The following is a 106811-nucleotide window of genomic DNA, read 5'->3' on the forward strand; positions in this document are numbered from 1 at the left end:
AAGAGTGTCTTTCACCGAGGTGATGATCAAAGATCCTATAGCAAGCAAGATAGATCACTCGACGAAAAAGACGTGGCACGGTCATGGGCAGATTCATGGGTAATTTTCGGCCCCATTTCCGTAACCGGCTTCCGTCTCCGCACCAAAGTTCCCGTAGCGGAGCGAAGATACTAGTGCGGAGACGGAAGCCGGTTACGGAAACATCCTTGCACAAATAAAAATCTTCTCCTCATTTTCAGAATTATAATTTATTAACATAAACTGTTCCCCCGCAACGTTGATTACACTGCGAGTCGGGTCGGGTCGGGTTACTGAAATGGATGAAATGAAGGCCCACGTTCCGCTCCATTGCATACTACACGTCAGCCCATTGCATTTAGCAGGAGTGGTTTATTTTACTCCGCTATAGGATCTTTGGTGATGATCTTCCAGCAGCACTTGATGTCCATCATTGAATGTGTCCCTGGGAACAACCTGTACATCAGAGAGTTTTCTGTTGCGGAGCTCTTCGGGATAAACTGTGACAGGGACCCAAGCATCCATCTCCAGACTCTCCACAAATCCACACTCGACAAAGAGGTGGGCAACCGTCTCCTCTCCATAGCATCCGTCCCGAGGTCAGCGTGTGCTGGTAGTGAGGTTCCGACGGTGTGGGAAGGATCTGACTGGGCGGGCCCCTCTTACATCCAGCCAAGCCAGGTCTTGGTGCTTGTTGGTGAGTTCTGGCGATGAGGCATTTTGCCAGACAAGCTGGGCAGTCTGCTCTGGGAACCACGCCACAAGGTCCGTCGTCCTTGTCCTGCAGGACAATCCGTGCTGACCACTGCCCAGTGGACATGCGGTCAAAGGTGTTGGTCTGGAATAACCTTTCCACAAAGGACAGATGATGCAGCAATATCGAGCTGACCGGCACATTACGTGGCATCTGCGCCAGGCCCATCCTTCACAAAACCAGGGACAGGCGGAACCTCAGCAGGTAGTGAAACTTGGTGCCCATGTGCCTTGGCTCTACGCTCCGCCTGATGCAGCCACACATAAAGGTGGCCATCAGGGTGAGGGCGACGTTGGGCACGCTTTTGCCCCCGTTGTCTTGCTGACGTGCATTGTGACCCGTCGCACCCGGTCCATCTTTGATCTTCAGATGAACTGGAAGACGGCCCTGGTGATCGCTGAGGCAGCTGAGCATGGGACGGGCCACACCTTCACCAGGTACAGCAGCCTCACATCTGATTATCACATTTTTCCCCATAAGAGAGAGGAAGCAGTTTCCACAGACCCAATTTATGCTTGACCTTAGCTATCCATTTCAGCCCATTCTTGTTGCATGTCCTTTATCCCCCCCCCCCCCCCCCCCCCACACCCACCCACCTGTACCAGATCCCCAGCATCTTCAAGAAGTCAGAACTGATGGTGAAGGGGTGGAGAATCGGTTAGTCCAATTGACGAAAAGCATGGTCCGCGAATTCCTGAGGTTGATGCTGATCAATCTGCGGACCGACCCCGGATCCGAGAAGAAGATGGCGACATCGTCCATGTACAGGGAGGTTTTGACCCGAGTGCCCCCACTGCCTGAAATGTGTCACCTCTCTTATGCTCTCGCCCTTCCTGATGGATTCGGAAAGTGGTTCTATACAACAGACAAACAGGACAGGGGAGAGAGGGCAACCCTGCCTGACTCCAGACCTGATGGGGAAGCTATCTGATTCCCAGCCGTTGATTTGGACTGCACTACAGATATCAGTGTAGAGCAGTTGAATTCAGTTCCCTCCCCAAAGCCCATTTTGGAGAACACGTCCATCATGTACGTGTGCGATATCTTGTCGAAGGCCTTCTGCTAGACCATGCTGATCCGGCAGGCAGGCATCCAACCCTTTATCCTGCACATAGGCAATGGTATCCCGGAGCAGCCCCAGGCTGTGTGAGAGACTTAAGATGAGGGGGAGAGATTTAAGGGGAAACATGGGGTACCTTTTCCACTCAGAGGGTAGTGCGTATCTGGAAATGTGCTGCTAGAGGAAGCTATAGAAGCAAACACAATTACAACATTTGAACAGATCAATGGGAAGGATATAGGGGGATGTGGGCCAAATGCAGGCAAATAGAACTAGCCATGTATGCTGATGTGGTCAGCATGGACAAGGTGGGCCGAAGGGCCTGTTTCCCTACTGTTCAGTATGATTTTACCATTGGAGCAGGCCATTTGGCCTTTAAGTCTGTTTCTCATTTCAATTAAATCAAGACTCACTGGTTCCTAGCATGTACAACTTTGCTGTGATACCCTTAGCAGGCAAAGATCTACTGGTGTGTAGCAGGGAACTGCAGATGCTGGTTTATACGGAAGATAGACACAAAGTGCTGGAGCAACACAGCAGGCCAGGCAGAATCTCTGGAGAAGAGGAACAGGTGCCGTTTCGAATCGGAACCCTTCTTCAGACTGGTCCACCTGTGGCAGTCTTGAAAGTTTCAACCGCTCTTTGCAGAAGAGTGATGAATTTCTATTTCCCCTTTAGGATAAACTGTTTCCTGATTTTACCCCTGAACAACCCAATTTCCCTCTTGTTGGGATTTCCCTGTAAAGGCATTATTCTCCACACTGATACAGTTCTTTCACTTTAAAACTTCAACAGCTGTTAATCTTCTTCATAAGTTCATTAGTGACAGGAGCAGAATTAGGCCATTTGGCCCATCAAGTCTACTCCACCATTCAATCATGGCTGATCTATCTCCCCCTCTTGAATAAATTCTCCCCATAACCTCTGACACCCATACTAATCAAGAATCTATCTATCCTTGCCTTAAATATATTCATTGACGGCCTCCACAGTTGTTGAGTTTATTGTCATTCAAAATTTTTTTGAACAAAATTGGGTACCTTGCAGTCGTAACAGAATATAAAGTAACAGAACACACAATGAACACAGTTTAACATCCACCACAGTGAATCTACCAGGCACCTCCTCACTGTGATGGAAGGCAAAAAGTCTTAAAGTCCTTGTCTCTTCCTTCCTTGTTCTCCCTCTGCGTTGAGGCGATCCAGGCTTTCAATGTTGGGCCCCCCGCTGGGTGATGGTAAGTCCCGCGGCCGAATCCGAGCTCCGCGAACGGGCCGGTTCAAACTCCGCGGCCCGGGGGCGGACGAAGCTGCCACCCTCCAGTCCAGCGGACGAAGCTGTTGTTGCGGGTGCTCTGGAGAATCGGTCACCAACCTGGGACCTGCGAGCTCCCGACGTTGTCGTCCACTGGGCCCGCAGCTGAAGCCTCCGAGGCTCCGAGGTCGAATTTGGGCCGCAGCACCACCACGGCCCCGAAGTCGGTCAGCTTTGCGATGGAGAGTCCAGGCTCTGCCTCCGGAGCCTCGAGGTCGGTTCAAGTTGGAGGCCGCCAGCTCCACGATTAGGCCTCAGCGCAGGCGGAGACACGGCAAAGAAAAGGTCCCATCCCCCCCGAAGGAAGAGACTAGAACAAGTTTCCCCCACACATACACAACTAAAAATAAACTAAAACATACGTCTAACAAAACAAGAGAAAACAAAAAAAAAAAGGAAAAGACAGACGGACTGCAGGCGAGCCGCAGCTGCTTGGGCAGCACATTTCCAGATACGCACTACCCTCTGAGTGGAAATGATACCCCATGGTTTCTCTTAAATCTCTCCCCTCTCATCTTAAGCCTCTCACACAGCCGTCTGTGGCAATGAATTCCACAGATTTACCATCCTCTGATTAAAGAAATTCCTCCTCATCTCCTTCCTAAAGGAACGTATTTTAATTCTAAGGCTATAACCTCTGGTCCAAGACTCTCCCACTAGTGGAAACATCCTCTCCACATCCACTATCCAGGCCTCTATAAATGTTACGAAAGCCTTTCAACATAATTGAGAGTTGTTATTCTGAAACAGTGATATGTTCTTACCACATTATCAATGGTTCATCGGTACTTTATTGGCACATGTACCGAGCTATAGAGAAATTCTTTTTTTGCATATTAGTTCAGGAAAAATAGGCACGAACATATTCAAGGATAACGGTGTAAGATACCGCACCATCTTTACCTTTCAAGTTCAAAGTTATTAAAAATGTTAAAGTCGTAACATAGCCATAAAGGTCCTCTGTATTGATAGTGGTCCTGGGTTGGAGTTGCCATTGTCGATTCACTCCACCACTGTTCCGGGTCGCTGATGATCGGGTCTAACTTGCTAGCAAGGCTACTTGGAGCAGCACCCAATCTAATTAAGTATATTTTAGAGAAACTGCGTGGAAACAGGCCCTTCGGCCCACCGAGTCCGCACCGACCAGCGATCCCGCACACTGACACTACCCTACACACACGAGGGACAATTGTTACATTTATACCAAGCCAATTAACCTGCAAACCTGTACCTCGTTGAACTGTGGGGGGAAACCAAAGATCTCGGAGAAAACCCACGCAGGTCACGGGGAGAATGTACAAACTCCGTACAGACAGCACCTGTAGTCGGGATCAATCCCAGGTCTCTGGACGCTGTAAAGCAGCAATCTCTTTTTTAAAATATTTATTTTATTAGAAGCAATTGTACAAAGAGAAAGTAATCGACATAACAGTTATACAATTTTCGTACTGCTTCAATTTTATCATTTTATAAACTAATAACTAAATCGGAAAAAGGATAAAAGGAAAAAGGTAAAGAAAGAAGAAAAGAAAAAGAAAAGAAAGAATTTCGAGAAAGACACGAAAAAAGAAAAACCCCAGAACTAAAGAAGAAGTGAAAGAAGCGGAGATATATCCCACTACCCTTCCATACGCCCGCTCACCCGACCACAGTGTCGGTTTTGAGTTTGTGTTCAACCATTATGTTGTTGAAGAAATTCAATAAAAGGAGACCATATTTTGGAAAATTGATCTGGTTTGTCAGTCAAGACAAGCCTTATTTTTTCTAGATGTAGTGTCTCGGTCATTTCTGTGATCCACATCTTCACTGTGGGGACTGTTATCTTTTTCCAAAATTTAAGTATAGGTTTTTTCGCAGTTATTAAACCATAGTCAACGTAAAGCAGCAACTCTGCTGCTGCGCCACCGTGCCATTCTAAAATTAAGCCCCAAGCTGCTGCAGGGCCTCCAATGGCCCATATTAAATGGTGGAGAGGTGTACAATGATATTTGCACACAGGTACATGGAAAGGAAAGATCCATATCCACCACTAAGCTTTACATTTATTATTGATCAGTTATCCTTGTCGAGAAAATGAATTGACAGTGTTTTCTGTGACATGTTCTCAGGCTTTGGAGACATAATTCACTTTTATTTCCTCTAAATGGTTCACGTACAACTTCCCCAATCCCTGTAACATATTTACCTGATTTTCATTTCCCTTTAGAGTTCACGTGCGGTTTCTCTAAGTGTCTGCATATTCATAGCACTCACACCCAAAAACCTGAAATGGATACTGGCATTGCAGCAGAAGAATCAGGATACATATAACCCTATGAAAAATAAAAATAAATATAGAAAGAGAGAGGGTAGACAAAAATGCTGGAGAAACTCAGCGGGTGAGGCAGCATCTATGGAGCGAAGGAAATAGGCAACGTTTTGGGTCAAAACCCTTCTTCAGACAGAGAGAGAAAGAGAGACTTAGAAAGAGAGATTTGGGAGATATGGGTGTATTAATTGCCAGCCCTAATTGCCTTTGAGAAGCTTGTGATGAGTCACCTATTGGAACCACTTCCAACAGTTTAGTATAGGTGCTCCCACAGTATGGTTGGGTAGGGAGCTAGGATATTGCCTGAGGTAGTGTTCCCATGTATGTTCTGCCTTTGTTCTACCATTTTAAGATAATGGAACACATATTTAATAGGAACCTGTAGGGTAACATTTTCACACAAAGGGTAGTGGGTGTATGGAACGAGCTGCTGGAGGAGGTAGTTGTGGCAGGGACTATTGCAACGTTTAAGAAACATTTGGACAGGGACATGGATAGGAAAGGTTTAGAGAGATGTGGGCTAAACGCAGGCAGGTGTGACTAGTGTAGATGGGACATGTTGGTCAGTGTGGGCAGGTTGGGACCAATGGCCTGTTCCACGACTGTAAGACTCTATGACATGGATAGGTAAGGTTTCGTGTCAGGAGCTAAAACGCCATCTTATTAGTTTGCTGCCATTGGTAAACGCTGCAGACATCATGCACAGTACTGGAGGGAGTGAAGATTTTGGATTATAAATAGGGCATGACTCATTGAGTACTATGTCCTGGATGTTGTCAAGCTCCTTGAACAGTTTCTAAATGTGTACTCATTCATGCAAATGGTAACTCATTCATAATACTTTTTATATGGTGTGATACACTATGATCAGAAAAGGAATGACTTGCTGCAGGATACCCAGCCTCTGACCTACTCTTGTACCATGTGTGTAAGAAAGAACTGCAGCTGCTGGTAGAATCAAAGGCAGACACAAATGCTGGAGTAACTCAGCGGGTGAGGCAGCATCTATGGAGCGAAGGAAATAGGCAACGTTTTGGGGAGCATCTTTGGAGAGAAGGAATAGGTGGTGTTTCGGATCGGAACCAATCTTCAGACAGAAGACATTTGCTGAATAGTCAGAATTGAATTGAATATTATTCAACTCTCAGCAAACAATCCTACTTTGATCTTATGATGATAGAAGACTATTGATGAAGCAATAACAAAATATCATTGATCGCTGAATTATCTGTGTTCACTAAACTCATTTTACTAGAACTCCGAATCAAGGACTGAGAACTATGTGGAAATTGTTTGAACAGATTCCAAACAGCAGTGCAACTGGTACAGCTGCTGCCTCTTAGCACCAGAGAGCAGGGCTGCCTCACAGCACCAGAGAGCTTGGCTCAGTCCTGACCTCGACTGCATCTGCACACCTACATCTCTCTGGAGTTTGAACGTTTCCCCTTTGACTGTGTCGGTTTCATCCAGATTCTCCAGTTTCCACCCACATTCCAACGATGTGCAGTTCTGGAGGTTACTGGCAATTGTAAATTGCCCCAATTATGTAGGCGAACAGTAAAACTTGGGGGAAAGGGGTAGGGTAAGTTGACGAGACTGTGGGGAGAACAGAAATGGGATTAAGGTAAGATTGGTGTGACTAAGTGATTAATGATAGGAATAGACTTGGTGGAATGAAGAATGTGGTTCCGTGTGTCTCTCCGACAATACATTCTCAGTCGACACCAGATCGCTGCTGATTTATTGAAAATCAGTTATTGATTAGTCCCAGTCATAGAACTATACAATGCAGAAAGAAGCCCATGCTGACCAAGTTGCCCAATAGAGCACATTTAATTTACATTCAATAAGTATTTTATTCATTTCTAGCTGTCCATAGTGCTTTAGAGGTACAGGAGGGGTATAATTAGTGGGGCAGAGGTGTATTGTTGTATCATTATTATAGGTTCTGCCGCTGCCCGTGTGCGCGACTTTGGTGCCTTTGAGAGGGGGGCGGGTTTAAAATGCGATTTTTCAGCAGCCTATTCAAATCGATCTCGGTTAGGCTGTTTAGTTGCTAAAGAAAAATCGCTTCGACTGCCGTTTTATTAAGTTTATTAAAATTAGCGCTGGATAATTTAATTGTTAGAGTAAATTAAAAATCATCTTCTAAAGCCGTGAACGCCGACAACGGGATGGATCTCACGTAGGGGACAAGGCAAGGTAGGCTGTTTATTTTTACATTAAAAAGTACTTCTTAAGATGCCTTTAATCAAAATTTTAAGTTGCGAGAAGGTGACTTGGAGCCCATCCGGACCCGCAGTATTTTTCATGCCGACATGGGGTTCAAATTCACCGCAACCGCAACGTTCCAAACCAGCGCGTTCCACAAAATCCCACTCGCAAGATGATTTAAATGGCCATTAATTTACAGCAATTAAACACTAAATTCCTTCCATTTGGCCTATAAATTTATGACAATTAGATTTTAAAATCGTTATATTGTGAATTCTTGTGTGAATATTATTTGGACATTTAGGCTATTTAAAAATGTTAATCTTTTCTTAAGAAATGGATAGATGTTTAGATCTAGTAATTGAATTTTGGAATTAGCTACAATTGGGTAACTAACTAATTATATGCTTTAATTTCAGGTAATCTAAGTAAGATTGTTTCATATTTGTTTCAGAATGCTTCAATCTATAATAACTGAAAATGTCTTTTAGTTCTCTTAATTTTTAAGAAAGTTATGGCCTTTGACTGTCCTCGATCACAGCTTTTGTGTTAAGTCAATGGAAAATCAATAGGGAACAAGATGCTAATTTCCGAGTATGAAAATGGCCATAACTTTTTTAATACTGAAGATATGAAAGTGAATTAGGTGTCAAATTAAACTTATTTTTATGCTTTATCTGATGGGATAAATTGCAGACTTGATTTTTAAAATCTCAAAATTTTGTAACATTGCTAATTATTATGTGACCTCTGTTGGTCCGGCAAAACAGATAATCTACCAAGGCTCCTGAACGAAGGGTGCTGAAAAATCGGTGGTGGACCTGTGTTAGCTGGTCAGGTAGCAATGGGGAGAAATATAATTAACATTGCAGGTCAATGGGCTTTCAGTGTTTAAACTTGTAAGGTGCAGACAAAGGAGATGGTTGGTGAAGAAAGAGGAAACGCAAGGCTGTGATTGGATAGGAGATGAGAAATTGCATGCTAGCAAAGAGAAAAAAGTGCTATTAGTATGGCAAGCAAATAAATGAAATTGGGGCCTAGAAGTATAAATGGGAAAAGCAGAGATATTATTTGCAGTTGTGAAGTCTGGGCAGTTGTAAATATGCTTAATCAATTGGTACAGTGCTGTTCTCCCAATTTTCTGATGGAATGATGTGGGAGGCAGTCTAGTACAGAGCAGTCATTAGTTTTAGTTTAGTTTACAGATACAGTGCAGAAACAGCCTTCGGTCCAACAAGCCCATGCTCACCAGCGATCCCCGTACATAAACTAGGGACATTTTACAATTATACCAAGCCAATTAACCTACAAACCTGGACGTCTTTGGAGTTTGGGAGAAAACTGCAGCACCAGAAAACCCACGCAGGTCGCGGGGAGAACATACAAACTCCGTACAGACAAGCACCCATAGTCAGGCATGAATCTGAGTCTCTGGCGCTGTAAGGCAGCAACTCTACCGCTGTGCCACCAAGCTGTCCTAAGTCGTATGGTAAGCCTACAACTCGATGGTGGTTAAAAACATTTCACATATTTTAAAAAATCACTGCCAAGCAAAAATGTCACCTCAACATTTTAAAGACTAAACACACAACTGTTGTGTCCAGGCAGTGGCTACTTGCACTGGGAGAGGCAGCGCACCATCCTGGCTTATTTTGGCTGGGTCAGGTCTCTGAGGGAACAATGTGCCAAGACCCATGCTGGACGGGGCATCCTGTTCAAAAACAATTTAAAGTATTTAAGCAACATAATAGTAAGATTAAACGAGAACTTACCAGTTTGAAGTTTGATCTTTATTTTATGAGGAGTAACGTTGAGGGAATACGTGAAGAACCCCGCTAGGACGCATGTGTGCCATTCTTCAAAGCAGCGGTGTGGAATCACAGATAACTATAATGACTAAACATAGTAAGATTAGAGAGAGATACCAGTTGAGTATATGATCAAGGGTGGGAGCGGAGGGCACGTATTCCCTCAACGTTACTCCTCATAAAATAAAGATCAAACTTCAAACTGGTAAGTTCTCGTTTAATCTTACTATTTTACTTCGGAGTCACGTGAGTGACTACGTGAAGATTTCAAAGCTCTGTGATTTCATGCCGTGGACGAGTCCATGACACACATCTGCCTTGGTATAGGGGAGAAATATTTTCGACATCCATACGGTATGTGGATGCAATAAACAATTTTATTAACTAAAGAAATCATAAAACCCCGAATATTGATGGGGACAAATTATATTACAGAACTTAATATAGGTTTTGAAAAAGTTCCAGTTTCCTCCACTGGTTTATTATAAAATTTACGGAAAGTTCCTTCTGATGACCATCCTGCCGTTTTGAGGATCTGATCCAATGGAACATCCCACTTGTATGCTGCCGACGTAGCTGCAGCCCTGGTGGAGTGAGATTTAAAACAATTAGTATCTATACCTGCTTTAGTAAGTACTTGTTTTATCCATTTGGAAATGGTCTGTTTTGTTATTCGTTTATGAGGCTGTCTGTGGCTAATGAGCAGTGCCTGTTCTGTGCCTCTGATGGTTTTGGTTTGTTTAATGTACTCTTTGAGATGTGTTACCACACACAGTCGCTCATCTGCAGGGTAGTTATTGAAAATCACTTTTAGGCCTGCCGATCCCTGTCTGTTCTGTTTTACCAGTTCCTGGATGTAAAAATGTAAATTTTCCTGCGAACTGGTCATGGTATCCAGCCTCAATTTGTGTAGGGACTGCGCCCTTTGTGCTGTGACCAATGCCATCAGCATGACCGTTGTTAAGGTCAAAGTCTGTAATGACAGGCTAGTGGCTGGAGTCCAGTTCCTTAGTAGATTCAGAATGATGCCAACATCCCATATATGGGAATATCTGGCCTTAGGAGGGTTAGCATTGAATATGCCCCACATGAGCTTGGCTACCAAAGGGTGTGACCCCACAGGCTGTCGTTCCGTTCCTCTCCAGAGGTAGGTAGACAGGGCACTTCTGGCACAGTTGATGGCGCTGTACGTAAGTCGCTCGTCATGGTGTAAATTTACCAGAAATTCCAATACCGGTTGAATGTTTGTAGGTCTGTGGATAATGTTGTTCTGGTTGCAATACCTGTGCCATTTTCTGATATATACTAGGTATTGATTTTTTGTTGACTCTCGCTGGGCTCCAGCGATCATGTTCATAGCTCTCGTTGTTAAGCCCAGGTGTAATAAAGGAGCTTTCAGACTCTACAAACCAAAACGTTAATGTGACGGTGACAAGGATGACTTGTCCTAGTTGCTGGATTTACCAGTAGATCCGGTCTGTGTTGAATGGTGATGTGAGGTTCTAATATCATCTCCTGTACCAATGGGAACCATGGTTGGGTAGGCCAATCGGGTACTATTAAGATACCAGACGCAGAGTCTTGTCTTATCTTACTTAGTACCCGACTGATGAGGCAGAAGGGAGGGAATGCATAAAAGAACAATTTCCCCCAATGCAGCGAAAAAGCATCTGTAGTTGCTGCCCCAGGGTCTGGTTCCCATGATACATATTTTGGCACTTGGTGGTTAATCCTGGATGCGAATAGATCGACATCTGGTGTTCCGTATCGTGCTGTAATTTCAGCAAAAACTTTTTTGTCCAACATCCATTCGATGTTCTCATTGAATTTGCGTGACATGGTGTCTGCCACTAAGTTTTGTCTACCTGGTAAGTAGGTAGCTGATATCCAAATTCCTCTGTGGATACACCATTGCCAGATCTGGTTTTCCAGATTGTCACATGATGTCGATTTGTTTCCACCCATGTGGTTGATGTATGTTACCACAGTGGTGTTATCAATTTGTAATCTTATATGCTGGTGAGATAACCCTAAGCAATATGACTTAAGGCCGTGAAAAGCTCCCAACATTTCTAAGTAATTTATGCCCAAAGTGTGTAGCAATGATGACTCCTGTTCATTCCATCTCCCACCACAGCTGGTGATGGAATCCGTGGCACCCCATCCGAGAGCACTAGCATCCGTTTGTAGTGTGATAGACGGATTGCTGATAATGATTGGATTGGAACAATGCCTAATGTTTTCTTTCCACCATTGTAGTTCCAGTATGGCTTCTTTTGGTAGTTCCATATGTCTATCAAAATGACCTCCATTGTATTTTAGAGCTCTTATTTTTGCCCTTTGTAAATTCTGATAATATAAGGGTCCGAATTGTGCAGCTGGAAAGGCTGCTATTATCTTGCCAATCATTCTCGCCACCTGTCTAATAGATGGTTTTCTTGTGTCAATGATTTTGCCGCAATCCTCCTCGAAGGCTATTGCTTTGTCTTGTGGCAAAGCCACTGACATAAGAACTGAGTTAATGGTAAATCCCAAGAAATCCATTGTTGTTGAAGGTTTCAATTTTGATTTAATTGGATGGATAATGAATCCTAGGCTTTCAAATAATTGTATAGTGGCTGTTATTGTTAATTCTGCTTGTTTTACCCTTTTGCCCAATATAAGTATATCATCCAAGTAAGCCATCACAATGTGTTTATGTTCACGTAGGAACGCTAAGGCTGGTTTTAATATTTTGGTAAATAACCTAGGTGCAGAAGTAAGCCCATTTGGTAGTGCTCTGTATTGCCAGTGTTGATCCATCCAATTAAATTTCAAATAACGTCTGTGGTCACCTGTTATGGGTACTGAATAGTAAGCATCTTTTAAATCAATGCTTGCCATATAGTAACCTTTGGAGATTAATAGTTTAGCAGTAGCAAAGGTTTCCATTTTGAAATGAATATATTTTACAAAAACATTCAAATTACTCAAATCTATGATGATGCGGCAACCACCATCTTTTTTATGTTTAATAAAAATGTTGGACACGAATTCTAAAGGTTCGTGTTGGGTTTGTTCAATTATCCCCAGTTTATGGAGTCTCTGCAGTTCAGCATGTGCTTTTGCTTTATCTTCGCCGTTAAGCCTGAACACTCTGTTCGGTACATGCTGGACTGGAGGATTACGTGGTTGTAAGAACTCTATCGTATATCCCTGGATACTGCTTAGGATATAAGTATCTGATGTCAACTTATACCATGCATCCAGAAAAAAATGTAATCTGCCACCAACACCCATGCTATCGTTAATAAGTAAGGGACCAGACCCACCTACCTCTATGGTTACCAGTGGTCTTATTTCTTCCCTTGTCCCCGAGGACGTTGAAGCCCCGGTGTCTTGATTTGTGTTGTAGATGGGTGCATCTTCCACGAGGGCCGGCCTGGGCCATGTCCTAAAAAAGACCGCTGTTGGATTGGTCTTGCCCTCGACTGTTCTCCGGAGTAGTCCTTGCGACCCATGAGTGCATAGGGGTGGTACTTCTGGGGGTAGCGTTTGGTAGCTTTTATAATTCCCAGGGCTTTGGATTCTTCGTCCAAATCTTTTACCTGTTTTGGTAGGTCCCCTCCAAACAGGTAAGTCTTTCCGGTGGTTGTTTCTGTTCTGCATAATCCCGCAAATTTTGGGTCTAGTACCGGCTGTATACTCTTCTTTCTGATATTATTCAGTTCATATTGGGTATTGCAGAAGAGGGCGAGGGCATCTTTGTGGTGTTGACTCATATCTTCCTCATCCAGGGTTCGTGTGAATGCCGTTATCCCTGCGGTGAGGGTTTTAAGTAATTTTTGTAGTAAGACATCCCTGGTCCTGATGCTTGCTCCTACATGCTTCCAAATACATGCATTCACGGTTGGGACATTAAGGGATTTACAGTTTCCAGGTTGCAAGTGACGCCCCATGGTGTCAATTAGGGCTTGTCCCTGTAGCTGGTTCAGGGACATGTAATTAACACTTGCCGCTAACCTGGCTGGTAAATCATCCCCTGTGAGTTCTGGCTTCGCGAACTGAGCCACCATTTCAAGTAAGTTGCCACTTACCCCTTGCACTGAGTTGTCCATCAGTTCCTGTTCAGGGTCAGTCCAAATCTGCCCCGCTATGCTGTCCTGGGAGGCAATAGACGCTGAATACAGCCCTGAATAAGGTACTGCAGAGGGGCTGAATGTCTGCCCAGTAGAGCCAGACCCCCTCTGGAGTATTGCCTCCATCAGCCGCTCCATTTTTGTCCAGTGCTCTCGGGCACCTGGCTCTTGCGGCTTGTCCTGGACCAGCTGCCGCTCCAACGCGGTACAGAGCTTTCGAGCGCTGCCCGCTCGCGGTCGCTGGTCCCGCAGCTCAAACGCGTTCCAGTGATCTCGGTCACTGGTCGCTTGCTGCTCCTCCAATTCCTTCAGCCCCACAGGCCCCTGAGCGAAGGTGGCGTGGGGCTGTTTGAAATCCGAGTCGTCCGAAAGAACGGCTCGGTCGGTTTTGCGTTTAGCCTTTCCACCCGCCGGTGGTGAGGCTAACTTCGGCACAGGTGCTCCCGACAATGGAGACAGCCCTGCCGTCTGCCGCCGCTGGCTGCCCGTTCCTGCACGGCTCTCCCCCGCCAGCTTTTTTGCAGCTTTGGTCCGTCTTCTGTCCATCCTAGAGGTAAGAAAAACGTAGATCTCTTACCTGTCTTCGCTGGTTTTATACACCAACTCTTTAGGAGGAACGTCCTTCCTCCATCGAAATGACTCGCATGCGTCCTAGCGGGGTTCTTCACGTAGTCACTCATTTGACTCCGAAGTAAAATTAAAATTAAATTACAATTAAAACCCTAAGTACTTGTGGTGTAATACCAGGATAAGCACTCAACCAAGCCCAAAGTCGTATCTATATTGCTTTAACATACTTTTGCTATAGGACAATAACTAACTCCACATGCAATAGTAATCCATTTACATAACAGGCACATAACACTAATCATGTAGATGCTGGTATATCATTGGGGTTACCAAGTGGGTACCTCCCTTCACTGGTGTTTCATTGAGTTAGGCCCACGGCACCTCTCATCAGTTTGTTCTGGTGTTCCCCCCCTCCCCCTCAATACCTGCTCTCACCACCCATGCCAAATACTTTAATTCCCCTTCTCATTCCCACACTGACCTTTCTGTCCTGGGCCTCCTCCATTGTAAGGCCATCGCAAATTGGAGGAACAGCACCTCATATTTCGCTTGGGGCAGCTTACACCACAGCGGTATGAATCTTGATTTCTCAAACTGCAAGTAACCCTTGCAATCCCCCTCTCTCCATCCCTCCCCTACCCAAGTCGTCTTGTTGTCTCATTGTCTGTAACTCGTTTTCACCTCGGCCACAGCTAACCATGGTCTGTTTCCTTTATCGTTGTTCCTTTTTTGCATTCGTTTGTTCTATATCTCTCTACATCACCGTCTATATCACCGTCTGAAAAAGGGGCTTGATCCAGAACATCACCTATTCCTTTTCTCCAGAGATGCTACCTGACCTGCTGAGTTACTCCAGCTTTTTGTGTCTATCTTCGGTGTAAACCAGCATCTGCAGTTCCTTTCTACACACCATGCTACCAGTATCTACTAAATAAAGTAAACTACAGACGATTAATTCACTGAAACAAATGCTAAACACTCGTATCACGTCTTACACCTATCCTAACCCATCATTAAACAGTTGTAGCCCCACAAATATCAACCTCACATATGTTTTAACTGGGATGTAGTGCCGATAATTAAATATATGCAGGATTCGAGGATTCGAATCAATGAATGGAGGAAGCACATGGTGAAGGGCACAATAACATTTATTAAAGTAAACACAAGTAAAACACAGGAAAACTATCAACTATCAATAAAGAAACAATACAAAATAACTCTTACGCCCCTCTGTGTATTTGAGTCTCCTGTCTGCACTGGCTGGCACTGGCACTGGCACACACCATGATCCAAGCTCTCTCTCGCTCCTTGGTGAAGCTCTTGTCTCTCCCCGAAGATGAAGCTCATGCTTCCATGGTAAAACATGTATTTATATAATAATTTTATCATTAAGAACAACAGGTGATTATGTGTCAAGCTAGCTATCCTCCTTGGTACCATAATGAGTTATGTGTCCAATGGCATCTTCCGTCCTGACAGATATTCCTTAAGTGTTATTCGTCTTTCCCAATTTAAAACCACCCTTCTTTCTCCAAATGAAACATCTACAACCTCTCCAACTCTTTCTCTTTTCACAAATGCTCTCTAACCCGTGAATGTTTCCAGCATTTCCCATTTTTATTTATTTTAACTTATTTTCTTTAAGGGTCGCTGGCATGGCCAGCATTTATTGCCAATCCCCAAACTGCCCTTGAAATGAGAGCTTTGACCCATTTAGAGGAACGATTGGAACGTGAACTTTTTCTCTCTTCAGATGCTGCCTGGCCTGCTGGGTATTTCCAAACTTTCCATTATCAGTCACATATTGCCACCTAGAGATACATTTGTACATTACCTTTAAGGTAGGAAAATGTCCCAATGTGCCTTGGAGTCAGTGTTGAGCACTCCGTTATCATGGAGGGGCGTGAATGACAACAGATATCATTCCTAGAGCTATGCAGCACCGAAACAGGCCCTTCAGCCCAACTTCTTAATCGAACTAGGCCCACTTGCCTGCACCAGCCTCTATCTCTCCAAACCTTTCCTATCCATGTACCTGTCCAGGTGCTTTTAAATGCTGTTATCGTACCTACCTCAACTTCCTCCTCTGACATCTCATTCCAAATAACCACCACCCTGTGAACAAATAATCCCTCCTTGGCCTACGTGATCTCCCGATTGCCAAGCATTTCAACTCCTCATTCCATTCCAAAACTGACTTTTCTGTCCTGGGCCTCCGCCACTGTCAAAGTGAGGCCACACACAAACTAGAGGAACAGTACCTCTTATTTCGCTTGGGTAGCTGACAACCTAGTGGCATGAATATTGATTTCTCTTATTTCAAGTAACTCCTACATTCCCTCCCCTCTCTGCCCCCTGTTGGCCTACTAGTTCCACTGTTCGCATCCTTGTATCCCTCTTGATATCACCTCTTCCCCAGCCAACAATGGGCCATTATGCCTCTACCTTTCCTGCGATCATCTGTTGCCAGTCCTGATGTATTCTAGCCTTTTCTTGCTTCGTTTATTCCCCCCTCCCCCACTTCTATCTTTCAGTTTGAAGAAGGGTTCCGACTTGAAACATCACTTATTCATTTTCTCCTGCGATGCTGCCTGACCCACTGAGTTACTCCGGTATTCTGTGTATATCTTTGGTGTAAAATTAAACTGTGAAAAAGCTGCCCCTCAGATACATAAAAAATGTTTCTTTAAAGATGAGGCAGACAATTATGAAGGGAAATTGAAGCCTTGTTAACTGAAGCATGTAGCGAAGGGGATGCACTAGAGACCAAGTTGGAACCACTTACAGTGAATGAGTCTTGATTTTCCAGCGTTCGCACGACAGCAACATTTACCAGTTGTCACCTGTCCATCCCCTCCACAGGTGCTGCCTGGCCCACTGAGTTCTTCCAGCACTTTGTTTTGCTCAAGATTCCGACGCATGCTGTTTCTTGTGACTCCATCCAAGATCGCAAGAAATTGCAGAGAATTATGGACATAGCCGAGACCATCGCACAGACCAACCTCCCTTCCATTGACCATTTACACCTCGCGCTGCCTGGGCAAGGCAATCAGCATAATCAAGGACGAGTCTCACCTGGTCACTCCCTTTTCTCCCCTCTCCCATCAGCCACGAGGTATAGAAGTGTGAAAACACACACCTCCAGATTCAGGGACAGTTTCTTCCCAGCTGTTATCAGGCAACTGAACCATCCTACCACAACTAGAGAATGGTCCTGAACTACTGTCTGAATGTCACAGTAACAAGTCACAGTGATATTCTTTGTTTTATTGAAGACCCTCGAACTATCCTTTGCTGGCTTTCTTTACCTTGCACTAAACCAGGGGTCGGCAACGTACAGCCCAATGCAGTGAGTCCCGGGGACCTGGGAACTGCAGCCACCAGTCCCGGGGCACGCAAGCGACCTGGGCGCTACAGCCAGTCCCGGGTCACGCAGGCGACCTGGGAAATGCAGCCAGTCCCGGGTCACGCAGGCGACCTGGGAAATGCAGCCAGTCCCGGGGACGTGAGGGATCTGGGAACTGTGGAAAACTAATTGAAAAACACGTGAAAACTAATGCGAAAAACAACACTGTCGTGTCACACTAGTTAGTATGTATTATTAGTAAATATTATTACTAATTTAGTTAGTATGTATTATTATTACCTCCATTTATTCATTACTAGACTAAGTGGGACCCGTTGGGTCCCAGCATTACACGGGAGGGCTGGTCACCAACGCAATATTCCACCTCTCCACCAATTCCAATACTGCTCACCAGTGGGGGAGGGGGGCTGTCTGTTGCGCTAGTATGGGTGTTGCGGGCTGAAGGTACTGGTTTCCAGAGGGCTAGTATAGACATTGTGGGCCGTATGGATGCTTGGGCAGGCATCCAACTGTTGCAACGATTTTAAAAGCCAAGCCAAGACAAACAATTGGGCTGCAGCCACCCAACAACCAAAATTCATTATGTGAACACAAACTTGTTAAAAAAAGGCGAGGCAAACAATTGGGCTGCAGCCACCCGACAACCAAAATTCATTTTGTGAACACAAACTTTTTAAAAAGGGCTGCAGCCGCATCGAGGGGACTCACCGTGGAGTAGACGTGCGTTCAGTGTTATTCGCAGCTCAGTCTCTGCCAGACCCTCTCACTTCCTGGGTCTGGCAGAGACTGAGTGAGGCACGACACTTCCTGGCTTTATAGTCCCTCCCCCTGCCGCCAGCGTAGGCAGCAGAGAGAATGGGGAATTTTGTAAAAACATTAATATCTCTCTCATTTTTCATTGACGGAAAAAATACTCCGCACTCATACGGCGGAGGGGGGCTCTGAGCGAGGTGGCCAAAAATGACGGCCATAGGTGGCAGCGTTCTCTCGGAAATCGCAGCACGGTCGGCCAAAAGCGGTCAAGATTAGAGATTTAGTAATATAGATAGATAGATGGTGATAGATGTGGCCCGCCATCCGCTCACAGACATAGGTCCTGGCCCCTATGCAGAACAAGGTTGCTGACCCCTACACTAAACGTTATTCCCTTTATCATGTATCTGTACACTGTACATGGCTCAAAGGTAATCATGTATTGTCTTTCCGCTGACTGGTTAGCGAGCAACAAAAGCTTTTCACTGTACCTCGGACAAAACTAAACATTAATCAGCGCAATTCCCAGGAGCCGGTCGCGTATTGCGCCGGCGCTTCAAGTGGTGCGCGCCCCTGCTCCGTGCTACATGCGCGACCCCGCTTCAAGTGATGCGCGACCCAGCTTCAGGTGGTGCGCGCCCCCGCTCCGTGCTACATGCGCGACCCAGCTTCAAGTGGTGCGCGCCCCCGCTCCGTGCTACATGCGCATCCCCGCTTCAAGTGGTGCGCGCCCCCGCTCCGTGCTACATACGCATCCCCGCTTCAAGTGATGCGCGACCCAGCTTCAAGTGGTGCGCGCCCCCGCTCCGTGCTACATGCGCATCCCCGCTTCAAGTGATGCGCGACCCAGCTTCAAGTGGTTCGCGCCTCTCGCTCCGTGCTACATGCGCGCCCCCGCTCCGTGGTGCGCGCCTCTTCAACCAAGAGGTGCGCACCCTCCCCTCCCTCCCCTTGACGTGCGCGCGGCCGCTCGACCCCAGTCACCGCCAAAGATTATAGAGGAGCAACTTTGGAGCGGCCATCTTGGATCTGCAGCCGGTTGCCCGGCGACGGAGGCCCGAGCCGCCTCACTGCGGGCCGTGATCGGGACTGAGGGACACGCTCAGCGTCCGGGGTCAGGATGAAGCTGTTCTCGGAGGCGCACAAGACGGTGTTCGTGGTGGACCACTGCCCGTACATGGGCGAGTCGTGCCGGCAGACGGTGGAGTTCGACATGTTCACCAAGAACCGGGCGCCCGGCATCATCCCGCTCGCACCCATCGCCAAGTCACTGTGGACCTGCGCCGTGGAGTCGGCCATGGAGTACTGCCGCATCATGTACGACGTCTTCCCCGCCAGGAAACTGGTGAGAGGCGCCGCTGGGAGGGGGATGGTGGTGGTGGTGGCGGTGATGATGATGGTGGTGGTGGCGGTGATGATGATGGTGGTGGTGATGATGGTGGTGGTGGGGGGCTCCAGGAAACGGGGGGGGGGGGGGCTAGGATAAGGGGGTTAAGGGTGAGGGGTTGGGATGAGAGAGGTTCTAGGATCGGGGTGGGAGGTTTAGGATGGGGGGTTAGGGGCATCAAGGATGAGGGAGTTGGGGAAGGGGGGCTAGGATGAAGGAATGTGTGGATCCGGGATAAGGGAGGATCTAGGATGAGGGGCTATGGGTTCTAAGATGAAGGAGCTGGAGGAAGGATACAGGTGACGAATCAGAGGTGGGGGAATCTAGGATGAGAGACTGCGGTGGAGGGTAAACAGGAGTAGCATCCGCCTGGGGGTAGAAAGTCAAGGAGTGTGGAGGTGCTGGGTCAGGGAGATGGGGAAGGCTAGAGGTTAAGTTATGTCGGTGGAGACTTGGTTCAGGGGGATTAAGTTCTATGGTGTTGGAGCAAGGGAGATGCTAAGTCACCAGTCATTGAAAGTAGGCATGCAGGTGCAGCAGGCAGTGAAGAAAGCGAATGGTATGTTAGCTTTCATAGCAAAAGGATTTGAGTATAGGAGCAGGGAGGTTCTACTGCAGTTGTACAGGGTCTTGGTGAGACCACACCTGGAGTATTGCGTACAGTTTTGGTCTCCAAATCTGAGGAAGGACATTATTGCCCTAGAGGGAGTGCAGAGAAGGTTCACCAGACTGATTCCTGGGATGTCAGGACTGTCTTATGAAGAAAGACTGGATAGACTTGGTTTATACTCTCTGGAATTTAGGAGATTGAGAGGGGATCTTATAGAAACTTATAAAATTCTTAAGGGGTTGGACAGGCTAGATGCAGGAAGATTGCACCCGATGTTGGGGAAGTCCAGGACAAGGGGTCACAGCTTAAGGATAAGGGGGAAATCCTTTAAAACCGAGATGAGAAGAACTTTTTTCACACAGAGAGTGGTGAATCTCTGGAACTCTCTGCCACAGAGGGTAGTCGAGGCCAGTTCATTGGCTATATTTAAGAGGGAGTTAGATGTGGCCCTTGTGGCTAAGGGGATCAGAGGGTATGGAGAGAAGGCAGGTACGGGATACTGAGTTGGATGATCAGCCATGATCATATTGAATGGCGGTGCAGGCTCAAAGGGCCGAATGGCCTACTCCTGCACCTAATTTTTATGTTTCTATGTTTCTAAGATCTGGAAAGTAGTGAGATAGTTGAGATATAGTATCACTGTAAGAGGTTGGGGCTAGGGATTGGGGAGTGGGATAGAAGATGTGATGTTTGGGTTCTGGGCAGAGGGAAGTATGGAGGATGTGTTGGGTATGGGGATCAGTAGGCTGGTGTCTGGGGAGTCAGTATGAAGCTGGGTAGGTGCTAGTGGGTAGGGGTCTCCTCTGCAGGTGGATGTGGAGCAAATGTTCAGTGTTGTGGTCAGTGGAGTTGGTGTTGTGAGTCATTGTGTTCTGGCAGCATGGTGATTGCCCAGGCACTGATCTACCAAGGCTGAGTGATAGTTTTGACAACATCTAGGGGGAAGGGCAAGGAATGATTGATGAAATGTTGGTAAAAGTTAAGCTTCGGGGATACGAATGAGTAACAAGGAACTGCAGATGCTGGTGTACACCGAAAATAGACACAAAAAGCTGGAGTAACTCGTTGGTCAGGCAGCATCTCTGGGGAAAAAAGGAATAGGCGACATTTCGGGTTGAGACCATTCATCAGACTTTGCTCGCCTTTGGTTGATAACTTGCTGATACATCAATCTACTGTGAAACATCTTCAATAGGCTGTCATTAGTTGGATAGCACAGGCCTCTATTCTATCTGTTATAATTATTTAAGTGCTGAGTTTTTTTTAAATGGGAAATGGAATGTAGTTTATGATCTGAGCAATGATTGACCCTTTAAGAATTTAAAGTAAAGTAGAGCAATGATCTACTTAAATATGAGGTATCGGTAGTTAGTGTGTACGAAGGAACTGCAGATGCTGGTTTAAACTGAAGATAGATACAAAAAGCTGGAGTAACAGTGGGAGAGGCAGCATCTCTGGAGAGAAGGAATGGGCGACGTTTCGGGTCGAGACCCTTCTTCAGACAAGTAGCAGTATTTGATACAGAAATACAGTACTGCTAATGGCTGATGTGTGAGGCATAATTTTGTACATTTGATTTATTTTTATTTTGAGCAGAGTGTAGATCAGTTAAATAGCTTCCAAATAAAATTTCTGTTTAATCAACAAAACTATTTTGTAATCCTTGTTAATACAGGTTAACGTATATTCTCCTGCTTCTTCCCCTGGCATTGCTCATGACTTTAAAAACAAGTTATGCATGTTGTTTTGAGTTCAGTTTGGTCTTTATAAAAGCTACAGCAAGGTGAAATTGCTGTGCAGCATTGTAATTGAATGCAGTGCTCACTTACATGTCTACTTGGAGGCTAACAACCCTGCCTTTTTCAGAATACTAAAAGGATGTTGCAAATATTATTGCAATGGTTTTAACTGTTAGGTGAAGAAAGTTTACAAGGAGAGTGGAGAGTAGGGCGGCACAGTGGTGCAATGGTAAAGTTGCTGCCTTACAGCGCCAGAGACCCGGGTTCGATCCTGACTACTGGTTCTGTCCGTATAGAGTTGTACGTTTTTCCCTGTGGGTCTTCTACTGGGTGCTCCAGTTTCTTCCCACTCTCCAAAGACATACAGCTTTGTAGGTTGTAGCTTCAGCTAAGTTAAAAATGATTCCCAATGCGTGGAGGTTAGTTTATGGAGTGATTGCTGGTCCGTGCGGACTCGGAAGGCCGAAGGGCCTGTTTCTATGCTGTACCTCTAAAAGTTTAAAGACAGGTCATGATTGAACTATGCACCAAAAAAATGTGTGAAAATATTACGAGAATGTTAATAGTATATGGAGGCAGTTCATTGGCTTGATAGTCTAAGAAAATTGGTAAAGCATTGATGTAGATTTGTTTTTGTTTTAAGAACAAACCTTTGCCAGGAAGATTGGTAAAAGGTGATTCACTCATTCAAAACCATCAAAAACCGAATTGCATATAACACTTGAAGGCAAATTTACAGGTCTCTTGGGGAGGTGGGTTGGGGAGTGGGATGAATTGATTAGTTACAGGTACAATAGGACAACTGATAGTTTCAACATTACCAAAATATGCATTTGACTGTGTGTGCTTCATGGAATGTTGGCATTCCATTTTTGAAGATATTAAAAATCGTGTATAAAACATGTTCTATTTAATTTCCCTGTGTACCTCAGCCAGCAACATTAAGCAGCATGATGTCAACATCTGGTGACCAAAGGCTGCTAACAGTTGCTCCAAAGCAATTAATGGGTGCAACCAGGGTAAGTAACAATAACTGTCCATTGAGACATGTTTTTGCTGTGTACTGAATTAAAATGGATTAATTAATAATGGAAGCACAAGGATCCAGAGTAGGGAAAAGAGCCCAGTATAGTTTGTGAAGTAATCGGGCATTTTCCTAAGGAAGGATTATTGGAGTAAAGTTAGGCACGGGTGGGGATGCAAACCAGATGGAAATTTATTAGTTGCCGAATACATATGTCCAAGATACAGATTTCAGGAGGACAAACAAGTATAACTGTGGAACAATGCACAAATGTAACAAAATATATGTAGGATTCAAAGATTCAGATCAATGAATGGAGAAAGCACATCCTGAAGAGCACAAATAACTTTATTAAAGCAAAATACAAGTAAAATACAGAAAAACTATCAACAAAGTAACAATACAAAATATAATCTGAGTATTCGAGTCTCCTGTCTGGCTGGCACCGGCACACACCACAGTCCAAGTTCTCGCTCTCTCCCTCTCTGGGTGAGGTCCTCTCTCTCTTACCCCGAATGTGAGCTTCCCCTCTCTCCCTGAAGATGAAGCTCTCTCTAAATGTTGAAGCATGTACTTAAAAAATAACTTCTATCTCGAAGAAAAACATGTGATGGTGTCTAAAGTATCTATCCTGTATCTATCCTGCTTTGTGCCATAATGGCTTGAGTTATGCGTCCTATCAGGCTCCAAGCTAGTCTCGGATGCGACTCTGACCTCAATGTAAATTTCAGACTACGTAAATCTCTACCACTGTCTTGGCCTCTACCTCTGCGGCAAAGAATTCTACAAATTCACCACCCTCTGATCAATGAAATTCCACCTCATCTCATTCCTAAAGGAACGTCCTTTAATTCTAAGGCTATGACCTCTAGTCCTAGACTCTCCCATAAGTAGGAGCAGACTTGGGCCATTTGGCCCATCAAGTCTACACTGCCATTCCATCATGACTGATCTATCTCTCCCTCCTAACCCCATTCTCCTGCCTTTTCCCCATAACCCTTGACACTGTACTAACCAATTTTACTTTAGTACCATCTGCAAATTTGCTAATCATGCCATGTATGTTCTCAAGATGAATATATGGTAATAAAGCTAAACTGAACAGATTCAGGCCACGCTGACCATATGCCTCAGTCCACATGACAATATACTAAACTCTCCCCAGAAAAATAAATAAGTTCAGCAAGTATTAAGTAATTAAAGCCCAGCCCATCACACAAGCCAACTTCGGACTATCCTTGATCGGACTTTGCTGACTTTACCTTGCCTTAAACGTTATCGCCTTATGTATCTGTACGCTGTAAATGACTCTATTGTAATCATGTATTGTTTTTCCGCTGACTGGTCAGCACGCAACAAAAGCTTTTCAATGTACCTCGATACACATGACAATAAACTAAAGTGAACTGAAACCGAAGATAGACACAAAATGCTGGAGTACCTCAGCGGGACAGGCAGCATCTCTGGAGAGAAAGGAGTCTGAAGAAGGGTCTCGACCCGAAACGTCACCCATTTCTTCTATCCAGAGATGGTGCCTGTCCCGCTGAGTTACTCCAGCATTTTGTGTCTATCTTCGGTTTAAACCAGCATCTGCAGTTCCTTCCTACACATAAATTGAAACTGAACTGAACTACTGGAAACTTTACAAATCCCAGCTAGTTCTGTAAGGACGTTCGGGGGAAGAAGCCTTCAGCTTTCACCCTTACATAACGCTAAGCCTCAGCAATGAAATCTGTACCCTGTTAGTTAGGGGTGGGTCATAAATACATCACCACCCACAACCCCACAAATGATGACATCTTTAAAATAACCTCTGCCAAACATCTGCCGTCAAATCTCACACATTGCCATGCCGATAAAACCCTGTTGCTGCAAAGTAGCTACACACAGAGAGACAGAAGTTCAGCACATAGAATCATATAAGCAGGCTCTGTAAGACGCTGGTAAGGCTTTATTTGGAATATTGTGAGCAATTTTGGGCACTATACCTGAGGAAGGATGTGTTGGCTCTGGAGAGGGTCCAGAGGATGTTTACAGGAAGATCGCAGGAATTAGTATGTTGAACTATGATGAGCGTTTGTCGGCACTGGGCCTGTACTCGCTGATGTTTAAAACAATGAGGGGGGACCTCATTGAAACATACAGAATAGTGAAAGGCTTGGATATAGTGGGAGAGTCTATTACTAGAGGTCATAGCCTCAGAATTAAAGGACATTATTTAAGGAAGGAGATGAGGTGGAATTTCTTTAGGCGGGGGGGGGGGTTGAATCTGTGGTATTCATTGCCACAAAAGGCTGTGAAGGCCAAGTCAGTGGATATTTTTAAGGCAGAGATAGATAGATGCTTGATTTGTACGGGTGTCAGGGGTTTTGGGAGAAGGCAGGAGAATGGGGTTAGGAGGAAGAGATAGATCAGCCATAATTGAATGGTGGAGTAGACATGATGGGCCGAATGGCCTAATTGTATTCCTATCACATGACCTTATGACATATATATTGATGCATAAGAATATAAATATCGCTATTATAAACAGAATATAGCATATTGTTGTAGCCTTTGTTATGGAATAGAACATAGAACAGTCCAGCACAATGTCCGTGTTGAACATAGAAACATAGAAAATAGGTGCAGGAGTAGGCCATTTGGCCCTTCGAGCCTGCACCGCCATTCAATATGGTCATGGCTGGAACATGATGGAACATCCAATTTCTTCATTTTATTCAATGTTTTTTCTCAGTCATAAGCATGGAAAGAGGCTCTTCGACCCTCCTTGCCCACCCTTTCCAGCTTGAAAACATCTTTCCTATAATACGGTGGCCAAAACTGAACACAATACTCTCTACTCAATGCTCTGACTGATGAAAACCAATGAACTGAAAGCTTTCTAGACCACCCTGTCTACCTGTGACACCACTTTCAAGGAGCTATGTACCTGCAATTGAATTTCAATCACAAAATAACCTGTTTTTAAAAACACAGCAGGCATCTCTCCTACGTGCGACGTTTAGGCCAATTATCCACAATAATAGGTGGAGTGGGCAAGAGACTGTGCATTTACTCATCACCCCTCATCCTCCTACGCTCCAAGGAATAGAGTCCTAGCCTACACAACCTCTCCCTATAGTTTAGTCCTGGCAACATCCTCGTAAATCTTCTCTGTGCCCTTTCCAGCTTGACGCCTTCTTTCCTATAACAAAGTAACCAAAATTGAACACAAAACTCTAAATGTGGCCTCACCAACGTCTTATACAACTGCAACAAGACCGCCCAGCTTCTATATTCAATACTCTGATTGATAAAGGCCAATGCAGGGCTCTCGCTTAACTTTTTTTCCCTGTTGCCAGCCGGGCAACCGTGGCAGCTTTTTAGGTTGCCAAATGACAGTTTAGGTGGTCATTTAAGATGACTTGCATGACGCGTGCGATAATGTGCTCGGACGAAGTACGTAGTTACCAGTCGGAATTATACTCAATGAAGCATTCACATATTATTTCTGCTTCAAATAAAGTCACAAACTAAACATTCACCAATTAAGACATGATATATCCCACAATGACATGCAGCAAAATTATAAGACAGTATCTCAACTCTTTTTACACATTGCAATTAATGCAATTTCTATTAGTTCTTTCCACTTCCAAACAAAATTGTGGTTGAATTATTCAGCATATGATCAACCTGTGTGAATAAATCCTGGACCATGGTAACATATATGCGTACGTATAGTTGTGAATGTCGCTCATTAAATAACTACGGTACTGATATTCCATATTAAGAGCATTGATTTGCCGTTAAAATGAATTCTGTAATAACGTGTCAACGGTAGCAGTGACAATCGAACACTGCGGTTTTAATGTTTCACGTGTTCACAATATAATTAATCCATCTTTATGGATTAAAACAAATAATAACATTGGGAATTAAAACATATTTGATTGCATTCCGTTATCAAACATAGTCAATGTTCGCTCTGAAGACATTTCCAAGACAATAGGGTCAGGGAGGGGGGTGTGTGTGAATCAGTGCGGGGTGGATAGATGGCGGGGGGGGGGGGTGGGGGGGGGGGGTGGTTAGAAGGCAGTCGGTGCAGAATGGATGGATTGAGGCAGGTGAATTAGTACGTGTTGGTTGGAGTAGATAAAATTGTTAGGGGAGAGCACGGGGGATGTCAGTGATGTTGAATGGGGGGGTTCAGTACGGGATAGATGGGGTAGACAAAAGTGCTGGAGAAACTTAGCGGGTGAGGCAGCATCTATGGAGTGAAGGAAATAGGCAACGTTTCAGGTCGAGACCCTTCTTCAGACTGTTCCCCCATTCTTCTTGAATGGGAGGATCAGTACAGGATGGATGGGGGGGAGATCAGCGCAGGATGAATGGGGGGGGGGGTCAGTACAGTGTGGATCGGAGGGTCTGTGCAGAATGAATAGGGGATCACTACAGGATGAATGAGGGGAAGGTGCAGGGTAAATGGAGGGTGGGTCAGTACGGGATGAATGCGTGGATTAGTACAGGATGGATGGGGGATCAGTACAGGATGGATGGAGGAGAAGTGCAGGATGGATGGGAAAGGGGTAAGTACAGGGTGAATTGGGGAACCAGTGCAGGATGGATGGGGGGGGGGGGCAGGAGAATCAATGCGAGGTCAATGAGGGCATTCGATCCAATTTGTGATCCCAGCTACAAAGACAGATGTGTACAGCAATTTGTTCTTCCCCCACACAATTAAAGCATGGAATAATCTCCACCCTACTATAGTTACCCAACCAGATGGAACTAAATTTAAAGTAGCTCTTTCTTCCCAATAACCCTTTCTGGCTTAAGCCCTCCCTTCACCACCTCCAGTTTAAATTCCATTTGGAATATTTTGGAGGACCAAGAAACCAAGAACCAAGAAGTGGATAGGGTGATCAGCGCAGGATTAATACATTGGGGGTGGGGGGGGGGGGGGGAGATGGGGAGGGGAGCACAGGGGATGTCAGTGAGGACTGAATAGATGCGGGAATGGGGATCAGTGCTGGATGTAGAGGAGGAGTCCCAGGATAAGGGGGGGGGTGGGTGGAGGGGGCGTACAAGAGAGAGAGAGAAGGGGGGCGAGGTGGGGGGAAGAAAGGTCAGCGCTCCTCGGACAACATCGCCCCGCTGCCTTGGCCGTTGGGATTTCCTCGCCACTGCCTCCCTCCTCCGCCAGCCAACAGCAAGGTGCGGAGCGGTGCAGCTCAAAGATCCTATAGCTACAGTATCTTTGGTGCAGCTGCTTCAGAAGGGTCGGAGCGAATGACGTGCGCTGAACAACGAGCGACAGCGGCTCCATCTCCTCCCGCACCCCGCCCGCCCTGATAAGGGCCGCTGCTTGCAAACCCGCTAACCAAAGATCTTTTAGCTATAGGATCTTTGCCGCTAACGGCGCACTTTCAAAACAAACCCTCCCGCACGCCGAGGCCTCCCCATCCCTCCCTCCTCCCGGCCTCGGCGTGCGGGAGGGTTTGTTTTGAAAGTGCGCCGTTTGCAAGCAGCGGCCCTTATCAGGGCAGGCGGGGTGCGGGAGGAGATGGAGCCGCTGTCGCTCGCTGTTCAGCGCCCGTCATTCGCTGCGACCCTTCCTCACCCCGCACCTAGACCTAGTATCTTTCCCACGCAATACAGCCGTCACCGCCGACACAAAACGTTGCGTTCCTTTTGTCCAGAGATGCTGCCTGACCCGCGGAGTTACTCCAGTTTTTTGTGTCTATCTTCGGTACAAACCAGTATCTGGTTGCCAAGCAGGGCAAAATTACTCTGTGTTTAGTTGCCTGGCGGCGCTTTGAGTGGTCAATGGCACCCGGGCAACCATTAATTTCGAGCCCTGCAATGTGCCAAAAGCCTTTTTGACCACCTTATCTACCTGTGATGGCACTTTCAATGAACTATGTTTCTGTACTCCTAGATCCCTCTGCTCTACAACACTACCCAGAGGCCTACCATTCGCTGTGTAGGTCCTGTCCATGTTAGACTTCCCAAAATGCAACACCTCACATTTTTCTGTATTAAATTCCATCTACCATTCCTCAGCCCACCTGGCCAATCGATCCAAATCCTGCTGCAATCACCTTCACTATCTGCAAAACTACCCTCTTATGTATCATCAGCAAACTTGCTAATCTTGCCCTGTATGTTTTCATCCAAATCAAGTCAAGAGAGTTTATTGTCATGTGTCCCAGATAGGATACTGAAATTATTGCTTGCTGTAGCACAACGGAATATAGTAAGCATAAATACAGAACAGTTCAGTGTGCCTATATAGCATAGACCATATATATAGACACAAAAAACCCCCCAGATAAAGTGCAATAGGCTGTTATAGTTCAGAGTTTGTTTGATGGCGAGTTTAATAGCACAATGGCTGTGGGGAAGAAGCTGTTCATGAACCTGGATGTACCAGATTTCAGGCTTCTGTACCTTCTACCTGATGGCAGCGGAGAGATATGGCCAGGATGGTGTGGATATTTTTGCTTGCAATGATGCTGGCAGCCTTTTTGAGGCAGCGACTGTGATAGATTCCTTCCATGGTGGGGAGGTCAGAGCCGATGATGGACTGGGCAGGGGTCACAACTTTCTGCATTCTTTTCCGCTCCTGGATGCTCAAGTTGCCAAACCGAGCCTTGATGCAACCAGTCAGCATGCTCTCTACTGTACACCTGTAGAAGTTCGAGAGAGTCCTCTTTGACATACCGACTCTGTAATCTTCTCAGGAAATAGAGGCGCTGATGTGCTTTCTTTATAATTGCTTCTGTGTGCTGGGACCAGGAAAGATCTTTGGAAATATGCATGCCCAGGAATTTGAAGTTCTTGACCCTTTCCACCATCGTTGATATAAACGGGATTGTGGGTTCGTATCCTACCCCTCCCAAAGTCCACAATCAGTTCCTTGGTTTTGCTGGTGTTGAGAGCCAGGTTATTGTGCTGGCACCATTTGGTCAATCGGTCGATTGGAATAGGTGAATTTTCAAGATCGAGACCCTTCGATCAGTCTGAAGAAGGGTCTCGACCCGAAATGTCACCCATTCCTTCTCTCCAGAGATGCTACTTCACCCGCTGAGTTACTCCAGCATTTTGTGTCTACCTTCGATTTAAACCAGCATTTGCAAAAATAGGTAGTGGCGGCGCTGTTGAACGGCTGCGGCTCGCCTGCAGTCCGTCTGTTTTTACTTTTTTGTGTTGTTTTTTTTGTCTTGTTTACTTAAGTTTTTGGTTATTAGGTTGTGTTATGTGTGGGGTGGGGGGGGCTGAAACAGGGCTTTCTGTCTCTCCCTTCGGGGGAATGCGACTTTTTCTTGTCGTATCTCCCTTCTCTGCCTCCGTCTGCGCTGAGGCCTAATGGCGACCTCCAACCTGCGACCGACCTCGAGGCTCCGGAGGTAGAGCCAGCCAGGACTCACCAGCTGGCCGTCTTCGAGCTGTGGCGGCGTTCGGGCGCTCCAGTGGCAGCGGCACGACTCGGCGCTCCGGTGAGGGCGGCCCGGCGCGGGGCTGAGACGCTCCGGTGGCAGCGGGACGACTCGAGGCTGGGACGGCGCTCCCGTGAGGGCGGCCCGGCTCGTGGCTGGGACGCCGCCGCGGTGACTGCGGCGGCCCGGCGCGGGGCTGAGGCGGTGCTCCGGTGGCTGTGGCGGCCCGGCATGGGGCTGAGACGGTGCTCCGGTAGCTGAGGCGGCGTTCTGGCTGCGGCGACCTGAATCCGGGGCTCGGCTGCGGGCCAGTGGATGACATTGTCGTGAGTTCGCAGATCACAGACTGGTGCCTGTTTTCCGGAGCTCCCACGGCAACAGCTGCGTCCACTGGACTGGAGGGCGGCAGCATCGACCACCCCGGGCCGCGGAGCTTGAACCGACCCGTTCGCGGAGCTCGGTGAGCCGCAGGACTGACTTACCATCGCCCGGTGGGGTATCGCCTCAGCGCAGAGGGAGAAGAGGAGGGAAGAGACAGTAACCCTAAGATTTTTGCCTCTATCACAGTGAGGAGGTGCCTGGTGAACTCACTGTGTTGGATGTTAATTTGTGTTTATTGTGTGTTTTGTTGTTTATTATTACATGTATGGCTGCAGGCAACGACATTTCGTTCAGACCGAAAGGTCTGACTGACAAATAAAGGATCTAAGTCTAAGTCTGCATTTCTTTCTTGCTAGCTCTGCAATCTACTTTTGTTTACTTATCGATTGTTCTACCGTGACTACTTGATTCAAGTATTTTACAACCTTCGACCAAAATAGACAAGACATGGGCGGTATGGTGATGCAAAGGTAGAGTTGCTGCAGCAGATCCGGGTTCGATCTTGATAACGGGTGATATCTGGAAGGTGTTTGTATGTTCTCCTTATGACAGCGTGGGTTTTCCTCCTGCTGCTCCGGTTTCCTCCCACACTGCAAAGATGTGCAGGTTCGTAGGTTAATTGACTTCAGTAAAGATTGTAAATTGTCCCTAATGTGTGTGGGATAGTGCTGGTGTACGAGGATTGCTGGTCGGCACGGACTTGGTGGGCCAAAGGGCTTGTTTCCGCGCTGTTTCTCCAAACTAAACTTTAAAATCTGAGGCAGGAGTAGCCTCCCATGGCATCATATCAGCTTGACCAAATGTGTCTTTAAATAAGTGTTGTAAAATTGAAATCAATAGGAAATGCTGAATGGTCAGAAATAGTACAAAAGGAAGATGGAGGCCAGCTAGGACAGCTGCAGGACATCACTGGTTCGGGCTTCTCGGCTGTTGTCCTACACCCAACCAGTTGCATCTGCAGTGACCCACCAGCATTAGGGGTATTGCTGACAAATGCACTTTGTTCAGTTCAATGCAGCTCCTCAAATGAGTAAGCTGCTTGTTTAGTTTAGTGATACAGCACGGAAACGGGCTCTTCAACCTACCGAAGTCTGGGCCAACCAGTGATCCTGGCGCACTAACACTATCCCACACACACTAGGGACAATTTACATTTATACCAATCCAATTAATCTACAAACCTGCACGTCTTTGAGGTGTGTGAGGAAATTTGAGATCCCAGAGAAAACCCACGCAGGTATACCAGCTCCGTACAGACAGCACCCATAGTCAGATGCTGTAAGGCAGCAACTCTACCGCTGCGCCACCGTGCCGCCGTAATGTTTGTATGTGGGATGATATTCAGGGTTTGGCTCATCAACGGCAAATAATATTTACATCACGTGAGAATCTGCCAGTAATCACTTCTAATGAGAGAGAATCCAGCCTCCACCCAGTGACATTCAGTGAGATGTTAACATTCTGCTATTCATAACCTTGAGTCACCAGTAATCATTGTCTAGTGTAGTGTGTAAACAATGCAGTTTGAGCAAACGACTCTCACCGAACCTTTTCCAACAACTTCAGGACATATGCAATAATATAATGGCGAGTTTGTTGTCTTCCGGAACAAAGCGGCCCCTCTTGATTGGTATTACATTCACCACTATTATCATTTGCTTTATATTACCAGCACAGTGTATGTACTGTGCATGCTGTCCTTGTGATGCACTTCAGTAATTTAACACGGCTTCTTCAATAGGCTTTGTCCACGTTGTCATGGGAAGCAGGTAGATGAGAGCAGCAACACTTGCAGGTTTCCTTCCAAGTTTTACATTATCCTGACTCGGAAGTATAATGACGATCCCTCCTAGTCATTGGGTGAAAGTCATAGAATTCTCTATCTACAATAAACTGGGCCTGTGTCTGCTGCAATTCAAGAAGCTGTCCCACTACCACCAAAGTGGAAAGAACAATAACCTCTAACCCTGCTGGTGACATTACACCCTGAGTTGCATTATAAATTTACAGAGTGTGCAAATTATAAGTTTTCCTTGGGTAAACTCTTTCAGGAACTTTTTTTGTTAAAAAGGTAAATTTCAGGTCAAGTCAGGTCAAGAGAGTTTATTGTCATACGTCCCAGATAGGACAATTAAATTCTTACTTTGCTTCAGCACAACAGAATATAGAAGGCATGAATACAGAACAGATCAGTGTGTCCATATACCATTGTATAAATATATACACACATTAATAAATAAAACTGATAAAACTGTGCAAATAAACTGATAATGGGCTATTAATGTTCAGAGTTTTGTTTGAGTTGAGTTCAATAGCCTGATGGGAATTTAAGCTGGTTGATGAAGGGTACTGAATTGTTGTTAAGTTAATTGCTTACCACTTATTTAACCACTTGACATAACTTTTTAGTGCAGGTGATAATAGTGGTGAACTAATAAGGAACTGCAGCTGCTGGAGTAGCTTAGTGGGTCAGCCAGCATCTCTGGAGAAAAAGGATGGGTGATGTTTTGGGTCGGATGTTTTTCAGACTTTCTTCAGACTTTTAGTGTTGTTATGGAAATGTTACATTTTTAAAAAACAAAATTATATTTAAGTAATCTTTCCCAGATCTTCCCAGAAGATCTAGAACAATTATAGAATGCAAAGTTTTAGTTGTATTGTGTAGACTTTATATAAAATGGAAATGTTGATATTGATGCCTTCATTCCTTTATAGAAGTGATGCACTGGTTCTGCCTTCAACTAATTCTTTTTTTTTGTGTGAGCAATTCTATGGAGATCAAGTAATGATTTCTTTGTGCAGTATATTCAGCAGCAACTGGTGGGTGTTAATTGCAAGAAATGAATGTTGGATCTCATCAATTAGTGATACAATGTAAGGATTTTGCAAAACTCAAAGAGAATTGCCACTTCTATGAATTAATTGACAGGATTTTGGCATAATTGAAATGGCATGTTATTTGGTTATCTCTTGTAGCTCAGAAGATGAGAGTGTACGGCCATTTTGAAGCAGTGGCTAAACTAATTCTGACGATTATCAGTTCAGTAACATAATCACAATTCTGTATTTGTTAGATATTAAATATAGTTGTCAGGGATGAAAAGACACTAGGCTATAAATTAAGGAGAGAAGAAGAGTGAAACAATATATTGTGGCGTCAGCTGATTGTCAGACCACTTACGGTCGAACCCTTGTCAGTGGTTACGAGGGTTGTCACATGACGTCATGGGTTAAGGGGAGTGTCCTGCTACATAAGCAGATCTCACCTTGAGATCACAAGTCGACAGGTTGCTGAGCTGGAGACAACACCCTCCCTCAGCAGCAAGGACCAAACTTGCATGTACACCAACCATGTAATGTCTGAACAAAGCAACTGTTTGTTCACCACATTTGGTACCGCTACAATATTTGTTTACATTTGGGACGAGTGACATTTTTTAAATTACAGACAAAAATAAGAGGAACTACTGGCTTTAACAAGTGTTGTGCATATATTAGTAATTGATGTGGAGGAGCTCATGAATTGTTATATCAATATGCTCTTCATGCAACCTGAGGAGATGTAAAACCTGACCCGACACTACCTCTCTCACTTCTATTCAGGGTCCCCAGCAGCCCTTCCAGGTGGAACAGATGTGTGTGCACCTCCTCAAAAGGATATGAAGTGCTTGAGTAACTCAGCAGTCTGACGAAGGGTCTCAACCAGAAACATCACCAATCCATGTTCTCCCGAGATGCTGCCTGACCTGCTGAATCACTTCATTAATTTGTGTCCTTTTGTGTATCTGTAGTTCCTTGTTTATACACCTCTTTAAACCTCTGCTTCATTGTTCCCAATGCGGCTTAATTTACATCAGCAAAACCAAGCACAGACTAAGCGACTGTTCAGCCGAACACTCGTGTTCTGTCATCCACGTTGGACCTCCCGGTTGCTAACCATTTTAATTTCCCTTCCCATACCAACCTTTTTGTCCTTAGCCGCCTCCATTGCCAGAGTGAGACCATATCTCATATTTACTTGGGTAGCTTACAACCCAATGATACGAACATTGAATTCTCCAATTTCAAATAATGCCCCCACCCTAATGTGTACTTATCTCTCCCATTGTCCTTCACCATCGCAGTCACCTTGCTTCTTTCCCCTCCTCTGTACGCTTCTCTCCCATTCCGGTCCCATATTTCCCTTTTACCTCCCGTCTGCAATGTCTCTGACTATTTCATTTATTTTCACTGATACTTCATGGAACTCTGGAAGGCTGCAGCCCCTGGCCTAACTTCTGACTTATCACTGTGATGACTCTTTGCTGAGAATTACACAGTACCGTACTTCTACGCAGCACTATATTTTCGTTGAATTCAAATGCTTATCAATTTATACATTAGCCTCCTTTGTGGGAGCTTGTATCATCCTAATGAGAAGACAACCTTCAAGGTCCACAATGTATGGATCCTGATTTTAGTCACAATATCACTGATATTACAGCTGTAACCAGCAAAAAATAAAATTTCTCAATCACTTAGTTTGTGATGGGTTTTCTGCTACTGCTTATTTGCTTTAACATGAGTGCAGGTGAGGGAGGTGCACTCTATTTAATGAAACATTTCCCTGTGGAGAAGGGAAAATAGGATCATCTGACTGACTCAGTTATTAAAATAATTTCTTCCACAACGTACGATTTTAACAATCCTTTCCACACAATATTGTACTCTCTGCCCACAAATTGTGGAGAAATAAGACAACTGATTAGTTTAGTCATGAAGCAGACTAGCCAATGTGGTAAAATATGTTGCTGATGTACCTCATTGAAATTTGGCAATTAATTTTCACACCAATGCTTGAAATGTAGCTACACAAAAAAGCTGGAGAAACTCAGTGGGTGCAGCAGCATCTATGGAGCGAAGGAAATAGGCAAAGTTTCGGGCCGAAACCCTTCTTCAGACCTTGGAATTCTTGAAATGTAGCACCTTGTAAACCATATCCTGATGAAAATGTATTAACCAGATCTTTTGAGTTTTGTTTAATTCCTGGATTTTATTTTATTTTTTTAGGTGAATTTCATTGTAAGTGACTCAAGAGCACATACCCTGAACTCCTGGGGACAAGAAGATCAGAACCTGCAAGAGGTGAATTAAAACCTTTTGATCCAAGTAAATCCTCCTTGTTGAAAACGGTTTCATTGACTTAACATTTAAAATTTGTAATGATTAATTTTCAAGGGATCTTAAAATACTAATCGAGTAACAGTAATTATTTTCAACTTTGGTGTAATAGCTATTCTGGCTACAGGTTTTTATCATTTTTCCATTCAATGTTTTTTTAACTATTTGGAATTAAGTTCTATAATTGCCACAATTCAGTTGCCGTGGCTCCTGTCAACTTGCTCCAAGGAGAACAACTCCAGTTTGGTCAACTTTAGCTACAGTTCTTCACCCTGTAATCATTTGTGTAAATGTCTTGTGATCCCTTTGTAGATCTTCACATTATTCCTAAAATTGGGCATTCATTCTCCAGTTGTGGCTAACTATTGTTTAGTAGAAATTGAACACCTATTCCATTTCTCCAGAGATGCTGCCTGATCCACTGAGTTACTCCAGCATTTTGTGTCTATCTTGAACATAACTTTCTTGCTTTAGTATTCCGTACATAATGAAACTGACACGCTAGCCATTCTCTCAATATTCCCATTAGATTTCAAAGAATTAACTCACATGTGCACCCAAGTCCTTTTATTCCAGCACATTGTTTAGAAGTGCCATTTAGTGTAAAATGTCTGCCATTCTTTCTGCCATAGTATGTTCCCTCTCAATTTATATTACCTTTCTTCTGGAACTTGGCTATCTATTCAGCCAGACTATCTATTCATGCCCTCCTGTAATCTGTTGCTACCTCCTCGTGTTTATTGCACATTCACATATGAAGGTTTGGAAACTTTAGCCTGCGCAGCAGGTGTTAGGGGTTATGGGGAGAAGGCAGGAGATTGGGGTTAAGAGGGATAGATAGAGCAGCCATGATTGAATGGCGCAGTGCACTTGATGTGCCAAATGGTCTAATCCTGCTCCTCTCACTTATGAACTTATGAACTTATAGAATAGAATAGAATCCTTCGGGGGATGCGACTTTTTCTTCGGTCGTATTCCCCGTCTCCGTCTGCGCCGAGGCCTAATGGCGGAGCTGGCGACATCGGAGCTGTAGCAGCAGCGGCAGCGGAGACCTGACTCGGTCCTGGAGCTGTAGCAGCGGCAGCAGCGGCAGCAGAGACCCGGCTCGGCCCTGGAGCTGTAGCGGCAGCAGCAGCGGAGACCGGACTCGCCCCCGAAGCTGTAGCAGCGGCAGCAGCGGCAGCGGAGACCGGACTCGGCACAGAAGCTGTGGCGGCGGCAGCAGCGGCAGCGGAGACCCGGCTCGGCCCTGGAGCTGTAGCGGCGGCAGCAGCGGCAGCGGAGACCCGGCTCGGCCCTGGAGCTGTAGCAGCAACAGCAGCGGCAGCGGAGACCCGGCTCGGCCCTGGAGCTGTAGCAGCAACAGCAGCGGCAGCGGAGACCTGACTCGGCCCCGAAGCTGCGGTGGCGGCAGCAGCAGCAGCAGCGGCGGAGACCCGACTCAGCCCTGGAGTTGTGGCGGAGGCAGCAACCACCCGTGGAGTTTGAACCGTCGCCTCGGCGCAGAGGGAGAACAAAGGGGGAAGAGACAGAGACAGAGACTTTAAGATTTTGCCTTCCACCACAGTGAGGAGGTGTTTGGTGAACTCACTGTGGTGGATGTTAAATTTGTGTTGATTGTGTGTTTTTGCCATTTTTAAAAATTATATGTATGACTGCAGGGAAACAAAATTTCGTTCAGACCGAAAGGTCTGAATGACAATAAAACGAATCTAATCTAATCTAATCTAATCTAATCTAGAATAGAATAGAATCTTTAATTGCCACGCAACCAGGGTTGGTGGTATTTGGGTTCGGTACATGATGGTACACTGCTTTTGTTACATACCACTAATAACACAGATCACTGTAATAAAGTGCATCCATACCACATCACAAATCACAAATCTCACCAACAATACATAGTGCAAAAGAACAAACAAAGACCATAGACAAGACACTGTATACATCAAAAGTCATATTATTGTCTGATTATTGGACGGAATTGAGAGTTCTTATTGCTGAGGGGAAGAAACTGTTTTTAAAGCGGGTGGTTTTAGTAGCAAGTGACCTGAGGCGCCTCCCCGAAGGGAGAGACTGAAAAAGGTGATTTGCTGGATGGGAGTGGTCCGAGATGATCTTTTTTGCCCGTTGTGAGGTACGTTGGAGATAACTTGAATGGATTGAGGGGAGGGGGGAGTTGATGATCCTGGAGGCCTTGGAGACAATGCGTTGTATTCTGTGTAGTGAGTGACTATCGGTGTTACCGTACCAGACTGTGATTGAGGAGGTGATGATGCTTTCAATGATTGATTGATAGAAACGGACCAGGAGGTGTTTATCAACTCTGAACTTTTTGAGCTGTCTGAGGAAATATAGACGTTGTTGACCTTTCTTGATGACGTGGTCTGCATTGATGTGCCATTTTAGATTATTGGAGATATAGGTGCCTAGAAACTTAAATGAGTTCCATGTGATAATATGAACATCCATGTGATAATATTAATGTTTTAATATAATTTTAAAAAGCATTGGTCCAGAAACTGACCCTTGAGGAACACCTTGAATTGAATTGAATTGAATTGAATTGAATACCTTTATTGTCATTCAGACCTTACGGTTTTAACGAAATTTCGTGCCTGCAGTCATACATACAATCATACAATAATAAACAACAATAAACACAAATTAACACCACCACAGTGTATCCTCCAAGCACCTCCTCACTGTGGTGGAGGCAGAAATCTTAGGGTTACTGTCTCTTCCCTCCTCTTCTCCCTCTGCGCTGAGGCGATTCCCCACCGGGCGATGGCACAACAGTCCCGCGGCTCACCGAACCCCGCAAACGGGCCGGTTCAAACACCGCGGCCCGGGGGTGGTCGAAGCTGCCGCCCTCCAGTCCAGCACACGCCGCTGGCCCGCGGCTCAACCCAGGACTCAAGTCACCGCCGCCAGAACGCCGTCCCAGCCACCGGAGCACCGTTCAAGCCCCGAGCCGGATCGCCCTCACGTGAGTACCGTTCTCCCTCGGGCTGGGCCACTCCGACGGGAGTGCCGTTGCACCCTCGGGCTGGGCCACTCCGACGGGAGTGCCGTTCTCCCTCGGGCTGGGCCACTCCGACGGGAGTGCCGTTCCACCCTCGGGCTGGGCCACTCCGACGGGAGTGCCGTTCTCCCTCGGGCTGGGCCACTCCGACGGGAGTGCCGTTCCACCCTCGGGCTGGGCCACTCCGACGGGAGTGCCGTTCTCCCTCGGGCTGGGCCACTCCGACGGCCCACAGCCCCTCACGGGAAAGTCTCAGCCCCTCGCCAGGCCGCTCTCACGAGAGCGCAGTTCCAGCCCCGGGCTGGGCCACCCTCACGGGAGCTCAGGGCGAGTCCTGTCAGCTGCCTCCAGAGTCCCGTGGTCGCCAGCGCCGCCATTAGGCCTCAGCGTAGACGGAGGCAGAGAAGGGGGATACGACAAAAAGGTTGTATTCCCCCGAAGGGAGAGACAGCAAGCCCCGTTTCCCCCCCCCACCCACATAAACACGACCTAAAAACCAAAAACGTAACTAGACAAAACGAAAAAAACAACACAAAAAAGTAAAAGACAAACGGACTGCAGGCGAGCCGCAGCCGTTCCCAGCGCCGCCACTTCCTTGTCTACTATCCTCCAATATAAGAATCAGAATCACACTTTATTCGCCAAGTATGTTTTGCAACATACGAGGAATTTACGAGATCCAGCACGCCACTCGTTAGGCCTGAGAGTCTGAAAAACAGCCATCCACAAAGAAGGATCTCGACCGGAACCATAACCATTCCTTTCCTCTGGAGATGCCTGACCAGCTGAGTTACGCTTTTTTTAATTGATTTTTTATCTATCTTCGGTGTAAATCAGCATTTGCAGTTTCTTCCTACACACCTCTACAACTTTCTGCTGTCACCTACCTTCACCCATTCCTTGTCTCCAGAGATGCTGCCTGTCCCGCTGAGTTACTCCAGCTTTTTGTGTCTATCTTTGTTATTCAATGTGATGACTAATCTATATTGACCTCAACTGCTCTTCCATGTCAGTTCCCAAAACCCCCAATTTTTCAAATATAGATTGATTGAAAGATACACCATGGAATCGGCAACTGACAGAACGCTACAGGAGATCCTTTTTCCCTGTGGCTATCAAACTGTACAACTCCTCCCCTTCTGTCGTGGGGTAGACTGACTCCACTCCACTCTCCCCAATATTTGCACATCCCCAATCCTGGACTTTCATCTTGTCACTTTAATTTCATATTTCATGTATCTTGTTATGTTTTATGACTGTTGATGGACCAGTTTCCCTCCTGGGATAAATAAAGTGCTATCATATTGTTTCGTATCATATCGTAGTCAGTCAACAAACAAGGTTTTTTTATTGCTCTACGAGGAAAGCCAAGGTTATTGCCGTTTTTGTTCAAACATTAACTTTGCTTGCCTCTTCACCGCTGGTACATATAACCTTGTAGAATTGTGAAGCAATAAATCTAACATGACTCCAACAAAGAAAATACAGGACTGGGCATGTTATCTCTCAGAATGGAAGATGTTTCAAAAAACACAAGGAAAGAGAAAAAAGGAGCTGGGTGGCAGTATTAATTACAGAAGCAATTAATGGGTGAAATGTTGAAGGAACAATGGGCAATATTTAAAGTCATGTTTCGGAATTAGCCTAGGTATATTCCAACAACAGGAATGTGTTGAAAGCCAGAGGTCCCTGGGTGACAAAAAACACGACGGAAGATAAAAGGTGTATGACACTGGTAAAATAACCCCAGTAAGAACCAGGCTGATTATAGTGCATTGAGACGAGAATCAAAGAGCAAAACGAGATGATTGGTGGGTGTTTGTGAAGAGAAGTGTAGATTTTTGCATTTAAATAAGAACTAGATACAAACATAAATGGTGAGCCTATAATAGATAAATGAAGAGTTTCATGCATAGACACACAAGGCTCTAGAGGACTAGATTTAAGTTCTTATTTAAATGCAAAAATTTAAGGACTAGATGGGAAGGGTCTCGACCCGAAACGTCACCCATTCCTTGTCTCCAGAGATGCTGCCTGTCCCGCTGAGTTACTCCAGCACTTTGTGTCTACCTTCGGTTTAAACCAGCATCTACAGTTCCTTCCTACACGTTGAATAACAGGCTTCAGGGGCCTGCCCTGTTTCATATCCTTGCGTTTATTTCTGAGCAATTAATATTAGGAGGGGTATTGAGACGAATCGTGCTATGATATGCACTGCGTTAGAGGTGAGGGAGATGAATAAATACAAGGGAAATATTGTGAGGAAGAGGGATTAATTTATAACCCTGCAAAGGAGCCGACAGAGATAAAGTGGCTGAATATCCTCCTTACAAAATTCTTAAGGGGTTGGACAGGCTAGATGCAGGAAGATTGCTCCCGATGTTGGGGAAGTCCAGGACAAGGGGTCACAGCTTAAGGATAAGGGGGAAATCCTTTAAAACCGAGATGAGAAGAACTTTTTTCACACAGAGAGTGGTGAATCTCTGGAATTCCCTGCCACAGAGGGTAGTCGAGGCCAGTTCATTGGCTATATTTAAGAGGGAGTTAGATGTGGCCCTTGTGGCTAAGGGGATCAGAGGGTATGGAGAGAAGGCAGGTACGGGATACTGAGTTGGATGATCAGCCATGATCATATTGAATGGCGGTGCAGGCTCGAAGGGCCGAATGGCCTACTCCTGCACCTAATTTCTATGTTTCTATGTTTCCACTTTTATTCAGTAGCTCCATTACTTAGTTTCAGAATTTACTCCTCACTTTTCGGAAATAACCACTTATTTTCCGAGTCACCTCTCTGAATAAAAAAAGCTGTTTTTCTATTGCTGTGAAATGCAGGCAATGACAGATTCTTTTTCTTCAACAGCTGATGTCAGCCTTAGCAGCTGTCGGGCCTCCCAATCCACGCATGGACCCGGAGTGTTGCAGTGTGCTGCATGGCTTAGTCGAGGCAGTGGAGGTCCTGTGCAAATGTACAGATTATCAGCATGAAGCCCGAACTACTTTGATGGAGAATGCAGACAGAGTTAGCAACCGAGGACGTATCATCTGTATAACTAATGCCAAAAGGTTAGCATCCGTGCGTGCATCGGCCACCTCTGAATTGTTTGCCTTGTATCTTTGTACTATTTACACGTTTGTGTAGGAAGGAACTGCAGATGCTGGTTTAAACTGAAGATAGACACAAAAAGCTGGAATAACTCAGTGGGACAGGCGGCATCTCTGGAGAGAAGGAATCTTCTTCAGAAGAAGGGTACTGACCCGAAACGTCACCCATTCCTTCTCTCCAGAGATGCTTCCTGTCCCGCTGAGTTACTCCAGCTTTTAGTGTCGGCAAAGGAGCACAACATCCAAAATCATCCACCCACCCACACACTGCCAAGCGAAACTTGTCCTACCTATGTGGCATGCACACAGTCAGTTGATCCCACATAGGACTCTTCAGCCATCTTTGAAACCACTGAAATTGAATGAAAGCAAAGTTACTCTTTAACCGAAAATGAAGATTCACCTGATTATTTAGTTGTTATATGTTCGTATCTTCTTGTTACTGTGGACTATGTGGATTATCAAGTTTGTTCTGATTCCTTTTTATTTCCTTTCAATTTGTCTCACAGTGACAGTCATGTGCGAATGTTAGAAGACTGTGTCCAAGAGACCATCCACGAGCACAACAAATTAGCAGCTAGTTCTGATAAGTAAGTTTGGGTCTCATGTTCAAATATTTGGAGCCCATCATTTATTTATTTGCCTCTGTACTCCACAATTTGAAATTTGTAATTAAAAAAAATCACATGTGGTTAAAGTGCACATTGTCAGATTTTATTTAAGGCCAGGTTTATGCATTTTGGTTTCACCATGTAGAAATTACAGCTGTGTTTATACATAGTCCCCCTACTTCAGGGCACCATAATGTTTGGGACACATGGCTTCACAGGTGTGTTTAATTGCCTCCTTAATGCAGGTTAAAGAGAGCTCTCAGCACCTAGTCTTTCCATCGCCTTTAGAAACTTTTATTGCTGTTTATCAACATGAGGACCAAAGTTGTGCCAATGAAAGTCAAAGAAGCCATTATGAGACCGAGAAACAAGAATAAAACTGTTAGAGCCATCAGCCAAACCTTAGGCTTACCAAAATCAACTGTTCGGAACATCATTAAGAAGAAAGAGAGCACTGGTTACTAATTGCAGCCCATTGTATATTTGCTTGTTTTCTCATTGTTTTGAGACATTTGAATTTGATATTTGGTTAATTAATGTGCAGGAGGAAAATAAGTCCCGATTGGGACAAAATATTCCCAGTCAGGCCAGAAGGTGGAGCACCAGTCTACATAGCAGGCTATTTAAAAGTTTAGTTTAGAGATACAGCGCAGAATCAGGCCCTTCGGCCCACAGAGTCTGCACCGACCAGTAATCCCCATTTACTAGTACAGGTGCACAACCTTTTATCCGAAAGCCTTGGGACCAGACACTTTTCGTAATTCGGAATTTTTCGGCTTTCAGAATGGAAGATTTTTAGCGTAGATTTTAACGGCTGGCTCAGTGGTAGAGTGCTCGGCTCATATCCGCAAGGTCGCGAGTTTGCGCCTCGATCCCGGTAGTTACTCGATCGCGAGTTTGAGTCTTCAATGTAGTTTTTTTCTGCGCTGTAATGTAGCATACTGCAGAGAGGAAACAGACCAGGTATTTTTTTTATTTTGGTGAGAAATGCAAAGATCAATGGCTTTTGCCAGCTGAAAGTTTCTAAATATGAAGAGATGTAACTCTTTACGCAGAAGATAGTTTGCTCAGTATCTTTTGTTTCCTTTCAGCTTGATGCAGATTCAGCATTGTGAACTGGTCTTAATTCACACGTACACCGTGGGTGAAGACAGCCTGGTTTCAGATCGGCCCAAGAAAGATGTAAGTTATATTTTCTGTACAGATTTGGAACACAGCATGTTGTTTTAGCTAATTAATAGATTTGGAACACAGCATTATGTTTTAACTAATTAATAGATGGGTTTAAAGGGGAAATGAGAAAGAAGATTTTCATTTGGTGATTAGTTGAGGATTTGGATGATCTTTCTGAAATTGCGTTGGAGACAGGAACCCTCGGCACATTCAAGAGATAGCTGGAAGAAGAGTCCTAACCTACAGGTTAGGGACAAAATGGACCAAATGGCTGCATGGATGCTGTTGCCTCTGAATGCAGGTGGTTCTTTGCCCAGTAAAGCTAATGTTACCAGACAAGAGCTGGGCATGCCTCTGGACCAATGTTTCCTCTATGTTTTCACTTGTTGTGGCAAGTTTCTACCTTTCCTGACTGTGTGCCACCAGGCCGTGCTCTCCCACCTTTGGCCTGCAGCATAATGCTAACAAAGTACATAGAAAAGCACGAGAAGGCCATTTGGCCCTTTTCCTGCATGTCCATCAATTTTTAGTCTTTCAGCACAAAATCCCCTACAGCAAACATTTTTTTTAACCTAAACTGCTTACTTGAGATTTGTATATTACCCTGAAAACTCTTTGTTTTAATTCTACAGTCTTTTATCAAAGAATTTCGGAAAATCCACATAGACCGCCATTTCTAGCTTGCCCTTTTCTATTAATGGAAGTTAATAGCAAATTATTAACAGGAAGGAAGAATGGTTGAAAGTTAAAAGAACTCTAATTTCCGTGTCCCTGAGTAGCTGTGTTCTCTCAGTAGAAGCTAGGGGGCATGCAATTGGATGGGTTTGTGTATTGCACATTTGTTTCAGGCAATGGTTCATTCTCCAGAGGGAGAATGAAATTATTTTGGGGTGACTGAAACTAGAGGGGTAAACGAAGGGTGATTTTGGGTTTGAATGTCTGTTTTTAGTTCAATTTTAGGTCTATTTTAGATATGATAATTTTTAAGTTGTATGTATTTATTTCTGTTTTTATTAATTGCACTGACAAAAACTGATGAGAAACAATTTTTCATTTTTTCTGTGTATGAAAGGACTCGGTGAAATGACAATAAAGTTAATACTGATACTGAATTACTTAATTTATTCAGATATTTAAATATTTTTTTCTAAACTTAAAAAAGGCATTGCCATTAAAGTGGTTAGTAAGCTCTTATTAGTTTTAAAGGCAGTGGAGCTGGAAATGTGATCGGTTTTTTTTCTCTCTACCTATGGTTTTCTAATTTCAAAGTAGCAGGATAATTACTGTAATATAAAATTTTAGGGAAGACTAGATGAGCTGGTGGGATCATAAATTTATAAAAGGCAACACTGGAGGATCGCCGTAGGCCACTGTTGAACTGTAACTTTACTTTGTGTTGCCAATTTACATAATCCATGGTTTCTTTAGATAGTTTTCCAAGAAAAAAACTGCAGCAATCAAAGCCGGAAAGGGTAGGATGGGGTTGAAGCCCAGTGTTTAGATGTTGGAATGTTTTTTTTTCATTCTAATAGAATGATTTTTCAACTCCAGTGGTAATTCAACTTTTTTTTTTCCACTCCTAGTTTCCTTTACATATTTTTAGGATGTTCAAAAAGTTGAATAAAATAAACACTTAAGAAATTAGTTAATTAATGTTTTTTGTTCATGTGACAAAATAAATGATACATAAAATTATACACAAGGGAGAATAAGATGAAAATTACCATAAAACATAAGAACATTTTAATTGAGGGTGAATGACATTTTGTGATAAAGACGAGGGTGAATGACACTGAAAGTTTAAGAAGCACTGGTGTAAACGATTGGCACAGATGTGCTGCAATGAAGTTCAATTCTCTGCTGTCAAGCCACGAATGGCTACAAAATAGGATTTACATTGTTTTATTGTTTTGTATTATACATGTTTTCACTGCAAATTGTCACATTTTCAGTGCAAACTGACACATTGAAGTATTTTTTGTACTTTAATAATGCACCATAAAATGCAAAGATATTTGAATTGATTTACCTAATTATACACAAAAGATTTCCAAAATATGTCTTCAACCTACATGCCCTTATAATCCTTGCCAAATACATTTGTTGTATAAACTCACCATTAGGAGCAGTCCCAAAAAGTTTACAATTTAATAAAATCTATAATTTTAACATTGAAGACAATCTAAAATCACTCGCATCAGAGTGACTATTACAAATCTGGTCTTCCCTTCCCTTGACTTCAGTGCAACGCATTATAAACTGCTAATTTTATATTTTAAAACTTAGCCCATATGATGTATTTCTCTGTGTAAGAAAGGACTACAGATGCTGGTTTAAATTGAAGGTAGACACAAAATGCTGGAGTAATTCAGCGGGACAGGCAGCATCTTGGGAGGGAAGGAATTCCTTCTCTCCAGAGATGCTGCCTGTGCCGCTGAGTTACTCCAGCATTTTGTGTCTATCTTTGACTTTTTCCTACTCTTTTAACCCTTAAAATGCACTTCTGAGATCCTTGCAAGTAACCCATGCATCCCATCTCTCTCTGTCCCTCCCCCAACCTAGACGTCGCACTAGTTTCACTGTCATCCTACTGAGTTTCACTGTTTGTATTACCTGTTATCACCTTCCCCACAGCCAACAATGAACAATTTGGGCTCCACCTTTCCTTGATCATTGTTGCTGGCTTTGATCTTTTTGCATATCTTTCACTAATTTGTTCCATGTACCTCCTATCCCTTTGTTCCCTTTCCCCTGACTCTCAGTCTGAAGAAGGGTCTCGACCCGAAACATCGCTTTTTCTTTTCCTCCAGAGATGCTGCCTGACCCGCTGAGCTGCTCCATCTTTTTAGTGTCTTTCTTCAGTGTAAACCAGCATCTGCAGCTCCTTCCTGCACCATTACAATTTATTCCTGTCTAGTTTCAAGTTAGTTTTGGGTTTGATTATGCTATAGAATGCACATTGAGGTGCAGTTAAGGGTGTTAAATAAATTACCCAAAATATCTTATTTTACTGGAACTGTTGTCAATATATCAAATCAGTGATTTATAGCGACAACGTTAATCTTTAAGGTTTATCTGGTTTATCGTTGCCTTTCAAATATCCTAATTGGTGTCCATTTTGTTGTCACAGGTCTCCTTGGTCCTAACGAGTGAAGTGCACAGTGTCCGTGCTGGAAGGCAGCTGCCTGCAAAGCTCATGACTCTTGTCCAGCAGCATTTTGACCTTGCCTCCACCACTATTACAAACATACCTATGAAGGTGGGTATAACACTTCGGAAGTTTTATTTTTAGCAGAACACAGCATCTAATTGTTTTTTTTGTTTTTTTTTCAGTTTGTGAAAATTTAACATTTTCAAAGTAATTTTCAAATTATTTTCTCTCCACATCATATTTCTGTTTGCTAGCCCACATTCAATGTCAGTGAACAGGTTAGTAAATTTGAATTTAAAATAGAACATTAGATCATGAAACTGATCAAAAGGTTATATTGCTTACAGCACACTGTGGTGTGCAATATAATCATCTTTTTTTTTGTCTGTTCTTGTAGAAACATTATTGTAAGACCCTTTGTATGATACTGTCACTAAAACTGCTCCTTTACATCTGTATTGTTCTTTCCATTATGTGTTTTTATGTATCTACCCTGTATAGTATTTGTGTGGCATGCAATGATGATGTACTTGCTGCAATCTGTTTATTGTTGGTTGCCTTCCGTACACTATTTAAAAATAATTACTTCACAAAAATGTTTCAGAATAAAAGTAAAACCTTTTTAACCCCCCCCACAAGTCAGATGTTTGTCACTCAGATTAACTACGCTCTGTATGGTTTTGTGACCACTTTTCTGGGTACAATAAAATTGTCAGTGTATTAGTACAACTGTGATCTTGGAAAAAACAAACAAACAAAAGGCTGTTGAATTGTTATAAAATCCCTGTATCAAGGCGCTTTAGGGAAGGAAACAGGATAAGACCCATGCCTGGGTCGGAACAAGGGACCCGACACGAAATGTCACCTATCCATGTTCTCCAGGGATGGCCAGACCTGCTGAGTTACTACAGCATTTTGTGTATTTTCTTGGTAAACTAGCAACTGCAGTTCTTTAAGGAAGGAAATATGTTTGCTCTCCTTGCCCTATATGTGACAGCAGTCCCATTCTCAATAGTTTAGTTTATTGTCATGTGTATCAAGGTAGAGTTTAAAGCTTCTGTTGCTTGCTATCCAGTCAGCGGAAAGACTATCCACGATTAAAATTGTGCCTTCCACAGTGTTGAGATATAGGACCTGGATGGATTTAAGAGAGAGTTAGATAGAGCTCTAGGGGCTAGTGGAGTCAAAGGATATGGGGAGAAGGCAGGCATGGGTTATTGATAGGGGAAGATCAGCCATGATCACAATGCATGGCGGTGCTGGCTCGAAGGGCCGAATGGCCTCCTCCTGCACCTATTTTCTATGTGAAGACTCCTGAGAACTGTTCGTAACCCAAACAGTTTGCAAGTTGAAAATGCAGACACTGGGAATATATTTAAATAAAAACATAACCTTGGGCAACCAGGGTGTTTAACTCAACCATTCAGATATAGCTGTGAGCTGAGGTTGTACATACAGAAGATGCCTGCAGCAGCCAGCAAACTGACCCCACCGGTCTCCCAAATGCTCATTCATATATATGGGCTGTACATATGTCGGGCATTTGTAACTTGGAGAGGAGCTGTATGTTTAACTCACTGAGCAACCAAGTAATATCAAATCTGTTAATAGCAGCGAGTGCAGCAGTTCAACAACTTGGCTTGCTATCTTTATTTTAAAGGAAATTGGTGAAAGTCAATAGATGCCAACATTAGCAGTCATTCTCGGGAGGAGTAAACCACTGTAAGTGTTAATACCAGAGACTGGTATTAAAATTGGGCAACAGATGCATAATTTAATCATAGACAGCCAAGAGGTAAAAGTGAAGCTCAAAGCTGATGGGGTTATTGCCAAGTGACAATATATGGAAAGATCCACTGAGAAAAATTGAGCAGAGACCGTTTCTGGATCCATTAAAGAGATTTCCATTATTGGGGATTTGCAGATTGCTGCAGAAGAATGAACTGGATGGGTTCAATAGGTTTCTCCATTATCTCTTCCGTGATGCTTGCATCAATATGGAACAGCACCCATAATGTTTGATATTTATTTTTAGAGCTGGTAGTGCTGCTATCTCAGTGGCGGAGACCCGGGTTCAATCCTGACCTCGGATGCTGTTTGCACGAGGAGTTTGCACGTTCTCTCTCCGATTGCGTGGGTTTCCTCAGGGCGCTCCGGTTTCCTCCTGCATTCCAAAAACATGGTGGGTTGGAGGTTAATCGGCCTCTGTAAATTGTCCCTGGAGTGTAGGGAGTGGATGAGAAAATGGGATAACATAGAACTAGTGTGAACAAGTAATCAGTGGCAGGCATGGACTGGGAGGGCCGAAGGGGCTGTTTCCATACTGTATCTTTTAATCAATCAATGAACATGGGACAAAATTGAAAATTAGTTTCATAACTTAATGGCCATGTATCAACATGCAAAAATGAGATCAGACCAATTGATCTGTTATGGGAAGGAAGGGGCTGCAGATGCTGGTTTATACCGAAGATAAACTGAAGAATCAACAGACAATAGACACTAGGTGCAGGAGTAGGCCATTCGGCCCTTCGAGCCAGCACCGCCATTCATGGCTGATCATCCACAATCAGTACCCCGTTCCTGCCTTCTCCCCATATCCCCTGACTCCGCTATCTTAAAGGGCCTGTCCCACTGTACGAGCGAATTCAAGAGTTCTCCCGAGTTTCCCCTGATTCGAACTCTGAGAATTACGGTAATAGCCGCTCGGAGGTACTCGGGGCTCTCGTGGGCATTTTTCAACATGTTGAAAAATCTTCACGAGCTTACCGCATTTCCAGAGTACCTACCGTTAGCGTTACGAGCCGCTAAGAGACGTCCCGAGCTCCGACGTACCCGCTACGTACATTCTACGTACTTACCACGAGTTTGATTATTTTTCAAACTCGGGAGAGCTCTTGAATTACCTAGTACAGTGGGACAGCTCTCTCCTGAAAGTATCCAGAGAACCAGCCTCCAACACCCTCTGAGGCAGAGAATTCCATGGACTCACAACTCTCTGTGTGGACAAAGTGTTTCCTCATCTCCATTCTAAATGCCTTACCCCTTATTCTTAAACTGTGGCCCCTGGTTCTGGACTCCCCTAACATCGGGAACATGTTTCCTGCCTCTAGCGTGTCCAAACCCTTAATAATCATATGTTTCAATAAGAGAGCCTCTCATCCTAAATTCCAGAGTATACAAGCCCAGCCGCTCTATTCTCTCAGCATATGACAGTCCCGCCATCCCAGGAATCAACCTTGTGAACCTACGCTGCACTCCCTCAATAGCACGAATGTCCTTCCTCAAATTAGGTGGCCAAAACTGCACACAATACTCCAGGTGTGGTCTCACTGAGATCCTCTACAACTGCAGAAGGACCTCTTTGCTCCTATACTCAACTCCTCTTGTTATGAAGGCCAACATGCCATTCGCTTTCTTCACTGCCTGCTGTACCTGCATGCTTACTTTCATTGACTGATGAACAAGGACCACCAGATCCCGTTGTACTTCCCCTTTTCCCAATTAGCACCATTTGGATAGTAATCTGCCTTCCTGTTTTTGCTCCCAAAGTGGATAACCTCACATTTATTCACATTAAACTGCATCTGCATTGCATCTGCCCACTCACCCAACCTGTCCAAGTCACCCTGCATTCTCATAGCATCCTCCTCACAGTTCACACTGCCACCCAGCTTTGTGTCATCTGCAAATTTGCTAATGTTACTTTGAACTCCTTCATCTAAATGATTGATGTATATTGTAAAAAGCTGCAGTCCCAGCACCGAGCCTTGCGGTACCCCACTAATGACTGCCTGCCATTCTGAAAGGGACCTGTTAATCCCTACACTTTGTTTCCTGTCTGCCAACCAATTTTCTATCCATGTCAGCACTCTACCCCCAATACCATGTGCCCTAATTTTGCCCACTAATCTCCTATGTGGGACCTTATCAAATGTTTTCTGAAAGTCCAGGTACACTACATCCACTGGCTCCTCCTTGTCCATTTTCCTAGTTACATCTTCAAAAAAATCCAGAAGATTAGTCAAGCATGATTTCCCCTTCGTAAATCCATGCTGACTTGGACCGATCCTGTTACTGCTATCTAAATGTGCGGCTATTTCATCTTTTATGATTGACTCCAGCATCTTCCCCACCACCGATGTCAGGCTAACTGGTCTATTATTCCCAGTTTTCTCTCTCCCACCTTTCTTAAAAAGTGGGATAACATTAGACTGAAGAAGGGTTCCGACCCGAAAAGTGACCTATTCCTTTTCTCCAGAGACGCTGCCTGAACTGTTGAGTTACTCCAGCATTTTGTGTCTATGGGTAGGAGGAACTGCAGATGCTGATTTAAACCAAAGATAGACACAGAATGTTGGAGTAACTCAGCGGCTCAGGTAGCATCTTTGGAGAGAAGGAATGGGTGATGTTTGGGGTCGAGACCCTTCTTCAGACTATGATCTGTGATTGGGTTGGGTAGACTGGAGAAACTTGAATTGGACTAGAGTCAACTAAGAAGTGATTTGATGTAAATTCTTAGACTAAATAAAAGTTGTTTTCCTTGACAGAGTTGTTGGCAGCAAAAAAGATCAGAACAGTGATGAAATAAGGATGAACTTTTTCAAGCAGAAAATAGTAATGATCTAATTGAATTGAATTGAATAAATTTCATTAGCCAAATATGTATACATACAAGGGATTTGCCTTGGTGCTTTGCTCACAAGTAACAACTCGATATACAGTGGACAATTAAAAATAAAACATTATAATTTAAACATGTGAAGAATGAAATGAAATACCAGAGCACAAGGAGGCTACAGACCTTTGGCTGTTGATCTGGCTTAAAGGGTATCTGAAGTGTATGTATTGACACCGTGAGAAAGGAAAGTGATGGAAACTTGAGAGAGAACAATTGCAGGACAATTGCTCCAGTGAGAAAACTGAATGTGATCGGTGCGTTTCTTCTGCCAGAAGTTTGGGACAAACATGCTGGGTTCAATGGTCTCCAGTATTTCAGCAATTGTTATTCTATAAACTTGAACGTGCAAGTGCATTTGCATTAACATCTCTCTTGCATCTAATATACTGACATTTATGCAGGTATTTGTGTCAGTACATGCAGTTATTTCACTGCTTTTGATAATCTATTGTATTCAAATTTAAAGTGGCAGGCACATTAGATGCACCAAGAACAACAAATAATAAGTACACAAAAACTCTCAGTTATTCCGAGTAAACTAGGCCATGGTTGCGCCAGAACCAAAATAGAGAAAATATCTAGAGGTAATGGTTCTCAAGCACTGGTGCTACCATTTTGATGGTAGCAGCGAGAAGAGAGTGGGAACAGAGTGGCATGGGTCATTGATATTAATTGCCTTTTCAAGGCAGTGCTTCCTTGAGATCCCTTAGTTGGCAATACCCATGCTGGACTAGGCAATGCCCACCACTTTCTACACTTTCCTATGTTCTGAGCCAGGCAGTGATGCAACCAGTCAGTATGCCCTCCACCACACACTGGGGCCTATGAGCAAAGCATAAATGAGTTCAAGGATTAAATGGTTCTGAATGTTTGCACTGATATGGCATGTCTATTCAGCCAGACAGTGCAATTTATTTGTGTTTCTACACTGGGTAAGTTTTAGGATGATCATGGAGTGAATTTTTAAACATGTTTCTGCTGAGCTTTTAAATCAATGCTTTTAACAAAGTTAAAACGACTATATCAGTTGCCCAGAAGATGATAAATTGTATTTCTACAATTCTGATCACATGGGTGCATATATATTGTAATACTTGCAGTAATTACAATCATATCCATATTGTGTTTACATTTTACCTGTCCTTTGTTTAAAGGAAGAACAACATGCAAATACTTCTGCAAATTATGATGTAGAGCTTCTCCATCAAAAAGATGCTCATACTGAACTGCTAAGAAATGGTAAGTTATGATTTATGCACTTGGTTGGCATTTGGCGTAAGGCGATGCTCATTCCTCGGGTTCCAAAGGCAGCTTTCAGACAGTTTCCTGCTAATGTTCGACTGAATTCCTGCTGTCTTTTCATCTTCCAGTCTCCATAAACTCTTTATCCAAAAATTGTTGCTGCTCTAAATAGTACAATCCATCATCCTAGAGAATGCTAACTGACATGATCCTCAGAATTGGCAATGCATTAGTTTTAAAATGTTTCTCTTTAAGGGGCTGTCCCACTACGAGCTAATTCAAGAGCTCTCCCGAGTTAAAAAAAAAACATTGTGGTAAGCACGTAGAATGTACGTTGCGGGTATGTCGGAGACGGGACGTGAAGGTGTTTAGAAATGTCCACGAGAGCCCCGAGTACCTACGAGCGGCTATTACCGTAATTCTCCGAGTTCGAATCAGGGGAAACTCGGAAGAACTCTTGAATTAGCTTGTATAGTGGGACAGCCTCATTACGACCATGGAAGTATGTAATAATAACTACCCCATCTATATAATCTCCTCCAATGATTCAAAACAATACTTTGTTAGATATTTGGACAAATCTATACTCTGAAAGATCACCTCCTCCTGTATGTGAAGTAACTAGTATGGGATGGGGTGGAATGTGGTCGGTTTAGGGTAGGAGGAAAAAGCAAAAGATTTCCTTGCGTCGTGCAAACAGCTTTAATGTCTCTCAGCTTTATGATTTAAATCACTGGCTGACAAGAGAATTCTGCACACACTCGGCTGCTGAATTTTTTGTGAGTTAAGATTTCAGTTGCCCAGAAGATGATAAATTGGATTTTTCTATTTGCACCTGCAGCAGTCTGATCCCCTGGGTGTAACAAATTGTGAGAATGCAGATGAACGGCAGTGCAGTCATTGTATTCATTTAAATAGATGCAATGCCTAGTGCAAAACAAAGTTGGATAACAGAACTAGTGCAAACAAGTGGCCAGTGTGGACCAGGTGGGCCTAAGGGCCTGTTTCCATGCTGTATCTTTCCATTCCATTCATTGATGTTATTAAAGAAGCGGCAAATTTGGCCAATAGTCACGTATTGTTATAAGATGTTAACTCAGATTCTAGACTTTTAAGCAATTCCCCTCTCACCAACCTGAACCCTTTCTGTATAAGAACAGAAACAGGAGTGGGCCAAGTGGACCTTCATGTCTGCTCCACTGTTTGATAAAGTCATGGTTGATCTTTCGCTTCCTATCTTGGTCTTATTGTACGTTTCTGATTTAGTAACAACTAAGTTGTGAAAATAAACGCATGAAACATAGAAGTCCTTGTCCTTCACACCTGCTCTGCTATTCACAATAGTCATGGAAGAACATTTGTCTCAGCATCACTTTTCTGCACTAAACCAATGTTTTTTGATGCAGCATTACTCCAGCATTTTGTGACTATCTCAAAAGTTTCAAAGGTCTTTTATTGTCACGTGTACCAGTTAAGGTACAGTGATATGCGAATTACAAAAACAACAACAAGACACACAATTACATAAGAGTTAACATAAACAACCACCACAGCAGATTCCCAACATTCCTCAATGTGATAGAAGACAATGAGGTCTAATCTTCCCTCATTTTTCTTCCGCGGTCGGGGCGGTCGAAGCCCCCGCAGCCGACGGTCAAAGCTCCCGCAGCCAGCGATCGAAGCCCCCGCATCGGGGCAATCGAAGCCCCCGCGTCTGGGCGGTCGAAGTCGGTCTCTAACCAGTGACTGCGAGCTCCACGATGTTAAAGTCCGCAGGCTCCTGTGGTTGTAGCCCCAAAGTCGATCGCCGACAGGGATGGCGGGCTATGCGATGGTAAGTCCGCAGGCTCCCGCGATGGAGCTCGAAGTCTGTCTCCAGCAAAGGCCGCCAACTCCTCAATGTTGGGCCGCAGTGCGGACGGAGACACGATACGGAAAAAATCGCATCTCCGTCGAGGTAAGAGATTAGAAAAAGTTTCCCCCAACCCCCTCCCCCACCCCCACCCCCACATATAACTAGCTAAAGAACTCTAAAAACATACATTTAACACATACTAAATAAAACGAAGAAGAAAGGGACAGACAGACTGTTGGCAAGGCAGCCATTGCTGACGCCACCCGGTGGAATAAACCAGTATCTGTAGCTCCTTCCTGCACATTCTTTGATCCCAGGGGCGGAAAACCCGGGGGGGGGCCACAGGGGACACGTCCCCCCCATGTTTTGAGACGTGGGGGACAATCCCCCCAAGTTTTTTTTAATCCGGATTTTAAAATCTCCACTTTCCGCGAGACAGTGGAGGTGGGACTGCTGATCGAAGGCGCCGATTGGACAAGAGAGACGTCGGTCAGCAGGCAATGGGGGTGGGACATGATGATTCAGCGTGATGATTGGAGGGGTGGGGGAGGGGGGTGGGACTGAGAATAGAGTGCGGTGATTGGAGGAGGGAGACGTGGCACAGACCTGCACCTCATCCGCAGCCAGGTTTGACTGGGCCTCCAGCGCTGTCCCGTCCCCATCCGAGTGCCCCGCCCCCCCCACGGGTGGCCAGAGAGGTCGAGAGTCAGACGGGAGCTGTACCCCCAGGCCCACAGCCAGCGCAGAGAAGCAGCGCTAAACCCAGTTCAACTCTGCCTGTCCTGCCAGGTGAACCTGCCTGGGCTTGCGGGAAATATGGCCAGTGCGGAGAAGCAGCGCTAGTGTCCCGTCAGTCCAGGCAGGGCTTGTAGGTTAACCCGGCAATACAGGCAGAGTTGACCTGCATTTAGCGCTGGATTGAGCCTCCGAAGCCTCGCGCATGTGTGTGTGAGTGTGTGCATGCGCGCGCGGCCGCCAAAAAATTCTATCCCCCCCCCCCCCCGTCCCCCGTCCCCTCCATATTTTGATAGCGAGTTCCATGCCTGTTTGATCCTATTGTTATCCATATATCTCGCGATCTAAAGCCCAACATACCAATTGCCTTCCTAATTGCTTCCTGCATCCGAAATCTAACCGTCAATGATTTGTGTCCAAGGACACTTGTGAACGCCACCATCTTTCAATCCCTCAATATTTCTAAAATATTCAGCTATTTTTTTTCCCACAATTTTCCACCTATTTCATCCTTTGTTTGCACCTTGGCTTTCAATGTATCCCCAAAGCCTTTCCACGTTCTTCTCGAATATATTACACTTATAATCTCATCCAAACCATTGATATGGATTATGAACAGCGGAGGCTACGGTACCAATTCTTGTTGCACCCCACTATTGACAGACTCCCAATGTGAATCCTTACTCTCTGTCCATGCTAGTATATTACCCTTTAATCTCTTATGCTCTAATTTGGTTTATTAGCCTCTTGGCTTGGCACCTCATAAGGAACAGTAGAATTAGGCCATTCGGCCCATCGTCTACTTCGCCAATCAATCATGGCTGATCTATCCCTTCTAACTCCATTCTCCTGCATTCTCCCCATAACCTCTGTAATCTGTACTAATCAAGAATGCCTTCTGAAAGTCTAGGTATGTGATGTCCTTTTTTCGCCCATTTTCCTCCCGTCTCCCTCTTGATGTAGATGCAAACATTATAATTGGCCTCGGAATAAATGACGGCCATGAACAATGAGGGACAGTTTTACTCAAACATAGAAGATCCTAAGAGGGCTTGACAAGGGCAGTGTTGAGATATTTTTTACTAGTCATGAACAAGCGAATGCAGCTACAAAATAAGGGATTTGTTATTTAAAAGTAATGCGCATGACATTTCTTCTCTTGGTGCCTCTCAGGAATTGTCTAACCCCAAGGGTTTTGGAGGCCACATGTTTTTAAGGTGGACATAAAGAAATTGAAATATGAGTAATTTGGGTTTACAAGGAACAAGCACAGAAGAGGATTTGAAGTCAACATAGATCAACCATGGTCATATTGAATGATGGGAAAGGCTTGAGGGACTTGGTTGCCTACTCTTATTTTCTTTGCTTCTTCTCTGATCAAGCCAAATGGGAAAATGGAGCTTGGTGCAAATTGTATTACAGGCAGTGGAAATGTAATTGTCATTCCCCAACATTGAGCAGCTGAGACTCTATCGTAAGCCCACTATTGTGCTAGCGAGTTCACGTTCAAGGTCTATCTGGTGTTCTGACGAATACAATGGCATCAGAGTCAAATATATTGTACTAGCAAAATTGTGGTAAAGAGCAGCCAAAGAATGTAACTGAGTCAAAAGCAGCTTTGAGATCCATGCATTTTATCCACAGAGGACCCTGCCTTGTTTTGAAGATGTAAAACAATATGCTGAGATTTCTGGTCGGCGCGGACCCGGTAGGCCGAAGGGCCTGTTTCCGCGCAGTATCTCTAAAACTAAAAACTAAAACTAATATGGTAGTACAGTCAATAGTTAAACATTACAATACAAAACTGCTTTGACCCTGAAGTGGTTTTATAATGCTGAAGTTGATTTTTAATTTTTAAATATGGCAATTGTTTTTGCCAGACAGGTGAGTCGTGTCTTATTATTAATTGTTCCTTCAAGTGGCCATTCCTTTTTCCCTTTTGACTTTAGAGATACAGCGCAGAAACAGGCCCTTTGTGGCGGGTCTGCACCGACCAAACATCCCTTACACTAGCACTATCCTACACACTAAGGACAATTTACAATTGTACCGAAGCCAAATAATCCAACAAACAAGTAAGGCTTTGGAGTGTGTGAGGCGACCAGAACACCCGGAGAAAACCCACGCAGTCACATGAGAACGTACAAACTCTGTGCAGCCAGCACCCGAAGTCAGGATCGAACCCAGGTCTCTGGCGCTGTAAGGCAGCAACTCTACCGGCTGCGTCACCGTGCTGGCCTTATTGAAGGCTTGAACTATGCCCTTCTCGCAATCCCTGGCCAAGTATTAAGTTTGGCCTGAACAAGTGCTATAAGGTTCAAACTAGCTTTGATGAAAAGTGGACTTTGTATTTGTGCAAATTAGCACAATCTATATCTTGACATAATGTGATTAAGATTATCACCATGCATTTTATTAAGTAATACATTTAATGGAATTTGTGCAGTGGCTTCAGAAAATATCTGAATGGTAGTTTTATGACAAAGATTTTCTTGAGAATACAAAACAAAAGAATCAATGCTGGGAAATGAGCTTTATAATATTATTAGCAATTTTAAAGTTTATCATTTTGTGCTTTTTAAATACTAAGTTATTTGTTTTTACTTACAGAAGGGAAGAACATGCAAGCAATAGGTATGTCCAATTTTATTAATTATAATTGCATACAATTTTGAACGGTTTGAATTTCATTTGTATTTACATTGGAATTGCACCTTTTATGGCAGCACTCTCATACAGGTCAGCCTGGGCAGGACTGCTTGTCATGGTTGCTGTATTTTAGCAATGTTGAAACTGAGAAAAAGACCCCACAGTGTTATATAAAAAAGAGAAGGGGGTTCTCGGAGAGACCAATATTTATTTTGTAAACAACACTGCTAAAACAGGTTATGTTGCTGCCTTAAGTGGACCTTGCTGTGAGGATTTTTTTCTTTTATTTCTCCTTGTGAAATGCAAAGTCTTGACTGCTCACAGCATTATGGCAGTTTTCATGGGTTAAAAAAATGGTGCAAAGTAAGTTTATCCATTTGAGAATATAAATGCATAAGAAGGAACTGCAGATGCTGGTTTATCTGGAAGATAGACACAGTACCGGAGTACCTTAGCAGGCCAGGCAACATCTCTGGAGAAAAGGATGATCTGAGGAAGGGTTCTGACCCGAAACGTAATCTATCCTTTTTCTCCAGAGATGGTGCCTGACCTGCTCAGTTACTCCAGCACCTTGTGTCTGACTGAGAAATATAAATGGTGGGATGCAAGTTTAATCTTAAATTTGGTTCACTTCAGTAGTTACATTTCAAGAACCAGTTAAGCAGAATATTAGAGTAATGCTAAGATATTACATTCTTATGCTGCCTCACCCGCTGAGTTTCTCCAGCAATTTTATCTACCTTCGATTTTTCCAGCATCTTCAGTTCCTTCTTAAGCATGTTCTTTCAAGTGTTGTCATCTTGTGTAAGACATAAAGGTGTAACTCTGATATGACAAGATCCTTTCATAACTTGGTACCTGCATAATAGAAAATGTTTCAGCATCTCCAGTTAGTGTGTAAATATTCTTATCGTGTTTATGTTGAGCTTGGTGTTCCAGTGCCTGCACTGAAGCTATTGCAGCATAAGTTTAGATTTCTGTTGCTTGAATTCATGTTAGAAGAAAAACCTTAATATCGCTTCTTACATTTGTAGGTGACCACTTCAAAGGAAAGAAAGGTAACTGGTAGTGTAACTTAGTGTTTCATTTAACAGTTTTTTTAAACAGGTTTAGAATTTCTTCCAAAGGGGATATTCAATGATGTAGATGAAGTCCAGTCTCACATCAGATTTGTATAAGAGTCATTTATCAAAACTGGAACATCAATGCAAATGTACCTGAATCAAAATCAATTTTAATTATCCTTGAATAATCTTGATGGTTTAATTTTGATTTTGCCTTACAAGAGATATCAAGAGCCTGGGAAGAACAGAGTAGAATTTATATCAATAATGCGTGCTTCTTATCGAGAGGAGAGGAATTATTTTTGAACTAATGGGCTTTGAGGTCTGAGAACTAATTTAGTACATGTCTTCAAAACCAAATGACAACTTAATAAATAAAATCAGGATAAATAACCGGAAAGATTCCCATAAATTAAATCAAGAGGAAATCTATTCCATCTAGTTGACACAACATTAACTAGGTGTAAACACAAGGGAAGATAGACACAAATTGCTGGAATAACTCTGAAGAAAAGGATTAGTCGACGTTTCGGGTCCAGACTCTAGGTCAGAGTACAAATGCAAGGGCATATAAATACAAGGGCATCAAATGGAGAACAAAAAAAGGTGTCTTTATGCAGCAAGTTGTAAGAATATTAAATGGAGTACCGAATACAACATTCAGCTCATATTATGAAGTGGAGTAAGAAAAAATAAAAAGGAAGACATAAGAATTGTTTGTAAGGGACAGCAGAATGGGTTTAAATGGACAGCCATTGCGGATACTGGTATGTATGTCATTTGCTGCTTTGCTGCGTCATGAATGTGCTGCCACTGGCTATCTGTTTTAAACTTTATTAATTTTACTTGGACGTTGCAGGATAACACGGGCGAAATTGTGTCAAAAATACAAAATACTGAATGCTTGCTACTCATAGAAAGGATCTGTTAACATTTTTGCTTACTCCTAAAGACATGGCTAGGTTTGATCAGATCTTCCCTGGCTCATTGCTCATTGTGTACCTTTGACCTCCCGGTGGCTCAGCACTTCAACTCCCCCTCCCATTCCCAATCCGACCTCTCTGTCCTGGGTCTCCTCCATTGCCAGAGTGAGCAACAGCGGAAATTGGAGGAACAGCACCTCATATTCCGTCTGGGGTCCTTGCGCCCTTATGGCATCAACATTGAATTCCCCCAATTTGGCTAGCCTGTGCTGTCTCCTCCCCTTCCTTCACCCTCTAGCTGTCTCCTCCCACCCTCCCATCCGCCCGCCCTCGGGCTCCTCCTCCTCCTCCCTTTTTCCTGCTTTCTTTCCCCACCCCCCATTAGTCTGAAGAAGGGGTTCGGCCCGAAACGTCGCCTATTTCCTTCGCTCCATAGATGCTGCTGCACCCGCTGAGTTCCTCCAGCAATTTTGTGTACCTTCCCTGGCTCATTAATTGGAGAACCAAGTGTCAATGCAGGGTTATAATCTGGACATATTCCCTTGAACTGTACCTTCTGTTCTTTAATTATAGTTGGGATTGGAAGCCCACCCTGTATGCAACATTCTCATTTCTTTAGCTATGGCTATTATCTGTCAAGGCATCTCATTAAAGCCATGGCTAAAGTTGAGTCTTGCTGCAATAAGTATGTAGCTATTCAATATTGTTTGCATTGAACTCTCATGAAAATAATCTTATGTCTTTAGGATCTGCTTTCTGACCTTTTGATATTTCTCTTCTAGAGCATTAAAATGGCATTTTAATTTACTCAATGTTTTGAATTTTCCTTGTTCAAACTGAATGCTATTTTCTATTTGGTTTTATGTTGCAGTTGATCCACATCTATGTAATAGCAATAGAGATGGCGTTGTCAAAGACACCGTGACATTAAAGTGGTGCACTCCACGAACTAATAATATAGGTAGGTATGACATTTAAATTACTTGTAAATCAACAGGAAAAACATTCATAATATCACTTACATTTATTTTTAGCATGCTCACAAATATTTAAATAAGGTGATATTATCCAGTTTCAAAAAGAGTGATTCATTATTGTTTTACTTCTGTATTTCAAGTCTCTACTTGCATGGAATGGATCCACATAATATAGTGTAGCCATGATCTATTTAAGGATTAAATTAAAAGATGCAATTGTGGGGCATTTATCACTGCAGTTTAAGATTCCAATTAACATTGGCAGTGGAAATTAATAAACTTTGAGAATAGAGACCAAAACTTGCTAACACACAATTTCTCCCCAGAGTCTCTCCCTATAACCGTCTGGCTTCAGCAAGGGCTGTGGTCAACATCCTCTCAGTCTGTGAGGGGCCTCTGTAGATTGGTCCATCATAATTTGTGCAAGGCAGACTCATCCATTGGGAGAAGAGGCAGCAATCTGTGGGATAGTGAGAACAATATGTGGAGTGTGAGGGTACCATGAGTTCTCAATTCCATGCTTTTGACTGTTGTAGTCTACGGCTAGTTGACATCACATTGTTGACGAACATCTTGGAACAGATCAGTGACAAGCAACAAACCTTTGGAGCTGAAAAACCTAATTCTGCAGTGAAGGCGTGGCGAGATAAGGCTTAGAGGGTAGCTTCTGAAGTCACCTCCAACGTGACCCCACCACTCGCCACATCTTCCCATCTCCCCCCATGTCTGCCTTCCGCAAAGACCACTCCCTCCGCAACTCCCTCGTCAATTCTTCCCTTCCCTCCCGCACCACCCCCTCCCCGGGCACTTTCCGTTGCAACCGCAAGAAATGCAACACCTGTCCCTTCACCTCCCCCCTCGACTCCATTCAAGGACCCAAGCAGTCGTTCCAGGTGCGACAAAGGTTCACCTGTATCTCCTCCAACCTCATCTACTGCATCCGCTGCTCTAGATGTCAGCTGATTTACATCGGGGAGACTAAGCATAGGTTGGGCGATCGTTTCGCCGAACACCTCCGCTCAGTCCGCAATAACCAACCTGACCTCCCGGTGGCTCAGCACTTCAACTCCCCCTCCCATTCCCAATCCGACCTCTCTGTCCTGGGTCTCCTCCATTGCCAGAGTGAGCAACAGCGGAAATTAGAGGAACAGCACCTCATATTCCGTCTGGGGACCTTGCGTCCGGATGGCATTAACATTGAATTCTCCCAATTTTGCTAGTCCTTGCTGTCTCCTCCCCTTCCTCAACCCTCTAGCTGTCTCCTCCCACCCTCCCATCCGCCCGCCCTCGGGCTCCTCCTCCTCCTCCCCTTTTCCTTCCTTCTCCCCCCCACCCCCCATCAGTCTGAAGAAGGGTTTTGGCCCGAAACGTCGCTATTTCCTTCGCTCCATAGATGCTGCTGCACCCGCTGAGTTTCTCCAGCAATTTTGTGTACCTTCGATCTTCCAGCATCTGCAGTTCCTTCTTGAACAGCTTCTGAAGTCTGATGCTTTACCTGAATCCAGTGCAGTTAATGACTGTTATTCAATTATAATTCTTTGAAATCTATAAGAGCATTTCTCTTCACAACGTCCTCAATTGCTTGTGCAGGAAGGAACTGCAGGTGGTGGGTCAGGCAGCATCTCTGGAGAAATGGAATAGGTGATGTTTCCACTTGAAACCCTTCTTCCGACCGACTGAAGAAGGGTCTCGGCCTGAAACGCCACCTATTCCTTTTCTCCAGAGATGCTGCCTGACCCACTGAGTTATTCCAGCAATTTTTGGCTATCTTCCTCAACAGTTTGTCAGATAAGGACATTATAAATTGAAACCAGAATAGCCTTAAGGACCCTCTGCTCCTTCATTCAATAAAAGCATGACTGATCGAGTCTTGAATTTCTATTCTTCTGCCTGATATTCCCATAGGTCTATAATAATAATAATAATAATAAATTTTATTTAATGGGCGCCTTTCAAATATCTCAAGGACACCTTACATAGTATATCGGAATAACATATAATCGGAATAAAACAAGTAATAAAGACATCACAGAGACACAAATTAAAAAACAGGATTCAATCCAAAAACAGAAAATCAAAAACACAGTGTGAAGAGGGAGCAGCGGCAGCCAAAGCGCGCCAGCGTTCACTCTCTCTTCACGGCAGCCATCTTGGACACAGACCTACAAGACTACAATTAGACAAAAAAATCATCCCCCCACAGTGGGTAGCACTGTGGAGGAAGGCACAATGTCCAGTCCCCACCCCATGTTCACCCCAAAGTCAGGCCTATTGAGGCCACCGCAATTGCCTCTACGGAGGCCCGATGTCCCTGGCCGTTCTCACCGGGTGGTCTTGCCCCGGCGTCGGGAGAGTCCTTTCGGCGGCTGGGCCACCTGGAATGGCCGCTTCCTGGTTGGAGCCCGCGGCTGCCGAAGCCGACAAGGCCGCGCCGGTTTGGAGCTCCCAGGCTCCCGATGACAAAATCGGCGCCGCCTCTCCGCTCCGCAGACCCGGAGCCCGGAGTTGTTGCTCTCGGCGACCCAGCTCGCCAAGCTCCAGTGCGTCGCTCCAGCGCGGCGACCCAGGCAAGGGATCGCCCGCTCCGCTCCAGCGCTCCAATGCTGTGCCGCCGCCAAGGCCGAGGTGCTGGGCGGTTTTCGCCAGGAAACGGCGCTCCAAGCCCGCAGGTAGGCCACGAGGACGTGTCGACGGGCAGCCCGGAGAAAAGGCTGCCACACCGACCAGGTAGGGACCTAGAAATTAAGTTTACACCTACCCCCCACAATAAAAAGACCATATCCCCTACAAACAAAAAACAGGACTCACTAAAAACTATAAAAAAAACGGATTTAAAACGGACGGCTGCTGGCTAGCAGCCGTTCACCAAGATGGCTCCTCCTCTATGTCCAAGAATCTGCACATTTTCAGTTTTCAATTACCTCTACCTCCACAGCTTTCTAGGGCAGGGAATTCCAAAGATTCGCACCTCTCAGAAGTGATTTTACCTTATCTCTATCTTTAGAGGGAGGAACTGAAGGGAATCCACATTAGTCAGAAAATGGTGTTAGATAAACTGTTGGGACTGAAGGCAGATAAATCCCCAGGGCCTGATTGTCTGCATCCCAGCGTTCTCAAGGAGGTGGCCCGAGAAATCATGGATGCATTGGTGATCATTTTCCAAAGTTCTCTTGACTCTGGATCAGTTCCTATGGACTGGGGGGTAGCGAATGTAACTCCACTTTTTAAGAAAGGAGGGAGAGAGAAAACAGGTAATTTTGGACCAGTTCGCCTTACATCGGTAGTGGGGAAGATGCTGGAGTCGATTATTAAAGATGTTATAGCAGCGCATTTAGAAAGCAGTGACAGGATCGGTCAGTCAGCATGAATTTATGAAGGGGAAATCATGCTTGACTAATCATTTGGAATTTTTTGAGGATGTAACAAGTAGAATGGACAAGGGAGAGCCAGTGGATGTGGTGTATCTGGACTTTCAAAAAGCCTTTGACAAGGTCCCACACGAGATTAGTGTGCAAAATTGGAGCACATGGTATCGGGAGTAGGGTATTGACATGGATAGAGTACTGGTTGGCAGACAGGAAGCAAAGAGTAGGAATTAACGCGTCCTTTTCAGAATGGCAGGCAGTGATTAGTGGGGTGCCGCAAGGCTCGGTGCTGTGACCCCAGTTGTTTACAATAAATATTAATGATTTAGACGAGGGAATTAAATGTAACATCTCCAAGTTTGCGGATGACAAAGCTGGGTAGCAGTGTGAACTGCGAGGAGGATGCTGTGAGGCTGCAGGGTGACTTGGATAGGTTGGGTGAGTGGGCAGAAGCAAGGCAGACAGTATAATGTGGATAAATGTGAGGTTATCCACTTTGGTGGCAAAAACAGGAAGGCAGATTATTATCTGAATGGTGTCAGATTAGGAGAAGGGGAGGTGCAACAAAACCTGGATGTGCTTGTACATCAATCATTGAAATTAAGCACGCAGGTACAGCAGGCAGTGAAGAAAGCCAATGGCATGTTGGACTTCATTGCGAGATTTGAGTTTAGGAGCAAGGAAGTCCTACTGCAGTTGTACAGGGCCCTGGTGAGACTGCACCTGGAATATTGTGTGCAATTTTTGGGGAATCTTAATTTGGGGAAGAACATTATTGCTATTGAGGGAATGCAGCGTAGGTTCACCAGGTTAATTCTCGGGATGGCGGGACTGACGTATGATGAAAGAATGGGTCGACTGGGCTTGTATTCGCTGGAATTTAGAAGAATGAGAGGAGATCTTAGAGAAACATATAAAATTCTTAGAGGATTGGACAGGGTAGATGCAAGAAAAATGTTCCTGATGTTGGGCGAGTCCAGAACCAGGGGTCACTGTTGAAGAATAACGGGTAGGCCATTTAGGACTGAGATGAGGATGAATTTTTTCCACCCAAAGAGTTGAGTCTGTGGAATTATTTGCCACAGAAGGCAGTGGAGGCCAATTCACTGGATGTTTTCAAGAGAGTTAGAGTTAGCTCTGAGGGCTAATGAAATCAAGGGATATGGGGGGGAAAGCAGGAACGGGGTACTGGTCCTGGATGATCAGCCATGACCATATTGAATGGCGGTGCTGGCTCGAAGGGCCGAATGGCCTACTCCTGCACCTATTTTCTATGTAAAGGGTAATCTCTTATTCTTAAACTGCTTGTATGTAATCTCAAGGAACTGCAGATGCTGGTTTACCAAAGCAAGACACAAAATACTGAAATAGCGGGTCAGGCAACGTCTCCAGAGAACATGGATGTTGATGTTTCATCACCCATCCATGTTCTCCAATTGCAGAAAGAATTCCCTACATCTATACCCCAAACCCACTGCAATCAATGCAAACATTCCTTTTGCCTTACTAATTACTTATTCTACCTGTACAGTGACTTTGTCTTTTATGTAGCTGCACTCAAATCTGTGCGTGCATCAGTATTGAAGTCGCTCTTCAATTAAATCCTTGTCACCTTTTCGTATTAAACTGGATAATCTCACATAGTCATACGGCACAGAAAAATAACTTTGGGCTCAACACAGCTAAGGCTGTGTTCATCTATGCCACTTATTCACGTTTGGCCCATATGCCTTTAAACCTTTGCTATTCATATTCCTGCGTTGTTCTCTGTTCACCAAAGTTTCCTTACTCACTTAGTAAATCGATATCCATTTACAGGCTCTTACAACTTGCACTTCTTCTGACCTACCCTTCTGTCAGATACACAAGTGTTTATCCTTGCTAGCATATTGCTGCCAAGACCATGAACTCTTAGCTTGTGTAGTAACCTCTCATATCAACATTGAACAGTACAGCACATGAATAGGCCCACCATGAACGTGCCAAACATGATGGCAAATGAAATTGATTTAGTGTAATCTTCTTAGCATATGATCCCTGTCCTTCCTTTCCCTGCTTATTTATGTTCCTATCTAAAAACCTCAAGGATTTAAGAGGCACTTAAATTATGTAGAAATTCCCCTTTCTTCATTCTTTATTCCAATTTTCATGTCCTCGTCCAAGCCAACCAGCTCAATTAGTTTGCTTAATCTTCAACACATCCTCAAACGTGTGCTCCTAACGCTTGTGAAGCATGTGCTTAACAGTGACCCACAATGATTGTGAGTTAGTTTCTGGCGGAAGACCCTCATGTTCTGACAAAAGTTCTTCGACTTAGTGTTAAATCTGCTTTACTTTCCACAGTCACTGCCTATCCTGCTGGGTGTTTCCAATGTTTTTTTAATCTGCAATATTTTGATGTAAACCACTTTGTCTTGGTCTGTATTTATTATTTCATTTGTCTTTAGCAACTTTGAATGAGCAGCAAAGATGTTTAGTTTACTTTAGTGATACAACACGGAAACAGGCCCTTCGGCCCACCGGCACAGCACCAATCAGCGATCCCCGCATATTAACACTATCCTACACACACTAGGGACAACTTTTACATTTACCAAGCCAATTTACTTACATACCTGTACGTCTTTGGAGTGTGGGAGGAAACCGAAGATCTCGGGGAAATCCCACGCGTTCACGGGGAGAACGTACAAACGCCGTACAAACAGCACCCATGGTCGGGATCGAACCTGGGTCTCTGGTGCTGCAAGCGTTGTAAGGCAACAATTCTACCGCTGCACCACCGTGTCTCTATATGAGAGATTGTTCTGACCAGGAGTTTAGAATAACTGCTTTCACCTACATAGAAGAACATAGATATTTGCTTTTTCTCAGTCTGCCTGGGCCTACGTGATCTCCCAGTTGCTAAACATTTTAACTCTCATTCCCATACTGACCTTTCTGTCCTGGGCCTCCTCCACTGTCAGATTGAGGCCAAACACAAATTGGAGGAACAGCACCTCATATTTCGCTTGGGCAGCTTACAACCCAGCGGTATAAATATTGATATCTCGAATTTCAAGTAACCCTTGCTTTCCCTCTCTCTCCGTTCCTTCACAACCCTTGTTCTCCGACTAGTTTCACTGTCCTAATTAATTTTACTGATTGTATGCCTTGTTGTCATCTTTGATTTGTCCTTTTCACACCTTGCATTCTCTTTGTACCCTTCCATATCTCTAGTTTCCTTCTCCCCGACTCTCAGTCTGAAGAAGGGTCTCGACCCAAAAGGTCATCCAATCCTTCTCTCAAGAGATGCTGCCTGTACCGCTGAGTTACTCCACCTTTTTGTGTGTCTCTTCGATATTCGCCAGAGACGCGTGGTCTTGCAGATGCTGGAATCTTGAGAAAAACACAGTGGTGGAAGAACTCAGCGGGTTGGGCAGCATCTGAGGAGGCAGTGGGGGAACCAGATGCAAAATGTCGCCTGTCCACTACTCGACAGATGCTGCCTGACCCACTGAGTTCCTTCAGCACATTTCATGCGGTCTTGGATGGAACTGTTCTCACATCATGGTTTGGGAACAACTCCATCCAAGACTCTAAGAAATTGCAGAGAATTGTGGCTGCTGCCCAGACCAGCACACAAACCAACCTCCCTTCCATTGACTCAACTCACACTTCAGGCTGTCTCAGCTAGGCCTCCAGCATAATCAAGAACAAGTCTCACTCCCTCTTCTACCCTCTCCCATCAGGCAAGAGGTAAAGTGTGAAAATGCACACCTCCAGATCCGGGGACAGTATTTTCCCAGCTGTTATCAGGCAGCTGAACAATCCCATAAACAACCAAGGAGCTGTCCTGAGCCACTGTTTACATCATTGGATCTTTCCTTGACCCCAATAATGTATTAACAGGATGCTTTGTAGGCCAGCAGCATATTCAAGGATGAGTCTCACTCCGGCCACTCTTTCTTCACCCCTCTCCCATCAGGCAAGAGGTACAGAAGTGTGAACACGCACACCTCCAGAATCAGGGACAGTTTCTTACCAGCTGTTATCAGGCAACTGCAAAATCCTACCACAACTAGAGAGCAGTCCTGAAGTACTATCTACTTCACTGGAGACCCTCAGAATATCTTTAATCGGACTTTACTGGACTTTATCTTGCACTAAACGTCATTCCTTTATTATGTATCTGTACACTGGATGACTCGATTGTAATCATGTATCATGTATTGTAATTATGTTTCCGCTGACTGGTTGGCACACAACAAAAGCTTTTCACAGTACCTCAGTACACGTGACAATAAACTAAACTACGGTAATCACACAGATATTTGCCATATTTTTAGTATTATATGTAATGTTTATTTCTTTCAGAGTTGCACTATTGCACAGGAGCTTTCAGAATATCACCCGTGGATGTAAACAGCAGACCCTCTTCTTGCCTAACAAACTTCTTATTAAATGGTGGGTACCTTTGCCGTAATTAATAGCTGACGTCTATTTGTTGAAGTTGCGTCGAAACTGCTTTTGCTTGGCATCACCTTATGACATATATCGAGATTAAAATTTTGGTTTGTCATATCTCTGGCAAATATCGAAGAGACACACAAAAAGCTGGAGTAACTCATCTTTCTATGCATGAAGCTGTTGTAACAAAGAACCTTATTCTTTCACGATACTGATAAACATGATAATAGTGGGTTTTAATAACCAGTTAAGAGGGGATGATGGCATGTGGGTGTGCATGTAACTATCCTGCCAATGTTTCCTGATATCCATTGATACTTCCTGCTTTCATTGTACTAGTTATATTGTTTGTTCATGAATTGTATGTAGAGGCTTAGTCCTTGCTATTGTAACCTGTCTGAAATGAAGTCTAGGACCAGAGGTCATAGCCTGAGAATTATAGGACGGGCGTCCTTTAGGAAGGAGATGAGAAGGAACTTCATTCGCCAGAGGATAGTGAATCTGTGGAATTCATTGCCACAGAAGGCTGTGGATGCCATCAATGGATATTTTTAAGCCAAAGATTAATTCTTGATTAGTACGGGTTAACAGTCAGTTAGTAGTCAGGGGTTATGGGGCGTAGGCAGGAGAAGGGGTTTAGAGGGAAAGATAGATCAGCCATGATTGAATGGCGGAGTAGACTTGAAGGGTCGAATGGCCTAATTCTGCTCCTTATGAACTAGTCTCCATTGACATTATAATCCATTGACATATATAAGCTGGAGGGAGATAAGGTTATTGAAGCTACCACTTGAAGCTTGGTTATATAACCCCTGGCTAATTTAACCTAATTAAACAGTAATCAATGGGACTATATCCTAGCGTTACTGAATTTATTTTGACAACTTTTTGCCCTGATTAAAAGCAGCACCATTTTCATTTTTCACTTCACTTTACAGCATCTTCTGGTGTAATCATTTAGTGACCTAAATATTAGTTGCTGACTGCTTTTGGGACTTTTTGGGTGAAAACAATATGAAAGGAAAAAGGGAAATAAAATCATACACTGATATAACCTTCACACCAGTTTGCTTATCTAATACAATTAGGCTTAGTGAAATTCGAGTTCTTTAAAATTGCTACTTCCTGATGCTTGAACTTATCATGTTTATATTTTGGTAAACTTTATTCAAAGCCAGGATAGACAATAGACAATAGGTGCAGGAGTAGGCCATTTGGCCCTTTGAGCCAGCACCGCCATTCAATGTGATCATGGCTGATCATCCCCAATCAGTATCCCGTTCCTGCCTTCTCCCCATATCCCCTGACTCCACTATTTTTAAGAGCCCTATCTATATTCTAAAACTGTGACCCCTTGTTCTGGACTCCCCCAACATTGGGTTGTAAAACATATTGCAATGTATTGTTAATGGAATAGTTTTAGGACTTAAAAAATATATATTTATCGAACATTTATAAGGGTGAATATTTTCTACCCAAGGTAGGTAATTTTTAAATTGAAGATTCAAAAAAGTACCAGCACCTAACACACTGAATTTTGCAGTAATTAGTTTTAAAGCACACGTTGCTGTTGTGTGTTTAACAATTCAGATTCAGATTCAACTTTATTGTCATTGTGCAGTGTACAGTACAGAGACAACGAAATGCAGTTTGCATCTCCCTAGAAGAGCGACATAAATATGAGCAATAAATAAATCTATTTACGTGCAAACAGTCATAGTATTTTTTTCCTGGTGGGAGGAGTGTCCCGGGGGGTGGGGGGGTGATTGGCAATCACCGAGGTACAATGTTGAGTAGTGTAACAGCCGCAGGGAAGAAGCTGTTCCTGGACCTGCTGGTCCAGCAACAGAGAGACCTGTAGCGCCTCCCGGATGGTAGGAGGGTAAACAGTCTGTGGTTGGGGTGAGAGCAGTCCTTGGCGATGCTGAGCGCCCTTCGCAGACAACGCTTGCTTTGGACAGACTCAATGGAGGGGAGTGAGGAACCGGTGATGCGTTGGGCAATTTTCACCACCCTCTGCAGTGCTTTCCGGTCGGAGACAGAGCAGTTGCCATACCATACTGTGAAACCGTTGGTAAGGATGCTCTCGATGGTGCAGCGGTAGAAGTTCACCAGAATCTGAGGCGACAGATGGACCTTCTTCAGTCTCCTCAGGAAGAAGAGATGCTGGTGAGCCTTCTTGACCAGAGTTGAGGTATTGTGGGTCCAAGAGAGGTCATCGGAGATGTTGACCCCCAGGAACCTGAAGCTGGAAACACGTTCCACCTCCGTCCCGTTAATGTGGATGGGGGTGTGCGTGCCGCCCCTAGACTTCCTGAAGTCTACAATGAGCTCCTTGGTCTTCTTGGAGTTAAGGGCCAGGTTGTTGTCAGCGCACCATGCTGCTAGGTGCTGGACCTCCTCCCTATAGGCCGACTCATCGTTGTTGCTGATGAGGCCAATCACCGTTGTATCATCTGCATACTTGATGATGGTGTTAGTACCATGTACAGGTGTGCAGTCATAGTTGAAGAGGGAGTAGAGGAGGGGGCTCAGCACACAGCCCTGTGGAACGCCGGTGTTCAGGGTGAGGGTTGAAGAGGTGTGCTTGTCTAACCTAACAGACTGGGGTCTTGGTTAGAAAGTCCAGTATCCAGTTGCAGAGAGAGGGGTCGATGCCCAGGTCACCGAGTTTGGTGATCAATTTAGAGGGTATAATGGTGTTGAATGCTGAGCTGTAATCGATGAACAGCATTCTTACGTAAGTGTCTCTGTTGTCGAGGTGGGAGAGGGCGGAGTGAAGTGCCGTTGAGATGGCATCCTCCGTACTCCTGTTCTTGTAGGCAAACTGATAGGGATCCAATGTGGGGGGTAGGCAGCCTTTGAGGTGTGCCAGGACCAGCCTCTCGAAGCACTTGGTGATGATGGGGGTAAGTGCAATTGGGCGGAAGTCGTTGAGGTTCACCACAGTGGAATGTTTTGGCACCGGCGCGATGGAGGTGGTTTTAAGGCACGTGGGGACAACTGCTTGGGCAAGTGACAGGTTGAAGATGTCAGTCCAGACGTCTGTCAGCTGCGCAGCACAGGCCCTGAGCACGCGCCCGGGGATGCCGTCAGGGCCAGCAGCCTTACGTGCATTAGTCCTACTCAGTGAGGGGCTGGTGATCGGCAGGGAGCACCGCCTTGATGGCCATCTCTAGATTGTCCCTGTCAAAGCGGCCATAGAAGTGGTTAAGCTCCTCAATGAAGGAGGCGTTGCTGGATGTGGGGGTGGTGTTGGTGTATCTATAGTCCGTGATGGCCTGGATGCCTTGCCACATGCGTTGGGGGTCGGAGTTGTTGTTGAAGTGCTCCTCAATCCTGAGCTTATGGCAGTGCTTGGCCTTCTTGATGCCCCTCTTCAGGTTAGCCCTGGATGAACTGTAGGCTCGGGCATCGCCTGACCTGAAAGCGGTGTCCCGTGCTTTCAGCAGTAGCCTGACCTCGCTGTTCATCCATGGCTTCTGATTCGGGAATATGGTCACCTGTTTGAGGGAGGTGACTGTTGATGGTGGAATTTATAAAGTCCAGAACAGAGGATGTATAGGAATCAATGTCCGTGTGGGAGTCAAGGGTGGCCTGGGCTGCAAACGCCTTCCAGTCAGTGTTTCCAAAACACTGCTGAAGTGTGGTCCGCCTCCTCTGACCAGACTTTAACTGACCTCACAGTGGGTTTAACCCGTCTGATGAGTGGGGAGTACTTTGGGAGCAGGAACAATGAGAGGTGATCAGACTGTCCAAGGTGGGAGAGGGGGACGGCTTTGTAAGCTTCAGCCATGTTAGTGTAGACTTTGTCCAGTGTCTTGTCTTCTCTAGTGGCGAAGGAGACATGTTGGTGGAATTTGGGGAGTACAGTCTTCAGGTTGGAGTGATTGAAGTCACCCGCAACAATGAAGGCTGCCTCGGGGTTGTGAGTCTGTTGTTTGCTAATGGCAGTATGCAGAACTTTCATTGCAAGCTTGGCATTAACATCAGGGGGAATATAGGCTGCAGTGCCTATATATTAAGTGAATATCAGATCTGATTTTATTTCTGAAAATTTAAAAAAAAAACTACAGGTGCTGTAAATCTAAAATTAAAAACAGAAAATGTTGAAAATACTCAGCAGACCAGGACCCATTGAGTCTGCCTTTTGACCATGGCTAATCTGTTTTTCCCTCTCAACCCTATTCTGATTTTTTTTTCTTGTTCTGTGTTAATCTTTGAGGTTGAAGAGCGTTTGAGTGAATTGAGAAGGGGAGAGAAGAAGCTCCTTAAGTTGCGGGGAAGGGGGATTTCTCTGAGAAGGCAACACTGAGGTGACCATGGGGATGAACTGTAAACAAGGTTATTGACTGAAAACATAAAACATTAATAATAAAACATTATCGATTAAACATGTGAATTAAATAAAATACCAGAGCAAAAGGAGGCTACAGATTTTTGGTTGTTGAGTAGAGCTACTACTCGTGGAAAAAAAGCTGTTTTTATGTCTGGCTGTGGCAGCTTTGACAATCCGGAGTCACCTTCCAGAAGGAAGTGATTCAAAGAGTTTGTGGCCAGGGTGAGAGTGGTCAGAGATGATCTTGCCCGCTCGCTTCCTGGCTCTTGCAGTGTACAGTTCATCAATGGAGGGAAGGTACAGTCAATAACATTCTCAGCTGATTGAATGATTCACTGCAGCCTCCAGATGTCGTGCTTGGTGGCTGAGCCAAACCAGACCATGATGGAGAAGGTGAGGACAGACTCTACGATGGCCGTGTAGAATTTGACCATCATTGCCTGTGGCAGATTGTGCTTCCTCAGCTGCCGCAGCAAATACATCCTCTGCTGTGCCTTTTTGACTGTGGAGTCGATGGTGGCCCCCATTTAAGGGCCTTGGAGCTGATTGTTCCCAGGAACTTAAAAGACTTCACAGATGTGACTCTACAGTTCTACAGAACTATCTCTGAACTTAAACTTTAAGCTCCGAGATACAGCATGCAAACAGGTCTTTCAGCAACCGTGTCCAGGCCAACAATCAATCACCCATTCACACCAGTTCTATGTTATCCCACTTTAGCATTCACGCCCGACACACCTTGGGGCAATTTCTGCAGCAGCCATTTAACCTGTAAATCTGCACGTCTTTGAGATGTGGGAGGAAGCCAGAACACCTGGTGGAAACCCACGCATGATATAAATAACCCCAATGCTAGTACAAATCAAAACCATAAAGTCCTCAGTGCAACCAAAGGCAGTTCAATACTGTGAGTGTTGTGTCGTGTTCAAGAGCCTGGATGGTTGTTGGGAAGAATCCAGGCTTAACAAGCTTCTTTTGTCTCCTTCTCAATTGTGATGAAGGGTCTATCATGGTCATATAGTGTGGAAAACAGGCCCATCAGTCCAAACTTGCCCACGTTGACCAACATGTCCCACCTGCCTGTGTTTAGCCCATATCCCTATATGTACCATTCTAAATGTTTCTTAAACATTGTGATAGCACCTGCCTCAACTACCTGCAGCTCATTCTGCACACCCACCGTCTATTGCGTTTTAAAAAAAAAGTAACTCCTCAGGTTCCTATTAAATCTTCCACCCCCTCACCTTAAACCTATGTCCTCTGGTTCTCGATTCCCCTGGGCAGAGAGACTCTGTGCGTTTACCCTATCTATTCCTCTCATGGTTTTATATGTCTCTACAAGTTCGCCTCTCATCCTCCTGTGCTCCAAGAACAGAATCCTAGCCTGCCAAACCTCTCCCTGTAGCTCAGGCCCTGGAGCCCTGGCAACATCCTCATAAATCATCTCTGCGCCCTTTCCAGCTTGACAACTTCTTTCCTATAACATGGTTCTTTTAATGACCTTAAACATAATCTGTTTTTCTTCCCACAGATGTGAGTTGACCTGTTGAGTATTTGCAGTATTTTCTGATTTCACTCTGGGATGACTCATCTTCGTATTAAGATTATTTCCTGGTACTAGATTAAACACAAGAAGAATTATGCCATTGTTCGTCAGCATCAAACAAACAAGAATATAGGTTCATGTTTTAGGTGTAACCTGCCTGAGAAGAGAGTTGGTTCTCAATTTACCACCTGGTACACTTCCAGATCTTGATGAGATTTGTAACTAATGGAATGTCTATTTTTATTCTGCCGTTCCATTACATTTATATGAAGAAGCAATTTAGGAACGATGAAGCATCACCATTAATTTGTGTCCGTGGTACTGAAGGGTGGGATTTTGATTTAATTTGTTGATGCAAGAAAAGGGCCAGCACTTCCAGATAGCAGTGTGCTCTCTTGCATCTCTCTCCTGTTTGTTGGCTGCACAATTCCTGAGAGAATGATAATACTAGAAGAAAAACCCGACAAGCTCTCAAAGCCTGTGGAAGGAGCATTAGCGAAATCTTAGCATTATCAAATTCTATGAAAAGAAAATATTTTGGAAACCCTTTGCCTCCCAACAATGGGAACAGGAGTTCGGAACCAGGGGCCACAGTTTAAGAATAAGGGGTAAGCAATTTAGAATGGAGACGAGGAACCACTTTTTCTCACAGAGTGGTGAGTCTGTGGAATTCTCTGCCTCAGAGGGCGGTGGAGGTCGGTTCTCTGGATACTTTCAATAGAGAGCCAGATAGGGCTCTTAAAGATAGCGAAGTCAGGGGATATGGGGAGAAGGCAGGAACGGGGTACTGATTTGGGATGATCAGCCATGATCACATTGAATGGCGGTGCTGGCTCGAAGGGCCGAATGGTCTACTCCTGCATCTATCGTCTATTATCTATTAACAACTTGTCTGGTCCCTTTTAATATGACTGCAGCTGTTCTGTTAGTGTGTGCTCCTGGCGTTTGCTCTTGGAGCGATGACTGAATTGCTCAGTGGCAATATAACCTTCCTTTGCCCAGATGTTTCAAGGCATTTTATAATCCTATCTTCATTCACTTTCTCTAGTAACTAACCTAAATCAAATTTCTTCATCTATTTAACATCTCAATCCTGTCCCTTGCCCCACATATTTCTACAATGTTAAAGAATTTATTCTAAATTCCTCATTGCTGCGAGTATTATAGTTAGTTCTTTGTGGATTATGTGCTGTTTTCTATTGAACCTTCTGACCTTCACTATGTGTACAGATTGGAAATGAATAATATTTCATGTTGACTGTGGTAGACCTTGACTAAACCAAAGGACTTCATTCTTGGCCCCGGCCCAGAAGGCCTCCAGTCATAATGTTATGTAGCAATGTTACAAAATTTTGAGATTTAAAAAAAAATCAAATCTGCAATTTATCCCATCAGATATAGCATAAAAAGAAGTTTAATTTGAAACCTAATTCACTTTCATATCTTCAGTATTAAAACAGTTATGGCCATTTTCATACTCGGAAATTAGCATCTTGTTCCCTATTGCTTTTCCATTGACTTAACTCAAAAGCTGTGATCAAGGACAGTCAAAAGCCCATAACTTTCTTAAACATTAAGAGAACTGAATGACATTTTCAGCTATTATAGATTGAAGCATTCTGAAACAAATATGGAACAATCTTACTTGGATGACCTGAAATTAAAGCATATAATTAGTTAGTTACCTAATTGTAGCTAATTACAAAATTCAATTACTAGATCTAAACATCTATCAATTTCTTAAGAAACGGTTAACATTTTTAAATAGCCTTAGTGTCCAAATAACATTCACATAAAATTTCACAATATAACATGATTTTTAAATCTCATTGTCATGAATTTATAGGCCAAATGGAAGGAATTTAGTGTTTAATTCCCGTAAATTAATGGCCATTTTAATCATCTTGCGAGTGGGATTTTGTGGAATGCGATCGTTTGGAACGTTGCGGTTGCGGTGAATTTAAACCCCATATCGGCAGGAAAAATACTGTCGGTTCGTATGGGTCCTAAGTCACCTTTTCGCAACGTAAAATTTTGATTAAAGGCATCCTAAGAAGCACATTTATATGTAAAATAAACGGCTTTGCTTTACCTGTCCCGTACGTGAAATCCATCCCTGTTATTGGTGTTGACGGCTTTAGAAGTTGATTTTTAAATTACTCCTGCTATTAAAATATCCAATGCAGTTTAAAAAAAAACTTAATAAAACCGATGTCGGGGCGATTATTCTTCAGCAGCTAAACAGCCTGACAAAAATCGATTTGAACAGGCTGGGAAAAAACGGCATTTTAAACCCGCCCCCCTCTCAAATGCGCCAAAGTCGCGCAAACGGGCAGTGACAGAACTGCAGCGCCGCTGAAGGTAAGTTTTGTAACATACCTATGTTATGCGTTCATGCACTGCTCCAGAGAAAACCAGCTAACTGGATAATATCCAGCTAACTTCTTATTCTACCAATATGCTAATTCTGTATCCAGCGGGTGGTGGTGGAAGGTGTTCTTCAGACTGCAGGCCTGTGACAAAGGGTCGATACTGCACCCATTGCTATTTGGCATGTTTATCAATGATTTGGGTGAGAATGTGCAATACATGATTAGTAAGCTTGCAGACGACCATAATAGATGGTACTATAGACAGTGAAGATGGCATTAGAGAGGGATCTCGATCAGCTGGACAAGTGGGTTAAGGAATAGCAAATGGAGTTTAATTCAGATATGTGTGAGGTGTTGCATTTTGGGAAGTCAAACCAGAACAGGATCTTTTCAGTGAACAGGGGAGCCCTGGGGAGTGCCTTAGAGAGTGGGATCCAGTGGTCCAAGTTCCCTGTTCCCTGAGAATGGTGTCACCAGCAGTGGCTGCCTCGTCAACAGTCTATCTGTCCTTTCTTCTTTTTTGTTATTTTTAGTATGTGTTAAAAAGTATGCGTTAGTGTTCCTTGGTTTGTTTTATGTGTGGGTTGAAGGAAGCTTTTTTCCAATCTCTTACCTCGACGGAGATGCGATTTTTCTTTTCCCCCCCTATCGTATTTCCCCCACACTCCGGCCTAACATCGTGGAGTTGTGGCCTTTCCTGGAGACTAACGGGTGCTCCAAGACGTGGGAGTCTGAGGGACTTTAACATCGCGGAGCTTGTGACCCCTTTGCTGGGGATCAAAGCTCCAACCACGGGGCCTGTAGACTCTAACAGCATGAAGCCTGCATAATCTGGTAAGAAGGGGCCGACCCGGGAGCTCCATGCCGCGGAGAGAGTTTCAACTGCCCTGACGCAGGGGTTTTGATTACCTCGATGGGGGCTTCGATCGTCGGCTGCGAGGGCTTTGATCGACCCGACTGCGAATGGTTTGACTGCCCTGACTGTGGGAGAACAAAGAGGAAGAAGATTGAACTTTATTGCCTTCCATCACAGTGAGGACTGTGGAATCCACTGTGGTGGATATTTATGTTTACATTTATGTGATTGTGTGGCTTGTTACTTTTCACTTAGTATGGCTGTATGGTAACTCAAATTTCACTGTGCCTTAATTGGTACATGTGACAATAAACTGACCTTGAAACTTGAGGTAGATAGGATAGTACAGAAGCCTTTTGGCATGCTGCTGCTCATCAGCCAGGGAATTGAGTAGAGAAGTTGGGACGTGATGTTACAGTTGTACAAGATGTTGGTGAGGTTGTACTTGGAGTATTTGTGCAATGTTGTCACCCCGGAAAGAGTAACCTGGAAAGAGTAAAGAAGATTTGAAGATGTTGCCAACACTCGAGGACCTGAGCTATGGGGAGGTTAGGACTTTATTCCTTAGTATGCAGGAGTCGGGGTAATCTTATAAAGGTGTATAAAATCACAAGGATTAATGCACAGTTTTTTTCCCAGGGAAGGGGTATCAAGTAGTTGAGAGTATAGGGTTAAGATAAGATGGGAACAATTAAATCGGAATGTGAGGGGCAATGTTTACACACAGAAGGTGATGGATACATGGCACAGATGTGGACTGAAGGGCTTGTTCCTGCGCAATACTTTTCTATGTTCTGTATTCTGTGATATGGGCCAAACGTGGGCAAATGGGATTACCTTTGATGGGGCAACTTAGTCAGTATGGATGAGTTGGGCTGAAGGGCATGATTTTGTGCGATATGACTCTATGAAATGACTACTAAATATTCCTAGCCATTCCTATATAATTCTGAGGGTGTTCTGTACTGTTTAGTTGGATTTAAAACAAATCTGCCCAGGCTAGTTAGTATCTGGACTTCCAAACACTTCTCCTGTCCTCCTTCAAAATAAGTATTTGCACTAAATATTGTAATCCCTAACATGAAGGGATATAAAACACTTCAAATGTTAGTGTTAATAATGCGAAATAAGGAACTTCTATCATGTAGACTAAATATAATTTGTTTTTTAAAATATTTATTTTAAAATATGTTTACTGTATAATTTTAAGTTACGCATTTATCTTTGTACATAATTAAAGTAACTAGAAAAACTAGTACTTAACATTTATTCCCAAGGTTCCACCTTTTATTGATTCTGAAATAGCATTTCACATTTTTACTCTGATTGTTATAGATTCATTAAATGATTGCATCAAGTAGGACATGCAATCATTGAACAAAATACATTGCCGGTCCAACACTGATGGTGGTCCGTCCCCTGCTTTAATCTAGACAACCCCACCCGCACCCTCCAGAAGTCCCCCAAATATCTGGTGCCTAGACCTGGTGAGGCGGCCGATCTCTGCCTCATCGGGACTTCTGCGCCAATCGGCGGGTTGAATTTATCCCTTGTGGCCGGTGCTCTGGAACTCCAGCCCGGCTGGAGCTGGCAGATCCATTCCCATAGCTGACTTCTGAGGCCGACTTTGCAGACCAGTATTTCGGTCCCCCAAGGCCATGATCTCTGATGGTCTGGTAAAACGAATAATCCAGAAAGGCTCTGAAACCAAGGGTGCCAGAAAATCGATGGAGGACCTGTACCATAAAAGTGGTGATAAAAGTTCACAAATGCAGCAGATCTTATTTGTAGCAAAAAACACTACTGGAGAAACTGGGAGAGTTGGGCAGCATTCATGGAGGGAATGATGGACTGTAGGTGTTTCTGGTTGGGAACCTTCCATAGAAATAGCTGCCATGTGGTTGGGGATTGACACAGCAAATCACAGCCCCAGCTGGGAATAACTCCACGATCTGCCTAATGAAAGTTGTTAACTAAGACTCCAGCTAGGTTCTCGTGGTACTAGGATGTTTTGGATCCGAACCTTCCTTCAGACCCATCTGAAGAAGGTCCTGACTCTAAATGTCATCTATTCGTTCCCACACATGGTGCCTGACCCGCTGAGTTACTTTGTGTTTTGTGATATTTGGTACTATGTTTAAACAACGTTATCATGGCATTAACTGCACACACAATCTATTTGCCGACCATTTTCTGCTTCTTAAATTGCCTTCAGTTTTATGGCAATGATTCTCAAATGGTTCATTTTTGGAGGACCTTAAAGTATCCAAAACATGGCAAAAGGAATGAAGTATTGCCAAAGTTGAAATGTAGTAAGTGGGAAGCTCACATTTACAATGAACTTCTTTTTGCATCAGGTCGATCAGTACTGCTGGAACAACCTCGTAAGTCAGGTTCCAAGGTGATTAGTCATATGCTTTGCAGCCATGGCGGTGAAATTTTCCTGCATGTCTTGAGCTGTGTTCGTTCCATCCTGGAGGATCCCCCATCAATCAGCGAAGGGTGTGGAGGAAGGGTTACTGATTACAGAATTACGGTTAGTCATTCAAGAAAATATCTACTATTTTCACAAATGTATATGAAGCAAATTCTAATTGTCTGATTGTTTCTATGCGGACTGCTTGGTTAAAAGCTAAATCAGCAATATACGTTGAAAAATCTATCTGAATCAACGTATCCATTTTTTTTCCACAGAAAATATTTTTGAAGAGCCTTTAACTTTTTTTGTAAAGCTTTGGATCTAGTTACTCATTTCTTATAAATAAATTATATTTACTAGTTTATGCCAAGAATTGAAATCTGTCTTCTTGCGTATGGCGTGCACAGCCTAAAGTTGTGGGACAATTTGTTCTATTTGATCTTATTTGATTGTGCACGCCGGGTTGATTGCATTCGTCGAAACAGGGTTGCAATTGATTGCAATCTCCCACCACATTGAATTCTGTAATATGTCATCTTGAAATGCTGTAACCAGTAAAATTTTGAAATTATTTTAATGGGAATATATATGTAGAAACATATTTGTATTTCAATCTTTTGGTTCAACATATTGGGCTTTTGTCTAAATACTAACCCGACATTTACCTGAAGCAAACAAATAGAAAATTGGAGCCCGTATTTGTGATTCCCACGCATGAACAAGAATGGAGACCACAAAATTGATGGCCATTTTCTCCTTCTAAAGTTATCAAACTTACTTTGATAAGCTAGAGATATCCATCCATACATGGATGGGGAGATAAAGTTTAGTTTAGTTTAGAGATGCAGCGCAGAAACAGGCCCTTTGGCCCACATAGTCTGTGCCGACCAGCAATCCCCGCGCCCAAACACTATCCTCCACATCCTGGGGAGAATTTGACATGTATACCAAACCAATGAACCTACACACGTGTTCGTCTTGTGGAAGGAAACAGAAGAGAAAACCTACGCAGGTCATGGGGAGAATGTACAAACTCAGTACAGATCAGCACCCATTGTCAGGATCAAACCCGGGTCTCTGGTGCTGTAAGGCAGTAGCTCTACCGCTACGCCACCATTGCGGCCACTCTGACTCCTTCTTCCATCCAGTGCTAAATCCTCATTCACCTAAAGTAATCCAAAAGCACTGTTTAATTTGGGGTGGAAGAGTCGGAAAATACTTTGTGACACAACCAAACCTTACTACCGATTTTCCTTGCCGCTCTACTTCATCAAAACACATAATAAATTATGACGGCAACATGGTCACTTGTTTCCAAGTGATTTAATTCCCTATTTAATTCCATTCCTGGTCAAGTTCAAGTTCAAGTGAGTTTATTGTCATGTGTCCCTGTATAGGACAATGAAATTCTTGCTTTGCTTCAGCACACAGAACATAGTAGGCATTTACTACAAAACAGATAAGTGTGTCCATATACCATGATATAAATATATACACACATGAATAAATAAACTGATAAAGTGCAAATAACAGGAAATGGTTATTAATAATCAGAGTTTTGTCCGAGCCAGGTTTAATAGCCTGATGGCTGTGGGGAAGTAGCTATTCCTGAACCTGGTCGTTGCAGTCTTCAGGCTCCTGTACCTTCTACCTGAAGGTAGCAGGGAGATGAGTGTGTGGCCAGGATGGTGTGGGTCTTTGATGATACTGCCAGCCTTTTTGAGGCAGCGACTGCGATAAATCCCCTCGATGGAAGGAAGGTCAGAGCCGATGATGGACTGGGCAGTGTTTACTACTTTTGGTAGTCTTTTCCTCTCCTATACTTTACCCATTGACTTTGGACTTGTCAGCAGGTGGTGTTCTGGGTTAGTAACCCTGGCTGAATCCCAACCTGGTGGCATGTAGCCAATTCTCTGCTGTCCCTGTTGATTATACATGGGAAAGAATTGGCCCAGCACCTGCTGACTTGTATGGCTCAGTTGCAGTACTATTAACAACTGAGCCAATATGGTCGCCCCTCTTTCCCACACCTTATTTGGAACAATCCAATTTAATGCTTGTCGAATTTTGTGCAAGGAAGAAGTGGGTAGATCGATTTATTATTTCTATTTGACATTTCCTGCTTGTAAGTTAGTTTTTAAATGCTCACTGTTCTTCTGGTGTTATTGTTTTGAATGATAAGTATGTGCACTTATGGCTTCTGCTAAAATATGGCATCTTTATCACGTAGTGAATGATACAAATTTATATCATCTGAGGGATAATATATAATTATCGTGGCGCGGTGGCACGACGGGGCAGCGGTGGAATTGCAGCCTTAGACCCGGGTTCTACCGGAGCTGTTGTGCGGAGTTTGTACATTCTCCCCATGACCTGTGTGGGTTTTCTCTGAGATCTTCTGTTTTCTCCCTACAGGCTTGCAGGTTAATTGGCTTGATATAAATGTAAATTGTCCCTAATGTATGTAGGATAGTGTTAGTGTGCGGGGATCGCTGTTCGGCGTAGACTCGGTGGGCCAAAGGGCCTGTTTCTGCGCTGCGACACTTAAAAAAAGATACATGGTCAGATTAACAAGTGTTTTTGCAATAAATTGTTAGGTTCTCTTAGCACCAACATTTCACATCATTTTATACTTTACTTTCTAGGACTTTGGCGAGTTCATGAGGGAAAATAGACTAGCTCCTGTGCACGAAATGCGATACCTGCTGGATGGGAGTGTGGAAGTGCCGTTGGAGAAAGCAAAATCTCAATTGGAGAGACATACTCGCTATTGGCCAATGATTATATCTCAAACTACAATCTTCAACATGCAAGCGGTAAGAAGATTCAATTTGACACTCATTCACAGTGTAATGTATGCAAGTTGTGGGTTTATGTTCATCCGTCAGTGCTTTGATCAAAGTATTCAAAGCCTAGGTCCAGCTTGAAGAAGGGTTTCGGCCCGAAACGTCGCCTATTTCCTTTGCTCCATAGATGCTGCTGCACCCGCTGAGTTTCTCCAGCATTTTTGTGTACCTTCGATCTTCCAGCTTCTGCAGTTCCTTCTTGAACACAGCTTTGATCTTTCTATGTAGGCACAAGGAGCTTCAGATGCAAATGACAAAAGGCACACAAACATTACACAAAGTGCTAGGTGTTGTTAAACAAATAATATGCAGCTTTTTATAATTGGTAAATACAAAGCCCATACCCTCAAATTTAAAACAAAAGCTTCTATTGGTTCTTCACTATAGATTTAAAACACACTGTAATATTATTAGATATCTTCATTTTAGTTTAGTGATACAGTGTGGAAACAGGCCTTTGGCCACCGAGTCCACACCGACCAGCGATTCTTGCACAGTAACACTATCCTACACACACAATTTACAATTTTACCAAGCCAATTTGCCTACAAATCCGTACGTCTTTGGAGAGTGGGAGTAAATCAGAGCTCCTGCTGAAAACCTATGCAGGTCACAGGGAGAACGTACAAACTTCGTACAGACAACACCCGTAGTCGGGATCGATCTCGGGTCTCTGGCGCTGTGAGGCAGCAACTCTACCGCTGCGCCACTACCCTCCCTTGTGGAAATAAAACCATCATTGTCAACTAAGCTGAGAGCATTTGCTTGCTACGTTCTGCATTTTATTTTCTAGATATTGTTAGTCACTGTCATTGGGTTGGTTCCGTTTGGGCCATTATTATTCTGTAGGATGCTACAGGAGTTGGACCAGCTGCAGGTACCCAGATTCAATCATGATGTTGCCAAAGTGGAGTTTCTCCTATGACCTCATGGGCTTCCATGTGCGCTGGTTTCCTTCCATATCACAAAGACATAGAAGTAGGTTAATAGCCCAATGTAAATTACTATATAAGATTGTTTAGGGTTTGGACACGCAAAAGGCAGGAAACATGTTCCCAATGTTGGGGGAGTCCAGAACCAAGGGGCCACATTTTAAGAATAAGAGGTAAGCCATTTAGAACGGAGATGAGGCAACACTTTTTCTCACAGAGAGTTGTGAGTCTGGAATTCTCTGCCTCAGAGGGCGGTTCTCTGGATAGTTTCAAGAGAGAGCTAGATGGGGCTCTTAAAGATAGCGGAGTCAGGGGATATGGGGAGAAGGCAGATACGGGGTACTGATTGGGGATGATCAGCCATGATCATATTGAATGGCGGTGCTGGCTCGAAGGGCCGAATGGCCTACTCCTGCACCTATTGTCTATTGTCTACTCCTTTTATCTTACCCCTGGAAAATGGCCAAGTAGTCAGAAGGGAGCTGAGGAAACAAAAGAGAATAAATGATGGGGTATTAAGTAGGTATGTTGCAAAGCCTACCTGAAGCGTCGTTGAAAATCTGTCGCTGCGGGTGTGCGCGATTTTGGCGCCGTTTAGAGGGGGCGGGTTTAAAACGCGATTTTCTCTAGGCTGTTCAAATCGAAGATGTTCAGCCTAGTTAATTATTAACGAAAAATCGCTGGAAGACCCCGTCGCAAAAGCTATTATTAGTTTTAAAGGCCTCGTATAATAGTTATAGTAGTTTAAAAATCAATCTCTAAACCCGCGACCGCCAGCAACCGCAGGGTCCCATAGAGCAAACCACAGAAGGTATGTAGCTTATTTTTACATTAAAAAGGGCTTCTAAAGATCCCTTTATACAAAGTTTAATATTGCGAGCAGCTCATTTTGGGCCCATTATATCCCGCAGTATTTTTCTGGGCATTTGGGGCACAAATCTACTGCAATGTGAACGTTCTAAACCAGCGCGTTCCACAGGGACCCACTGGAAAGCTGATTTAAATGGGCATTTATTTACAGCAATTGAGCACTAAATTCCTTCCATTTGGTCTATAAATTAATGTAAATGAGATTTAAAAATCATGTTTTATTGTGAATTATTTGTGAATATTATTTGGACATTTAGGCTATTTAAAAATGTTAATCATTTATTAAGAAATGGATAGATGTTTAGATCTAGTAATTGAAGTCTGAAATTAGCTACAATTAGGTAACTAACTAATTATATGCTTTAATTTCAGGTCATCCAAGTAAGATTATTTTATATTTGTTTCAGAATGCTTCACTCTATGATAACTGAAAATTTCATTCAGTTCTCTTAATTTTTAAGAAAGTTATGGGCTTTTGACTGTTCACGATCACAGCTTTTTTGTTATGTCCATAGAAAATCAATAGGGAACAAGATGCTCATTTCCGAGTATGAAAATGGCCATAACTTTTTAAATACTTGAGATATGAAAGTGAATTAGGTGTCAAATTAAACTTATTTTTATGCTTTATCTGATGGGATAAATTACAGACTTGATTTTTAAAATCTCAAAATTTTGTAACATTGCTATATTAAGGAGATAGGGAACAGGACTGAAGCGAAGCACGGCTGAGAATATCCATTGAGCTCATGGCCCATATGGCCTCCTGTTTGTAAGATGACATTTTAATCATAATCAAATTCCTTTAAATAGTCTGTTTGTGTGTGATGGTTACTCCGATTGGATCACTCCAAACCTCTGAAAATCCAAAATTTCACACTAAAAATGACACGGGAGAGTATATGTTAAGCATCCTAATCCTTTACAAAACCATTATTACAGTGTGAATGGTATTGGTTTATTATTGTGATGTTGCCGAGATATAGTGAAAAGGCTTTCTTTTGCATGCTATCCAAATGTATCCGTTCATACCGCACATGAGTACAATCAAGCCAGACACGAGGACAGCAGGCAGCCAGACTGAAAAATACCAGAGAGCAGAATATAGTTTCCCACAGAAAAGTCTAATTCACGCAGTAAGCTAGGTTGGAAGATCGAGACTACACCCTAGCTTATGGAGTACTGTTTAGTTGACTGATCATAAGAGGAAGATACTGGTGGTATCAGCTTTCAAGAAGAAGGAATGACCAGAGTGAGAAAAGTCCTTAATCATGTGGAAATATTTCAACATGGAGGAGAAAGGAATTTGCAAACTGTCAGATACTTGTCTGAAAGGTTGACGATGAGTTAAATGACCAAATAATATGTTTTGATGGCTTTGGAAGAATCCACCTTCCTATCAAATTTTAACGCTGCCATTTCCTCAGGGAGCGGTAGAATGAATCCCTGGTTGGCGGAGGAACTGAAGGAAATCCACATTAGGCAGGAAATGGTGTTGGGTAGACTGATGGGACTGAAGGCTGATAAATCCCCAGGCCCTGGTGGTCTGCATCCCAGGGTACTTAAGGAAATGGCTCTAGAAATTGTGGACGCATTGGTGATCATTTTCCAATGTCTATAGATTCAGGATCAATTCCTGTGGATTGCCAATGTTATCACACTTTTTAAGAAAGGCGGGAGAGAGAAAACAGGGAATTAGAGACCAGTTAGCCTGACATCGGTGGTGGGGAAGATGCTGGGGTCAATTATAAAAGATGAAATAGCGGCACATTTGGATAGCAGTAACAGGATCGGTCCGAGTCAGAATGGATTTATAAAGGGGAAATCATGCTTGACTAATCTTCTGGAATTTTTTGAGGATGTAACTAGGAAAATGGACAAGGGAGAGCCAGTGGATGTAGTGTACCTAAACTTTCAGAAAGCATTTGATAAGGTCCCACATAGGAGATTAGTGGGCAAAATTAGGGCACATGGTATTGGGGGTAGAGTGCTGACATGGATAGAAAATTGGTTGGCAGACAGGAAATAAAGAGTAGGGATTAACGGGTCCCTTTCAGAATGGCAGGCAGTGACTAGTGGGGTGCCGCAAGGCTCGGTGCTGGAACCGCAGCTATTTACAATATACATCAATGATTTAGATGAAGGGATTCAAAGTAACATTAGCAAATTTGCAGATGACTCAAAGCTGGGTGGCAGTGTGAACTGTGAGGAGGATGCTATGAGAATATAGGGTGACTTGGACAGGTTGGGTGAGTGGGCAGATGCAGTTTAATGTGGATAAATGTGAGGTTATCCACTTTGGTAGCAAAAACAGGAAGGCAGATTACTATCTAAATGGTGTCAAGTGGGAAAAGGGGAAGTACAACAGGATCTGGGGGGTCCTTGTTCATCAGTCTATGAAAGTAAGCATGCAGGTACAGCAGGCAGTGAAGAAAGCGAATGGCATGCTGGCCTTCATAACAAGAGGAGTCGAGTAGAGGAGCAAAGAGGTCCTTCTGCAGTTGTACAGGGCCCTAGTGGGACCACACCTGGAGTATTGTGTGCAGTTTTGGTCCCCTCATTTGAGGAAGGACATTCTTGCTATTAAGGGAGTGCAGCGTATGTTTACAAGGTTAATTCCCGGGATGGCAGGACTGTCACATGCTGAGAGACTGGAGCGGCTGGGCTTGTATACTCTGGAATTTAGAAGGATGAGAGGGAATCTTATTGAAACATTTAAGATTATTGAAACATTTAATTTTGGACACGCTAGAGGCAGGAAACATGTTCCCGATGTTGGGGGAAGTCCAGAACCAGGGGCCATTGTTTAAGAATAAGGGGTAAGCCATATAGAACAGAGATGAGGAAACACTTCTTCACACAGAGAGTTGTGAGTGTGGAATTCTCTGCCTCAGGGAGCGGTGGAGGCCGGTTCTCTGGATACTTTCAAGACAGCTAGATAGGACTCTTAAAGATAGCGGAGTCGGGGGATATGGGGAGAAGGCAGGAACGGGGTACTGATTAGGGATGATCAGCCATGATCACATTGAGTGGCGATGCTGGCTCGAAGGGCCGAATGGTCTACTCCTGCACCTATTGTCTATTGTCTATTGACCGTGCAGTACTATGTTCTATGGTAGAATGTGCGCTGAAATTTGATACTCAAACTCTGCTTCAAGTTGCTTCAACTTAAATTGAATGTACTAACCAAGTCGTCATAGAACAAGCACAGTTTGTAAATTCCATATTGTTCCATTAAATGTTTACAAACAGAACTATGGAGAAATTAGCCATAGACACTTATTAAAGATAGAATAGCACCATAAACCTTTCCAGTATGAATCCTGACCCCATTTTGTAAAATTATCCATGCTTTGCAAGGTAACATGATCTAGGATCCACAAAGTGCCCAAGGCTAAAGTAACTTGACAATTACATACAGTATTTCAAAAGGAAATATTACTTGCATAATCTTCCTTTGGATACCTGCAGCTGTTGTGTGCCTGATTGTTTAATTTACTCTTCCTGTTTTCATGCCCAGGTTGTACCATTAGCTAGTTTAATTGTGAAAGAAAATCTGACTGATGACGATATCCTCAATTGTCAAAAAACCATCTACAACTTAGTAGATATGGAGAGAAAAAATGATCACTTACCCATTTCAACAGCCGGCACCAGAGGCAAAGGTTCCAAAAGGTAAATGTTTGCATAAAAATTCCGTTCAGTTGTCCAAAACAAAAGTTTTGCTGCCACAGGAAGTATTGATGTGCATGTTTCTATTATCTGCACCTGGTACCTTCCTAAGGGACTTGACTGTATGGATCCCTGGCTGTAATGTCTTGAGCTAAAGGTGTAGTTGGACAGAGATGCGTCTTTTCTCTGTGTCGCATCTTCGCCCCCCCTCGCTGCCTGCCAACTGGTTTGGGCGCGGCCTTTCTGGCCGGAGACTGGCTCAGAGCTTCAGCAGCAGGTGCAGCGCGAATTGCCATCGCAGAGCCTGGGATCCTTGTCGAAGTCCCGACGTCGGAGTTTCGATCGTCCCGGCGAGAGGGTTCTCCTCGTCCGTAGCGGTGACTGCGGAGGGTTCGAGGCTCCGACCACGGGTGCACAAAAGGAGGAAGATTGACTGAACGTTATTGCCTTCCATCACAGTAAGGAATGTTGATTCCACTGTGGTGGATGTTTATGTTAAATTCGAGTTCAGTATTCCGAAAAACGCAAGGAATCATGGGATTTGTCAAAGGTCGTAAGCTATAAAGGTAAATAGATCTCAGCGCTATAGAGACAGTGAGTCTACTTTTGGTCTTTTTTTAAGCTTCTATTTGTCATGGCTGATTCAAAGTACCAAGATATGAAGCTGGAAGATTTTATATCATGGAAAGTCGAAGCTTTGAAGATTTTTTTTTTAGCGGAGAGTTTTTAAAAAAACGGGAAGAAAAGCTGAACTTGCAGCTCTTGCTGTAGCTGCAGCAGCCATGAGGAAGCATGTGTTGCCAAATGCAGCTGAAGAAAAAAGGAGCAATTTAAATCAGTACAAAGAACTCCTTGAAGTCTATTGAAAATTATAGAAATCATACATTTAATTTTATTCCCCCCACCCTCAAGAAAAAAAAATGTGTGTAATTTATCTTCACGATCTCGCTCACTCACGGAGGGATGAACCAATAAAAACGAGAAAAATATCTTTGTACAAAGGTAAAATAAATGCATTTCCTTACCTAGAATAATGAAAGATCGAAAATATGGAGGAAATAAGGCCCTGTTTACACAAAGCAGCTCAGCGCCGCTCAAGAGACCCGTGGGGGCGGGGGGATATCGGGCGGTGGGGAGACTGGACCAGCTCTCATCCTCAGAACCGCGCCTCATTTGCAGCCAGGATTGAACCTGTGTCCCCGACGCCGCAAGCGCTGCCGACCCGCCCCAGTTCTTTTCCCCCCCACCTCCCCATCCGAGTGTCCCATCCCCGCCTGGGGGGGGGGGGGGGGGGGGGGGGGGCAGAGATGTCCGAACCGACGGGACACCGGTCCACAGGCCCACTGCCAGCACAAACCCACAGCCAGTGCAACTCCAGCCCAACCCCACTCCACCTGCAGAGGAACCCGCTTCCCGATGGGCCGCTACGGCGACAAGTGCCAGTTCGCCCACGACCTGGCCAAGCTCTGCCCCTACGGTACCCACTGCTACTTCATCCAGCCGGCGGCGGCCCGTCTTCGGCAGGATCTCGGTGTCAGAGGTATAATCAAAGGGAAGGGCTGGTGTGTTCAGTAATTTTGATTGGATTCACTCAACCAGCATTCCACATACAAATCTATCACGCAAAGCTCAATCCAGAAATGTTGCAAAATTGCAGTGTAGAGACAAACTTCTTCAATGAGATAATGTACTCATCCACAGTATCACTAGACTTCTGTTTTCTTGTGTGAAATTTGTAGCTTTCTGCAATCTCTATGGGCATAGGGTTGAAGCGAGTATCAAGTTTTGAGAGAAGAGTCTCAAATGAAACATTCCTTGCTTTCTCTGGGGCGAGGATGTTGGTGAGAGTTTCATAAACTTCAGGACCAATTTCAGTTAATAGAATGGCTTTCTTTCGTTCCTGGATGGCCTTGTTTTGTGGTCTTACCTGCACTTGATCATCATCCTCTGTTTCTTCAGCTTCAATAATGTCATTTGCAGTAAAAAACATTTCCATTCGCTCACCGTACGAGGTAAAGGTTTCACGGTTCTTGTCGAAAGTCCCGAGTCGGCCTATGTATCCCAAGGACACCATCTTGCCCCGTAGACACAACACAAAGATAGCCTGACAAACTCTCCACGATTTGTACAGCTGCTGTTTTAAACTGTAGCCCCATGCAGAGAAGGATCTGTGGCCTATCGTGTCCAGTTCGCAAACAACTGCAACATAGCTTCGTATTTGATGTTTAAAATGATAAACAATGCTGAATATTGCAAAACAATCCTGCACTGTATTTAAAGGTTGAGTTCACCAACTCTATCTGATCCTCGTCGCCATTGTAAGATATTATGGCTTCAGCATGTAGATAGAAACAAGCACAGGTTTTAAGTACACGCTGTTGCCAGTATGGGTCTTCTTTATTTCACAAAAGTATACTGTGCATATTCACAAGACTGATAAGATATAGAATATATCACATGACACAAATCATACCATTCTAGTACTGTTCTTAAAGTTACAGTTACCATTATATACACTACAATGTGTGAGTTAAAGGGGACTTGCAGTGCACTATTTTCACTCAGAGGGGGGTAGATATATGGAGTGAGTAGCCAGTGAAAACAGTAGAGGTAGGGTCAATTCCGATATTTAAAAGATACCTGGGCAGGTACATGGAACAAAGAAATGTTTGGGAGGGCTATGGGCAAGATGCGGCAAGTAGGGTTAACTTGGTCAGCATTGACGTTGGGCCAAAGGGCCTGTTTCCATGCTCTGCAGTTCATTGATTATCTTTCCTCTCTGATTCTCTTAACCTTTTCTGCTCTTTTCATGTTAATTTAATAGCCCATATTTTTCTGTTTGTGCTGTTCTGAAATGCTGCAAGTATTTTCCGAATGTTCAAGTGTTCTTGTTATCTGTGGTTGCTGAGGTAGGAGGAGTATGGGAGTTTTTGATGTGTTCCTCCCCTACTCTATCCATGGCAACCCCTTTTGTGCTATATTATATTCCGCATAGTTGCTCCCTTTTTCTATACTAGCGATTCCTTTTGGCTTTTACCTACTGCATGTTTGAGAGGTGAATTGTCTTAATTTCGAATCAGAATGAGTATTTGCGCCACCACTCAGTATAATCAGTCCTTGGGCAAGACACTTCACCCACCTTTGCCTGTGTATGAATGTGTGTGAGTGATTGGTGGTGGTCGGAGGGGCCGTAGGCGCAGATTGGCAGCCACGCTTCCGTCAGTCTGCCCCAGGGCAGCTGTGGCTACAGAGGTAGCTTACCACCACCGAGTGTGACTGAGGAGTGAATGAATAATGCGATGTAAAGCGCCTTGAGTATTAGAAAGGCGCTATATAAATCCCATCCATTATTATTATTCTTATAGTTAAAGGGGGAAGGAAGGACAAAGAGATTGTGAAGAAAATCACCCCGCCACCGCAATTTTCATTGTGGGAGTTGGGATAGGGGGGAAGGTGAGGAGTGGGGGGGGATAGAGAGAGAGGAGGGGGGGGGGGGGTAGGGAGGGCAGAGGGGTTTTGGAGGGAGGGAGTGACTGAGGGTAGGGGAAGGGAATGGGGGAGGGGAGGGGAAAGAAGAGGGAGGATGAAGAGGAGGGGGAGGGAGTGCTAGCGGATGAGGGGAAATGTAGGAGGATAGGGGTAGGAAGAGGGATGATGAAGCACAGTTGGGGGGGGTTGCCGTGACTCGCATCACAATGGGGATTTCTGGCGTCACAACGGGAACCCGTCAGCCGCGCTGCTCAGTTTGGTGGAATATTGTGTTGGGGGAACGGGGCCCAACAGGTCCCACTTGGTCTAGTGTTATGCTCGTTTCAAGTTGATGCCATTTGTGATCGCAAGTATGGCAACAATCTAAGTTTACAGTAGGGCCTTCTGGAGAATGTGATTTTTAAGGCAAAATTCAGTGATCAGAGATTGATTTCTTTAATTGATTATTTTTACTGTGCGCCCATTAGTTCTATTCTAATCAAGGCTTCTAATGTTAACATATGTGCACTTAAACAGATCTTAAAAATGATATACTGTAAAGCATTACTGAGGTAAATAATTCCATTAAAAATAGTTATCTGAATATTCACCAACACTTGTAGAGAGAACTGGTGCAAGGAAGTACATATGATTTCTGCTGAACTATATGTTCAAATGGAAGATGAAAAAAAATTGTTAGTGGGTGTGACTGATGTAATTTAAATGGTAGAGTTAAAGATAGGCATTTTGATTTTGGTTTGGTTGTTTTTAGCCAGTAATCAGTCCTGTGTTCTGAACCCAATCCCTTGCAGAGATGAACAATACCGGATCATGTGGAATGAGTTAGAAACCCTCGTAAGGGCGCACTTAAACAACTCGGAGAAACACCAGCGTGTGCTGGAATGTTTGCTGGCCTGTCGGAGCAAGCCACCGGAAGAAGAAGAGCGCAAAAAGAGTCGGAGGAAAAGGGAAGATAAAGAAGATAAATCCGAAAAAAACGTGAAAGAACACGAGGCTGACAAGACCTGGCAAGAATCTGAACGGTGAGCGTAGTGTTGTCGAAGTCAAGGGGCTACAGGTATCATCAGAATAACATTGAATTCAATAGCACCTCGTATTCCACTTGGGTAACATAACCCAACGCTATGAACATTTGAACTTTGAGTTGTCATGGCCTCAGAATTAAAGACTGCTCTGTTGGAAAGGAGGTGAGGAGGAACATCTTTAGTCTGAGGGTAGTTAATCAGTGGAACTCATTGCCACAAAGGGCTGTGGAGGCCAAGTCAGTGGATATTTTTAAGGCAGATGTAGACAAATTCTTGATTAGAACGGGCGTCAAGGGTTATGGGGAGAAGGCAGGAAAATGGGATTAGGAGGCAGAGATCAGCCATGATTGAATGGTGGCGTAGACTTGATGGGCTGAGGGGCCTAATTCTACGCCTTGAACTTATGATTTCTCCAATTTTGGGTAACAACCCCACCTGCATTCATAACTATTTCTCCTGTCTTTTCCCTACCTTGTCATTTCAAAGCCAATGACAACTTGTAAGTACAAATGCATTCAATGGAAGTAGCTTGTTAGCTAACACAGTGAAACTCCAATAATCCGATGTTTGATTATTCATAAATCCTGTACCAATCAAAGATTTTTCTTTATATGCCTTAAAAATATCCCGTGACTTGTCCTGTTTTTTTAATTATCTGCACACTCCAAGCCCCTATTCCTTGTAGATAACAAGGATTTGGTGTATATCATGTCCTGTCAGTGTGGCAGTCATACAGAGTATACAAAGATATGTAATGTACCTTGCTCCATCGCCAGCTGAATGGGTAAGACCTATAGAAAGCCAAGTCCTCAGAGTAGAGCCTCCCATGCACCTGATCAATAGAGCATTATTCAGATAGGATCACTCACAAGGAGATTAATAATCACTAAATTAAGAAGATTAGCACACTGGCCTCACATGCCAGAGAGCGATTCAAACCTCGGGTGCTGTTTGTGTGGACTTTGCACATTCTTCCTGGGACCGTGTGGGTTTCCTCCAGGTGCTCTGGCTTCCTCCCACAATCCAAATTATGCAGGTTCGTAGATTAATTGGCCTCTGTAAATTTCCCCAAAATTACAGGGGGTAGATGCAAAAGTGGGTAACACAGAACGTGTGTGAACGGTTGGTGATGACTCAGATGGCCGAAGGGACCTGTTTCTATGATGTACCTAAACTAAACTAAAAAGTAATCCAGTTTGTAAAGTGAATGAGTTTGCATTAATATCAGTAGTTTTTCTGTGAGCCATTTGGCTACACTTTTCTATTCACTTGTCCAACAGAGGAGTGCAGCATGTAAATGTACCCTCGGGCTTGATCAGAATAAAATCCCAATGTTACTGTTAAGGGCCTGTCCCACTGTATGAGGTAATTCAAGAGTTCTCCCGAGTTTTCCCCTGACTCGAACTTGGAGAATGTCCATTGCGGGTCCGTAGGAGTTCGTGGATGTCTTGTAGCAGCTCGAACGAGTAAAAAGTAAAACTATTTTTCATCACGAGTATTTTTTTTACTTGTGGACATTTTTCACATGTGTTGAAAAGATGTCATGAGTTTACCGGATTTCCCGAGTACCTACCGTTACTCGTACGAGCCGCTACGAGGCATCCACGAACTCCTACGGACCCGCTACGGACATTCTCCGAGTTCGAATCAGGGGAAAACTCGGGAGAACTCTTGAATTACCTCGTACAGTGGGACAGGCCCTTTAGGAGGAGAACAGGGCCCAATCTTCGTTATTAGGATTTGACTCAATTTCTGGTGTAACAAGATGATGCTGTGAAAGGCTGCATTAATTTAATTGTCATTTGTTTGTAGTTTAGTTTATTGTCATGTTTACCGAGGTACAGTGAAAAGCGTTTGTTGCGTGCTAACCAGCAAGCGAAAAGACTATACATGATTACAATTGAGCCATCCACAGGGTACAGATACGTGATTAATCCAATAATATTTAGTACAAGGTAATGTCCAGTAAAGTCTGATTTAAGATAGTCTGAGGGTCAGAAGTGATGGGAGTATATGGCCCTTCAAGTCTACTCCACCATTCAATCATGGCTGATCTATCTCTCCCTCCTAACCCCATTCTCCTGCCTTCTCCCCATAACCTCTGACACCTGTCAGAGGGTCTCCAGTGAGATGGAAAGTAGCTCAGGATCGCTCTCTAGTATGGTTCAGTATGATTCAGTTGCCTGATAACAGCTGGGAATAAACTGTCCCTGAATCTGGAGGTGTGCATTTTCACACTTCTGTACCTCTTGGCTGATGGGTGAGGGGAGGAAGAGGGAGTGGCTGGGGTGAGACTCGTCCTTGATTATGCTGCTGGCCCCGTCTCATGTTGACATGAGTTTGCATGTGAATGTTAGCACTATTTGATCCTGTCTGCAAGCTCAATTAATGAATGCTTGGAATTTATCTGTAAAGACAAAAGGGAGCACTGGAACGAGAGAAGGATGAAGTAGCCGAAGCTGAGATAATCAAAGACTCTCCTGACTCACCTGAACCACTGAACAAAAAGCCACGGGTCAGCGTAGGAGAAACACAGCCTCCAGAGAAGATTAAAGGTAAGTTGCTTTCTACTAAGTAATGGTCTTGCGTATAGATTAAACATTTAGTTTAGTTTAGAGATACAGTGCAAAGACAGACCCTTCGGCCCACTGAGTCCATGCTGAACAGCGATCCCTGTACCCGAGCGCTATCTGCACACTAGGGACAATTTACAATTTTACTGAAGCCAATTAACCAACAAGCCTGCACGTCTTTTTGGAGAGTGGGAGGAAACCAGAGCACCCGGAATAAACCCATGCGGTCACGGGGACAAGGTACAAACTCCGTACAGACAGCACCCGTGGTCAGGATCGAACCCGGGTATCTGGCCCGAAAAGGCGGCAACTCTACCACTGTACCACCGTGCCGGTAGTGTATTTAAGGTTTAGTTTCATGTTTAGAGTAGAGATACAGCATGGAAACAGGCCCACCGAGTCGGCACCAACCAGCGATCCCCGCACACTAACACTACCCTACACACACTCGGTACAATTTTACATTTACACCAAGCCAATTAACCTACAAACCTGTACCCCTTTAGGTCACGGGGAGAACGTACAAACTCAGTACAGACAGCACCCGTAGTTGGGATCAAAGGCAGTAGATCTACCGCTATGCCACCATGCCTCCCTTTTAACACTTGAACCTGTTCATGATATTTTAACACTTGAACAAGTGATATGTAAACAAAAATCCCTGAGAGTTTATTTTTTTATAATGTATTATAAAGCTACCGGGGGAGAGGGGAGGGATTTAATTTACATTCAGTTTCAGAAAGCACATTGCCGCCATTTTTGGGAAGTAAATGGTCAAAATGGACCACAAATGCAAATTGACAATTTTCTTTAATGTACAGGAATAAGTAGACAGAAAATGTTGAACAGGACTGCAAAATGAGAAGTTGAGTTTTGTAATCAGGAAGTGCACAGACATAAGGGTAATGTGTTTAACAGCAAGGTGTCAGGCAATTTAATTGTTGAGATATTTAAAAGGAATTGGAATGAAGGTGATGAGGATGAACTGATACGTAAATAGTTCACATTGGAGACAAAAGGAACGAAGATGCTGGAATCTCGAGTAAAGCACGATGCTGATGTAAACGCTGTAAGGCAGCAACTGAACCGCTGCCCAACCGTGCTGCCCTGATTGTCACAGATTAAAGATAGATAGAAGGTACACAAAAATGCTGGAGAAACTCAGCGGGTGCAGCAGCATCTATGGAGCGAAGGGAATAGGTGACGTTTCGGGCCAAAACCCTTCTTCAGACTGATAGGGGGTGGGGGGAGAAGGAAGGAAAAAGGGAGGAGGAGGAGCCCGAGGGCGGGGGGATGGGAGGAGACAGCTCGAGGGTTAAGGAAGGGGAGGAGACAGCAAGGGCTAGCAAAATTGGGAGAATTCAATGTTCATGCCATCCGGACGCAGGCTACCCAGGCGGAATATGAGGTGTTGTTCCTCCAATTTCCGGTGTTGCTCGCTCTGGCAATGGAGGAGACCCAGGACAGTGAGGTCGGATTGGGAATGGGAGGGGGAATTGAAGTGCTGAGCCACCGGGAGTTCAGGTAGGTTCTTGCGGACTGAGCGGAGGTGTTCGGCGAAACGATCGCCCAACCTCCGCTTAGTCTCACCGATGTAAATCAGCTGGCATCTAGAGCAGCGGATGCAGTAGATGAGGTTGGAGGAGATACAGGTGAACCTTTGTCACACCTGGAACAACTGCTTGGGTCCTTGAATGGAGTCGAGGGGGGAGGTAAAGGGACAGGTGTTGCATTTCTTGCGGTTGCAACGGAAAGTGCCCGGGGAGGGGGTGGTACGGGAGGGAAGGGAAGAATTGACGAGGGAGTTGCGGAGGGAGCGGTCTTTGCGGAAGGCAGACATGGGGGGAGATGGGAAGATGTGGCGAGTGGTGGGGTCACGTTGGAGGTGGCGAAAATGGCGGAGGATGATTTGTTGTATTTGCCGGCTGGTGGGGTGAAAGGTGAGGACTAGGGGGACTCTGCCCTTGTTTCGAGTGCGGGGATGGGGAGAGAGAGCATATCTCCTCAAAGATAGATAGAAGATCTCTCCTGACACAGATAGAAGATCTCTCCTGGTCCGAGAACACTGATGCTATTATAAAGAAAGCACATCAGAGCATCTACTTCCTGAGAAGATTACGGAGAGTCGGTATGTCAAGGAGGATTCTCTCTAACTTCTACAGGTGCACAGTAGAGAGCATGCTGACCGGTTGCATCGTGGCTTGGTTCGGCAACTTGAGCGCCCTGGAGCAGAAAAGACTACAAAAAGTAGTAAACACTGTCCAGTCCATCATCGGCTTTGACCTCCCTTCCATCGAGGGGATCTATCGCAGTCGCTGCCTCAAAAAGGCTGGCAGCATCATCAAGGACCCACACCATCCTGGCCACACACTCATCTCCCCGCTACCTTCAGGTAGAAGGAACAGGAGCCTGAAGACTGCAACGTCCAGGTTCAGAAACAGCTTCCCCACAGCCATCAGGCTATTAAACTCAAACAAAACTCTGAACATTAATAGCCCATTATCAGTTTATTTGCACTTTATCTGTTTTATTTATTTATATTTATACAATGGTATATGGACACACTGATCTGGTCTGTATTCATGCCTTCTATATTCTGTTGTGCTGAAGCAAAGCAAGAATTTAATTGTCCTATCTGGGACACATGACAATAAACTCTCTTGAATCTAAAGTTTATTGAATGGATTACAGGGTGAGAGGGCTCAGGCCTTAGGTGACATTATCTATTTTATGCATTTCAATAGCTGCTTAGAATCTGTTCTGTTTTAAATAGGTAATGATCAGTTCTGCCTTTTTTTTTTTTTTTGTTACACCAATCTCCAGGTCCAGTCTCTTTGCTCACATTCTGGACGAATAGGATCAACACAGCAAATTCAAGAAAGCATCAGGAATTTGCGGGCCGTTTGAGTTCTATTAACAACAAAGCTGAATTGTACCAACACCTCAAGGAGGAAAATGGGTCAGTACCCCTTTTCTGTCTATGATTAGAAACTTTGGGTCGCAAGGTGCTGTAATGAGATGGTAAAAATTAAACTTTCATTAAGTTTTCTTCAAAGACTTTTTAAAGCTCTTATTAATAATGTTAGTAAAACTCCAGCAATCCCTTATCCCATTGTTCATATAATGCAATTGTTTGGTATCTGATTTATAGCACGGCCCCTGTCCCCTTCCCTCCCACCCGTATATCTGCTCCCTTTAGCCTCGCCAGACCCCCATTCCCATGCGCCCTTTAAACTCACCCAGCATTCCCCTTCACACACTCCCTTTAAACTCACCCTGCTTTTGATTCCCATGTTTCCTTCAATGTCTGTAGAAGGGTCTTGACCCAAATCATCACCTATTGCTTTTCTATAGAAATGCTGCCTGACCCACTGAGTTACTCCAGCTTGTTTAGTTTAGTTTGGTTTAGTGACACAGCACGGAAACATGCCCTTCGGTCCACCGGATCCGATCCGACCAGCAATCCCCACACGTTAACACTACCCCCCCACATACTAGGGACAATCTTTATACATGTGTACCTAGCCAATTAACTTGCAAACCTGTAAGTCTTTGGAGCGTGGGAGGAAACCGAAGATCTCGGAGAAAACCAACGCAGGTCACGGGGAGAACGTACAAACTCCGTACAGACAGCACCTGTGGTCAGGATTGAACCCGGGTCTATGGCGCTGTAAGGCAGCAACTCTACCGCTGTGCCACCAGGCCTCCACGGTGTCTGTCTTTCCTTTAAACTCACCTACTTCAATGGAAGATGAGTGAATTCTAATATTGAATAAATGTTATTAGCTAAGTATATATGCATACAAGGAATTTGCCTTGGTGCTTTGCTCGCAACTAACAACACGATATATAGTAAACAATTAAGAATAAAACATAATTTAAACATGTGAAGAATGAAATAAAATACCAGAGCAAAAGGAGGCTACAGACTTCTGGTTGTTGAGTAAAGCTACTGCTCATGGAAAAAAGGTGTCTTCATGTCTGGCTGTGGCGATGATGTGATATTAGGAATAATGTCAAGGTATGGAAATCTGCCATCTGGCCTCACCAAAGCCAAGTGTGCCAGATTGTTGGAGTTTTGCTGTAATCATTTTGACTATTTGTTAAATGTCGGCATGTTATAATATGGGCAACGCATTGCCTTGTGACATAGTATCATTGGATTTTTGTGTCTTGTAGAATGGATACACATGAAAACGGCAAGGCCAGCAGACAATAAAGAGAAACTGCAACGTAAGATGTTTCGCAAGTGCCCAGGTCGGTTGGCTTGTTGTGTTTGTGGGAATTTTTCATTTACAAACACGAGACATTTAAAGAAAATCGACCCCAGCATCCCAAAATGCTCCGCTGAAAGACGAATGCACCAAAATGTACGACATTTTCGAGCAGAAGCTGTGATCAAGAGTAATTTTACACTTTGTTGGCATTTTCTACTTTGAAATACATTGACATTTTTAGACTTGTTACATTAACTCAAAAATAAAAATTATACTTCTACACTAATGTTAGTTTCTTAAACCTGTTTCTGACTCCAGACACAACGTGTCTAATAACATGGTTTACTGTTGTACGGCGTTGAACTTCCCACTATGATTATAAAGTAGCCCATATTTAAATTTGATTCAGGATTAGTTGTTGCATTTATTGCCCATTTTGTATGCATCAGACGGCTTGTAGCCATTTTCAGGCACATTAAAAGCCAGCAGTGTTGATGCAGTCCTACAGCACCTCATTATCCTGCTTTGGCCATTCCTTGGGGTCAAGAATGACTTGCAACGACCTTGGTTTTGTGGGTGCTGCGGTAGCTGATGAGGACAATCTGGAAACTGCAGACTCTTCCACCATGGCTGATGGGATGGTTGCTTAGATGGTTTGTGAGGTGGTGGTCTTTCTGCTGTTTACGCAAGACTTCTTTGTGCTCACAGTGTGTGGCCTTGACATTCTCAAGATCATCCTAAATGCTGCTGCTCCGCTTTAAGTGGTCATGGCTCAGAGGTTCATTGAAGTCACTGGAGCGGTCTATCATTGTGTTTGTATTACATTCCATCTTTATTGCCATGGCAGAATTTAACTGTGCAACATCTCGTCTGGTGCTATAATTGTACTATATGTCTGCTAAACAAATTAGCTTTATTGTTTAAGAAGGAACTGCAGATGCTGGAAAATCGAAGGTACACAGAAATGCTGGAGAAACTCAGCGGGTGCAGCAGCATCTATGGAGCGAAAGAGATAGGCAACGTTTTGGGCCGAAACCTTTCTTCAGATTAGGTTTATTATTGTCACCTGTATCCAGGTACAGTGAAAAGCTTTGTTTTGTTATCTATCCAATTAAATCTAATAATACTATGCATCAATCCATTCAAGCCAAACTCAATTACTATGGATAGAGCAAAGAGTATAGTGATAAAGAAGATACAGAGTGAAGAATATAATTCACAACATTGTAGATCATCAGTTCCATAGACAAACTAGAATGTCCACAATGGAGGTGAATCGGACAGTACCTAACTTCTGTAAGGACCATTCAGAAGCCTGACAACACGGGATGAAGCTGTTCCTGAGTCTGGTGGTGCGCTCTTTCAAGTTTCTGTACCTTCTGCCAGATGGGAGTGGGAGAAGGAATGACTCGGATGGGACAAGTCTTTGGTTATGTTGGCTGCTTTTCTGAGGTAGTGTGAAGTATGGATGGAGTTAATGGGGGTTCTAGTTTGTGTGATGGACTGGACAACATCCACAACTCTTGGCAATTTCTTGCAGTCTTTGGCAGTGCTATTCCCAAACCAAGTTGAAATGCATCCCACCAGTATCCTGAGAGGTTTGTACAAGTCTTTGGATACATGCTGACTTTTTTGTAAGCTGCAAAGTCAGGGTATGGAGATTGTTATTTGGATCACAGAAGAAAATGTTAAGAAACGGAAATGTAACACATAGGAATATAGAAAATAGGTGCAGGAGTAGGCCATTCGGCCCTTCGAGCCTGCACCGCCATTCAATATGATCATGGCTGATCATCCAACTCAGTATCCTGTACTAATGACATATGTCAAGAGAGAGCGGGTCAAGAGTGTTTTATTGTCATGTGTCCCAGATAGAACAATGAAATTGTTGATTGCTGCAGCAAAACAGAGTATGTAAACATAGCACAGTGTACGCCAAATATCTCTGCTCGTATACATCTTCGTAGCTGGAAGCCGCCCCCGGACCTGTCCATCAAGTGCCGAGGGGGATGAACCAGGGAGTGGCCTACTCCCCAGGAACCGCCACAGGACCCCCCCCCCCCAAGAACCGGAGGCACGAAACAGACAGAGGGACGTACGAGACGACTAGCCTGTGTGAGCAGCAGGAACCGGAGACACACTGCCAGGCGAAGGTGGCGGCGCGGGCGCTTGGGGAATGGGCCGGAACGGAGGGTGACCCCGAGGGCGAGTCCACGCAAGTAGCACCGGCTGGGTGATGTCCACGTGTGCCGGCTTCAGCCGCGCAACGGAGACCGTCTCACGACGACCCCCCATGTCCAAAACGAATGTGGAAGGGCCATACTCGAGGACCTTGAATGGTCCTTCGTACGGCCGCTGAAGGGGCGTTCGGTGCACGTCCCGATGCAGGAAAATAAATGGGCAGTCCTGGAGAACGATATATATAGGAGAAGGGCCTTGGTCAGGGAGGTGACCAAGAACCCGATGGTTACTCTTGACAGCTCCAGAGTTCCTCTGTGGAGATGGGAGAACCTTCCAGAAGGACAACAATATCTGCACCACTCCACCAATCAGGCCTTTATGGTACAGACGGAAGTAACTCCTCAGTAAAAGGCACAAGACAGCCCGCTTGGAGTTTGCCAAAAGGCACTTGAAGGACTCAGACCATGAGAAACAGGATTCTCTGGTCTGATGAAACCAAGATTGAACTCTTTGGCCTGAATGCCAAGCGTCACGTCTGGAGGAAACCAGGCATCGCTCATCACCTGGTCAATATCATACCTACGGTGAAGCATGGTGGTGGCAGCATCATGCTGTGGGGATGTTTTCAGTGGCAGGAACTGGGAGATTAGTCAGGATCGAGGAAAAGATGAACAGAGCAAAATACAGAGAGATCGTTGGTGAAAACCTGCTCCAGAGCGTTCTTGACCTCAGACTGGGGCGGAGGTTCACCTTCCAACAAGACAACGACCCTAAGCACACAGCCAAGACAACGCAGGAGTGGCTTCGTGACAAGTCTGTGAATGTTGTTAAGTAGCCCAGCCAGAGCCCGGCCTTGAACCCGATCGAACATCTCTGGAGAGCTGAAAATAGCTGTGCATCGACGCTCCCCAACCAACCTGACAGAGCTTGAGAGGATCTGCAGAGAAAGAATGATGAAATTACCCAAATACAGGTGTGCCAAGCTTGTAGCGTCATACCCAAGAAGACTTGAGGCTGTAATCGCTGCCAAAGGTGCCTCAACAAAGTAATAAAGGGTCTGAACACTTATGTAAAGTGATATTTCAGTTATTTCTTTTTAATTACTTTGCAAAAAATTTTAAACACCTATTTTTGCTTTTTTATTGTGGGATATTGTGTGTAGATTGGTGATTTAAAAAAAAAAGAATTTAATCAATTTTAGAATTAGGCTGTAACATAACAAAATGTGATGGGGTCTGAATACTTTCTGAATGCACTGTATACATACACATATACTCAAAAAAAGAATAGTAGTGCAATAACAATATAATAATAATAATAATAATAGTCTATTGAAGTTCAGAGCTTATTTGAGGTTGTAGTGTTTAATAGCCTGATGGCTGTAGGGATGAAGCTGTTCCTGAACCTGGACGTTACAGTTTTCAGGCTCCTGTACCTTCTTCCCAGTGGCAGGGGTGAAATGAGTGTGTGGCCAGGATGGTGTGGGTCTCTGATAATGTTGGCTGCCTTTTTGAGGCAGCGACTCCGATAGATCCCGTCAATGGTGGGGAGGTCAGAGCCGGTGGGCAGTGGTCACAACGTTTTGCAGTCTTTTCCGCTCTTGGACGTTCAAGTTGCCGAACCAGGCCAACCAACCAGTCAGTATGCTCTCTACTGAACACCTGTAGAAGTTGAAGAGAATCCTCTCTCACATACCGAATCTCTGCAATGTTCTCAGGAAGTAGAGGCGCTGATGTGCTTTCTTTATAATTGCATCAGTGTGCTGGGTCCAGGAAAGAACTTCGGAAATATGCACGCCCAGGAATTTGAAGTTTTTGACTCTCTCCACCATCGTCCCATTGATATAAACAGGATTGTGGGCCCTCATCCTTCCTCTTCCAAAGTCCACGATCTGTTCATTGGTTTTACTGATATTGAGAGCCAGGTTGTTGTGCTGGCACCAATTGGTCAATCGGTCAATCTCACTTCTATACTCTGACTCATCACCATCTGTAATTCGTCCAACAACGGTGGTGTCGTCGGCGAACTTGGAGATGGAGTTCACACTATGTCCGGCTACACAGTCATGAGTATAGAGTGAGTAGAGCAGGGGGCTGATCACGCAGCCTTGAGGTGCTCCCGTACTGATTGTTAACGAGGAAGAAGTGTTTCTGCCAATCCAAACAGACTGTGGTCTGTGGATGAGGAAGTAGATGATCCAATTGCAGAGGGATGCACAGAGACCCAGTTCTGTGTGCTTGGTAACCAGCTTTTTTTTAATCAAAAATAATTTATTTAATTACGATCACAATACAAAATCAAACCGTGGTAACACACCCACCACCATAGTACAAAATCACCACATTATCTAGACACTAAATTTTCAGATAACTATGTTCTAATCCTTACAAATATACTAAATAACTCCAATACAACGATGTTCCTCTCTAACACCACCCTGTGCAGCGGTTGCCTCTGCCCCACCAGCTGGTTTCTCCTCCCCCCCCCCCCCCCCCCCCCCCCGCGGTGCCCAATGGTCCCGGAAATACCCCGGTGGCATTTCAGTTCAGGATCCTTCTTCAAGGGATTCAGTTCTGGATCCTTCTTCATCCACCCCCCCCCCCCCCCATCCCTCCCCATACTCCCCCCATTCTCCCCTCCACAACAACCTTACACCCCCCCCCCCACTCCATTGTTAAGTAATGGAAACATGGATTAAAAGTTTATATACAGCTCCTATACCTCTCCGATACCTCTCTGTGGATCCAAGTTGAGACACAAATCTCACTCATTTAGTTGGTTCTGCTGATGTTTTTCAACATATTGAAGGTCGAAGACACTCTTCTGAACTCACAGATTAGGTCGCCGCAGTGGGACAGCCCCTTAAGTCACAGGGATGTTTCAGGTTGTTAAAATGAAGGCATTTGTGAATTTGTTGAGGAATCACTTTTACCCCAAGCCCAGCTAGTTTTGTGTGACTCGGACGTGAACAGGCCTAATGATACCGTGGCTGAGCGCATGTGTGAATTGAGGAAGTGTTGGTAAACCGCGGGGGGGTTAGCGTAACACGTGCTCACAGATTGGTTACTGCAGGAGGAATCAATGACCAAATTCGGAGTCAATTCTTATCGGGTGAATCTGGCATTGAAACGGCACTGAAAGTTCCCCAGCCTGTGGAATTGGCAAGTGATAACTTGCAAGACTTGCAAATAAGACAGAGCGATTCTTGTAAAAGTGTGTGCATTGGACATGTGACAAAGAATCCTGTTTGGAAGCCAGCAAGCAAATCTTCTAAGAAACTTGAAGTGTGGGAGGAAATCTCGGAGAAAACCCGCGCAGGTCACTGGGAGATCATCCAAACTCTGTACAGGCAACACCCGTAGTCAGGATCGAACCCAGTTCTCTGGCGCTGAGAGGCAGCGACTCTACCGCTGCGTCACCGTGACTCGGCAAATAATTGGAGTGAATTCCTAACTCCCTTACTCGATGATAGTGGACAATTGGTAATGACGGACACCTAGCCCCCCCCCTCACACACACACACACACACACACACACACACACACACACACACACACACACACACACACACACACACACACACACACACACACACACACACACACACACACACACACACACACACACACACACACACACACACACACACACACACACACACACACACACACATCCTCCACCACCCCCCCCCCACTCCATTGTTAAGTAATGGAAACATGGATTAAAAGTTTATATACAGCTCCTATTCCTCTCCGATACCTCTCTATGGATCCAACTTGAGACATGAATCTCACTCATTTAGTTGGTTCTGCTAACGTTTTTCAACATATGGATTCTGAACTATCTAATGGATGTAGCCACAGAGTGATACAGTGTGGAAACAGGCCCTTCGACCCAACTTGCCCATACCGGCCAAAATGTCCCATCTATCCTAGTCCCACCTGCCTGCGCTTGGTCCATATCCCTCCAAACCTGTCCTATCCATGTACTTGTGTAACTGCTTCTTAAGCGTTGGGATAGTCCCAGCCTCAACTACCTCCTCTGGCAGTTCGTTCCATACACCCACAGTTACCCCTCAGATTCCTAATAAATCTTTTCCTCTTCACCTTTAACCTATGTCCTCTGGTCCTCGATTCCCCTACTCTGTACATCTACCCGATCTATTCATTTCATGATTTTATACACCACTATAAGATCTCCCTCATCCTCCTGCTCGCCATGGAATAGAGACCCAGCCTACTCAACCTCTCCCTATAGGTCAGACACTCCAGTCCTGGCAACATCCTCGTAAATCTGCTTTATACCCTTTCAAGCTTGACAATATCTTTCAATAGACAATAGGTGCAGGAGTGAGCCATTCAGCCCCTTGAGCCAGCACCACCATTCAATGTGATCATGGCTGATCATCCACAATCAGTACCCCGTTCCTGCCTTCTCCCCATATTCCCTGATCTTTAAGAGCT

At 44.3% G+C, this 106811-nt stretch overlaps 1 protein-coding gene across 6 annotated transcripts; it reads left to right on the forward strand.

Annotated features, from left to right (window-relative positions):
* Positions 1-19100: 19100 nt before the first annotated feature.
* ints13 (integrator complex subunit 13) lies at positions 19101-100453 on the forward strand. 6 transcript variants are annotated; one of them, XM_033039429.1, is made up of 20 exons: positions 19251-19632; positions 22956-23042; positions 35902-35976; positions 41898-42100; positions 42649-42729; positions 43842-43932; positions 47054-47182; positions 47329-47352; positions 52910-52994; positions 58198-58221; positions 59271-59294; positions 61095-61184; positions 68919-69008; positions 80482-80660; positions 83189-83359; positions 88712-88866; positions 93144-93374; positions 95793-95932; positions 98774-98909; positions 100130-100444. In XM_033039429.1, the coding sequence occupies exons 1-20, from the start codon at positions 19408-19410 to the stop codon at positions 100167-100169; spliced, it is 2280 nt and encodes a 759-aa protein (XP_032895320.1). In that variant the 5' UTR covers positions 19251-19407; the 3' UTR covers positions 100170-100444. The 6 variants fall into 6 exon arrangements, with proteins under 6 accessions (XP_032895321.1, XP_032895320.1, XP_032895323.1 ...); XM_033039430.1 differs by lacking the exon at positions 47329-47352 and having other exon boundaries at positions 19101-19632; XM_033039431.1 differs by lacking the exon at positions 59271-59294 and having other exon boundaries at positions 19290-19632; positions 100130-100453.
* Positions 100454-106811: the final 6358 nt, after the last annotated feature.

This window comes from Amblyraja radiata, chromosome 21, assembly GCF_010909765.2.
Source record: "Amblyraja radiata isolate CabotCenter1 chromosome 21, sAmbRad1.1.pri, whole genome shotgun sequence".
Classification (NCBI taxonomy): Eukaryota; Metazoa; Chordata; class Chondrichthyes; order Rajiformes; family Rajidae; genus Amblyraja; species Amblyraja radiata.

Bases quoted from the DNA above. Each gene is read 5' to 3' on its own strand.
- ints13 (XM_033039429.1), top strand. From the start codon at position 19,408: ATGAAGCTGTTCTCGGAGGCGCACAAGACGGTGTTCGTGGTGGACCAC. The intron at 61,185-68,918 runs GTAGGTATGACA...TATTTCTTTCAG, and splicing joins TCCACGAACTAATAATATAG to AGTTGCACTATTGCACAGGA. The intron at 80,661-83,188 runs GTTAGTCATTCA...TTTACTTTCTAG, and splicing joins TTACTGATTACAGAATTACG to GACTTTGGCGAGTTCATGAG.